Source organism: Triturus cristatus, chromosome 7 (genome assembly GCF_964204655.1).
Source record: "Triturus cristatus chromosome 7, aTriCri1.1, whole genome shotgun sequence".
NCBI lineage: Eukaryota > Metazoa > Chordata > Amphibia > Caudata > Salamandridae > Triturus > Triturus cristatus.
In genome coordinates this window covers 3,944,374-4,088,552 of record NC_140590.1, presented here as the reverse complement: position 1 = coordinate 4,088,552, position 144,179 = coordinate 3,944,374, and the positions used below count along the sequence as shown (strand labels likewise).

The following is a 144,179-nucleotide window of genomic DNA, read 5'->3' as shown; positions in this document are numbered from 1 at the left end:
TGGCATTGTGGTAAATGCATTTTCGGTTACTTGCTTGCTTCAAGTGTGTTTGATTGCTTCGACACAGTTGGCGCAGATAGTGCTGATCTCTAGGAACGTGTTTCTGGTTCTTTAACCGTCATCAGTAGAGATTACAGTCTTTGAAATCTGAGGTTTGCTGAGTCGGCTGCCAACATCTTTCTCAGGTCTGGTACCTCTCACAGGCATGCTGGTGCTTCATCCACGAGCTCGTCAGCTCAATGACTTACATGAGAACTATTAAAAAGGAACAGGGGTGGGAGCACACCGCTTCACCTCCCAGCAAGGTTCGCCCCTGGCATTGTGGTAAATGCAGTTTCGTTTCCTTGCTTGCTTCAAGAGTGTTCGAGTGTTTCGCCACAGTGGGCGCAGATAGTGCTGATCTCTAGACATGTGTTTCTGGTTCTTTAACCGTCATCAGAAGAGATTACAGTCTTTGAAATTTGGGATTTGCTGAGTAGGCTGCCAACATCTTTCTCTGGTCTGGTACCTCTCACAGGCATGCGGGTGCTTCATCTACGCACTCGTCAGCTCAATGACTCACGAGAGTACTATTAAACAGGAACAGGTGTGGGAGCACACCGCTTCACCTACCAGCAAGGATTGCCCCTGGCATTGTGGTAAATGCAGTTTCGGTTACTTGCTTGCTTCAAGTGTGTTCGATTGTTTCCCCACAGTTGGCGCAGATAGTGCTGATCACTAGACACGTGTTTCTGGTTCTTTAACCGTCATCAGTAGAGATTACAGTCTTTGAAATCTGGGGTTTGCTGAGTAGGCTGCCAACTTCTTTCTCAGGTCAGGTATCTCTCACAGGCATGCGGGTGCTTCATCCACCAGCTCCTCAGTTCAATAACTCACGGGAGAACTATTAAACAGGAACAGGGGTGGGAGCACACCGGTTCACCTCCCAGCAAGGTTCACCCCTGGCATTGTGGTAAATGCAGTTTCGGTTACTTGCTTGCTTCAAGAGTGTTCAAGTGTTTCGTCACAGTTGGCGCAGATAGTGCTGATCTCTAGACACATGTTTCTGGTTCTTTAACGTCATCAGTAGAGATTACAGTCTTTCAAATGTGGGGTTTGCTGAGTATGCTGTCAACATCTTTCTCAGGTCAGGTACCTTTCACAGGCATGCGGGTGCTTCATCCACGAGCTCATCAGCTCAATGACTCACGAGAGTACTATTAAACAGGAACAAGGGAGGGAGCACACCGCTTCACCTCCCAGCAAGGTTCGCCCCTGGCATTGTGGTAAATGCAGTTTTGGTTACTTGCTTCCTTCAAGTGTGTTTGATTCTCACGCCACAGTTGGCGCAAATAGTGCTGATCTCTAGACATACGTTTCTGGTTCTTTAACCATCATCAGTAGAGATTACAGTCTTTGAAATCTGGGGTTTGCTGAGTAGGCTGCCAACATCTTTCTCAGGTCAGGTACCTTTCACAGGCATGCGGGTGCTTCATCCACGAGCTCATCAGCTCAATGACTCACGAGAGTACTATTAAACAGGAACAAGGGAGGGAGCACACCGCTTCACCTCCCAGCAAGGTTCGCCCCTGGCATTGTGGTAAATGCAGTTTTGGTTACTTGCTTCCTTCAAGTGTGTTTGATTCTCACGCCACAGTTGGCGCAAATAGTGCTGATCTCTAGACATACGTTTCTGGTTCTTTAACCATCATCAGTAGAGATTACAGTCTTTGAAATCTGGGGTTTGCTGAGTAGGCTGCCAACATCTTTCTCAGGTGAAGTACCTCTCACAGGCATGTGGGTGCTTCATCCACCAGCTCGTCAGCTCAATGTCTCTCGGGAGTACTATTAAACAGGAACAAGAATGGGAGCACAACGCTTCACCTCCCAGCAAGGTTCTCTCCTGGCATTGTGGTAAATGCAGTTTCAGTTACTTGCTTGCTTCAAGACTCTTCGAGTGTTTCGCCACAGTTGGCGCAGATAGTGCTGATCTCTAGACACGTGGTTCTGGGTCTTTAACCGTCATCAGTAGAGATTACAGTCTTTCAAATTTGGGGTTTGCTGAGTAGGCTGCCAACATCTTTCTCAGGTCAGGTACCTCTCACAGGCATGCATGTGCTTCATCCACCAGCTCGTCAGCTCAATGACTCACGGGAGAACTATTAAACAGTAACAGGGATGGGAGCACACCGCTTCACCTCCCAGCAAGGTTCGCCCCTGGCATTGCGGTAAATGCAGTTTTGGTTACTTGCTTGCTTCAAGAGTGTTCGAGTGTTTCGCCACAGTTGGCGCAGATAGTGCTGATCTCTAGACACGTGTTTCTGGTTCTTTAACCGTCATCAGTAGAGATTACAGTCTTTCAAATTTTGGGATGGTTGAGTAGACTGCCAACATCTTTCTCAGGTCTGGTACCTCTCACAGGCATGCAGGTGCTTCATCCACGAGTTCGTCAGCTCAATGACTCACAAGAGTGCTATTAAACAGGAACAGGGGTGGGAGCACACCGCTTCACCTCCCAGAAAGGTTCGCCCCTGGCATTGTGGTAAATGCATTTTCGGTTACTTGCTTGCTTCAAGTGTGTTTGATTGCTTCGACACAGTTGGCGCAGATAGTGCTGATCTCTAGGAACGTGTTTCTGGTTCTTTAACCGTCATCAGTAGAGATTACAGTCTTTGAAATCTGAGGTTTGCTGAGTCGGCTGCCAACATCTTTCTCAGGTCTGGTACCTCTCACAGGCTTGCGGGTGCTTCATCCACGAGATTGTCAGCTCAATGACTCACTGGAGAACTATTAAACAGAAACAGGGGTGGGAGGATGCCACCTCACCTCCCAGCAACGTTCGCACCTGGCATTGTGGTAAATTCAGTTTCAGTTACTTGCTTGCTTCAAGAGTGTTCGAGTGTTTCGCCACCGTTGACGCTGATAGTGCTGATCTCTAGACACGTGTTTCTGGTTCTTTAACCGTCATCAGTAGAGATTATAGTACTTCAAATGTGGAGTTTGCTGAGTAGGCTGCGTACATCTTTCTCAAGTCAGGTACCTCTCACAGGCATGCGGGTGCTTCATCCACGAGCTCATCAGCTCAATGACTCACTGGAGATCTATTAAACAGGAACAGGGGTGGGAGGACATCGCTTCACCTCCCAGCAAGGATCACCCCTTGCATGGTGATAAATGCAGTTTCAGTTACTTGCTTGCTTCAAGAGTGTTCAAGTGTTTCGCCACAGTTGGCGCAGATAGTGCTGATCTCGAGACACGTAGTTCTGCTTCTTTAACCGTCATCAGTAGAGGTTACAGTCTTTCAAATGTGGGGTTTGCTGAGTATGCTGCCAACATCTTTCTCAGATCAGGTACCTCTCACAGGCATGCGGGTGCTTCATCCACGAGCTTGTCTGCTCAATGACTCACAGGAGTACTATTAAACAGGAAAAGGGGTGGGAGCACACCGATTCACCTCCCAGCAGGGTTCACCCCTGGCATTGTGGTAAACACAGTTTCAGTTACTTGCTTGCTTCAAGAGTGTTCGAGTGTTTCACCACAGTTGGCCCAGATAGTGCTGATCTCTAGACACGTGTTTCTGGTTCTTTAACCGTCATCAGTAGAGATTATAGTACTTCAAATGTGGAGTTTGCTGAGTAGGCTGCGTACATTTTCTCAAGTCAGGTACCTCTCACAGGCATGCGGGTGCTTCATCCACGAGCTTGTCAGCTCAATGACTCACAGGAGTACTATTAAACAGGAACAGGGCTGGGAACACAACGCTTCACCTCCCAGCAAGGTTCGCACCCTGGCATTGTGGTAAGTGCAGTTTCAGTTACTTGCTTGCTTTAAGAGTGTTCGAGTGTTTTGCCACAGTTGGCGCAGATAGTGCTGATCTCTAGACACGTATTTCTGGTTCTTCAACCGTCATCAGTAGAGATTACAGTTTTTCAAATGTGGGGTTTGCTGAGTAGGCTGCCAACATCTTTCTCAGGTCAGGTACCTCTCACAGGCATGTGGGTGCTTCATCCACGAGCTCGTCACCTCAATGACTCACGAGAGTTCTAAAAACAGGAACAGGGGTGGCAGCACAACGCTTCACCTCCCAGCAAGGTTCACCCCTGGCATTGTGTTAAATGCAGTTTCAGTTACTTGCTTGCTTCAAGAGTATTCGAGTGTTTTGCCACAGTTGGCGCAGATAGTGTTGATCTCTAGACACGTGGTTCTGGTTCTTTAACTGTCATAGGTAGAGATTACAGACTTTCAAATGTGGGGTTTGCTGAGTAAGCTGCCAACATCTTTCTCAGGTCTGTTACCTCTCACAGGCATGTGGGTGCTTCATCCACTAGCTCGTCAGCTCAATGACTCACAAGAGTACTATTAAACAGGAACAGGGGTGGCAGCAAACCGCTTCATCTCCCAGCAAGGTTCACCCCTGGCATTGTGTTAAATGCAGTTTCGGATACTTGCTTGCTTCAAGTGTGTTCGATTGTTTCGCCACAATTGGCGCAGATAGTGCTGATCTCTAGACACGTGTTTCTGGTTCTTTAACCGTCATCAGTAGAGATTACAGTCTTTGAAATCTGGGGTTTGCTGAGTAGGCTGCCAACTTCTTTCTCAGGTCAGGTATCTCTCACAGGCATGCGGGTGCTTCATCCACCAGCTCCTCAGTTCAATAACTCACGGGAGAACTATTAAACAGGAACAGGGGTGGGAGCACACCGGTTCCCCTCCAAGCAAGGTTCACCCCTGGCATTGTGGTAAATGCAGTTTCGGTTACTTGCTTGCTTCAAGAGTGTTCGAGTGTTTCGCCACAGTTGGCGCAGATAGTGCTGATCTCTAGACACCTGTTTCTGGTCCTTTAACCATCATCAGTAGAGATTACAGTCTTTCAAATTTGGGGTTTGCTGAGTAGGCTGCCAACATCTTTTTCAGGTCTCGTACCTCTCATAGGCATGCGGGTGCTTCATCCACGAGCTCATCAGCTCAATGACTCACTGGAGAACTATTAAACAGGAACAGGGGTGGGAGGACATCACTTCACCTCCCAGCAAGGATCACCTCTTGCATGGTGGTAAATGCAGTTTCAGTTACTTGCTTGCTTCAAGAGTGTTCGAGTGTTTCGCCAGAGTTAGCGCAGATAGTGCTGATCTCTAGACACGTAGTTCTGCTTCTTTAACCGTCATCAGTAGAGGTTACAGTCTTTCAAATGTGGGGTTTGCTGAGTATGCTGCCAACATCTTTCTCAGATCAGGTACCTCTCACAGGCATGCGGGTGCTTCATCCACGAGCTTGTCTGCTCAATGACTCACAGGAGTACTATTAAACAGGAAAAGGGGTGGGAGCACACCGATTCACCTCCCAGCAGGGTTCACCCCTGGCATTGTGGTAAATGCAGTTTCAGTTACTTGCTTGCTTCAAGAGTGTTTAAGTGTTTCGTCACAGTTGGCGCAGATAGTGCTGATCTCTAGACACGTGGTTCTGGTTCTTTAACGTCATCAGTAGAGATTACAGTCTTTCAAATGTGGGGTTTGCTGAGTATGCTGTCAACATCTTTCTCAGGTCAGGTACCTCTCACAGGCATGCGGGTGCTTCATCAACGAGCTCGTCAGCTCAATGACTCACGAGAGTACTATGAAACAGGAACAAGGGAAGGAGCACACCGCTTCACCTCCCAGCAAGGTTCGCCCCTGGCATTGTGGTAAATGCAGTTTTGGTTACTTGCTTCCTTCAAGTGTGTTCGATTCTCTCGCCACAGTTGGCGCAGATAGTGCTGATCTCTAGACACGCGTTTCTGGTTCTTTAACCATCATCAGTAGAGATTACAGTCTTTGAAATCTGGGGTTTGCTGAGTAGGCTGCCAACATCTTTCTCAGGTGAGGTACCTCTCACAGGCATGTGGGTGCTTCATCCACCAGCTCGTCAGCTCAATGTCTCACGGGAGTACTATTAAACAGGAACAAGAATGGGAGCACACCGCTTCACCTCCCAGCAAGGTTCGCTCCTGGCATTGTGGTAAATGCAGTTTCAGTTACTTGCTTGCTTCAAGACTCTTCGAGTGTTTCGCCACAGTTGGCGCTGATACTGCTAATCTCTAGACACGTGGTTTTGATTCTTTAACCGTCATCAGTAGAGATTACAGTCTTTCAAATGTGGAGTTTGCTAAGTAGGCTGCCAACATCTTTCTCAGGTCAGGTACCTCTCACAGGCATGCGGGTGCTTTATCCACGAGCTCGTCAGCTCAATGACTCACGGGAGAACTATTAAATAGGAATAGAGGTGGTAGCACACCGCTTCAACTCCCAGCAAGGTTCGCCCCTGGCATTGTGGTAAATGCAGTTTCGGTTACTTGCTTGCTTCAAGATTGTTCTAGTGTTTCGCCACAGTTGGCGCAGATAGTGCTGATCTCTAGACACATGTTTCTGGTTCTTTAACCGTCATCAGTAGAGATTACAGTCTTTGAAATTTGCGGTTTGCTGAGTAGGCTGCCAACATCTTTCTCAGGTCGGGTACCTCTCACAGGCATGCGGGTGCTTCATCCACCAGCTCGTCAGCTCAATGACTCACGAGAGTGCTATTAAACAGGAACAGGGGTGGGAGCACACCGCTTCACCTCCCAGCAAGGTTCGCCCCTGGCATTGTGGTAAATGCAGTTTCGGTTACTTGCTTGCCTCAAGTGTGTTTGATTGCTTCGACACAGTTGGCGCAGATAGTGCTGATCTCTAGACACGTGTTTCTGGTTCTTTAACCGTCATCAGTAGAGATTACAGTCTTTGAAATCTGAGGTTTGCTGAGTCGGCTGTCAACATCTTTCTCAGGTCAGGTACCTCTCACAGGCATGCGTGTGCTTCATCCACCAGCTCGTCAGCTCAATGACTCACGGGAGAACTATTAAACAGTAACAGGGATGGGAGCACACCGCTTCACCTCCCAGCAAGGTTCGCCCCTGGAATTGCGGTAAATGCAGTTTTGGTTCCTTGCTTGCTTCAAGAGTGTTCGAGTGTTTCGCCACAGTTGGCGCAGATAGTGCTGATCTCTAGACACATGTTTCTGGTTCTTTAACCATCATCAGTAGAGATTACAGTCTTTCAAATTTGGGGATGGTTGAGTAGACTGCCAACTTCTTTCTCAGGTCTGGTACCTCTCACAGGCATGCAGGTGCTTCATCCACGAGCTCGTCAGCTCAATGACTCACGAGAGTGCTATTAAACAGGAACAGGGGTGGGAGCACACCGCTTCACCTCCCAGAAAGGTTTGCCCCTGGCATTGTGGTAAATGCAGTTTCGGTTACTTGCTTGCTTCAAGTGTGTTTGATTGCTTCGACACAGTTGGCGCAGATAGTGCTGATCTCTAGGAACGTGTTTCTGGTTCTTTAACCGTCATCAGTAGAGATTACAGTCTTTGAAATCTGAGGTTTGCTGAGTCGGCTGCCAACATCTTTCTCAGGTCTGGTACCTCTCACAGGCTTGCGGGTGCTTTATCCACGAGCTTGTCAGCTCAATGACTCACTGGAGAACTATTAAACAGGAACAGGGGTGGGAGGATGCCGCCTCACCTCCCAGCAACGTTCGCACCTGGCATTGTGGTAAATTCAGTTTCAGTTACTTGCTTGCTTCAAGAGTGTTCGAGTGTTTCGCCACCGTTGACGCTGATAGTGCTGATCTCTAGACACGTGTTTCTGGTTCTTTAAACGTCATGAGTAGAGATTATAGTACTTCAAATGTGGAGTTTGCTGAGTAGGCTGCGTACATCTTTCTCAGGTCAGGTACCTCTCACAGGCATGCGGGTGCTTCATCCACAAGCTTGTCAGCTCAATGACTCACGGGAGTACTATTAAACAGGAACAGGGCTGGGAGCACACCGCTTCACCTCCCAGCAAGGTTCGCACCCTGGCATTGTGGTAAGTGCAGTTTCAGTTACTTGCTTGCTTTAAGAGTGTTCGAGTGTTTTGCCACAGTTGGCGCAGATAGTGCTGATCTCTAGACACGTGTTTCTGGTTCTTCAACCGTCATCAGTAGAGATTACAGTTTTTCAAATGTGGGGTTTGCTGAGTAGGCTGCCAACATCTTTCTCAGGTCAGGTACCTCTCACAGGCATGTGGGTGCTTCATCCACGAGTTCGTCACCTCAATGACTCACGAGAGTTCTAAAAACAGAAACAGGGGTGGCAGCACAACGCTTCACCTCCCAGCAAGGTTCACCCCTGGCATTGTGTTAAATGCAGTTTCAGTTACTTGCTTGCTTCAAGAGTGTTCGAGTGTTTCGCCACAGTTGGCGCAGATAGTGTTGATCTCTAGACACGTAGTTCTGGTTCTTTAACTGTCATAGGTAGAGATTACAGACTTTCAAATGTGGGGTTTGCTGAGTAGGCTGCCAACATCTTTCTCAGGTCTGTTACCTCTCACTGGCATGTGGGTGCTTCATCCACTAGCTCGTCAGCTCAATGACTCACAAGAGTACTATTAAACGGGAACAGGGGTGGCAGCAAACCGCTTCACCTCCCAGCAAGGTTCACCCCTGGCATTGTGTTAAATGCAGTTTCGGATACCTGCTTGCTTCAAGTGTGTTCGATTGTTTCGCCACAATTGGCGCAGATAGTGCTGATCTCTAGACACGTGTTTCTGGTTCTTTAACCGTCATCAGTAGAGATTACAGTCTTTTAAATCTGGGGTTTGCTGAGTAGGCTGCCAACATCTTTCTCTGGTCAGGTACCTCTCACAGGCATGCGGGGGCTTCATCCACGAGCTCGTCAGCTCAATGACTCACGGGAGAACTATTAAACAGGGGTGGGAGCACGCCGCTTCACCTCCCAGCAAGGTTCGCCCCTGGCATTGTGGTAAATGCAGTTTCAGTTACTTGCTTGCTTCAAGAGTGTTCTAATGTTTCTCCACAGTTGGCACAGATAGTGCAGATCTCTAGACATGTGTTTCTGGTTCTTTAACCGTCATCAGTAGAGATTACAGTCTTTGAAATTTGATGTTTACTGAGTAGGCTGCCAACATCTTTCTCAGGTCAGGTACCTCTCACAGGCATGCGGGTGCTTCATCCACGAGCTCGTCAGCTCAATGACTCACGGAAGTACTATTAAACAGGAACAGGGGTGGGAGGCAATGATATCCTAAGGAAGGAAATTCAAGTTACTGGTAAGTACGGTTAGAATTACTTTTCAGGATCAGTACTGGGCTTGAACATGCAGCACTGAGGTCTCTCCTGATAACAGGTGAGTAAATCGGAATTCGTAGTTCGGCTGATTTTAGAGGAATATTTGTACGTTCTAAAAATCGACACTTAGAAACTTTTCTGCTGAAAACCACACAATGGATTTCTATGGAAGGAAATACAAGTTACTGGTAAGTATGCTTAGAATTACTTTTCAGGATCAGTACTGGGCTTAAACATGCAGCACTGAGGTCTCTCCTGATAACAGGTGAGTAAATTGGAATTCGTAGTTCGGCTGATTTTAGAGAAATATTTGTAAGTTCCAAAACTCCACACTTGGAAGAATTTCCAAGTGAAACCAGTCAATGTTAACCTATGAAATGAAATTCAAGTTACTGGTAAGTACGGTTAGAATTACTTTTCAGGATCATTACTGGGCTTAAAGATGCAGCACTGAGGTCTGTCCTGATAACAGGTGAGTAAATCGGAATTCGTAGTTCGGCTGATTTTAGAGGAATTATTGTAAATTCCAAAACTCCACACTTTGAAACTTTTCTGCTGAAAACCACACAATGGATTCCTATGTATGGAAATACAAGTCACTGGTAAGTACGCTTAGAATTACTTTTCATGGTCAGTGCTGGGCTAAAAGATGCAGCACTGGGTTCTCTCCTGATAACAGGTGAGTAAATCGGAATTCTTAGTTCGGCTAATTTTAGAGGAATATTTGTAAGTTCCAAAACTCCACACATTGAAACTTTTCTGCTGAAACCACACAATGGATTCCTATGGAAGGAAATACAAGTTACTGGTAAGTATGCTTAGAATTACTTTTCATGGTCAGTGTTGGGCTAAAAGATGCAGCACTGGATTCTCTCCTGATAACAGGTGAGTAAATCGGAATTTGTAGTTCGGCTGATTTTAGAGGAATATTTGTAAGTTCCAAAACTCCACACTTAGAAGAATTTCCAAGTGAAACCAGAATTTCCAAGTGAAACCAGTCAATGTTAGCCTATGGAATGAAATTCAAGTTACTGGTAAGTACGCCTAGAATTACTTTTAAGGATCAGTACTGGGCTTAAACATGCAGCACTGAGGTCTCTCCTGATAACAGGTGAGTAAATCGGAATTCGTAGTTCGGCTGATTTTTCTTCGGTCCAGTATATATAGAGCCACTTTCCTACACCATCCCCTCCCTTCACCACTGTGCAAACACGCCTTGTGGCGCTTTTTAAGTTGGGGAAATAATTCCCCTTCAAACTTGAGGGTCCGTAGAATCCAACTAGCCCACTAGGTACATCCAGTAAGTGCCACAGAGCTGTGTAGCAGTGAGAGGTAAAAAGGTGCACGGCCTGCACCACCTCTCTGCAACACAGCGCAGTGGCACTTCCTGGAAGCACCTGGTGGGCTACTTGGCCCCCAGGGATCCTCAGGATTGAAGAGGGATTTTTCCCCCAATTTAAAACGCACCACAGGGCTTGTTTGCACATGTCACCTCAAGCCCCGTCTCCCCATGGCGCATTTTAAGTTGGGAGATTGAGTCCCCTTGAATCCTGAGGGTCCCTAGGGTCAAACTAGCCCACTAGGTACCTCCAGTAAGCGCCACAGATCTGCGTTGCAGAGAGGTGTAAAAAGGGGCGTGGCCTCTGAACACCTCTCTGCAACGCAGCTCCCTGGCGCATACTGGATGTACCTGGTGGGCTAGTTGGCCCCCAGGGACCCTCAAGATTGAAGGGGAATTAATTCCTCAACTTAAAGCGCGCCACAGGGCGCGTTTGCACAATGGTGAAGGAAGGGGGCGGGGCCTGAGGTGACATGTCTGCAAACACGCCCTGTGGCGCGTTTTAAGTTGGGGAATTAATTCCTCTTCAATCCTTGACTTGACTCTGCAGCCACGGGGATCAGGAGACGTCGACGACAACCAAAGTCCGGAGGTGAGCTGTCCCATGAAGGATGTCGAGAACTAAGGGGTCAGCGTCCAGATTGAACACCAACAAGCCTTGGCCAAGGCAACCCACGCAGGCAGACGGTCAGTGTCCGGATTGAACACCAACAATCCTTGGCCAAGGCAACCCACGGGGCAGAGGAAACAGGTTACGGTGAGGACCAGCAAGGTCCAGGAGACTCTCCAAGCTATGAGGAGTCAGGGTACATCTGGAGCAACCAGGGACGTCCAAGGAAAATCAAAGTGACCCTCGCCAGGACCCACAGGCCAACGGGCCAGGGATTGCGAAGCGACCTCGAGCTGAATCACAAAATACCAGCCCACAGAGCACTCGTGGAGTGGAGGCCAGAGATCTTCAGTGGATATACTGCTCGGGTCAGGACTACACGTAGTCCAAAGCACAGCCTCAAGGATCGCCAAAAAGCATATGCTGTTGCAAAAGTACCCGGTGCACAGGGGTTCGGGTTGCATGGTCCCCACGAGGGATACTGGTCTCAGGATTGCTGAGAGAGCAGATCGACTTCAGGGATGCTTGGGAACCCACCTCCCGTGTTGCAGAGTCCTCAGGAGCTCTGGAGATGCAAACTAGTCAGATGCGTCTAGGTGCCTGTCTTACAGGGGAGTAACTCCTTTCCTCCAAGGGAGATTCTTCTGTCATCCAGCAAAGTGTAGACCATCGAAGTACTTGGTTTCTGTTGCAGAGTTTAGTCCAGGTAAAATCCAAAGTCCTGTAATCAGGTTTCCCACTTTATACCCAGGGAAGGGGTTGGACTAACTCTCGGGACCCTCCTAGGGGAGTGTCAGTACAGAGTGGTGGCTACAATCATGTCCTTTGTCCAGTTTTGTGCCAGAGCTGGAGGGAATGGCTCCTGCAACTGGTTTGGGCCAGACAATGCATGGGGACATCAAATGTGTCCCCATTGCAGACTTTCTGGCACTCAGAGTGCACCCACCCAGCCCCAATACACTAAAGCCTGTCTGGAGGTGGTCACATTGTCAGGCCTTCCTCTGCTCGAGCTTGGCTCAGCAGCAGGACTGCAGAGTCGCATCTGTGGCTGGTAACATCCATTTTGTTGTGCTCAGGTTCGAGAAAGCTGGTACCGGGTATACCGGTGATCCACATAAGTCCCTCTAGGAGGGTGGAATCATACCTCCCACACCAGTTACTGGCGGGGAGGTATGATTCCAAGGTGTTTGACACAAACACAACATGTTTCTAAGCAGCCGTTTTAAAAGTTAGCTTTTACCGTGAGGTTATAATTCACGTAAACATATATGTCTGGCTGCATCACAGACAACCCTGGAGAATGGTCTCCGAAGGCTGCAGAGGGGCTCTGCTCATGCAGGGGCACCCTCTCACACAAAACCAGGCACCCTGCCTTCAGGATTTTTACAGCCTGCCATAGGGGGGACTGATTGGTATTTAAGTGGGGCGCTTTGCAAAACACTTTGGGGGAATACGAAGCTTCAGAGTCACTGACCTCCTCATTTCTGTCACCCGTTTGCCTGCCTGTTCCCGCCGCCGCAGTTCCAGCAAGCGCGGCCGCGGAGTGGAGGTGGGGACCACAGATCTCAGGCTCCTCTGCGGCAGGCAAGCCGCGAACGTTGTTTCCGCGCCCGGAGGCGCATTTAACGGAAGACAAGTCCCGGCAGAGCGGGCGCTTTGCAAAACACTTTGGGGGAATATGAAGCTTCAGAGTCACTGACCTCCTCATTTCTGCCACCCGTTTGCCTGCCTGTTCCCGCCTCCCGCCGCCGCAGTTCCAGCACGCGCGGCCGCGGAGTGGAGGTGGGGACCACAGATCCCAGGCTCCTCTGCGGCAGGCAAGCCGCGAACGTTGTTTCAACGCCCGGAGGCGCATTTAACGGAAGGCCAGTCCCGGCAGAGCGGGCGCTTTGCAAAACACTTTGGGGGAATACGAAGCTTCAGAGTCACTGACCTCCTCATTTCTGCCACCCGTTTGCCTGCCTGTTCCCGCCTCCCGCCGCCGCAGTTCCAGCAAGCGCGGCCGCGGAGTGGAGGTGGGGACCACAGATCCCAGGCTCCTCTGCGGCAGGCAAGCCGCTAACATTGTTTCCGCGCCCGGAGGCGCATTTAACGGAAGGCCAGTCCCCGCGTCACGGGACCGCGCGCGGGCTAAGCCCGGGCAAAGGGCAGGCCGCCTGTGGCCGTCCGGGGCAGGTAGAGGCAGGGCTGGGCCTCCCCCCTTGGCTGGTCATTGTACGTGTGCCCGATGTGGAGATAAGAGCAGCCTATTTCTGGAAAATAACGCTGAGGTGACTATGGGTTTGGTTAACGATCATCCTAATTATATTAGTTATTGTTACTGAGATATTGTTGGTGTAGATAGTCGAAATGGGGAAAAATGCCCCTGAACTATCCCGTCCTAACACCAGGCAGAACAAATCTACAAATAACCCTCTTCCAAGTCTAACAGCCATAGACAGGATGCTACAAAAGACTATTGGGGTAGTTGCCACAGCGATAGAGAACACGGAAAGACGCCTCTCGCTTCCTATTGGCTCAGCCCCACCTTTATTACCTGCTAATTCATCTACAGTAATGGCCAATTCCTTTGACTCTATGCTAATGACATCATACGCCGGACTTCCAGGTGCAGATAAAAATCCTGAGACATTTAACAATCACCACATCTTGCACTCGGATTTGTCCCCCCTGGTAAGCAGACTTTCTTCCACACCAGTATTGCAGGAGCAGGATTTAAGTAAAGAACTCCATCTTATTAATGATACAACGGACTTAGATGGTAATAATACCGAATTGCTGACTAACACTATATGTACGGACAGGACAAATGCTGAAATCTCGTCTGTTAGAACTAGAGGGCAAAAAGCCAAAAGTAAACAAAAGCACATCAATAAGGAGCAGCCTGTACATAAACATAGGGGTAAAGGCAGCAGAATACATCATAAAACGGCACCGAATCCGTTGGGCCGAAAGGGGGAACTATGTGAAGATCAGTCAAGTGTTATCGATGTTCAGCTTAATGGAAATAAGAATGAGGTCAGCGAAGAGGGTTTTTGGGAAAGAATGGAGACGCTGTTATCAACACTCCTAGGGCCAATTTGGGAGAAAATCAATGTTATTGAAGCTAGGGTAATTTTTATTGAACAACATATAACGCAAATTCCCTACCCAACTAAGTCTACTCAAGTCTTATCAGTCGCCCCCCATCTGAAGCCACTCTAAATAAGGTTGTGTCTGAATCTGTCTCATATACGACTGAGGGTGCCAAGGATAAGTCAAGGGAAACAGTTACACAACGTATAGCTCCAAATAATTTACCGAAAACCATCAGTAATAATCGTAGTCGTCCCATCGATGGTGGAAGACGTGAAGAAAAGGATAAAGCATTGATGGAAAATGGTGTTACTTTAATGGAAGGCAATGGGAAACAAAGGGGCCAAACAACAGACCAGATAAAGGGCATACGTCACCCAGAAGATTTTAAAAGTAACACCGTACCACCTGTGATGAATTTACCACCAGAATGTGGAGCATATGTCACAGTTCTTTGTAATGTTCCCAGATTACGGGAAGGGCAATTTGAAACTAACGAAACCCTCAAAAATAAAACCCTTCATTGGTTAACTAAAAATTGTGGTTTTTCAATATTAGGTGCAGATCAGATTATACTTACACAAAGAGTGGGTTGGATAGGTCCCACAATAAAAACATTTGACGGGGACTGTATCATAGTTCATTTTAGGTCACCGGTCTGGGCCCATAAAACTTTACTTAGGGCCCCTCCACCTTCTTGCCGGGAATTTAACACAACTTTATTGCCACTTGCCTATTTTTATAGACATTTGTTGGTAAATAACCCTGTCATTAATCATATGGCCTACCATTCTAGTAACAACTGGTTGCCCACAATATCGGTAACCCATCCAGTGCGATCCCCTTTACCACTATATAATAGGTTTCAGTGTTTGACCCAAATGGAGGACAATGATTGACACACAAATATAGCGGGGACCACTGACTTGGGGAGGATGGTGAGCTCTAATTTATCAACAAGGCAAAGTGAAATAAGTAATACCCATTCTTTACTTACGGATCCCATTATGATGAGTAAGACATTGGTTATTAATGAGACTGGTATTTTAACAACTAGTACATCTGTAGAGCCTTTAACGAGTGTGGATGTGCCCACAAACCCTAATAATGCTAAAGGAGCAATAACACAAGAAGGGTATACACTGACAACATGGAATATCGCAGGTCTCGGGAAAAAATTAGGTACGCCTTTTTGGCAAGATTTTATCACTTCCGGTAGCGATATAATGTGCTTACAAGAAACATGGAGCACAGACTATGTCACAGTCGAAGGCTATACATCATATTGTTTAAATGCTACACCCTCCCTAATAGGTAGAGCAAAGGGTGGATTACTGATGCTTATTTCCACCAAATTGATTGGATGTAAAATTGTAACCTATTCATTTATTGGTAATCATAGTCAAGTTTTGCGACTATCGTTCCCAAAGGGTAAGGATTTGGTGCTAATTAATCACTATAATAACAACTTTCATAAAGATAGGGGAGCCTCTTTAGATCCACTGGAAAAGGAGATAGACAGGGTACTGAATATTTCAAATAAACTGGCGTTTTTTTTGTGGGCAGGGGACTTTAATATTCAAGCGTGCCCTGCTATATATACTAACTCATGTGGCTATATGAAGACCTATACGATCGCAGTGGGGACTAAGGATGATATGCTACATTTTCCACATTGTGAATATGGTATGACCCTTAATACATTAATGGCAAAATTCGATCTTGAGCTGTTAGATTGTACTATGAGAAAGGGCCATATCAAATGCCCAACATTCACTGGTAGGGAAGCAAATAGTAATATAGACCATATCTTATTCTCGAAGAATAGTCCATATACGAACCTCTGGATATCAGAACAGGTGGTTAGTGACCACAATAGTATCTCTATAGTCCTGTTGGCCTGGGGCAACAGATTGACTAATACTGCTCATACAATCTTAGATATCCTCCCTATTAGGCCGAATGGTAAGAGAATTAAGTGGGATGGCGTGGACCCACATAAGATACAATTGGACGTGGTCAGTACATGCAGAGACAGTATTAATTATTGTCTCAGTGAAGAGGCTACCCCCGAAATGTTATGTATGGAATTTTCTAATATAAATAATGTGAGTAGGAACATTTTAACTAGAAAAACTAAAGGTTTGAAACAAGATGGAAAGAAGTGGTTTGATTCTGAATGTACCGAGATATTATTTAAATTAAAATCAGCATTAAGTTCTAAGCCCCGTAATCAAATATTTGTCCGTAAGTTGCGAACTGATTATAAACAAGCTGTTCTGGCCCACAAAAAGGTGATGAGATCAGATGCCTGGGACAAATTAAGTATGGCAAGTGAAACCAATAATACAAAACTTTTCTGGGAAATTGTAAATAGCCCTTTTTTAAAGGATGATCATATTCCCGAACTGACGTCTTATGTTAATTGCACGGAATGGATTGAACACTTTTCTAACATTTTTAATCCGGATAAGGTTTTTTAAAATTCCTTTTTACCCAATGATTTTACATGGCCTACATTAGCACTAACAATTAGTGTCGAGGAGGTGTGTGAAGGGATGGTAAACAGTAAAGGGGGCAAGGCACCAGGACCGGACGGTGTTCCGATTGACTTATATAAGGACAAAATGGACCATTGGGCACCAATCCTTACAAGAATTTTTAATATTGCTGCTATGGGGAATTTCCCAACATCATGGGCCAAATCATTAATTGTCCCCCTTTATAAAAAGGGTTTGCGCTCTGAAGCATGTGACTATCGCCCAATATCACTACTGGACTCCTCAATAAAAGTGATGAGTAGGGTGCTTTTAAAAAGACTGGAAACATGGGCCAAAGACTAAAAAATATTGACCCCAGTTCAATATGGTTTTAGGAAGGGCCTAGGGACCATCGAACAATGTTTAAATCTGGACCTACTTATTAATAAATACACAGTGGTGAAAGGGGGAAACCTGTTTTTGTGCTTCGCAGACCTGAGTAGTGCGTTTGACTTAGTGGACCACTCGCTCCTTTGGTCAGTATTGCTCGAATTGGGGGCACCAAAGGAGATTGTGTTCTTTTTAGCAAGGGTTTACGAGAAACTTTCCTGCAGCGTACGATATGGGTCTACTGGTGAGCGAACCCCGTTCTTTGATGTGCGAAGAGGTATCAGACAAGGGTGTGTACTGGCACCTTTCTTATTTTCCCTTTTTATTAATCAAATAGCCTTGGTTTTAAATAATATCCCGGCAGATGCCCCCAAAATAGATAATACTGTTGTGTCTGTATTGTTATATGCGGACGATGCTGTTTTAATTTCACGTACCTCTTTGGGTCTTCAACACTTTATTGATGCTTTTACTGATTTTATTAACGGCAGGAAATTGTTGATTAATAAACTAAAGACATATACCATGATATGTGGTAAGAAATTAAAGTCACCGCGGTCTTTCTTTTTAGAAGGCTCAAAGATTCAAGCTGTTGAGACCTTTTGCTATTTAGGCATTAGCTTTGATGGAAATGGTAAATGGATTAATGAGCAAGAAAATATTAGACATAAAGTGATTAGAAATATCAATGGTATTTTTTGTTTTGCTGCAAAAATAGGGGACCGTAGAATAAAAGATATGGTAACTATATATAACGCAAGATGTGTCTCTTCAGCCTTGTATGGAGCTGGATTATGGGGTTATTCCTCTACGGCCCAACTCCAAACAAATGAAAATAATTTCCTTAAACGACTGCTATGTGTCCCGGCCTCAGCATCAATTGACCTAATACATCAAGAAACTGGTCTCAAATATATATCAGATCTGGCTGCCTTACGCCCTTTATTATTATGGCGTTCAATTTGGCACAAAAAGGAAACTGTGTTTACACAGTCCGTAATTAAAGACTGCCTTAAGTTAGACCATTATTCCCGCATTCCGTGGTTGAACTATATTATCTTCTGGTATAACATATTATTTGATTTTACTATTTCTAAAGATTCAGATTATATAATACCGTTCTCCAAAAAAGAAATACAAGATTCATTTTTGCTTTACAGGGCGGAAGAAAGAAATAAATTGCTTAGGACCCAAAAGTCCTCTGTATTTTACAGGCAGTTAAACCTTAAGAGTGGACTCCAGACATATTTGGTGGACGTGACTAGACAATCGCATCGATTTGTACTAGTGCGTTTAAGGTTGGGCATTGCACACCATCTTGTATCCTCCCCCGTAATTGGGGCAGGCTCTAATCTAAAGTGCCCTTGTGACAATGTCTCCAAACAAAGCTGTTGTCTTTTTTTGTTATTTTGTAAATTTTATGTATTTTTAAGGAAATTTTATCTGAATCCTATCCTTTTAAAATATAATATTCGTTTAACAGCAGACGCCACAAAATGATTATGGTCTCTTCAGAGTCCAGATGGTTGCTTCCATGTCGCACTATTTATTTTGGAATGTAGAGCTGCTAGGAAATCTATAATTATATGAATAATGTGAAATTGTGTTTTGTTATGGCCTAATCTGCACTTATGCATAAGTCACTTTATTATAGCAAGGGAGAGCTCTCTACGATGATGAAAATCAATGTCTTTTGAGCACTTTAATATATGTAGTACTGACATATGTCTGATTTTATTTTATTTTACTTTATTCTCAAATTGATGTAATACTACAACATTAACACTTATTCTGCACTTATGCACAGGTCACTTTATTATAGTGAGGTGGAGCCTTCTACTCTGTTGAAAATTAATGTTTATCGAGTATTTTCATATATGTAGTATTGACATATGTTTGATTTTATCCTTAATTGATGTAATACTTGTTTATTTATTGATGTATTTATGATTAGTGTACCACCATTCCCTGCGAGATACTAGGGCCGGTTCAGGAATAACCTAACTTTTTTAAACTGTTTAAGATTATGTGGTATAATATTTCATTGTATTTTATTGTTTAGCTTATATGGTTGTATTCATACAAACCGAATAAAAGCTTTTTGGACTGAACTGAACTTTAAGTGTAGTGATTTAGATAGATATAGTTAACCTATATCTTAATTAGGTGGTGATAGCAGGCTGGTAGTGTCAATTTGAATGTCCTCTCAGGGGTGGCATAATGCATGCTTCAGCCCATGGGAGGCCTCTAAGGTACCTATGCCCTGGGTACATGGTGTACCATATACTAGGGACTGATAAGGGTACCCCAGAATCCAATATGGAGTGTACCTAAAATAAATACATAGCAATTTAAGGGAGAAAGCAGCTAGGATGGGTCCCTGAATAGCAGGATCCCAGTCAGACTAGGCCAAAAACAGTATGACATCAGCAAAAAGAAGGGGTAACCATAGGAAGCAGATCCTACTTTCCTATACAACCCCCCAAGCGCAAGGACAATAAATTAACCTTGACCAGTTGAGTCTTCATGTTCTAAGTGGAAATATCTGGAGAGTCCATCTGCATTATCATGGTTACTCCCAGGTCTATGTTCCACTGTATAGTCTATCCCCTGTAGGGAAATGGACCACCTCAAAAGTTTGGGGTGTTGACCCTTCATCTGTTTTAGCCATAAGAGGGGCTTATGGTCTGTCTGAACAATAAAGTGAGTACCAAACAAGTATGGCCCTCAACTTCTTCCAAACCACAGCAAAGGCCTCCCTCTCTATAGCTGACCAACGTTTCTCTCTAGGGGTCAGCCTTCTGCTAAAGAAAGCTACTGGCTGATCTTGACCTTCATCATTCAACTGTGACAGTACAGCCCCTACCCCCAACTCAGATGCATCTGTATGAACAATGAATTGTCTGGAATAGTCAGGATTTTGCAGAATGGGAGCAGTGCACATGGCTTGCTTCAGGTCGTCAAATGCCTTTTGACAGCTGACTGTCCACTGAACTTTCTTAGGCATTTTCTTGGAAGTTAAGTCATTCAAAGGGGTCACTGTGGAGCCATATCCTTTAACAAACCTCCTGTAGTACCCAGTCAGGCCCAAAAAATATCTGACCTGAGTCTGGGTAGTTGGAGCAACCCAATCCCTGATGCTTTGGATTTTGCTCTGCAATTGTTGAACCTGGCCTCCATCTACAAGGTGGCCTAGGTACACAACCTTACTCTGCCCCATCTAGCACTTTGTGGCCTGCCTTTTGCAGGGCCACCAGAACATTTCTCAGGTGGACCAGGTGATCCTCCCAAGTGGATCGAAAGACAGCAATATCATCTAGATAAGCTGCACTATAGGCATCCAGACCTGTGAGAACTTTATTTACCAGCCTTTGAAATGTGGCAGGTGCATTCTTCAAGCTAAAGGGCAGCACCACAAATTGGTAGTGCCCACTAGGGATGAAAATGCTGTCTTTGGCTTTGTGATCCCAAAGGGGATGATGGACAGAGCTCTTGAGCAAATCAAACACTCACCCCCAGTCAACTGATCTGGGTTTAATCCATCATCATTCTTTAGCTCACTCCACCACCCCAGTTCAGACATGGCCATATGCAAATCAGTCTGACCCTGTGCCTCATGGGAACAGTCCAGCCTGAACTGCATAGCCATGTCTTCCCTGGACCGGAAACAAGCATCCTGGGACCGGTTTCGGGTTCATAACCCTCATCAGCCAGGCTATCTTGAATCCAGTGGCAAAGTGAGCAAGGGAACCATGTCTGGGCATACCCTGCCAACTTAGGGCAAACAAAGCGATACCAAAGGGGATGATGGACGGAGCGCTTGAGCAAAACAAACACTCACCCCCAGTCAACTGATCTGGGTTTAATCCATCATCATTTTTTAGCTTACTCCACCACCCCAGTTCAGACATGGCCATATGCAAATCAGTCTGACCCTGTGCCTCATGGGAACAGTCCAGCCAGAACTGCCAAGCCATGTCTTCCCTGGACCAGTTGCTATCCTGGTTGAAGAGGGGTGAAACCCCGAAACCGGTGCTAGGATGCTTGTTTTCAGTCCAGGGAGGACCTAGCTTGGCAGTTCGGGCTGGATTGTTCCCATGAGGCACAGGGTCAAGACTGATTTGCATATGGCTGGGGTCAAACTGGAATGGCATGGTGAGCAAAAAAAAGATGGATTTAGGCCCAGATCTCTGTACTGGGGTGAATGTATGACATTGTTCTGCATTCTGTCCATCAACTGTTGTTTTTGCATTTGTCACCCCGAGTGGGACGGGTATGCTCAGACGTGAGTCCCGTGCTCTCGATGCCACTGGAATCAAGCTATCCTGGTTGAAGAGGGGTGAAACCCCGAAACCGGTCCTAGGATGCTTGTTTTCAGTCCAGGGAGGACCTGGTTTGGCAGTTTGGGCTGGACTGTTCCCATGAGGCACAGGGTCAAGACTGATTTGCATATGGCTGGGTTCAAACTGGAATGGCATGGTGAGCAACAAAATGATGGTTTTATGCCCAGATCTCTGTACTGGGGTGAATGTATGACATTGTTCTGCATTCTGTCCATCAACTGTTGTTTTTGCATTTGTCTTAGGTTTTGCATCATCAGCTAGTCTGATCTGACAGTAACCAGCTGTTAGGTCAAATGTACTTAAGAACTTGGCTGAGGCCAAAGTATCAATTAGTTCATCTGCCCTAGGAATTGGATGAGCATCAGTCCTAGTGACTGCATTGAGTCCCCTGTAGTCAACACGAAACCTCATCTCTCTCTTGCCATCTTTGGCGTGAGGTTTGGGCACTAAGACTACTGGACTAGCCCAAGGGCTATCTGAGGGCTCAATCACTCCCAGTTCCAACATCTTCTGGACTTCAGTCCTGATACAGTCCCTGACATGGTCAGGTTGCCTGTAGATCTTATGCTTCACAGGCAGCCTGTCCCCAGTATCCACTTCATGTTTACACCAGGTAGTCTGACTTGGAGTCAGTGAAAACATATGTCTGTACTGATTGAGGACTTTCCTACAATAAGTCAGTTTGCTGCTGGGCAGTGAGGCTGCCTGCCGAGGCTACACCATCAACTGAGCCATCATCAGGGTTATGAGAGAGCAGGTCTGGGAGTGGATCACTCTCTTCCTCCTGTCCCTCATCAGTAGCCATGAGCAAGCCCATGTCTGCCCTGTCAACATAAGGTTTCAGTCTGTTGACATGAAGCACCCTATGGGGGCTCCTGGGAGTACCAAGTTCCACCAGGTAGCTAACCTCTCCCTTTTGCTCAAGAATGTTATGGGGCACACTCCACTTGTCTTGGAGAGCTTCTGGGGCCACAGGCTCCAACACCCACACCTTCTGTCCTGGCTGATATACAGTCAAAACTGCCTTTTTGTCATGCCAGGCCTTTTGCAATTCCTGGCTAGCCTCAAGGTTTTTGAAAGCCTTCCTTGTGTACTCAGCCATCCGGGAGCCAAGACTAAGTACATAGTCCACTATGTCCTGTTCAGGTGGTTTGAGAGGTAACTTCCATCTCTCCTTAACCAAACATAAGGGACCCCTAACTGGATGTCCAAACAAAAGTTCAAAAGGGCTGTAACCATCCTCCTTCTGAGGAACCTCTCTGTAGGCAAAGAGGAGGCAGGGCAAAAGGATGTCCCATATGAGCCTAAGCTTTTCAGGGAGACCTTTGATCATGCCCTTGAGGGTTTTGTTGAATCTCTCAACTAACCCATTCATTGTGGTGGATAGGGTGTGGTGAATTTGTAATTCACTCCACACTCCTTCCACATAGCAGTCAGGTAAACAGACATGAAGTTGCACCTCTGTCTGATACTACCTCCTAAGGGAAACCCACTCTGGAAAAGATTCCCAGGAGACCTTTAGCCACATCAGGAGCTGTGGTAGTCCTAAGGGGAATTGTCTATGGATACCTAATGGCATGGCCCACCACCACTAGTATAAATCTGTGCCCAGATGCAGTTGGAGGATCCATGGAACCAACAATGTCAATCCCAATCCTCTCTAAGGGAACCCCCACCACAGGTAGTGGTATCAGGGGGGGCTTTGTAGTACCACCTGCCTTGCCACTGGCTTGACAGGTGATACAGGAGCGACGAAACTCCTTTGTGTCCTCAGACATGTGAGGCCAGTGAAAGTGAGGGACAAGCCTGTCCCAAGTCTTACTTTGGCCTACGTGTCCTGCTAATGGGATGTCATGTGCCAGTGTTAATAGGAAGCCTCTAAACTTCAGAGGTATAACCAACCTCCTGGTAGCACCAGGCTTGGGGTCTCCACTCTCTGAGTATAAGAGTTTATCATCACAGTAGATCCTGTGGGACCCACTGGCACTCCCAGCAGCCTCAGCAGCAGCTTGCTGCCTGAGGGGTTCAAGAGAGGGGCAGCTCAGTTGCTCCTGGCTCCGATTTGCCCTGGAAGGGCACCTTGTCCCTAAGAACTCAACCTGGTCAGGTTCAAGTTCCTCTGAGACAGTTCCTTCACAGGGACTGAGATCATCTCCCTCAAGAGACTGATCCTCACTCTGAGGCAGAGGGGAAGACACTGCCTCACCCCTTCTGCTCCTTCTCTTGGAAGACACCTGGTCCATCTTTTCAGGATCCAGGACCTGTTCAGTGGAAGACATTTGTGCCTGTGACCTTGTCATGGCAAACACATTTGGAGGGATGCCCAGCATTTCTGCATGAGTCCTGAGTTCCACTTCAGCCCATGCTGAAGTCTCCAAATCATTGCACAATAAGCATTCTACAGGGAGATCTGCACTTACCACAATCTTCTTAGGGCCAGTTACCCCTCCCCAGGTGAAATTCACAACTGCCAAGGAATTGTCTGTTCTGACATTGCTTTCATTGGTCACTTGGTACATCTCACCAAGTATGATCTGGTCAGGGCCCACAAGTTCTTTTGTCACCATGGTGACACTTGCACCTGTGTCCCTGTATGCCATGGCCTCCTTACCATTGATTAAAGGCTGTTGTCTGTACTTGCCCTGATTACTGGGACTGACAAATAAGGAGGCCATATCCATGCCTCCATCACAGACCAAAACAGCCTGAGTTGGAATTCTGACTAGGCCAGAGTCCATCTCTGATCCCAGGGTTAACCCTACTATACCCTTGTTCTGAGTACGACGACTTTGAGCTGAACTAGGGGGAACAGTTGCCTTAGGGGCAGTAGTGGCTGGAGTGGATTCCTTGGCCCTAGGACAAGCAGCATCTTTTGTCCAATGTGTCTTCTCTTTACAGATGTGACTAAGGGTGGGAGGCAAATTCGGTTCAGCTCGTGGAACTTGCGAAATGTTGGCATTTCCGCGTTCCCCGCTGAACGTGATAATGTCAAAACTTCCGCGATCCGCGGCGGAACGCAATTCGGAGGCATGAGGCCAGTAGAAAGTACTGCAGTTGAGTAGAGGTATGGCACAAAACGGTGGCAACTTCTTGGTAAATAAATCCAATCTGACAGCCCCATACACATTTGCTACAGCTATTAGTAGGCCTGCACTCTACAGCAGTCGACGAATGAAAAATGATCAGAGTATGCCGTTTTACTCCCGTTTAATCACAGTGTGGTGTTATTTTCACTTGAACAGTGTACAGAGGATTCTGGACGGCGTTCATTGTGCTGGCTGTTGCTGCCTGTCTCGCCGGAGGTCTCCTGCTGGTGTGTGCTGTGCCCTTCATCAGCGCACGCTTCTATAAGGTTGCCGCCGGATTCCTTATCACCTCTGGTAAACTGCCAAGCCTGGATAGTCGCCGATACTCTGCTGCATGAAATGCCAAGCCCCGAGCCAACTGTGCGTCAAGGGCAGAACTGTGTGAAATATAGGGCTATTCCAGTAACTGATACGTGGCACGTGACGTCTGTGAATGTACTTTTTGGATTTCGGCGCTGTGTGTATTTTTCATCTAATGCTAAATGATTTTTTGTTAAAGTGCGTTGCCTGGTATGCTTGGGCTTCTTTTCATAAACCTGGGAGGGCTGTAACGCCCATGCAGCTCAGGATCCCTCACAGATAGTGGGGTGCAGGCAGCATTCCCATGTGTCACTCATTGTTATCGGGCTCGTAACAGGATTTTTATTGCTTCGCCAGTTTAAATTCTCAGTGTGGCCGAGTACTAGCAAAACGTTGATTTTCACTGAAAACCCAGCAGGGCAAGGTCGGTGTCCAAATATTTGCAAAATAAAGAGTGCATGTGAACAACGACAATGAAAAGTAACAGAAAAATTGAGCTTAGAAAAATTCCGCAGTTACAGACACATATGGTCACTGGCGACAACTCTACTGGCCCTTTGCACAGCTGTATTGTAGAGAAAGCAATATACATTTACCCAACGAGGTAGCACTTACCGATTAGCCAGTAGAACGTTCTCCAGTTGAGTAGAGGTATGGCACAAAACGGTGGCCTCTTCTTTGATAAATATCAGGGCAGGATTCATTCTGCCACGATGCTCCTGTCACAAAAATTAAACCTCAACGGGCGCAGCAAAATCTCTGTGAGCACGCAAAATTCCGCGTGTTCGCAGAGATTTCTTGCCGTTTTGCGGAATTTTGCGGAAGGCACCTCCGCAAATTCCACCCACCCCTAGATATGACACCAAGGTTTATTTTTGCCTTTTCCTTTGTTAGACTGTGACTCCCCCCCAGATGCAGGTTTTTGGCGCCCTTGTGAAGACTTCTGGTTTTTACACTTCTCCCCACCCTTATCTGAGGTTTTAGCATCTTGCTTCTTTTGGTCACTACCTAAATTCTGAGTTTTCTGCCTCACCCTGGTTCTGACCCATTTGTCTGCCTTCTTTCCCAATTCTTGGGGAGAGGTCGGATCAGAATCCACCAAGTACTGATGCAACTACTGATTTGGGCAATTATTAAGGATCTGCTCCCTCATAATTAAATTGTATAATCCTTTAAAATCACACCTTACTGCCAAGTAACCAGCCTTCCAGAGCCTTAGTAGCACAATTTACAAAGTCCACCCAGTCCTGAGTCTGTGTCTTCTAGGTGTCTCTGAACCTCATCCTGTACTATTCAGTGGTTAAGCCAAACCCACCAATGAGAGAACTCTTCAGGACTGAATAATTATCAGCATCCTCTTCTCTAACAGTGAGGAGCTTGTCTCTACCTTTGTCAGCAAAGGAGAGCCTCAAGATTGCTGCCCACTGCTCCTCAGGGACCCTCTGTACTTTGCAGGACCTCTCTAGTGCAGTTATCCATTTGTGGATGTCATCCCCACTCTGGTAGGGAGGGACTATCTTGTTCAGCTTCCTATGATCATGAGAATACTCTCTAGCTACACTGTTGCTGCCCCCATAGGACTCTAGTCCTCATTTTCTTGTTGTTCTTTGGAGCTTGTGGTAAATAATTTAATTACCGGGACTTAATTTGATACGGAAACATAATAAAAATAGCTCAATAAATAAGAGGCAGAATCCGTGGTATTAGAGGTTCGGAATGGGCTTTATTCCAATGGACGATTCGAATCGTTGACTCCAAGTTCCATCACCACGGAGGTTCAGGAAGTGAAGTACATACTTTATTGATAAGTAATCACTTTTATACAATAGGCATTACATTGAAGCAAATGCAAGAGGCGTAACAATTGATAGTGTAGATAAAACATACATGCGTAGCAAAAGTGGGCGTAACTGGGTGTGACTAAAGAACGTCATCAGGTGTGATGTCATAATAGGGTGGTTCCATGAAGGAATTTCGCAATGGAAGCAGAAATACTTGGCAGAAATGCGCGCGCAGCAGCATGACGTATGATTGACGTGCGACTAGGGGGTGAAGGGGACTTGACATTTAGCTCTACATGTGGCGACAGATGTCTGGAGGGTCAAGTCAACCTTATCCCAAATCATATCTAACATCCTATGTTTAAAGAACTATGTTATCCAAAAGAGAGGTCTCTTAGAGTAGAATCTTATTCTATACTGACTATACTGACTGTTAGTGCGTGTACAAGCGTCTAAGTGTCTACACTAGATGCGAGGGCGAAAGTCTTCCATAATAATAGGGCTATGAATTACTTGCATAAAGACAGAGAAGCCGGGCCTTTGCTCGGTAGCTGGAAGAATGTTTACTTAAACTACTAGACAGGAATGCATTGGGCAGGGAGCGGAGCAGATAATTTCGAAGGTGAAATACAGTTTTTTTGGCAGGCAGCAAGCTGATGTCAGGCATCGTGAGCCGCGCAGAGAATGAGGACAAAGTTCATGGATACAGATGCAGGCTCAGACTCGAGCTCTCAGAGGCAGAAGGCAGGGAAAGCTTGATGGCAGAATCAGGGCCTACTTGCCTGGACTGTAAAATGGCATAAGTGAACCATATAAAGCCGGTGGCCTTTCGTACTTAGGAATGGAATATCCGGCCCATTCATGGCGGATCTGAAAGAGGACATGTTAACGGTGGACGCACATGTATTTGCGTCTTCATAACTGGAACTGGAGGGAACATACATGTACTTGTGATTTATACATGGAACCGTTGGGGTCCAAGATAGGGGACATAACTGATCAGAAAAATCCATATTTCCACATTCCCTCCTTGTCCCCTACTTGCCCGTCAAGAGATATCAATCTTCATCAATCCATTGATCTGTTCATATAGCATCATTTGTTCTTCTTTTTTCTTCTGGGACGAACGAAATCTTGGTGGTGGAATACACGATGTGGCACACAGACCACAGATCGCTGGTCCACATTGTAGGCATAGACAGCAACTGAATAGTATGAGAAAGCCAATACCTAGGAAGGATAGGACCTTCCATCCAAAGGTAGATAATACACTCCAAAACCAACCGGACCAAGTCCAGGTGCCTGTATTCAGGTGTTTCATGACTTACAATCTTATGAAGGCGTGTTATGGCTTTATATACAGATGGCGAATTTTCTGGTATGAAAATGCAACAACTTGATCCGATGACCCTACAAGCTCCGCCCCTATCGGCCAGGATGACGTCAAGGACAAGACCATTTTGAAGCACAACAATCCGCATAGCAGACTGTTCTTCTGTTAAATTGCCTAAGGCGGAAATAGTTTCATTCACTACTGCTTCAAGGGTTCTAGTTAATCTACGTATCAGCTTACTATTAGTAACGGTACCTATATAGGGAAAGAGACCTTTATTGAAATCTGTGTATTTTTCCCATGCTGTTTCAGTGTAATCGACTATTGGGAGATCTCTCCTTTCTCTATTGTGTACTAACTGAGTATTTCTGTGATAATCGGGAGGAGCTAGGAAAACAGGTGGCAAAAGGAATGCTATATAACAGGTACCATCCCAATCTAGAGGTAGGCGTATATATGCGGTCTGACCACATATAAAATAGGAATGGCGGGAAGCTCTAAATGTCGACTTGCCTTGATCACTAAATTCTATTACAGTGGTGCATCTACTATGGCCCATATGTATAGAACCATTCTTTCTTACACATAATTCACCTTTTACTAGGAATACTGACATGGCGGATAAAATTGGCGTAGCTTCGGATTCGACATTTAGGATCATAAGATTAAGCGTAAAATTACCTAATCCATATACTTCATTTTCTAGATCAGTTCCTGTTCTTTTGGGAAGTCCCTCCTTGTTGGGGTAGCAGACTTTAAGTAAAACTAAGTTCAAATTTCCCCATACCCAGTTGTCTTGATAAACTGCAGAATTCGAATCTAGGGAATTAATTAAACTAAACCATGCTCCACAGGAGCCGTTGTGTGTGAACGGGTATGGAAAGAGAGGTAGAATTCCTTTATAATTCTGATAGGGAGGGAGTCGGCCACATATCCAACAATTTGTAGCATTGCTAACCTGATGGGAATGATGTAACATACTAATAAAAGTGTTATTGCGCAGCGCAAATCTATATGACAATTCATGCGGAGGTAATTCACTAAAAGAATGTTCAGCAGTAACATTATAAACATGTCTAGAAATAGGATAACATATGTGCAACAATATACTTGCAGTAATTATTAAAAGACTTAAGAAAAACAAAATTAATAACGTCACTGTGCAATGACTACGCAGTGATTTACAGTATGCATGTCGTTTCAACATTTTTCGGGTTTTTTCTCTATTCAGGTCTAAGGGATACATGTCAGAGACAAATTCAACCGCTTCACCTTGGAGAGGACTTAAACAATCAAATTGCCTGACTGGTTAGACCTGAGTTTTAGTTTATATTGTTCGTGATTGCTCATTTCAACCAAAGGAAGTTTTGAGTCAATGGATGAAGACACACGAGGTGTGGTATTTACATCCGATGGTAGTCCATGAAATTTCTTGATATGACTTGAATGTACCCAGCCTTTTCGACCCTCGATCTTCACGGCTGTCCTCGTCGTTAATAACACGAGCTGAGGCGACCTCCACCTAGGGTCCAGCTGAGACTTCCGATCAAAGTTCCTCACCAAGACCAGGTCCCCCGGAACTACGTCATGGGGTTTCACCTCAGTGTTGTCAGGAAAAGCTGCAGCTACCTGTGAACGACAAGATTGTAGTGCAGACATCAAGGAAGCCAAATAATCTGTCAGCATATTACAGTCAATATCAGTTATTTTACGTGGTATAGGCGTCCCCCACATATTTGGTGGTCTGCCAAAGATCACCTCATACGGGGATAGCCCTGTTCGAGAGTGTGCTACCATTCTCATGTAAAAGAGTGCAACTGGTAACGCTACTACCCAGTCGACACCTTTCTCCCTGCATATTTTGGACAATCTAATTTTCAGAGTTTGATTATGTCTTTCCACGAGGCCTGCTGCCTCGGGGTGTCGGACACAGTGGAACTTCCACTGATAACCTAACAAAAGTGAAACGTGTTTCATTAGTTCGGATGAGAACGGCTGGCCGTTATCTGAGTAGACAACACGTGGTAAACCGTACCGTGGGAAGAATTCTCGAACTAACTGTTTGGCAGTAGTCGGGGCAGTGTAATCTGAAACCGGGTATGCCTCTGTCCAACGGGAAAGAGCACAGACAACTACGAGAACATATTTGAATCCTCGACATCGTTCCATCTGGATATAATCCATCTGGAGGATTTCAAAAGGGTGATCAGGAGGCTGAAATCCACCCTGTTCTACGGGAATGCTTTTTCCTGGGTTAAACTGACAACAGATCATACAGGTACGGACTTTTTGTTTAGCTGCTGCTCGTAAATGTTTGTTGAACCAAATGTGTTGAATGCTGTCTAGCATAGCTTTTTCCCCTAGATGCGCTGGACTATGTACAGTGTTAATAATGACCTGGACCATTGAATCAGGAAGGAACCACACAGATTTTTCCTTTGTCATCCATCCTTGATCCGTTTGGATCCCTCCTAATTCGGTCCATTTCTTTATTTCGTCTGGAGTAGCATGTGTCTGTATGTCAATTACGTCAAGAGCGGGATCCTTAACCATCATGCAATGTGTTGGCGTCGGGACTATTGTCTTTGTCATGTCGGATGTTTGAGTTTGAGCAGTCTGTTTAGCTGTTCTGTCAGCTAGATCATTGCCTTGAGAAATGATATCAGTAACTTTCGTATGAGCTTTACATTTCATAATTGATATTGCAGTGGGTAGATGTATTGCATCTAATAAGGCATGAATGAGGGGTCCGTGCTGAATGTGGGCACCGTGAGAAGTTAAATAACCTCTCTCTCGCCACAGCACGCCGAAGTCATGTACAACTCCGAATGCATAACGTGAATCAGTGTATATGTTGACTTTTTTATTTGTGGCTTGAATACAGGCTTGTGTCAGAGCGACGAGCTCTGCTGCTTGAGCGGACAAGGTATTTATACAATTTGTTTCAATGATTTCAGCGTCTGTTGTGACTGCATAAGCGGCCACTAACTCTCCTGTACTTGTTCTCATACATGAACCATCTACATACAACGTTAAGTCTGGATCTGATAATGGAACGTCTGTTAAATCTTGTCTGGGTTTCGTCGTGATAGTGATAACTTCAATACAATCATGTGCAAGTGGATCTGTTCCATTTACAGGTAACAGTGTGGCAGGATTCAATGTACTACAACGTCTGATTTCTATATGTGGCTGAAACAATGTTAATTCGTAACCGGCGAGTCGTGCTATAGTCAAGTGTTGTGTTTGTGTGCGGTTCAAAAGAACCTCTACTGCATGTGGTACTTGTACTTTCAATGGATGTCCTAATACTATGGCATCGCTTTGTCTGATTGCTAAGGCTGTTGCTGCCACTGATTTCAGGCATGCAGGCAAAGCCTGAGCTACGGGATCTAATGTACTAGAAAAATAGGCACATGGTTTGTGTGATCCTGCTTGTTCCTGTGTGAGTACTGACAAGGCAGTACCTTCGCGTTCTGTAACAAAGAGTGTAAACTGTTTATTGTAACATGGTGTTGCTAGGACAGGTGCTTGACATAAAGCTTTCTTTAAACTTTCAAAAACGTGTGTATGTTCCTGAGTCCAAGGGAGGACAGTCGATGTGGCTGCCTCCTGTGTTGTCAATTGAATGAGTGGTTTTGCTAGAAATGCATACTGAGGGATCCACTGCCTACAATATGAAGTGAGGCCTATGAAAGCCCGCACCTCCTTTTGTGTCTTGGGTATCGGCATGTTAGCTATTAACTGAATGCGGTCGGGTGTAAGCTGCCTTCCCTCCTTGGACAGCGAGTGACCAAGGTAAACAACTCGCTGGACACAGAATTGCAGCTTAGAAGGGGACACCTTGTGCCCCTTTTCGGCCAAAAATTGTAATACCGTCAGTGATGCTTTCTCACATTCAGGTTCGCTTCTAGCGGTGATCAGCAGATCATCGACATATTGAAGCAGGGCAGTGTTTACTGGCATGTGGATACTGTCGAGTTCTCGTTTCAGTGCTTGGCTATAGATGCTGGGGCTTTCGGTAAATCCTTGAGGTGCGCGTGTGAATTTAAAGCTACGTCCATTTAAACTAAATCCGAACAAGTATTGGCTTTCCGGATCTATTGGGACGCTGAAAAAGGCATTCTTGAGATCAATTACAGTAAAGAATGTTGCTTCGGAATCAATAGCTGTCAGTAATGACGAGATATCTGGGACCACAGGGAATTGTGGCACAATGCATTTGTTCAATTCGCGCAGATCAATAACCAATCGATATACTGGCGGAGCCTTTGGATCTGTTCGTTTAAGAATCGGAATTATCGGGGAATTACATACATTGGAGTCTGTTTCCACAACTACTCCTTGGACAATGAGCTCGTCAATAATTTGCAGTAAAGCCACTACAGCATCTGGTGGTAACTTGTATTGTCGCATTCGTGGTAGTACCACTCCTGCCTTTAATGTAACCCGATATGGTGTAATATTCATGCAACCCACATCAGTAGGGCCTTGTGCCCATAAATGTGTAGGTAAAGTCTGTAGTCGGGGATCCATGTCTCGAGACACATAGTGACCTTTGAAATCACGTAAAAACAATCTTACTCCTTCCGGAGAACAACATATTATAGCTCCTAGAGCTTTCAGTGTTTTTATACCTAACAAGTTTTCTGGACATGATTTAGTAAGCAATAAATCTGTAGTTCGGGTTAAGGGTCCTATCGTAAGTGGAAGAGGCTGTGATACTTCATTAACAATAGGTTTTCCTGAAAAACCAAGGGAAATATTCTGTGAGCCTGAGAGGGGTGCCCCTGGAACTTCACTACGTTTTATAGTTGTTCGATAAGGGGTAAGTCAACTTCCCTCTCTAGGCTGGTTCATGCGTATCGTTGATAATCAGGATAATCATACTGTGCGGTCTGGTACAGCTGTCGTGTCGTGGTTTGTGTGGCAGCAACAGGCAACGCTGGTGCGGCTGGCACAAACTGTATAGACTGTTGTGGAGCTGGCATGGACTGTGCATGCTGTGGTGCTCCTTGTTCATTCTGATCCTGTCTAGGTGGCCGTGGTCTTTCTTGTGTTTTACCTGTGGCGATATTACGCTTCAAGACTGGGCAATCGTGTATGTAATGACCTGGTTGTTTACAATAGTTGCATGTCCCTTTTACAGGTCCTGCTGAATCACCGGACTGTGTCGTACCCCTTTTATGACCTTCAGCTGGAACTGTCTGGGAGACTAGCATTTTCATTTTTGTGTCTTTCATGCGTTTCTGTTCATGTTCTTGTTCCTCTCTAATTCTATTGTAATGGTACTGTAACATTTGTAACATTTGTGATGGGGTATTACCTTGCCAGGTACTCTCGAATTTTAATACTCTATTCTTCACCTGGGGCAAGGAATTTTCAACTAATTTTGTCACAAACAGATGTGGGTATGACTCGCTACTTGCTTTTATACCACTATTTATACCAAAACATTTTTCGAATCGGGCATAGAAATCACTAGTGTCTTCATCTTGCTTTTGTTTACAGGCTGAGATTGCACCCCAGTCTTCCTTTTTCGTGGTTAATAAACGTGGCAGCACCTGTACTAGTAAACCTGGTAGTGCTTTAGTTTTATCCCCAAGCCCCGAACCTGGACCTCGGGCCTTTTCTTCATTTTCTAATGCTGTCCAGTCTATCTTTTGGTCTCCTACCTCCCACTCTTTTTCCTTGAGTTTTTCATAAATGCCAGCAGGCATTAATACCTTTAATATTGTCATAATGTCGGGATAGGTATACTCTCCCATGAGTAACATGTCTTTAATTTCTCGGTGGAAACCCGCTGGGTCTTTGTCATGACTGGGTACCACTTTCTTCATTTCTAACAATTCTATTTTCGATATGGGCGTATATACAAATACACGTTTAAACTGATTGTCCTCGCCCTTTATTGGGTGTACTTCTCGTAAGGGATTCTGTCTGTCCATGTAATACGTCGTTCTTTCCTTGATGGGCAGTGAGACATGTTCTGGGCATACAAAAAGAATGTACTGCTTTCTTGATTCTAGTATTTCCTTAATTAACTTAGTACCTGAACCTCTCCATCTATTTGTGAGTAATTCAGTCAATATATCAGGTAGAAGACCAGGATCGGAATGTTGACTTTGATAAAGTATAAGAAGTTGTTGAATCATATAAATCCCAGCTAAACGCTGTTCATCTGGGGTGAGGTTCAAAAATGTGTGTGCTACTGTATCATCACCATATTTTCCGGGACTGTCAACCCAATGAACGGCTGACCTGGCTAATTCTTGTTCATCCATAGAATCGAGTAAATGATAACCCCTTCGTTCTCGCAGTAATTTGTCAGCGGCTTGGGACGAATGCTCGGGGGACCTTATATTTATTATGGGTGTTTGGAAATTCCTGTTATTATCTGGACATATCGGACGTGTCGGGTCAGTAAAACATCTAGTACTATTACAAGATCTTCCTCTACCTACATAGGCTATGGTTTCTGACTGTCCTGTGGACAGTCCTGATCCTTCCTCCTCGCTTTGTTCGAACTGATCTACCGTTAATCTCTCTTCGTGTAGGCGTTCTATTTCTTTACGGATCTTTCGACACATGGCTATTATACATTTTTGCTTATCATGTCTCCCTTCTGATATATTCTGGCTCCATCTGGTAAGAATTTGCATTGCTTCCGGGTCTACCCCCGGTCGGTCTTGATTTCTGATCACACAATTTATGAGGAAACGTAACAGTTCCCCCTGTATCTCCACTTTCTGGTATTCCATAGCTCTGTTAATACATTCAGAATCTCGCCCTGTTTGGACAAAATGATATATATTATCTAGATGCACAGTCATTCCTGGTAACTTCCCTAAATACACCGCAGCTCGTCTGATACGTAATGATGCCATGATCATTTCGTCCTCTTTTCCGGGCACAGGGTCATATCTACAATCTACAAGAAGTTCCTTAAGCGTGCGGGCATTTATGAGTTTGGGGGTACGTGGATGTGCTGACTCTTGAAAAGTTAGTTTATTTATATTGGGTGGCGTAGAAAAAATGTTGGTAGCACCTCCGGTAGCCCCGTCTGGGGTATCGGGCGTGAAAGGATTCGTTGAACGCGATACAGCAACTATAGGTGTGGGCACAGCTGTAGAAGCAGCTGTAGGAACAGACGTGGAAACAGATGTGCTTGCCGGAACTGGTGTCAGGATTTGATGCTGTAGGGATACAGATACAGGGTCTTGGCGTTGAACCTCCCCGGCAGACGGTCTATGTGGGGCGGGGTTAACATACTCGGGAGCTGCTTCATCTAAATATGAGGAAAGAAAAACATCTTCTGCTGTTCTAGGATGCCCCTTAGGATGCATTTTTATTGGGAACAATGGGGGTGGCAAGTCTTTTGGTATCTCCGGAGTAGCCTTAGGTAATCCCTCGGCCAGAAGGGGATACATACCATTCATAAGGGCATTTCTTTGTCTGTCTACTTGTTCTGATGTCACTCGTGTACCTTCTTTAATTAATAGATTTTCTCGGACTTTATTTGAATTTTCCTTACTCTTCTCTTCCTGTCTACGTGCTTTTTCTGTACGTCTATACGATTCTTTACGCCATAATTCAATGGCGTCTTTCTGTGATTGTCTAGCTTTCTTTTTCCATAATTCTTCCTCTACTTTCACGATGCAATCTGCATCCCAGGTCCCAGCTGCGGGCCACCTCTGACTTTCTGGTAATTCCTTAGTGTAGTCTACCCATAGATCAAGAAATAATATGGCGTCTAGGCCATGTTTATGATACATGAAGTACCCTGGAGTGTCCCTAGGAGGAATGGGAACAGCTTCTTCGAGTACCCCTTTTCTAGTTGTGATCTGTCTTAGTTTCGAAAAGAGCGGCATACTGAGAACTGGTCTGATACTTGGTCTTGAACAAACTTAATACAATAAACACAATAATGAACAGTCATTCACACCACAATATGCAGGACGTAAATCAGTGTATATGTTGACTTTTTTATTTGTGGCTTGAATACAGGCTTGTGTCAGAGCGACGAGCTCTGCTGCTTGAGCGGACAAGGTATTTATACAATTTGTTTCAATGATTTCAGCGTCTGTTGTGACTGCATAAGCGGCCACTAACTCTCCTGTACTTGTTCTCATACATGAACCATCTACATACAACGTTAAGTCTGGATCTGATAATGGAACGTCTGTTAAAAGCAGACTGTTCTTCTGTTAAATTGCCTAAGGCGGAAATAGTTTCATTCACTACTGCTTCAAGGGTTCTAGTTAATCTACGTATCAGCTTACTATTAGTAACGGTACCTATATAGGGAAAGAGACCTTTATTGAAATCTGTGTATTTTTCCCATGCTGTTTCAGTGTAATCGACTATTGGGAGATCTCTCCTTTCTCTATTGTGTACTAACTGAGTATTTCTGTGATAATCGGGAGGAGCTAGGAAAACAGGTGGCAAAAGGAATGCTATATAACAGGTACCATCCCAATCTAGAGGTAGGCGTATATATGCGGTCTGACCACATATAAAATAGGAATGGCGGGAAGCTCTAAATGTCGACAGGACGTATTAACACATTTAACATTTAACGTTTAAATGAGCAACAATGATGATGACGATCTAAGAAAACTTTATCACAAGACATAATCCTCGGCATTTTAACTGAATTATTCTGATTTTATATACTTGATATACTAGATATACTGCTAAACAGTACAGATACACTGCTAAAACAGTGCAGACCGGATTTGTGTACCCAAACCCGTCTGGACCGGCACAACTTATGTGCACGCCAGAACGCCTCCCCAGTAATGGTACTCACCGGGTAGCTCGGAACGGAAGGCCTCGGAACGGAACTGAACTGAACTGGACCGGACTGGACTCGACTCGACAACTTCGGACACTTCTGAGCTTCGGAAACCTGGTGGGCCTCTGTATACCTCGGATCTTGCTCTCTCAGCTAGGCTCTGGTCGGGATACTTCGCACTTCTCACCGCCTCGTCTGGGTGTTGATCGCAGCCTCAGTCGCCCCCGCTTGACCGGAGGGAGATACAGGAAATCCTGCTGGTACGCGTTGTTGTCCGTCCAGCTGTGGCAGGAGACCAGGCCTGCAACGCACCGCCGGCGCGTGAGATGAGAAAGTGTCCCTGTTCGGGCGCCATTCATGTGGTAAATAATTTAATTACCGGGACTTAATTTGATACGGAAACATAATAAAAATAGCTCAATAAATAAGAGGCAGAATCCGTGGTATTAGAGGTTCGGAATGGGCTTTATTCCAATGGACGATTCGAATCGTTGACTCCAAGTTCCATCACCACGGAGGTTCAGGAAGTGAAGTACATACTTTATTGATAAGTAATCACTTTTATACAATAGGCATTACATTGAAGCAAATGCAAGAGGCGTAACAATTGATAGTGTAGATAAAACATACATGCGTAGCAAAAGTGGGCGTAACTGGGTGTGACTAAAGAACGTCATCAGGTGTGATGTCATAATAGGGTGGTTCCATGAAGGAATTTCGCAATGGAAGCAGAAATACTTGGCAGAAATGCGCGCGCAGCAGCATGACGTATGATTGACGTGCGACTAGGGGGTGAAGGGGACTTGACATTTAGCTCTACATGTGGCGACAGATGTCTGGAGGGTCAAGTCAACCTTATCCCAAATCATATCTAACATCCTATGTTTAAAGAACTATGTTATCCAAAAGAGAGGTCTCTTAGAGTAGAATCTTATTCTATACTGACTATACTGACTGTTAGTGCGTGTACAAGCGTCTAAGTGTCTACACTAGATGCGAGGGCGAAAGTCTTCCATAATAATAGGGCTATGAATTACTTGCATAAAGACAGAGAAGCCGGGCCTTTGCTCGGTAGCTGGAAGAATGTTTACTTAAACTACTAGACAGGAATGCATTGGGCAGGGAGCGGAGCAGATAATTTCGAAGGTGAAATACAGTTTTTTTGGCAGGCAGCAAGCTGATGTCAGGCATCGTGAGCCGCGCAGAGAATGAGGACAAAGTTCATGGATACAGATGCAGGCTCAGACTCGAGCTCTCAGAGGCAGAAGGCAGGGAAAGCTTGATGGCAGAATCAGGGCCTACTTGCCTGGACTGTAAAATGGCATAAGTGAACCATATAAAGCCGGTGGCCTTTCGTACTTAGGAATGGAATATCCGGCCCATTCATGGCGGATCTGAAAGAGGACATGTTAACGGTGGACGCACATGTATTTGCGTCTTCATAACTGGAACTGGAGGGAACATACATGTACTTGTGATTTATACATGGAACCGTTGGGGTCCAAGATAGGGGACATAACTGATCAGAAAAATCCATATTTCCACAAGCTCCAGGGATTCCCTGTCTATGGCCAATTGCTCTTTCTTGAGCCTGAGCTTGACTCTCTCAAGCTCCAGAAATTGGCACTTCTTATCATAAGAGGATTCCCTCTTCTTAGATATGGAAGTCTCTACAGAAGTTCCTGAGTGATTAGACTCCTCAGGGGGAGTTCTGGATCTCCTAGGTAAACTGTGTACTCTTCCTGGTGGAGTAAAGAGAGGGCCACTGGGGCCTTCTCCCCCACCTGAAGGAAGATCTTGATTGTCCAGGTTAGAATCATCTTGATTCTCCTGGTCAGGGTTTGAGACCAGGTCAAAAAAGGTTTCACTTCCTGCCCTTCCCTCATTCCCTGACCCACCCACTCTATCTACCTCATCAGACCCTGGGGTCTTCCTAAGGTCATCTGAGAGCAAAATCTCATTGAGACGTTAGGTGTTTGCTGTTCTCCCTGTCCTCAACTTCCTAGATGCACACATGGCTCTCAATACTGGAAATGAGATGCCATTGTATCTAGTTGGCCGAGAGCCTTGCTTCCCCTCTAGAAGACATACTAGTGTTATGTGGTGTAGGTACCTACCTAACCTAGTAAAGACTAAACTCTCTTGAGTTGGAGAATGGTTGTGCTAGGCCCTTGGCTTACCCAACTCCAAGTTCAGTAGAACTTACTTTATTCTAATCTTGATGTATGTACCTAAAACGTTAGTGGTTTTCAGTTAATCATTCAATTAGATTTATCTGGTAAAACAATAGCAAGCTTGAATCCCAACCACTGCACACCAATTTGAGAAGGTGGCCTGGTATATGCTGTCCACTAATTAAAGTGGGCACCCTGTACCAGTCCACACCACCCTTATGACGTATGAGGTCAAAGAAAACCTTTAGAAAGCTATCCTCGTGGTAGCTGTGGAGAGCAGCCTTCAGGGTTAATCTTGAAGGAATGTAAAGCAGATTCTTTACCAGAATATCACCTCCTAAATGACTAAATGAAAGGAGAACCACACAGTAGTTATATAGAAATATGTTTTTATTAATATAACACTCTCTACTATTCTCTATGCGAGACTAGGGTACAAAGCACACAATACTGAATCAATAGAACATTCGTAAATAGCACAATATACAGCGGGCTATGGGGGGGATCAAACCATATACTAAAAAAATGATATAACATTAACAACTTGACTAGACACAGTGCCTAGAGCACGTAGAATTGCTGGGACCCCAAGGAACCACTCAGAGGAGTGACACAGGGAGCCCACGGGGGACGGGTGCAGTGAGGAAACACAGACACGTGCTCCCTACAACTCTATGGGAAAGTCGCGGTTGAAAAGTTACAAGTTAAGGACACTTCTAAGAGGACTTCGAGAAAACCCTTTGGAACGTAGGAGGTTCTAAGGCCAACCCACCAGTGAGTACCAAAGTTCCCGTGTTACCTATCCAGAGGAGCCGGGTGCATAGGGGTCAAGTGGTGTCTGAAACCTTTGTTGTTTTCAATGGTAAGTTGCAAAGAAATACTGCTGCCAGGAGGGCGGAGAGTGTCCAGTAGAATATAATTCGAGGTGAGAAGAACCTGAAAACAGAGGGGACAGAGTCTGGGTGACTTCAGGTGACCAGGGGCTCGGTAGTCGTATGCCCACCGATGTCGGATGCTTCCAGAGTGAAGAAGGATTGCTTGACTCTGCAGCCACGGGGACCAGGAGACTTTGAGGATGACCAGGATCTGGAGGTGAGCTGTCCTACAAAGGATGTCGAGTGCTGAGGGGTCGATGTCCGTCTGGAGCACCAACATCCTTGGCAACTGCAACCCACGTGGTCAGAGGAAACAGGGTACGGTGTGGACCAGCAAGGTCCAGGGGACACTCCAAGCACTGGAGAGTCAGGGCATGTCTGGAGAAACCAGGTAAGCCCAAGAACAAACAAGCTGACCCTCGCCAGGACCCTCAGGGATTGCAAGGAGACCTCAAGCAAGTTTGCAAAGTATCAGCCCACAGGACACTCAAGGAGTGGAGGCTGGAAATCTTCAGTGCAGATACTGCTCGGGGTCAGGACTACAAGGAGTCCAATGCACAAACTTGGGAATCATCGCTAAGCATATGCAACTGCAAATGTACACGATGCACAGGGGTTCGGGTTATGCGGTCCCCACAAGGGATACTGGTCTCAGAATTGCTGGGAGAGCAGATCAACCTCAGAGACCTCAGGAACCCACCTCCTGTGTTGCAGAAATCTTCGGAGTCCACAAGAGCTCGGGAGATGCAAACCGGTCAGATGCGTTTAGGTGCCTGCTTTTGAAGGGGAGTAACTCCTTTACTCAAAGGGAGATTCTTCAGTTGTCCAGCGTCGTGCAGGCAGTCAAAGTACTTGGTTTCTTCTTAGCAGAATCTTGTCCAGGTAAAATCTAAAGTCCTGTAGCCAGGTTACCCACTTTATAGCCATGTGAATGAGTTGGAAAGATTTTGGGGACTCTCCTAGGGGAGGGGCAGGACAGAGGTGTGGCTACACCCATGTCCTTTGTCCAGTTTTGCGCCAGAGCAGGAGCCAATGGCTCCCAGAACTGGTTTGAGCTGGACTATGCACAGGAACACCAAATGTGCCCCCAGTGCAGACTTTCTGGCACTGTCAGAGTGCACCCACCCAGCCCCACTACACTAAACCCTGTCTGGGAGGGGGTCACTCTTCCCTGTGACAGCATGCCTATTGTCATGCCTTTCTCTGCTCGAGCTCGGCTCAGCAGCAGGAGAGCAGAATCGTGTCTGTGGCTTGCAGCGTCCATTTTGTGCTGCCTAGGTCGAGAAAGCTAATAGCAGGTAGACTGCTGACCCACATATGTCCCTTTGGAAGGGTGCAATTATACCTCCCACACCAGTTACTGGTGTGGAGGTATGATTCTAAAGGTGTTTGCCACCAAACACGACATGTCTCTAAGCAGCCAATTTAAAGATAGCATTTACCTTGAGGTTATAATGCGCTTAAACATGTATGCCTGGCTGCATCACAGACAACCCCGGAGAATGGTCTCCGAAGGCTGCAGAGGGGCTCTGCTCATGCAGGGGCACCCTTTCACGTAAAACCCAGCACCCTGCTTTCAGGATTGTTAAGGCCTGCCACAGGGGTGAGTTATAGGTATTTAAGTGTAGTGATTTAGATAGATGTAGTTAACATATATCTTAAGTAAGTGGTGTAAGCACCAGCTTACACAGTCTGCTGTAGCAGGCTGGTTGTGTCAATTTGAATGGCCTCTCAGGGGTGGCTTAATACATGCTGCAGCCCATGGGAGGCCTCTGGGGTACCTATGCCCTGAGTACATGGTGTACTATATACTAGGGACTGATGAGGGTACCCCAGTATCCAATCTGAACTGTACCTAAAGGACATGCATTGCAATATAAGGGAGAAAGCAGATAGACTGGGGTCCTGGATAGCAGGATCCCAGTCAGACTAGGTGAAAAACAGTGTGACATCAGCAAAAAGTGGGAGGAAACATAAGAAGCAGATACTATTTTCCTACTACGAGCTCTCACATACAGGGGTCAGAAACGTGTCTGTGGTTTCAGGCTGGACGATACCTGTCAGCCAACACATTAGGGGCCAGATGTACAACCCTTAAATTTAGCGCTTTGCAATTTGCGACACATTGCGAGTTGAAAATTGCGAGGTGCTAAATGAAATGTACAACAGTGTGTTTACACTGTTCTGCGATTCCCAATGGGGTCGTAAAATGCAAGGCTCATGAATATTAACAAGCCACTTGCAATTTGTGACCCTTTGGGAATGGCAGGCCCTCCCAGGGATGGTGGCTTGCTGGGCTCAGCAGACCACCATGTCTGGGACTGCTTTTTAATAAAGCAGCTTTTTTTTTATTGCAGCCCGTTTTCCTTAAAGGAAAACGGGGTGCATTTAAAAAAGAAAACTAAAACTTTTCAGTTTCATATTTTTAAGGGCAGGCAGTGGTCTCTGGGGCCACTGCCTGCTCCTAAAACATATTTTCCCTCATGCTGGGGACCCCATTGAAGTAGGTGGTAAACTGCGAGTGATTTGCGGCCGCAAAACATTAGTATATGGCATGTTGACTCGCTAATAGGAAGGGACGCCCCTTCCTAATAGCGTGAGCCGCAAATGCTATTTTGCGAGTCAGTGACTCGCAAAATAGCATTTGTACATGCTATTACCCTTTTTTTGCGGCCACAAACGGGAGGATCTCCCGTTTGCGGCTGCAAAAAAGGGTAGTACATCTGCCCCTAAGTGACTAGTAGGGATACAGCGGGACTACCTAAGGTGCCCTTTGAGCGCATGTCTTCATAAATCCAAAACTGGCATCAGTACGGATTTATCAAGACAAGATGTTTGACATCAGTATTTTCAGTGGAGCTAATAAGTGGCTGGGTAACACGTAATGACCGGTACCCCGTACATATCTTTCATGTGGCTTCCTGATCATTTGCATTGTCCAGCAATAGAACTAGACTTCACTGGCATATCCGCTCTTACAGATGTGCCCTCACTGTTGATGACTCGCATATAGTACATGCAGTGTACTTGGGCCTTGCACACAGGGAGTAGGCAATGCCATGTTTTCGGAATTGCGCGTACGATTTCACTCTGACTGCAATGACGGTCTGCTTGCAGTTTGAACGTGGGTTCCTTTGGGTGGTATAATGCATGCTCCAGCCCTTAGGGACCCTCTTATATACCCATGACATGTGCACCAGGGGTACCATATACCAAGGGCTTACAAGGATGCTAAAGTCCTTGCGAATTGGGTTACAATTAAACATTCTCTTGTTTTTATGGCGGAGTACTGGCACTGCGGCCTGATTAGCAGGGAACCAGTGCACTACCAAACAACATCAGTGCCAGTGAGCAAAAAGTGGGGGTGACTGTGAGAAGGTGGCCTGATATATGCTGTCCACTAGTTCTAGTGGGCACCTTGTATCAGTACAAACAACCCCTTCTGGTGATAGGTTAAAGACAACCTTTATTGAAAGCTATCCTAGCGGTAGCTATGGGGAGCAGCCTTTAGGTTAAGTCTTGAAGGAATGTAAAGCAGCTTGGTTTACCAGTCTATAATCTCTTGAATGACCAAATGAAAAGACAACCACACCAGCTATATATTCAAAATATATGTATTTAAGATAAAACTCACTCCTCTAGTCTATTTATGAGACTGGAGTTCGAAGTACTTAGTTTACAATTGAGCAAGCATCAGTAAAAGCACAAAGACAAGTTTGGGCCCTAGGGGCGTCCCAAACCATATACCAAAAAAGTGGTATAAGAACCATGACAGGAATAGGCACTAGGCCTATTGCCTCTAGAATCGCTGGGACCCCAAGGAACCACCCAAGGTAGTGACACAGGGGACCCACAGGGACTGTATGCAGTGTGTAAACACAACCGCGGGTTCCTATTATCTTCTATGGGGAATGTCGCAGTTGGAATTTTAAAGATTAGGGACACTTCTAATCGAGTCAGGACCAAACCCTTTTGGACTTAGGTAGTTCTAGGGCTAGCACCCACGTGAGCACCGGAGTACTCAAGTTACCTCACCCAGGGAAGCCGGGTGCATAGGTGTATTTTGGTGTCGGGTCGCTTCGTCGATTTCAATGGAAGCCTGCAAAGAACTGCTGCTGCTGTGAAGAGGAGAAGTGTCCAGAGAGACCCAAGCCTGGATCTGTGATGTAAGGAACCTGAAAGCAGAGGGGACAGAGTCTGGGTCACTTGCCAGTGACCTAGGGCAGGATGGACCAATGCCCACAGATGTCGGGTGCTTCAGGTGAGTTGATTGGTGTCTTGATTCTTCAGCCATGAGGTCTAGGAGGCATCGATGAAGTCCACGAGCCAGATTAGAGCTGTCCCACGAAGTTTATCGAGTGCTGCCGTGTGGGCGACCAGAATGGACCCAACAAGCCTTGGTAACGGCAAGTCACTGGAATTCAGAGAAAGGACTGCGGTGCAGACCAGCAAGGTCTGATGGACTCACCGAGCAAGGGTAAGTAAGGGCACTTCTGGAGCAACAAGGAAAGCCCAAGCAGAAAAGGAGTTGCCTTCGTGGGGACTTGCTAGCCAACGGGCTAGTGATCGCGAAGGAGCCTTAAGCGGTCGCACTTGAAGCTGGCCCACAGGTCACTCGTGGAGTGGAGGCCAACAATCTTTGGTGCAGGAGGTTCTCAATGCTGGGGCTATTAGGAGCACAACTTCGAGGAGGACCAGGAAGATAGTGTTGCTGCAAAAGTTCACGGTGTCCAGGGGTCACTGATCCACATCACCCACGATAGCCACAAGCCTCAGCTTTGCTGGGGACTCAGGGTAGCCTCGGGGAAGTCTGGAAATCCACATCTGGGATGCAGAGTCTTCAGCGTCTGGCGGGAGCTTCAGAATTGCAGACCGGTCAGTTGCTTCTTTGGTGCCTGCCAAGCAGAGGAGTCACTCCTTGAACCTAAGGGAAATCTCTTCAGTCTTGTAGTCAGGATAGAGCATCGAAGGTCCACGATGTACTTTGCAGAGTTTTATCCAGGGTAATCTAAAGTCCTAGGGACTGGATTCCTATACTTATAGTGAGTTTAGGGGATGGACTAACTCTAAGGCCCCACCTATGGGTAGGGTAGGAAAGAGGGGTGGTTACACCCATTTCCTTTGTCCAGTTTCGTGCCAGAGCAGGGGCAGGTAGCCCCTGCAACCGGTTTGAACTGGAGTATGCACCGGGACACCAAGTGTGCCTCCAGTGCAGGACTTCAAAGCACCAGAGAGTGCTCCCGCCCAGCCCCAATACACATCAGCCTTTCTGGGGAGGTGGTCACACCTCCCTTCGACAGGAAACCTATTGTTCAGGCCTACTCTGCTGGAGTTTCGGTCAGCAGCAGGAGGCCAGACCTGTGTCTGTGGCAGAGGCATCCATTTTGTGATGTCAGGGCTCAGAAAAGTCCTACCGGGTTTAGCCAGTGTGAACATGTCTCTCCCTCTAGAAGGGTGGAATGCTACCCCCGCCGCCAGAATTGACGGGGCGGGGGGGTAGTATTCAAAAGTGTTTGACACCAAACACGACATGTTTTGATGCAGCCATCCCAAAGTTAGTATTTACCGCGAGGTTATAATGCACTTTAGAGTATATGGTATGGCTGTATCACAGAACAGCCATAAGGAAGTATTTCTGAATGCTGCAGAGGGGCTCAGCTCATGCTTGGGCACCCTCTCACATAAAACCAAGCACTCTGCCTTCAGGATTGTCAAGGCCTGCCATAGGAGTGGTTTATAGGTTTATATGTGTCTGTATAGGGTAGTGATATATGTAGCCTATACCACAGGAAGGGGTGCAAGCACACCCTTACCCAGGCTGCAGTAGCAGACCTGTGGTGTAATTTTGTAGTGCTTCCCAGGGGTGGCATAATACATGCTGCAGCCCCTGGTAGGCCTCTGGGGTACCTATGCCCTAGGTACATAGTATACCATATACTTGGGGCTTATAAGGCACTCCAGAATCCAATTAGATATGTACCTATTGTACATGGAAACCATTTTACAGAGAAAGCAGATAGACTGGGGCCCTGAATAGCAGGATCCCAGTCCAACTAAGTCATAAACCAGCAAAACACCAGGAAAAAAGTGGGGGTAACCATATAGTCAGATTCCACATTCCTACAGTGACCATGTCAAAAAGTGGCACTTTCCTACACACGTTTGCTTTCTCCCTGCAGGTGAGCTCGCAATCCTTGTTTCCATGCTATGCCATCTGCAGCGCGTGCGCTGTCTCTCTGCGGGTGAGCTTGCCCTCTTTGTTTCCTTCCTATGCCATTTGCAGGACGTGCACTGTCACTGTGAGTGAGCTTGTGGTCCTTGTTTCCATGCTACGCCATTTGCAGTGCCTGCGCTCTCTCTCTATGGACGAGCTTGCGGGCCTTGTTTCCTTGCTACGTCATGTGCAGTGCATGCACTGTCTCTCTGCGGGAGAGCTTGCTGCCCTTGTTTCCTTGCTGCCCTTGTTTCCTTGCTACGTCATGTGTAGTGCATGCACTGTCTCTCTGCGGGAGAGCTTGCTGCCCTTGTTTCCTTGCTGCCCTTGTTTCCTTGCTACGTCATGTACAGTGCATGCACTGTCTCTCTGCGGGAGAGCGTGCTGCCCTTGTTTCCTTGCTACATCATGTGCAGTGCATGCACTGTCTCTCTGCGGGAGAGCTTGCTGCCCTTGTTTCCTTGCTACGTCATGTGCAGTGCATGCACTGTCTCTCTGCGGGAGAGCTTGCTGCCCTTGTTTCCTTGCTACGTCATGTGCAGTGCATGCACTGTCTCTCTGCGGGAGAGCTTGCTGCCCTTGTTTCCTTGCTACGTCATGTGCAGTGCATGCACTGTCTCTCTGCGGGAGAGCTTGCTGCCCTTGTTTCCTTGCTACGTCATGTGCAGTGCATGCACTGTCTCTCTGCGGGAGAGCTTGCTGCCCTTGTTTCCTTGCTACGTCATGTGCAGTGCATGCACTGTCTCTCTGCGGGAGAGCTTGCTGCCCTTGTTTCCTTGCTACGTCATGTGCAGTGCATGCACTGTCTCTCTGCGGGAGAGCTTGCTGCCCTTGTTTCCTTGCTACGTCATGTGCAGTGCATGCACTGTCTCTCTGCGGGAGAGCTTTATGCCCTTGTTTCCATGCTATGGCATCTACAGCATGTGTTCTTTCTCTCTGTGGGTGAGCTTGTGGGCCTTGTTGCCATGCTACACCATCTGCAGCACATTTGCTGTCGCTCTGCAGGTGAGCTTGCAGTACTCTTTTCCATGCAACCCCATCTGTAGCGTGTGTGTTGTCTCTCTGCGGGTGAGCTTTCTGTCCTTGTTTTCATGCTGCACCATCTGCAATGCTGCCTTTTGTGGTTCTTATTTTCATGCTACGTCATTTGCAGCACGTGTTTTACGTCTCATCGGGTGAGCTTGTGGTTCTTGTTTCCATGCTACGCCATTTGCAGCACGTGTGCTGTCTCTATGTGGGTAAGCGTGCCCTCTTCCTTTCCATGCTCTGCCATCTGCAGTGTATGCGCTATCTCTCTGCGGGGGAGCTTGTAGTCCTTGTATCTATTCTACGCCATCTGCAGTGCGTGCGGTCTCTCTGTTGGTGGGCTTGCAGTCCTTATTTCCATGATACGGCAGCTGCAGTGTGTGCGCTGTCGCTCTGCGGGTGAGCTTGCGGTCCTTGTTTTCATGCTACACAAACTGCAGCACGCACGCTGACTCTGCTGGTAAGCTTGCAGTCCTTGTTTCCATGATAGGCCATCTGCAGAGCATGCTCTGACTCTCTGAGGAGGAGCGTGCCCTCCTTGTTCCACGCTTTGCCATCTGCAGCACGTGCGATGTCTCTCTGCAGGTGAGCTTGTGGTCCTAGTTTCCTTGCTATGTCATGTGCAACACTTGCAGTGCCTTTCTGCGGGTGACCTTGCAGTTCTTATTTCCTTGCTACGCCATGTGCAGCGCATGCGCTGTGTCCCTGCGGGTGAGCTTACCATCCATGTTTCCATGCTACGCCATATGCAGCGCGTGCGCTGTCCCTCTGCGGGTGAGCTTGAGGTCCTTGTTTCCATGCTACGCCATCTGCAGTGCGTGCGCTGTCCCTCTGCTGGTGAACTTGCGGTCCTAGTTTCCATGATGCGCCATCTGCAGTGTGTGCGCTGTCTCTCTGCTGGTGAACTTGCGGTCCTAGTTTCCATGATACGCCATCTGCAGTGTGTGCGCTGTCTCTCAGAGGGTAAGCTTGCGGTCCTTGTTGCCTTGCTTCGCCATGTGCAGCGTGTGCGCTGTGTCCCTGCGGGTGAGATTGCAGTCCTTCTTTCCATGCTACGCCATCTGCAGTGTGAGCGCTGTCTCTCTGCAGGTGAGCTAGCGGTTCTTGTTTCCTTGATACTCCATCTGCAGCGCGTGCGCTGTCTCTCTGCGGCTGAGCTTGTGGTCCTTGTTTCCATGCAACGCCATCTGTAGCACATGTGTAGTCTCTCTGCGGGTGAGCTTGCTGTCCTTGTTTTCATGCTGCACCATTTGCAATGCGTGTGCTGCCTTTTATGGTTCTTATTTTCATGCTACGTCATTTGCAGCATGTGTTTATGTCTCGTTGGGTGAGTTTGTGGTTCTTGTTTCCATGCTATGCCGTTTGAGGAATATGTGCTGTCTCTCTGTGGGTGAGCTTGCCCTCCTTCTTTCCATGCAATGCCATCTGCAGTGCCTGCGCTGTTCCTCTGCGGGTCAGCTTGCGGTCCTTGTTTCCTTGCAATTCCATCTGCAACGTATGGATCATTAGTGACACCCTTGAATGACTTAACTTCTAAGAAAATGCCCAAAAAGGTTCAGTGGACAGCTCGCTGTCAAAAGGCATTTGATGACCTGAAGCAGGCCATGTGTACTGCTCCCATTCTGCAGAGTCCTGACTATTCCAAGAAGTTCATTGTTCAAACTGATGCAAATGAGTTGGGGGTTGGGGCTGTACTGTCACAATTGAATGATGAAGGTCAGGATCAGCCAGTAGCTTCCATAAGCAGAAGGCTGAACCCTAGAGAGAAACGTTGGTCAGCCATTGAGAGGGAGGCCTTTGCTGTGGTTTGGGCTCTGAAGAAGTTGAGGCCATACTTGTTTGGTACTCACTTCCTTGTTCAGACAGACCATAAGCCCCTCTTATGGCTAAAACAAATGAAGGGTGAAAACCCCAAACTGCTTAGGTGGTCCATTTCCCTACAGGGGATGGACTTTACAGTGTAACATAGACCTGGGAGTAACCATGCCAATGCAGATGGACTCTCTAAGTATTTCCACTTAGAACATGAAGACTCAACTGGTCAAGGTTAGTTTAATGTCCCTGCGTTTGGGTGGGGGGGTTGTGTAGGAGAGTAGGATCTGCTTCACATGGGTACCCCCACTTTTTGCTGGTGATTCACTGTTTTTCGACCTTAGTCTGGCTGTGGCCCTGCTAATCAGGACCACAGCCTAGCTGCTTCCTCTCTAAAATGGTTTACATGTACATTAGGTACATATCTAATTGGAATCTGGAATACCTTATAAGCCCCTAGTATATGGTATACTATGTACCTAGGGCATAGGTACCTCAGAGGCCTACCAGGGGCTGAAGATTGTATTACGCCACCCCTGGGAAGCACTCCAAAATGGCACCACAGGTCTGCTACTGCAGCCTGGGTAAGGGTGTGCTTGCACCCCTTACAGTGGTATAGGCTACCTATATCCACACATATATACAGACACATATAAACCTATAAGCCACTCCTATGGCAGGCCTTAACAATCGTGAAGGCAGAGTGCTTGGTTTTGTGTGAGAGGGTGCCCAAGCATGAGCTGAGCCCCTCTGCAGCTCTCGGAAATACTTCCTTATGGCTGTTCTGTGAGACATCCATACCATATACTCTAAAGTGCATTATAACCTCACGGTAAATGCTAACTTTGGAATTGATGCATCAAAACATGTTGTGTTTGGTGTCAAATGCTTTGGAATACTACCCCCCACCAATTCTGGCAGCGGGGGTAGCATTCCACCCTTCTACAGGGAGAGACATGTTCACACTGGTCAAACCCGGTAGGACTTTCCTGAGCCATTGGCATCACAAAATGGATGCCTCTGCCACAGACACGGGTCTGGCCTCCTGCTGCTGACCGAAACTCGGGCAGGGGGGCCTGGACAATAGGTTTCCTGTCGCAGGAAGGTGTAACCACCTCCCCAGTCAGGCAGATGTGTATTGGGGCTGGGCGGGAGCATTCCATGTTGCTTTTAAGTCCTGCACTGGGGGCACTTGGTGTCCCTGTGCATAGTTCAGTTCAAACCGGTTGCAGGGGCTACCTGCCCCTGCTCTAGCGCGAAGCTGGACAAAGGAAATGGGTGTAACCACCCCTCTTTCCAAGCTCACCCATAGGTGGGGCCTTAGAGTTAGTCTCTAAACTTAGTATAAGTATAGGAATCCAGTCCTTAGGACTTTAGATTACCTTGGCGAAACTCTGCAACATATATCCTGGACCTTCACCTTTCTATCACGACTGGAAGACAGAATAAATCTCCCTTGGGGTCAAGGAGTGACTCCCCTGCTTGGCAGGTACCAAAGAAGCAACTGACCGGTCTGCATCGCTGAAGCTCCCGCCGGACGCCGAAGTCTCTGCATCAGCAGAGGTGGATTTCCAGACTTCCCCGAGGCTACCCTGAGTCCACAGCAAAGCTAAGGCCTGTGGCTATCGTGGGTGACGAGGAACCATGACCCCTGAACACCGTGATCTTTTGCAGCAACAGCATCTTCCTGGGCTTCCTTGAAGTTGTGCTTTGGGCTCCGAGTAGCCCCAGCCTTGAGCACCTCCTGCACCGAAGATTGCTGGCCTCCACTCCACGAGTGACCAATGGGCCAGTTTCAAGTGCGACCACTCGAGGCTCCTTCGCGATCACTAGCCCATTGGTTAGCAGGTCCCCACAAAGGCAACTCCTTTTCTACTTGGGCTTTCCTGGTTGCTCCAGATGTGCCCTTACTTACCCTCACTGGGTGAGTCCCTCCGACCTTGCTGGTCTGCACCGCAGTCCATTCTCTGAATTCCTGTGACCTGCCATTGCCAAGGCTTGTTGGGTCCAATCTGGTTGCCGACACCGCAGCACTCGAGAGACTTCGTGGGACAGCTCGAATCCAGCTCATGGACTTCGTCAATGCCTCCTGGACCTCGTGGCTGAAGAGTCAAGACACCCATCAACTCAATTGAAGCACCCGGCATATGTGGGCATTCGTCCACCCCCCCCCTTGGTCACTGGCTAGTGACCCAGACTCTGTCCCCTCTGCTTTCAAGGTTCCTTCTATCCCAGATCCAGGCTTGGATCTCTTCAGACACTTCTCTTCACGGCAGCAGCAGTTCTTTGCAGGCTTCCATTGAAATCAACGACGCGACCTGACACCAAAAGACACCTATGCACCCGGCTTCCCTGGGTGAGGTAACTCGAGTACTCCAGTGCTCCCGTGGTTGCTGGCCCTAGAACTTCTTAAGTCCAAAAGTATTTTGTCTTGACTCGATTAGAAGTGTCCCTAACCTTGAAATTTCCAACCGCGACATTGCCCATAGAAGATAACGGGAACCCGCGGTTGTGTTCTCACACTGCATACAGTCCCCATGGGTACCCTGTGTCACTACCTTGGGTGGTTCCTTGGGGTCCCAATGATTCTACAGGCTCTAGGCCTTGTGTCTACCTCAGTCGTGGTTCTTATACCACTTTTTTGGTATATGGTTTGGTACGCCCCTAGGGCCCAAATGTGTATTTGTGCTATTACTGTATTACTGATAATTGCTATCTTGTAACTTAAGTACTTCGAACTCCAGTCTCATAAAGAGACTAGAGGGGTGTGTGTTAACCTAAATACATATATTTTGAATATACCTGGTGTTGTTGTCTTTTCATTTGATCATTCAAGAGATTATAGACTGGTTAAACAAGCTGCTTTACATTCCTTCAAGACTTAGCCTGAAGGCTGCTTTCCATAGCTACCACTAGTAAAGGTTGTCTTTAACTTATCACCATAAGGAGTTGTTTGGACTGGTACAAGGTGCCCACTAGAACTAGTGGACAGCATATATCAGGCCACCTTCTCACACTCTTTACTTCATTATGCCCAATTGTTGGTGAGAAGGTGCAGGGCCCTGGGCTGCGCCAGGTGATCCCCGAACACTCTTTGCCCCTCAGACAGGGCCCTGGACCTGCATCAGACACAACTGAGCTGGTCTTTGTGACAAGCTGTGCAGAGAATTCCCTATTCCCTCACCCTGCCATGCGCTCTTCATGGAAAAAATTTAATTAGAGTAGCATTTTGTAAAATAATTGAATTCTCCAGCTGTGGTTTGGGGCAGGGCACTGGCCCCCTCCATCCGGGCTCCTGGTTGTCAACAGCACGTGGGGCACTTCGTTTATCTGCACATTTCCAGCAGATGTTGCACTCTCAGCACTAATCAGGCTCCCAGCTGAAGAGAGAGATCCTGGCTGAGAAGAGAGCAGCTGTTCCTAGGCCTCATGGCCATCAATTCGTGATAAGCTATCGCGATCGTGGTATATATGTGTCCCGGCACTGGAAGACAACCTCTCAGCTCTCAACTCTACTCGACAGGATGAAGCTCGTCCTGGTTCTCCTCGCTCTCCTCGGAGCTGTAGGTGGGTTCTCAGACTCCCCGAGCTGTAGATACATTCCCAGATCCCCGAATTGTGTGTAGGTTCTCACACACCCTGTGCTGTAGGCGGATTCTTAGACACCCCGAGCTGTAGTTGGGGTCTCAGATAATGAGGGTTGTAGGAGGGTTCTCAGATACCCAGACATGTAGTGGATTCTCAGATCCCCAGAGATGTAGGTGGGTTCTCAGATCCCCAGAGACTTAGGTGGGCTCGCAGACACCAGGAGCAGTAGGTAGCTTCTCAGACACACAGAGATGTAAGTGGGTTCTCACACACCCTGAGCTGTAGGCGGATTCTTAGACACCCCGAGCTGTAGTTGGGGTCTCAGATAATGAGGGTTGTAGGCGGGTTCTCAGATCCCCAGACATGTAGTGGATTCTCAGATCCCCAGAGATGTAGGTGGGTTCTCAGATCCCCAGAGATGTAGGTGGGTTCTCAGACACCTGGAGCAGTAGGTAGCTTCTCAGACACACAGAGATGTAAGTGGGTTCCCAGACACCATGAGATGAAGGTAGGTTCTCAGATAATGAGAGCTGTAGGTAGGTTCTCGTACCCCAGAGATGTAGTGGGTTCTCAGATCCCTAAAGATGTATGTGGGTACTCAGATACCCAGACATGTAGTGGGTTCTCAGACCCCCAGAGATGTAGGTGGGTTCTCAGATCCACAGAGATAGGTGGGTTCTCAGACACCAGGAGCAGTAGGTAGCTTCTCAGACACACAATGATGTAAGTGGGTTCTCAGACACCATGAGATGAAGGTAGGTTCTCAGATAATGAGAGCTGTAGGTAGGTTCTCGGACCCCAGAGATGTAGTGGGTTCTCAGATCCCCAAAGATATAGGTGGGTTCTCAGATACCTCCAGCTGTAGTTGGGTTCTCAGACCCCTCTAGCTGTATGTAGGTTCTCAGACACCCGGAGCAGTAGGCAGATTTTCAGACACCCAGTTCTGTAGGTAGGCACTCAGAGACCCAAAGCTGTAGGCGGGATCACAGACATCTCAAGTGGCAGGTGGGTTCTCAAATACCCAGATATGTAGGTGGGTTCTCAGACTCCTCGAGCTCTAGGTAGGTTCTCAGACACCCCAAGCCATAGGTAGGTTCTTAGACACCCCAAGCTGTATGTAGGGTCGCAGACACCCAGAGCTGAAGTTGGGTTCTCAGACATCCTGAGCTGTAGGCGGGTCTCAGACACCCAGAGCCGTAGGTAGTGTCCCAGGTACTCTGGGACAGATTCACAAAAGTAAACTTTGACCAAAGGTCTTAGTTTAGACCAGAAGTCTAAGTGTGGACCAGAAGTCTAAGTTTAGACCAGAAGTCTAAGTGTAGACCAGAAGTCTAAGTGTAGACCAGAAGTCTACGTGTGGACCAGAAGTCTAAGTGTGGACCAGAAGTCTAAGTGTAGACCAGAAGTCTAAGTTTAGACCAGAAGTCTAAGTTTAGACCAGAAGTCAAAGTGTAGACCAGAAGTCTAAGTTTAGACCAGAAGTCTAAGTGTAGACCAGAAGTCTAAGTGTAGATCAGAAGTCTAAGTTTAGACCAGAAGTCTAAGTGTAGACCAGAAGTCTAAGTTTATACCAGAAGTCTAAGTTTAGACTAGAAGTCTAAGTTTAGTAGTAGTGAAGTTAGACTTTTTGTCTAAGTTTACCTGTCTGATTTGGCCCTTATGTGTCTCCCCACCTCTGTGATACTCATACCATTATCTCAGACACTAACCAGTGCCTTCTCCTTGCAGCGGCTGCTCCATTGGAAGATGATGATAAGATTGTTGGGGGCTACACCTGCAAACCCCACTCCCAGCCCTGGCAGGTCTACTTCACCACCAGTGGGAAGCGCTGGTGTGGAGGGTCTCTGATCAGCGAGTACTGGATCATATCTGCAGCTCATTGCTACAAACCGTGAGTTAATCCCTCCCTAGTTCAATCCAAAAGGGGTGAAGATATAACGACAAGAGGGACGGACATAAAGACAAGAGAGATTGATGACTTAAAGCCAAGTGGGCCCTGAGGACATAAAGCCAAGAGGGACTGAGGACATAAAGCCAAGAGAGGGCTGAGGACATAAAGCCAAGTGGGGGCTGAGGACAAAAAGCCAAGAGGGACTGAGGACAAAAAGCCAGGAGAGGGGGTAGGACATAAAGCCAACGGGGGGGGCATAAAGCCAAGAGGGGGCTGAGGACATAAAGCCAGCAGGAGGGGCATAAAGCCAAGAGGGGGTGAGGACATAACGCCAGCAGGGGTTGAGGACATAAAGCCAAGAGGGGTCTGAGGACAAAAAGCCAAGAGGGGTATGAGGACAGAAAGCGAAGAGGGGTCTGATGACATACAGCCAATTGGGGGCTGAGGATATAAAGCCTAGAGGGAGCGAGGACATAAAGCAAAGAGGGGGGTAGGACATAAAGCCAACGGGGAGCATAAAGCCAAGAGGGGGATGAGGACATAAAGCCAGCAGGGGGGGCATAAAGCCAGCAGGGGGTGAGGACATAAAGCCAAGAGGGGTCTGAGGACAAAAAGCCAAGAGGGGTCTGAGGACATAAAGCCAAGAGGGGGCTGAGGATATAAACCCAAGAGGGGGCTGAGGACATCAAACCAAGAGGGGGCTGAGCACATAAAGCCAATAGGGGGCTGAGGATATAAAACCAAGAGAGAACGAGGACATAAAGCCAAGAGGGGGGAGGACATAAAGCCAAGAGGGGGGAGGACATAAAGAAAAGAGTGGGGAGGACATAAAGCTAAGAGGGGGGAGGACATAAAGAAAAGAGGGGACTAAAGATATAAAGCCAAGAGGGGGGAGGAAATAAAGCCAAGGGGGGGCTGAGGACATAAAGCCAAGGGGGGCTGAGGACATAAAGCCAAGTGGGGGGAGGACATAAAGCCAAGGAGGGGCTGAGGATACAAAGCCAAGGGGGGGAGAACATAAAGCCAAGGGGGGGGGGGCAGAGGACATAAAGCCAAGAGGGGGGAGGACATGAAGACAAGAGGGGGCTGAGGATATAAAGCCAAGAGGGGGGAGGACATCAAACCAAGAGGGGGCTGAGAACATAAAGCCATTAGTGAGCTCAGTGTTATGTTTCTTAACCTAGGCATAAGTAGCAAAGTGTCGTGACTGTTAGGCCAAGTGTAACAAGAACAGACCACTAACCTGCAACAAGGGCGGCCAGCAGGGACGATGTTTTGTAGATAATCCCGATTATTCCCCCGGAAACAACCCCCACCTAGATCTAGAGAAACTCCAGGCGTGAAGATGCAACCGGGGGGACAACCGGGAGGAGATAACGGGAACTGGGGAAGTGTAGAGGGATGGGGAACGGCTGCCGTGATGCAGTGAGGAACGGTCCCGTATGTGGTAGGCTACAGAGGGAGACAAATAACAGAAGAGAAAGGGTCAGAGGGTGTTTAGGGGCATGACTGTGAAAGAAACCATCCGCCCCCTCTTCCCTTACGTCTCTCCTTACTGTAGATTTAAGAAGTCTCCCGGGATCCCTCGGTACACACGACAGGAAGTTTAACAGGATGTAAATGTTGCACAAGCCCTCCGTCGAGGGTACCCTGGTAGGCGTGTTAGAAGTCACAACGCCCCCATGGGCTGAGGAGGCTTGTGCCACCAAGGAAAACAAGGAAATGCAAATTTGTTCTGGCGACGTAGGATAGTTTCATAGAGGCCAAGAACCCAAGATACAGCGAGCCCCAACAAACGATGGAGAAATGGGGGAACACAACCAAAGGAACGCAGGCCGAGTGGGAGAAGCTTCCACTCCCTGCGCGGACCTAAATACCTGAAACAATCTCCACGGATTGTAAAAGTCTCGGTCTTCAGGGGCCAAAGATGCCTCGAAACCAAAGCGGGGCTTGAATGGGTAGCGCGCAAAAGAATCCGCGGGGAACACCATCCGCAACGCGCTACTCTCCGAAAACAGGAACTCCAGAATAACGGATTGTTTGTCAAGCCCCGCTTCCTGGAAGAGGCGGGGCTTTTGTAATGCGCGGTAACGTAGCGCGCGGCTCTTCCCGCCCGCCTGTGCCCCATGGCCTTCTGGGCCTTGTAGTCTGTCTTGCGCCGGACTCGGCCTGCTGCTCGAGGATCGCGACAGAACCCCCTCTCAAGAATCGCCGTCTCGGCGGTTGACCTGGCTTGCCGGGGTGTGTGCGATGGAACCTGTTCACCAGCCGAGGGCAATGTAGATTGGTGGCAGGTTCCCATGTTCTTTCCTCCACACCGTAGCCTTTCCAATCAATTAAGTACTGCAAGCGTCCTCTCACACGTCGGGAATCTAGCACCTCTTTCACCTCGTATTCCTCTTGTCCATCCATACTTAGTGGGACTGGGATTGGAGCCACTCTTGTGCTGTCGGGACAGGCTTTTAGTAAGGACACATGGAATACGGGGTGGATTTTCCAAGCTGGGGGCAGGGACAGCTTCATGGCCACAGGGTTAATGACTTGCTGAATACAGTAGGGTCCCACAAACTTGGGAATTAGCTTACCCCCTTTTTTAACCTGCAAGTGTTTCGTGGATAACCACACCTTGTCCCCTACTAGGTATGAGGGTTCTGGGGTTCTCTTCTTGTCTGCCTGTTGTTTCTGTGCTCTTTGTGCTTTTTCTAACTGACCCTTCACCTCTGTAAGCACTGCTCATAAATGGGTGTGGTGCTCGTGTATGGTGGGATGATGGGATTCTATAGGTCCTTCAAAGGGTAGGAAATACGGATGGAAACCATACAGACAGAAAAAAGGGGAACACCCTAATGTGGTATCTTGTGCGTTATTGTAAGCAAATTCGGCAGTCCAAAGTAATGAATGCCAATCTGGAGTATTTTGGAGGGTAAAACATCGTAGATATTGTTCAAGGGTTTGGTTTAACCTCTCCGTCTTGCCGTCTGTTTGTGGGTGGTAACTGGTAGACAAACGTACATCCACTCCCATGGTGGCGCATAAGGACCTCCAGAATCGTGAGATAAATTGGGATCCCCTGTCGGTAATGAGAACTCGAGGTAGTCCGTGGGCGCGTACTACATGCTGAAGGACGATGGCCGCAAGTTCAACGGATGTAGGTAGTTTCTTGAGGGGGATAAAATGGCCCATTTTGGACAAGTGATCAACCACTACTAGGATGGTGGTGTAATCATCACATGGCGGCATTTCCACAATAAAGTCCATTGATATGGTGTGCCAGGGGAACGGAGGCACCGGGATCGGGTGTAGTAATCCAGCAGGTTTGGAATGACTTGCCTTGCTTTGGGCACAGATAGCGCAATTCTTGATGTATTCTTTGGTGTCCGACCGTAGGGAAGGCCACCAAAACGTTCTCTCGAGGAGAGAGATGGTCTTTGTATTTCCAAGGTGCCCTCCTAATGGGGAATCGTGAGCCCAGGCTACCATCTGTTGTTGTTGAACGGATCGGGGGAGGTATAGGGTTTCTTGATGAAACAGTAAACGATGTTTTGTGGTTCGGTTATCAGGGTCCTCTTTTATCCAGGAATCGCTTTCGAGTGGATCCCAGGACGCCTTCAGGTCATCCAGAAAATCCGGGGTTGTGAGAGCTGCGATGCTGTCAGGTGGAAAGGAGTTTTCAGCTAGAACGCTAGGAGGTTCGGGGTGTTCTTCCGTTTCCGGGTGTGAGGGGTCCTCTAGCCGTGATAAGGCATCAGCTTTTCCGTTCTGTGTTCCTGGTCGATATCGGATGATAAAATCAAAATCAGAAAAGAAAAGTGACCATCTTAGTTGACGGGGTGTGAGGGCCTTAGCCGTTTTTAGGAAAAGAAGATTTCGATGATCGGTGTAGATCTCGATGGTGTGGACAGCCCCTAAGAGGTAGTGCCTCCATTCTTCACAGGCCCTTTTGATGGCCAGTAGTTCTTTATCCGTGATGGAATAGTTTATTTCACTAGGGGAAATCTTTTTGGAATAATATGCCACTGGATGTATCTGCCCTGTCTCTGGATGTCTTTGTGACAGCACCCCACCAATGGCATATTGTGACGCGTCTGTTTCCAACAGGTATGGTAGAGTCGGGTTTGGATGACGCAAGATGGGTGCTTGGACAAAACGGTTCTTTAAGTCTTGAAATGCTGCATCGGCCTCTTGATCCCAGGAAAAGGTGGTGTTTTTTCTCAACAGCCGAGAGATCGGGTGTATGATTTTTGAGAAATCTTTGATAAAGCGCCTGTAATAATTGGCAAAGCCAAGAAAACTCTGGACGGCTTTGACGTGCTGAGGCGCCTTCCACTGGGTAACCGCTTCGACCTTGCTCCTGTCCATTTGGAAACCTTGGGCATTGATCACATATCCCAAAAAGGCTATCTCGTTGACATGGAACTGGCATTTTTCCAGTTTAGCGTACAATGAATGCATTCGTAGTCTTTCCAGCACCTTCTTCACGTGAAGGATATGTTCCTGAAGGGTAGCTGAGTAGATCAGGATATCATCAATATAGACGATACAGAAAAGGTCTAGCAAGCCCCTCAGCACTTCATCCATGAAATACTGGAATGCCGCCGGGGCATTGCATAACCCGAACGGCATGACCTGATACTCATATAACCCGAACTTGGTCCTGAATGCAGTCTTCCATTCATCTACGGTCTTTACGCGAACCAAGTGGTAGGCCCCTCGAAGGTCCAGTTTGGTAAATATCCGGGCTCCCTTGAGTTGGTCCAACAGGACCGGTATTAAGGGCAGGGGATACCGGTTTTTGATGGTTAGTCTGTTGATAGCCCTATAATCTATGCAGGTCCTTAATTCATCGCAGTCTTTTTTCCCGATGAAGAAGAGTGGAGATGATGCGGGTGAGGAAGAAGGTCGAATGAAGCCTGAGGCTAGATTTTCTTCCAAGTATGTTTTCAGGTAACGAGTCTCAGGTTCCGTTAGTGCATAAACTCGACTACATGGAATGACTGCTCCAGGGACTAGGTCGATCCGACAGTCGTACGGACGGTGTGGGGGCAGCCGAGTAGCTTCCTGTTTGTTGAAAACGGACAGGTAATCCTGGTAAACCTCGGGAAGCTTCACAACGCTACAACAACTGCGTTCTTCACTTCCGTCTTGAAGGAAACCTGCTTGTGTTTTAGCATCCCTGTCTACGAGGGCGTGACGAAGAAGGCATTGCTCCCTGCAGTAAAGGGAGGTTAAGGAAACTGTGCGGTCCGCCCATCGAATCACGGGATCATGCAGGGTTAACCACGGCATACCCAGAATGATGCGGAAATGTGGAGCGTCGATGAGGTCAAACTGAATCCGTTCCTGATGTAATTCTCCTATTAGCATCCGTAGAGGGTACGTATGGTGTCTCACTGGTCCTGATGTTAAGGCCTTCCCATCCACGGCTTTGACCACTTCCGGTTTTTTCTTGGTTTCATATGGGATTCCAAGTTCTCGGGCGTATTGCTGATCCATAAAATTCCCAGTGGCTCCGCAATCCAAAAGAGCTGACACTGTTATGGTATGTACTTGCGATACCCATAACGTCACGCTGACGTTAATGTGAGCTACTGACGGTTGCATAGTGTTAGGTATTCGTAGCGAGACCGTTTTCTTTTCTAGTCCCAAGTCAGAGGTCCCTGACTGGCTTGGGTGTTGCAGTTTTCCGACGGTTGCGGGGAAGTGGCGGCCTGAGACTTGGAAGCAGGGGTTCGTTCTGGGAGTCTGGTTCTGGCTCGGCATTCTTTAATGAAGTGCCCGCTTTTCCCACAATAGAGGCATAACTTCTGTTGTCTTCTCTTCTCTCTTTCTTCCGCGGAAAGCGGACCTCGGAGTCCTCCGATTTGCATGGGTTCTGGTCCATCCGCTGTTCGTGGGGTGTCTTCGAGGGCCGGTTTGAGTCGAGCTGGCAGAAGACGGGTTTCGTTTTTTCCTCGGTCTCCCTTTCTCTCTAGCAACCGATGATCTAGTTGGACGGTGAGGTCTATTAGTTCTTCACAGGTGCCAGGTAGCTGTACCACTTGAGCTAAGACGTCCTTGAGTTCACCTCGTAGGCCTTGATAAAATAGGGTAGTTCTCTTCTCTGGCGGCCAGTCCGTCTCTACCACTAGCCGATTGAAGGTAGTTATATAGGACAATAAATCCTGAGACCCCTGTCGTAAGGTAAGCAATTCACGATCCAGGGACATCATGTGGGCCTTGCGATCGAACAGTTTTCTCATTTCGAGACAAAATCCCTGAAAATTCTGTAGAACCGGATCGTTCCTTTCCAGTAAAGGGATGGTCCAGTTTGCGGCGTTTCCTCCCATGTAGGACATCATAAATGAGGTTTTGGCCACCTCCTCCTGAAACACCTGTGGTTTACACAAGAAGTGAAGTCTGCATTGATGAAGAAAGGTTTCGAACTTCCTGGCATCCCCATAGAAGCGTTCGGGTGGCGCCAAAGGAATCCCTTGACTCTGAACAATATGCACAGTGGGTAGTGATCTATCAGGAGGAGCAGTGTCCGAGGTAGTGGCGGGAAACCCTGTGCCAAACGTACCCCCTCCTTGACCACGGGACGTGATGGGAGGAGGAAGCGTCCAGTCTCTGATGTAGGATTCTTTTCCCGTGCCCTTGCGAGAAATTCCTGCTACCTCTCTACGCAAGGTGTTCATGTCTTTCTTAATTTCTTGATTCTCTACTCGAGAGGTGTGTACTTCCTGCTGGAGGGCCGCAATGCTCTCCACCAGGGAAGCCAACACCGTATTGGTGTCCATCGTCCGGGCCGGATAGTTACCGTGGGCTTGACAATCTGTCGTGACTGTTAGGCCAAGTGTAACAAGAACAGACCACTAACCTGCAACAAGGGCGGCCAGCAGGGACGATGTTTTGTAGATAATCCCGATTATTCCCCCGGAAACAACCCCCACCTAGATCTAGAGAAACTCCAGGCGTGAAGATGCAACCGGGGGGACAACCGGGAGGAGATAACGGGAACTGGGGAAGTGTAGAGGGATGGGGAACGGCTGCCGTGATGCAGTGAGGAACGGTCCCGTATGTGGTAGGCTACAGAGGGAGACAAATAACAGAAGAGAAAGGGTCAGAGGGTGTTTAGGGGCATGACTGTGAAAGAAACCATCCGCCCCCTCTTCCCTTACGTCTCTCCTTACTGTAGATTTAAGAAGTCTCCCGGGATCCCTCGGTACACACGACAGGAAGTTTAACAGGATGTAAATGTTGCACAAGCCCTCCGTCGAGGGTACCCTGGTAGGCGTGTTAGAAGTCACAACGCCCCCATGGGCTGAGGAGGCTTGTGCCACCAAGGAAAACAAGGAAATGCAAATTTGTTCTGGCGACGTAGGATAGTTTCATAGAGGCCAAGAACCCAAGATACAGCGAGCCCCAACAAACGATGGAGAAATGGGGGAACACAACCAAAGGAACGCAGGCCGAGTGGGAGAAGCTTCCACTCCCTGCGCGGACCTAAATACCTGAAACAATCTCCACGGATTGTAAAAGTCTCGGTCTTCAGGGGCCAAAGATGCCTCGAAACCAAAGCGGGGCTTGAATGGGTAGCGCGCAAAAGAATCCGCGGGGAACACCATCCGCAACGCGCTACTCTCCGAAAACAGGAACTCCAGAATAACGGATTGTTTGTCAAGCCCCGCTTCCTGGAAGAGGCGGGGCTTTTGTAATGCGCGGTAACGTAGCGCGCGGCTCTTCCCGCCCGCCTGTGCCCCATGGCCTTCTGGGCCTTGTAGTCTGTCTTGCGCCGGACTCGGCCTGCTGCTCGAGGATCGCGACACAAAGTGGCCTTACATCTACATGTGTCCTACCTTGCTCTGCATTACGGTCCTAGCACTGACCTTTTACCCAGTTATGTGCTGAATAAATGTTGTTCAGTTTCTTGGAATCTAGCCTCATTTATTATGCAAGAGGATTCTTCGTAGAATCCCCTGCACATGATGTAAATAACAGGATTAACATACTCTGTAAAAAGTCATTGCCATTTTCATCCTCAGAGGACAGGGCTACTTTGCATCGTTACAATTATTGATTTAGGCTCATCTATATGGTTGTGCCAACGACATATCGATTGTGGCAGAACCCCCAAAGCTACCTTTTTGGTATGAAAGAACTGCACCTTCACTAGGTAACCAGAGGAGACGCTTCTATGCTGACCCTGACTCAGAGGTCTCCTCACGCTGAGACTTCAACATGCAGTGGTCTGACATCCCTTGCAGGGGGTCCTACTCGTGACCAAGACGTGGTCCTTCTTTCTCTCCCATCAGGTAATGGGGTCGGCTCTTTGCTAGGGGATTCTTGGCTTTGCACCACATGCATGCTCAGTACATTTAGGTACACTTGGGTAGGGTCAGCATTGTAGGAGTACGCAAAGATTACTGTTTTCATATATGGCTACATATATTCATTGCTTTAGCGCCATGGTAGAAATGTATCTTCTGTTCCCTCTTTTGGTGCTTGAAATCTTTCAAGTTTGCTGCTGTCTACTGATTGTCGCAGCAAACATGTTTTATACCAGAACGAGGCTGGTTCAATAAATACTTATGGAAAACGCCCCCCAGCGTTTATGCTGCATATTTCTCTAAGACTGAGGCAGCACGATTGACTGAGTGAAAAGTACGGTACTGTTTCCATGATCGCTGAAGGGTCAAGGGGTGTTACGCTCACTGGTTGCCAGACACTATTTCACTCCTTGGTAAGGCTAGGGGGCTGTTGGTGGCACTGTGCTCTAGCTGGTCTAGAGGCTAACATATCCTGTGGGGCTGGCCGGAATCAGTCTAGACACCAATCCCTTGGTTTATGTTGTCCAACAAATGCACAGATCCTATGTAGTTTTAGGAACTACACTACATCAAGACTTAAAGACATGAGGGGCTGAGGACATAAAACCAAGAAGGGGCTCTGGGAATTAAGCCAAGACGAGGGGAGGACCTAATGCCAAGAGAGGGATGGAAGGCTGATAACATACAGGCACTGAGCAGAGACCCGCTGTGACACACAGGCACTGATCAGACGCCCCGCTGTGACACACAGGCACTGAGCAGAAGCCCCGCAGTGACACACAGGCACTGAGCAGAGACCCGCTGTGACACACAGGCACTGAGCAGAAGCCCCGCTGTGACACACAGGCACTGAGCAGAGACCCGCTGTGACACACAGGCACTGAGCAGAAGCCCCGCTGTGACACACAGGCACTGAGCAGAAGCCCCGCAGTGACACACAGGCACTGAGCAGAGACCCGCTGTGACACACAGGCACTGAGCAGAAGACCCTCTGTGACACACAGGCACTTAGTGGAAGCCCCGCTGTGACACACAGGCACTGAGCAGAGACCCGCTGTGACACACAGGCACTGAGCAGAAGCCCCGCTGTGACACACAGGCACAGATCAGAAGACCCGCTGTGACACACAGGCACTGAGCAGAAGACCCGCTGTGACACACAGGCAGTGAGCAGAAGACCCGCTGTGACACACAGGCACTGAGCAGAAGACCCGCTGTGACACACAGGCACTGAGCAGAGACCCGCTGTGACACACAGGCACTGAGCAGAAGCCCCGCTGTGACACACAGGCACTGAGCAGAAGCCCCGCAGTGACACACAGGCACTGAGCAGAAGACCCGCTGTGACACACAGGAACAGATCAGGCACCCCGCTGTGACACACAGGCACAGATCAGGCACCAAACTGTGACACACAGGCACTGATCAGAAGGCCCGGTGTGACACACAGGCACTAAGCAGACGCCCCGCTGTGACACACAGGCACTGATCAGACGCCCCGCTGTGACACACAGGCACTGACCAGAAGACCCGCTGCAACACACAGGCACAGATCACACGCCCTGTTGTGACACACAGTGACAGGTCAGACGCCTCGTTGTGACACACAGATCAGAAGCCCCCCTGTGACTCACAGGCACTGATCAGACGCCCTGCTGTGACACACAGGCACTGAGCACATGCCTCGCTGTGACACACAGGCACAGGTCAGACACCCTGATGTGACACACAGGCACTGATCAGACACCTCGCTTTGACACACAGGCACTGATCAGACACCTCGCTTTGACACACAGGCACTGATCAGACACCTCGCTTTGACACACAGGCACTGATCAGATGCCCCGCTGTGACACACAGGCACTGACTAGAAGACCCGCTGCAACACACAGGCACAGATCACACCCGCTGCTGTGACACACAGGGACAGGTCAGACGCCTCGTTGTGACACACAGGCACTGAGCAGAAGCCCCCCTGTGACTCACAGGCACTGATCAGACACCTCGCTGTGACTCACAGGCACTGATCAGACGCCCTGCTGCGACACACAGGCACTGAGCAGACACAACATATCCAGATAGATGCCTGTTGTGCCAATTCCAAATAGTCCCACTTTAACCCACACCTTGGGAGTTCTTAATCTCCTGGTGTCATATGTCTCTTTCTGTCTTTCTCTCTCTCTTTTCTTTCTTTCTTTCTTTCTTTCTTTCTTTCTTTCTTTCTTTCTTTCTTTCTTTCTTTCTTTCTTTCTTTCTTTCTTTCTTTCTTGCTTTCTTTCTCTCTTCTCTCTTTCTTTCTCTCTCTCTTCTCTCTTTCTTTCTTTCTTTCTTTCTTTGGTTCTTTCTCTCATCTCTCTTTCTTTCTTTCTTTCTTTCTTTCTTTCTTTCTTTCTTTCTTTCTTTCTTTCTTTCTTTCTTTCTTTCTTTCTTTCTTTCTTTCTTTCTCCCTCTCTCTTCTCTCTTTCTTTCTTTCTTTGATTCTTTCTCTCATCTCTCTTTCTTTCTTTCCTTCTTTCTTTCTTTCTTTCTTTTTTTCTTTGGTTCTTTCTCTCTACACTCTTTCTTTCTTTCTTTCTTTCTTTGGTTCTTTCTCTCTTCTCTCTTTCTTTCTTTCTTTCTTTCTTTCTTTCTTTCTTTCTTTCTTTCTTTCTTTCTTTCTTTTTTCATTCTTTCTTTCTTTCTTTTTTTCTTTGGTTCTTTCTCTCTACACTCTTTCTTTCTTTCTTTCTTTCTTTCTTTGGTTCTTTGGTTCTTTCTCTCTTCTCTCTTTCTTTCTATCTTTCTTTTTCTCTCTCTCGCTTTTCTCTCTCTTTCCATCTGTCTCTCTTTCTCTTTCTTTGTCTCTCTCTATGGCTCTCTATCCCCGATGTTCCCCATGTTCCTGCTGTTCCGAGTACACCTTTGCACCAAGGTTCCCTCTGTGTCCTGCTGTCTCCCAGAGGCGTCATATAATTTCCTGCATCTTTCTTCTTTAGAGCATCGACACTGGTGGCCCACCTGGGTGAACACGACACCACACGCGCCGAAGGAGTCGAGCAGCGCCTCCAGGTGGCCAAGGCCATCAAGCACCCTAAATACAGCAGATACACCGCCGACAACGACTTCATGCTGGTTAAACTGGCAACCCCTGCAAAGTTCAACACTCAAGTGCAGCCCATCAAGATGGGTGTGAACTGCCCTGCCGAGGGCAACCAGTGCCTCGTATCGGGCTGGGAGAACCTTCGGACGTCTGGAGGTAAGAAACAACCCAAGCAGCAGGGCGGAAACATAACAAAGCACTCCTCCTCCATGGGTCATTATAGCACCGGCCTTATGGTGCTGACATTCCCCCTGGAGCCTTATGTGTTGACATCACCACATCCTTATAGGCTGGCCAAGGGCATCACATCTCCATCCCTATAGGCTGGCAAAGGATAGTGACATCACCATACCTATAGGCTGGCCAAGGGTAAGGACATCACCAACCCTATAGGCTGGCCAAGGGTAACAACATCACCATCCCTATAGGCTGCCAAGGGCAATGACTTCACCATCCCTATAGGCTGCCAAGGGTAATGACATCACCATCCCTATAGGCTGCCAAGGGTAATGACATCACCATCCCTATAGTCTGGCCAAGGATAGTGACATCACCATCCCTATAGGCTGGCCAAGGGTAAGGACATCACCAACCCTATAGGCTGGCCAAGGATAGTGACATCACCATCCCTATAGGCTGGCCAAGGGTAACAACATCACCATGCCCATAGGCTGGCCAAGGGCAATGACTTCACCATCCCTATAGGCTGCCAAGGGTAATGACATCACCATCCCTATAGGCTGCCAAGGGTAATGACATCACCAACCCTATAGGCTGGCCAAGGGTAACAACATCACCAACCCTATAGGCTGCCCAAGGGCATCACAATACCATCCCTATAGGCTGGCCAAGGATAGTGACATCACTATCCCTATAGGCTGGCCAAGAGTAAGGACATCACCATCCTCATAGGCTGTCCAAGGGCATCACATCTCCATCCCTATAGGCTACCCAAGGGTAATGACATCACCATACCTATAGGCTGGCCAAGGGCATCACATATCCATCCCTATAGGCTGGCCAAGGCAAATGACATCACCATGCTCATAGGCTGGCCAAGGGTAATGACATCACAGTCCCTATAGACCGGCCAATGATAATAAAATCACCATTCGTATAGGCTGGCCAAGGGTAATGACATCACCATCCTTGTAGGCTGGACAAGGATAATGACTTCAGCATACCTATAGGCTGGCTCAGGGTAATGACATCACCATCCCTATAGGCTGCCAAGAGAAACCAGAACTCCATTCCAGTTAATCTTGTGCTTTGCTATGGTTAGGTTTGTGGTGGCTTTGGCTAATGATGCCAGTGCGCTGGGTTCCATCAGATGCTGAGATGAGGTTATCATGATGGTGGTTGCAGTTAGGCTACTTCTGGGTTGGGGGTATGCAGCTCTTGACTTGGAGCTCAGATGCTGGTTGGTTGACTGTAATTTTTAGTAGCTTAGTGTTAAGCTGCCAGTGGTTGATTTTAGGCTTTTTGTCGGTTCACGTTAGATTGCTGGGTTGATGATGCTTGCAGACTGGAGTTAGGCCGGTGCTGTGTTGGGGTTCGGCTGTTGGTCGGAGTGCAGGATGTTAGTTGTTTGTGGTTAGGCCTCTGGGCTGTAGTTGTCTTCTAGTGAGCTGGGGTTAGACATGCGGTGGGCCCTGCTTCTTACTGGATTAGCCTTAGGCTGGTTGTGGTTGGGTTAGGCTGCTAGAGATTTGGGGTCAGACAGCTGTTGCTAGGTTTGTGTTAGGATGCTGCTGGCTTGAACTTACAAATATGTTAAGATGGAGTCATTAATGCTGGTGGATGTGGGCTTGGCTTTTAATCTGATGGATGTATTATACTGGTAGGCGACAGCCAGCTGCTAGTGAGGAGTTTAGACAAGTGGTGAGATGGTGTTAGGCAGCTGGTTGGGTTGTTTGTGGTCAGGTTGCTGAGAGATTGGTGACAGGCTGTTGGTTGGTTTGTTTGTGGTTAGGTTGGTTATAGGTGGGTGTCAGGCTGTTGGTTGGTTGAGGTTAGGCTGCTGGTTGGATTGTTTGTGGTTAGGTTGCTGAAAGGCGGGCAGCTGACTGTTCGCTGGCTGATATTTGGCTTCTGGTTGGGTTGTTCATGGTTAGGTTGCTGATAGGTGAGTGGAAGGCTGTTGGTTGGTTGATGTTAGGCTGCTGGTTGGCTGGTTTTTGCTTAGGTTGCTGATAAGTGGGCAGCAGGCTGTTGATTTGTTGATGTTAGGCTACTGGTTGGGTTGTTTGTTGTTAGTTGCTTAATGGTGGGTGGCAGTCTGTTGGTTGGTTGATGTTAGGCTGCTGGTTGGGTTGTTTGTAATTAGGTTGCTGTTGGTTGGTTTGGTTGTGGCTAGGTTGCCGATAGGTGTGTGGCAGGCTGTTGCTTGGTTGATGTTAGGCTGTTGGTTGGATTGTTTGTGATTAGGTTGACGATAGGTGGGCAGCCGGCAGTTGGTTGGCTGATATTTGGTTGCTCGTTGGGTTATTTGCGGTTAGGTTGCTGATAGGTGGGCGGGAGGCTGTTGGTTGGTTTGGTTGTGGTTATTTTGCTGATAGGTGGGTGGCAGGCTGTTGGTTTATTGATGTTAGGCTACTGGGTGATTTGTTTGTGGTTAGATTGCTGATAGGCGTGTGGCAGGCTGTTGGTTTGTTGGTGTAAGGCTGCTGGTTGGTTTGCTTATGGTTAGGTTACTGGTAGGTGGGCAGCCAGCTGTTGGTTGGCTGATGTTATGCTGCTGGTTCGGTTGTTTGTGGTTAGGTTGCTGATAGGTGGGTGAGAGGCTGTTGGTTAGTTTGTTTAGGGTTAGGTTGCTGATAGGTGGTCAGCCAGCTGTGGTGGGCTTATGTTAGGCTGCTAGTTAAGTTGTTTGTGATTAGGTTGCTGATAGGTGGGCGAGAGGCTGTTGGTTAGTTTGTTTGGGGTTAGGTTGCTGATAGGTGGGTGGCAGGCTGTTAGTTGGCTTATGTTAAGCTGCTAGTTGGGTTGTTTGTGGTCAGGTTGCTGATAGGTGGGCGGCAGGCTGTTGGTTCATTGATGTTAAGCTGCTGGTCATCTGCAGTTCGCCTTCAGTGGTGTTGATTTGGCATTGATAGCTTAGGGATACCCTGATATTCTATACTAGGGGGGGGGCTATCGTTGGATTCATGTAACGCTGCCAGCCTGTGGGGGTTGCTGCTCGGTTAGTTTAAGACTGGGAGTAGAATTAGTTGCTGAATTAGAGAGTCTGCGTATCACTGTCCATGCGTGTGTAATTTATGCGTAGGCATGTACCGACCAGCCTTATGACGCCACCCTGAGGGTCATTTCTCTAAGCTAGCTGGCGTCATGAGGGCTTCGATGGTCAAGCTGCCATCCTGCGGTCCAGAGGCCGTTTCATGAAGGCAATTTCTGGCCCTCACCAGTGAAGAACGCGCCTGTGTGCCTCCTTCTCACATCCTCAGTGTATACATTAATTTGGAGGTGCAGAATCACTGCGTTTTGCAATAACACAGCACAAATATTATGTGCTGCGTTGCATCAAATGGTGAGAACAAAAAAGCGCCACATCTATTATGATACAGTGCTGTTTGTCTTCTCACAGTAATGGCGGCCCTTAGGCTGCCATGCGGCCACTTGCGTAATGAAACAGGAGGGGGCCTCCCTGCAATGCAGGTGGAGGGGCCCCCTCTGGGCTCGAACAGGAGCTCTGCAGCCAGAGTGCTGTCCTGAGGGGGCCCCTTGGAGCTTGGGGGCTCCCACGCACTGCAGGGGCTGCGGGGGCCTGTGTTACACCCCTGCTTGCGGCATTGTTATATTATGTGTATTTGTAAAGCGCACTATCACCTGCAAGGATATCCTGGCTCTGGGGATCCAGGCACCGCACACACCCGTGAACCATAGTGCAAGGGTGGGTGCGTTCGTCAAGCACAGGCTTTCTTCATGAAGGATGCCCTTTCAGTATCAAACCATGCTGTACTCCTGTCCCCACTGTCCCTGTGTGCTGCACAGTGCAGCCCTCAAGCCAGCTAGAGAAGTGTGGAGGAGTGTAAACGTACTCCACTGTCACACCCGCCGCCGGAAACTGTCAGACTCATTTGTTGGCGCAACCCTCTGCCGACAAACATTAGCTGATAGTGTCTGCGTCAAGACCCACTGGTGGGGGCATGGAAACGCCCATGGAACAGCGCCTTGATTCAGAATAGTGCAAAGTACCGCACAGCGCTACTTTGTGTTAATTTATGCAACTTCCCAGGACAAATCATGATGAGAGCAATCCCACCTCGACACTCCGACTTTGGTTTATGTCACTTTTGTGGTGCAAACCTGGCGTGAAGTGTTGGTGAACCTGGGACAAAACAGCTCCATGTTAATGCATGAAGAGTTGAGGATGCAAAGAGGCAAGCACCGCTCTGTGTTTATTAGCTTCCTGCTTGGTAAAACAGGCTTCAACTCTGGCATGTTTCGAGTTCATGTATGCGCTCCAGATGCAAGCGCACAGAGCCATTTGCGCTGGTGCAGCGCACTGCACTGGTGCAGGGCACAGAGCCGTCTGCGCAGGTGCAGTGCACACAGCCGAGTGCACGGAGCCGTCTGCACTGGAGCAGCGCACAGAGCCGAGCTCACAGAGCCGTCTGCGCTGGTGCAGTGCACAGAGCCATCAGCAATGGTGCAGCACAGGAATCGCCGCAACGCAAAGCACCGCTTCTCTATCCGCTCTCTGTACTCTGAGGGGGATATTCACAAGGAGCTATCGCCGAGTTAACGGCACTTTATCACAGCCAAAGTTGCAATACATTTATCGCCCCATTCACAAGCTGGTGTTAACAGCCCACAGCACCTGCGATAGCAGCCGCAAAAAACATCGCCGCAGAAGACCCCCGCAACTATCGCTAATGAGATGCAGAGTAGGCGTTCCCGTGCCCAAAGCGGCGACAAAACCACTCCACAACATTCACAACGACCAGCCAGAACTGCGATAAGAACACAAAACTGGCGATAAGGCGCGTTAGCAGCAGGAAAATAACACCTGCTCTGACCTGGTGCAAAGTCGGACCACAGCCTGCACCACAAAAGGGAGCACAGCCCACAGCCACATCGGTAGGGCAACAGATGCCATGGAGCCACTGGTCATGCGGCGCAGACACCCAAGAGGGTCACAACACCCACCGCCACCACCCCGGGACCCCAACCTCCACTCAGAACACCCCCCCGACCATCACAGAGGCAGCACAGACAATGACAGCGGACCCCCAGGAAATGCACCAGCCACACAGACCCAACACCTGACAATGTCATTGCCCACTGCAGGCTCAAAAGGACAACCATCGTACGCATCCTGACCAACAACGCCCAACATGCCGACGGCACTAACACAGCGGACAACCAACATCCCACCCCACACAAAGCTGTTGACTGTGTTGCACTTGTTGGCCCCTGGTACCCCCAAACCAACACCTGCCAGATTCGGAGGAGTCACACATCCAGCCACATCCAAGTCCCTCACACCTGTCCTGGACATCACCATCAGCTTGGTACCCCAGTCCCTATACGTCCAACACAACGCACAGGATCCGCTGGACACCAAGCAAGGACCATGCACCATAGCTGGATGCACGCATGTGTTGGGGGCAATCCACAGAACACATGTCATACCTGTGCCCCCTGCCAACACAGCACACAATCACCGCAACACAAAGCACACGTCTCACATCAATGTGCAGGTAACAACCGAACACCATGGAACCTCCACCAATCTCGCCTCTAAATACCCAGCCAGTGTGCACGATTCCTCCATCCTCCGACAGTCCATCAGCAACCAGCGCTCCCAGAATGGCACCCAGGGAAATGCACAGCCCCGTGGCAAGTTCTAAATGAACACCTTACTCACCTCAACTCCACAACCATGCAACTCACAACTCTGGCAATGCACACGTCACAAAATCAAAACCAACATGCAAAACAACATGCCCGGCCACCAGACACGACAAACACCTCACTATGGTAACCTGGGCAAGCCGTTAGCATGAACCATCAACGGCATGGCACCTCAGCCACACACTAGCCCAATGTGGGGAGAGGTGGCAACCAGGCATATGTGAAGGAGGCAGGAGAACCATGACTGGGAAAGTACACAATGCCAAGAGTAGGGGATATGTGCTGGACAGACCGCAGTATGCAGAATACACCCATATCCATGGCAACATACACCTTTGGTGTATGGAGTGTAGTGGACAGTGGATGCAACCATGTCACCCCAGCCAGTGGGGCAGTTCACGGAAATGTTGCCTGTTACGTCCCCCCCATAAGTGTGAGCAGAGTGGGATGGCCCGGAATACGCCAGGCCAGCGTAGGGGTGTGAATAAAAAGCACATAGCCCTGGGCGTGGTCCTCTTCCGGAAAGCCCAACATCTCTGCAGGGTGGCGGCTCTCACCACGCCTCGGGCCGATGGCGTCCTCGTGAGCGGAGTTGCCTGCGATCCCGTGTGCCTGCTGTACCCCGGCCCGCTGGTCCCCGAACCTGGCACACCGATCACCTGCCGACACCGGTGTGTGTCAAGGAGGGCCCACCACGTGCCGATGGAAGCTCCAAGCACCAGTTCTGTGACCTCTGCAGCCTCCGCAGACCTTCGCTGGCCCCCCGACACTCACCCACATTCCTCCTTCCTCATTCACATACTACACCAGCGTCCTCTTCGGCCCAGTAGGCCCCATATGTGAAACTGTGTCCTGAGTCCTGAATGGCATTGACCCCAAAGCTGGGGAAGCGGCCACAGCACCAGACCCTCCAGATCATTGAGGCATAGTTCCATATGGGCATCTTGCGACACGTGGTGCCACTAACCCTGCTCAACGCCAGCCGGCAACACTTGGTGCCACTAACCCTGTTCAACGCCAGCCGGCGAAACGTGGTGCCACTAACCCTGTTCAACGCCAGCCGGCAACACGTGGATGATGGACCAGGACTACCCTGCAGACCAGTAGGTCCGACATCCAGCACCTAGTCGCAAATCATGAATGGCAGAATCCACACCAGTGGTCACCCAGAGAGGAGTAAGAGGAAGATGCGGCTTAGTCCAGACAAAAGCCGGGTCACAGTCACGGAGGTGACTGAACACTATCAACAACTGACCTAGTGCCATCAACCCTGTTCATCGCAAGTCCGCATTCCCGTGGTGCCACTGAACCTGAACTACGCAGGCCGGTTGGGCCATCCAACCTATGCCGGCGACACTCAGTGAATTGCCCGTGCTGACCACTGCCTCAGGCCCACACTGCGGTCCAGTAGGTCACACATGTGGAACTGTGTTTTGGGTAAGATGTGGAGAAATCCACACCACTGGACATGCCTCATCACAGGCGGCATCCCCTAACAGCACTGGTGCCACTAACTCTGTGCGCAATGAGTCATGTGCACCATCTGTTTGGACCCTGGTGGCGTCAGAGCCAATGGCCTGGTGGTTTTCTGCATCTTCTTCTGGCTAGACCGGACTTGGTGTCCGACATGTGTCAGTTCCATTCATCTCCACCATAGTGACTGTATCAGTGTGGGCCTGCCCTCTGCATCCTGCCATGGGGGTACACCTTCCACTGTCCATTGAGACACTCCGCGACAAGGCCCCTTGTCATCCCGTGAACCTGCTCTGCACCCGTGACCCTGCCCCAGTGCACCGCAAGTCAGCGGCCTGTGGCGGCAGGCCCGTGCAGGACAATGTGCATCCGGGCCACTAACTCTGTGCAGCACAAATCATGGGCTTTTATGCTTGAATAGTTGTGTCCTTTACGATGTACACTGTTGTCGATTTCTGACCCCACACACATCCAACACGGGTGTCACTCAGTAAGTGTGCCTGATAATAAATGTGGCCATGCCCCCGTGCCCGTAGCCATTCACACCATCTAATCAAGTGTGTCCGTGTGTTCATTGTGTCAGCATGATGGGCACGGGCCCTGCAACATCACAGTGTGCTGTCTTCTGCGGACGTTGCCATGTCACCTCAGCATTGGCAGTGACCCTGGACATGTAGCCCTGCACCTGCTTACCTGCATGCACAGGCTGCGTGTGCTGGTTCTGCAGGGGGTGCAGGGTGTGGTGTGGACCTGGTCCGGTGCAGGAAGTGTGCTAAGTGTGTCTCGGTTTTGGGGTGTCACCACCAGGGCCACAGTGTGGCATGTACCCGGAGGATGGGCCCGCAGGTACGGGGACATGTAGTAGCGCAAGAACGCTCGGGGTCATGGCACATGCATGCCAGATGTGATGTGTATCAGTCTTGCGGATGCATGTGTCTGTTGCCTGGCCTCATTCGCAGCGCGATCCCAGCCAGCCGTGAGCTGAACACCTGTGTCCGCCCTGTCCGGACCATTGGCCTACACCCAAGTGGGCGCACACCTTCGAAGGCCAGCGTCGCGGTGTTATTTGGCATGCGCGGACGGGCATTAGAATGGTGTCCCGTAGGAGTGCACGTGATGCAACCGTGCAGCGCACACAAGTGTGGGTGCCCATGGCAGGGTGGAGCAGCTGTGAGGCAAAGTGACACACAGTGAGTCCGCTCATGTGCATCGTGCTGGGCATATCATCCATGATTCCCAGTGTAGAAAGGTGGAATCTGACTATATGGTTGCCCCCACTTTTTCCTTGTGTTTTGCTGGTTTATGACTTAGTTAGACTGGGACCCTGCTATTCAGGGCCCCAGTCTATCTGCTTTCTCTGTAAAATGGTTTCCATGTACATTAGGTACATTTCTAATTGGATTTTGGAGTGCCTTATAAGCCCCTAGTATATGGTATGCTATGTTCCTAGGGCATAGGTACCTCAGAGGCCTACCAGGGGCTGAAGCATGTATTATGCCACCCCTGGGAAGCACTCCAAAATGACACCGCAGGTCTGCTACTGCAGCCTGGGTAAGGTGGTACTTGCACCCTTTACTGTGGTATAGGCTACCTACATCACTACCATTGCACACACATATAAAACCTATAAGTCACTCCTATGGCAGGCAGTAATAATCCTGAAGGTAGAGTGCTTTTTTTTATGTGAGAGAGTGCACCTGCATGAGCAGAGCCCTTCTGCAGCGTTCGGAGTACCTCCTCTGATGCTGTTTGTGGTGCAGCCTGACCATATACTCTTAAGTGCATTATAACCTCGCAGTAAACACTAACTTTGGATTGGCTGCACGGAAACATTTGGTGTTTGGTGTCAAACGCTTTGGAATACTACCCCCCGCCAGTTCTGGTGGCGGGGGCAGCATTCCACCCTTCTAGAGGGAGAGACATGTTCACACAGGTCTAAACCAATAGACTTTCTACAGCCCTGGCATCACAAAATGGATGCCACCGCCACAGACACGGGTCTGGCCTCCTGCTGCTGACCGAAACTCCGGCAGGGGAGGCCTGGACAATAGGTTTCCTGTCCCAGGGAGGTGTAACCACCTCCCCAGAAAGGCAGATGTGTATTGGGGCTGGGCGGGAGCACTCTCTGGTGCTTTGATGTCCTGCACTGGGGGCACACTTGGTGTCCCTGTGCATAGTCCAGTTCAAACCAGTTGCAGGGGCTACATGCCCCTGCTCTAGCATGAAACTGGACAAAGGAAATGGGTGTAACCACCCCTCTTTCCAAGCCCACCCACAGGTGGGGACTTAGAGTTAGTCCATCCCCTAAACTTACTATAAGTATAGGAATCCAGTCCCTAGGACTTTAGATTACCCTGGACGAAACTCTGCAACATATATCCTGGACCTTCGACGTTCTACTTTAACTAGAAGACTGAAGAAATCTCCCTTGGGGTCAAGGAGTGACTCCCCTGCTTGGCAGGCACCAAAGAAGCAACTGACCGGTCTGCATCGCTGAAGCTCCCGCCGGACGCCAACGTCTTTGCATCACAAGAGGTGGATTTCCAGACTTCCCCGAGGCTACCCTGAGTCCAGAGCAAAGCTGAGGCCCGTGGCTATTGTGGGTGACGTGGAACCATGACCCCTGGACGCAGTGAACTTTTGCTGATCCATCATCTTCCTGGTCTTCCTCGAAGTTGTGCTTTGGGCTCCAAGTAGCCCGAGCCTTGCGCACCTCCTGCACTGAAGATTGCTGGCCTCCACTCCACGAGTGACCCGTGGGCCAGTTTCCAGTGCGACCGCTCGAGGCTCCTTCGCGATCGCTAGCCCGTTGGCTAGTAGGTCCCCACGAAGGCAACTCCTCTTCTGATTGGGCTTTCCTGGTTGCTCCAGATGTGCCCCAACTTAGCCGCACTGGGTGAGTCCACCAGACCTTGCTGGTCTGCACCGACATCCTTTCTCTGTTTCCAAGTGACATGCCGTTGCCAAGACTTGGTGGGTCTAATATGGTTGCTGACACCGCAGCACTCGACAGACTTCATAGGACAGCTCAAATACAGCTCCTGGTCGTTGTCGACGCCTCCTGGACCTCGTGGCTGAAGAGTCAAGACACCCGTCAACTCACCTGAAGCACCCGACATCTGTGGGGATTGGACTATCATGCCCTTGGTCACTGGTAAGTGACCCAGACTCTGTCCCCTCTGCATTCAGGTACCTTCCATCCTCGATCGGGCTTGGATCGCTTTGGACACCTCCTCTTCACAGTAGCAGAACTTCCTGAGCAGCTTCCATTGAAAACAGCGACGCAACCTGACACCTTTTGACACCTATGCACCCGGCTTCCCTGGGTGAGGTAACTCGAGTACTCTGGTGCTCCCATGGGTGTTGGCCCTAGACACCTCTAAGTCCAAAAGAGTTAGCTCGTAGTCATCCTCTTAGTGTCCTTAAAGTCTTAGGGGCTCATTTATGAGCCCCTGCGTCACTTTTGCGCCACCGGTGCGTCACTTTTTGTGACGCACCAGTGGCGTAAAACATGCGCTAGGTTACGCCATATTTACGAAGTGACGCATCTAGGTAGATGCGTCACTTCGTAAACCCCTGCGCTACATTATACCTGCACCAGGTATAATGTTTGCAGGGTGGGCGTACCCCCGCAAGAAAGGGTCGTAGGAGTGGCGCAGCGAAATCTATGAGATTTCGCTGCGCCACTTCTAGGACGCCAATGCTTCAAAACCTTACGCCTGCCTCATGGCAGGCGTAAGGGTGATGCAGGCCCTTTCACATAGGGCTTGCCCCATGTGAAAGGAACATTGCTGGAGTTGCGTCAGGCTTCCGACACAACTCCAGCAATGCGCCACTTTTTACGCCGACAGATACCTCAGTTATACTGACGTATCTGTCCTTCCTTGCGCCATGATGCGTCATATTATAAATATGACGCATCATTGGTGTCGCAAGGAGGGCACACTGAGAAGTGACGCATCGCTGCTTTCACGCAGCGATGCGTGAAAGCAATGAGGCCCTTAATTTCCAACCGCAACTTTCCCCATAGAAGTTAACGGCGATTCGCGGCTGTGTTCTCACACTCCACGCGTCCCCCATGGGTCCCCTGTGTCACTACCTTGGGTGGTTCCTTGGGGTCCCTGCGATTCTACAGGCTCTAGGCCTTGTGTCTAGTTCAGTCGCGGTTCTTATACCACTTTATTGGTATATGGCTTGGTACGCCCCGGGGGCCCAAACGTGTATTTGTGCTTTTACTGTTGAATACTGACTTGTAACTTAAGTACTTCGAACTCCAGCCTCAGAAAGAGATTAGAGGGGTGTGTTTTTATCTTAAATACATATATTTTAAATATATACCTGGTGTGGTTGTCCTTTCATTTGATTATTCAAGAGATTATAGACTGGTAATCAAGCTACTTTATATTCCTTCAAGATTTAGCATGAAGGCTGCTCTCCATAGCTACCACTAGGATAGCTTTCAATAAAGGTTGTCTTTAACCTATCACCATAAGGGGTTGTTTGGACTGATACAGGGTGCCCACTATAACTAGTGGACAACATACATCAGGCCAACTTCTCACACCCAGGGTCGCAGATGTCCCACCACACCCACAACCGGCCTCTGTACATCTCCTGTATGCATGCAGCTGGTGAAGGACGACAATCGCTCATTGGAGATGTTGGCCTATGCAGCTGCACTCGCGTTCAGTTGCGTATGGCCGTCTACCGGCCACAGGCAGGCGCACTTGTGTCCTGTGTTTGGTTGTGTACAAGTTGGTGTTTGTACCACATTGTGTTTCATGTTGGGGTGCTCTGCTTTCTATGTGTGTGTGCTGCATTGTGTGTGACCTGTCCCTTCAGCTCAGATTTGGCTCACCCTTCTCCCTTTCAGGCGCTGTTATCTTCACTTCTGTGCTTGTTCAGTGGTGTGACATTGCCAGGTTGTGTGACTTGTGCTCCTGGTTGGTGCTGTTACTCCTGGGCATGGTTTGTCTGCAGTTGTGCTGTGCTTAGTTGTGCATGTGTGCCATTGTGCCCATCTCCCCCCGTCCCCCAGTCCCTGCTGGTTCCTCTCCCTGTTGCTGTTGTGTCTGTTGTTTGGTGCAGTTTCTGGTCCCTGAGTACTGCCACCATCTCCAGACTGAGGTGGTGGACACCATTTCCTCCATGTCATCCAGCTCCTGGTGTGGCGCTGGACTACCACCTCCGGTGTGCATTGCTGCCTACTTGTGGTTGGCGTGTTTCTGCTTGTTTGTGTCTTTTGCCTCATTGCTGGAGTTCTGGTTTTCTGCCAATGTCCTCCTCCGCTCTCAGGCTGCATTCATCTTGTCCAAGTTGGCCTGCCATGTACAATGTTTTGGTGCGGTTGTCCGCTGGCTCGGGTGGCCTCCATTGTGGTTGGCTGTTGTTTTCTGTTTGTTCCGTCCTACTTTTTCAGGCTTTTGTTGTACTTATTTCTGCCTGCCGTGTGTTTCGCGGTCCTGGCGGTGCTTATCCCTGCTTTCCTCATCGCAAATGGGCTCATCGCATGTTTTCTGGTGTTGTGGTTTGTGTTTTTATCTCCGTCTGGGTGGTTGTATGGCAGACATTGGCCGCGTTTTCGGCGGACTATTGCATGCTACCTGCGTGTTGTGAATTCCACGTTAACACTGGGTTATTTTCCTGCAATGGGCTGCAATGTGTAAAGTGGCGTTAGCATTTTTTGGTGATGTTTAGCACACGTTCTTGTGAATATACCCCTGAGTGTAACATGTGTCTCCTTTGCAGTTCAGTACCCAGAGGCCCTGCAGTGCCTAGATCTGCCAGTCCTGTCTAGCGCCTCCTGCCGTCAAGCCTACCCCGGACAAATCACCGACAACATGTTCTGTGCCGGGTACCTGGAAGGGGGGAAGGACTCCTGTCAGGTGAGATGAACCCCCGCGTGCTAACCTGACCGTCCACATTCTGAACATCCTCCACATCCTCTCCCTGTGAGCATCTCCCACATCACCCTCCCTACAAGCATCGCCCACATCATCTCCCTATCAACATCTCTCACGTCACCCTCCTGCGAGCATCACCCACATCACCCATCCAATGAGCACCACCTACATCACCATCTCATGATCATCTCCCACCTCATCCCTACCAGAGGCATCTCCCACAACACCCACCCAATGATCATCTCCCACATCACCCTCCCTATGAGCATCGCCCACATCATCTCGCTATCAACATCTCCCTGTCACCCTCCCATGAGCATCTCCCACATCACCCTCCCATGAGCATCTCCCACATCACCATCTCATGAGCACCTCCCACATCACCATATCTAAAGCATAACTCACATTACGCACCCAATTAGCACCTGCCACATCACCCTCCCATAATCACACACATGCACACACATGCACACACACACTCACACATGCACACACACTCACACATGTACACACACAGACACACAACCACTGTCCTACCAACCCTTTACAAGAACCTGTACACCTTGTTTCCCATACACCTGCTAGACACAGGTTGAAGTGCCTCCTCTGTGGAGAGCTTTCCTCCTCAGCTCGCTTTGAATGGTGGGATATGTGGACTCCACCTGCCAGTGTCCATGCCAAGGCCATAATCCCTCCCCCGCCCTCCTGTGGGTTTACAGGCTACATGTGTGCTCCCACGTGCTATTTGTATGTGTGCATATATGTGTGAATGCATGTGGTATTTGTATGTATCTATGCACCTATGTGATATATATATGTATATATATAAAAAGTTTGGAAAATTTCGCGAATAATCGTCAACCGGCGCCAGACTTATTGGGAATAGAATGTTGCGGATTTCCTATGGAAAATAGATCCTAACTATAACTACCTACTGGTGACTGCCAGTAGGTAATATATACATATATATATATTTTTTTATTATCTACTGGCGGTCGCCAGTAGATAGTTATAGTTAGGACCGTGTTTCCATAGGAAATGCGCAACATTCTATTTGGAATAACTTTGGCGCCGGTTGACGAATCCTCGTGAAATTTTCAAAATAGGTGGGGCGCTCCGCTCCGCTCCTACCCTGAAAGTCTCAGGGGGATTCGTCAAGCGGGGGCTGAGAAAAAAGGGGCGTCCCAAAACACGTTTTCCCCATGCAATTTTCCATAGGGACCTTTAGTCCAAGGTACAGCCCGAACGGCTGAACAGAATTACTTGAAATTTGGCAGAGAGGTAGTCCTCAGGTCAGGGATGTGCCTGGTGTCAATCTGTTCAGTAGTTCCTGAGAAAATCAAAAGTAAAATCATATACGTATGTGGGCGGAGCCTAACCACACATCTCATCCTGAGATCTGATTGGCTGTCAGCACTTCATCCAAGAAGTGTTGGCAGCCATCTTGGGACCAATATAAATGATAGCACCTCATTAAAAAGCATTGCAGTTAATAGACGTTTTTAAGACTTTAGTTACATTATAAATCATTTGTTGATGGTACCATACTCTTTTTAGGAATTGTGGTATGTTCTAAGGTGATTTCACCATGTGAAAAAGCCTTCTGCTGGGATATCATGATTGAGAGAAAAATATTTTCTCATGCTTTTCCCACAGAGGTTTGGAAGGTGATCTATAAGCTAAACTGAGAGCTTATTTTCTGTAAATTCACATTATCTTTCTCAGTCATGTGAGAATGAAGTCTGACATTCTCAGTAAAACATGTACATCCAACAAGGGCAGAGACTGTCAGTTGATTCCTTTGTGTTCTACTGCAGCTTCCCAGAGTGTTCCAAAGAACAACTAGAGCGCTAACAGTCCTACTTATGATAAACGTATGGCACACCTGAAGCCATCTTGCTTGGATTAAAGTGGTAACTCTTAAAACATTTAATTTAAAAAGGAACAAAATGAGGGGGTTCATCTTTCCATAAAAAGTATGATTAGTGCTGCAGAAAGAAAAATTAGGGCACATTTTGAGTGACTTCTCAAATCCTCTTCTATTTCATTAAAAAATTCTGACATGCAGACTGAAACATGCACTTTTAATACAAGGAGCAGACTTCCATGGTGAACAGTAGTTTTACTACAGTGATCTAATGAGCAACTAGAGTGCTAACATTCAGAATTTATGGCAAATGTGTGACATATCTGAATACCTTCATGATGGAATCAAAGTAAAAAACTGAAAGCATTTCCTACTGAGGAGACTGCAGTACATGAGGAAATTAGGAAACTTCATAACAAATAAATCTCCCAAGATGGCCACCGGAGACAAAAGAGCCCAAATGTAGCCCAAAATCACCCAGATGTAGCCCAAATATAGCCCAATGACAGAAGTGTGCAAAACACTTATTAATTTGTGTTTTTGCAGTGTTATATAGTGCAGACTTGTCAGGTATTGGAGTGCTTTACATGAGCATTGGTTACATCACACAAGAACAAATTCATTTTGGTTGTAGACATGGGGAGACTAAGTGATTTGACCAGAATCACAGAATGTCGAGCTGAAGCAGAAACTCCAACCTGGTTCCCCAGTTGCAAAGTCTGCAGTTCTGGAAGTAACACCACATCCTCTCCCCTAAGTGCAACATTTAATCAAGTGGTCAACTGGATAAAAAAACATAAAGGTAACAAATAATTTAAAAGTGCTTTGTCGCTATTTGAAAACTCGGAAAATATGTCCCTATTTTAGTCTTTTAGAGCACTAACCATAATTTTGATGCCAATAAGACCCTCTCATATATGTAATTTCTAAAGGAAATGCTCTAGGTATTACAGTTTTGATGACATCAAGATGACGTCAGGCGTTCCACACTTTTGTAATAAATATAGAATGTTAGCAATCCAGTTGTTCATTAGGATACTGTTGAGAGGCAGAGGCCAGGGGCACGGACTCTGAAAATTGAAGGCAGGTAGGAGGGTGCAAAGGCAACAATTTAACCACACTGAGCAGGCAGGAAGGGCCGTGGCAGCACAACAGACTATGGAGGGCAGTGGAAAGGGGGGCAGGGGCAACAAACCAACAATACAGGACTTGCAAGAGAGGCTGTGGCAATGTAATAGACCATTGTGGGCAGAAGGAAGAGGCAATGGTAGTACAACCATACATGCCAACAGACCCGATTCAGCCAGGAAACGTCCAATGTTTTTAAGCTCAAATGGGCTTTATTTGATCTGTCTCCTGTCTACAATCTCCTCTTTTTCAATGTAACTCAAAGGGGAAAATCAATACCCCAGTTTTTTTTCAAAATCTCCCTCTTACCAAGTTCAAAATGTTCGCAAGTATGGTACATTGGATCATGGAAGGAAATGGGGTAGGGATATGGACTTGGATAACAGAGGACAGTAGGGACATGGAGAGGTGCACCAAACTGACCCTGCAGGGCAGGCATCAGTGTTTGCAGCAGCACAATACACCACACAGGGCATGCGGGACGGGAGTGCAGTACAACAATCCATAGAAAGCAAGAGGGAAGGGACAGGACCATGCACATGGACAACCGAGAACAGAGGGGCAAGAGGCAATGGTAGCTAGCTGACCATAATGGACAGACAGGAGAGAAAGTTGCAGCATAACAGACCATAAAGGGCAGGAGGGACGGATCAGGGGCATTACAATGGAACAGACAAGCCAGGAGGGAGGGAGTAGGGGTCTGCACATGTAAACAGAGGGCTGGGGGCAAGGGGGCAAGGCAGGAGCAGCAAGATAGCCATGGAGGTCAGGCAGGATGGGCACTAGAAGCAAGACACACCATGAAGAGCAACAGTGAGACTGTGATGGCATACACACAGACCATGGAGGGAAGGTGGGAGGGGTTCAGGGGCAGCTAACTGATCACACAGGGAAGGTGGGAGGGGCCATGGCAGCACAGAAGACCATGCATGGCAAGTGGGAGGGTTAGTGGCAGCACAATGGCTATGATGGGCAAGAAGTAGGGTGCAGGGGCATGCACAAAGGACGATGGAGGATAGAAGGGAGGGTCAGGACCTGTGCACAGACAAGAAAGTTCAGGGGAAGGGGCCTCACAACAGACCGCACGGGGCAGGCAGGAGGAGCAGTTGCAGCACAACAGACCAGGGAGGGCAGAAGGGTGTGGCAGTACAATGGACCATGTAGGACAGGAGGAAGAGGAGAGGGGCATGGCATGTGGACAGGCAGGGTGGAGGTGGCAGGGACAGGTTACAGTCATCTGACAATGCTAGGCAGGTGGGAGGGGAGTGGCATCTCAACAGAACACTCAGAGTAGATAGGAGTGGCAGGTCCATGGAACATGGTGGGCAAAAAGGATGGAGCAGGGGCATACACAAAGACATCGGAGGGCAGGGGGAAGGAGAATAGGGGCAGCAAGCTAAGCACAGAGTTTAAGCAGGAGGTCAATGAGGGGGCATAGAATTAGGCAATGGAGGGCAGGAGGAGTGGACTGGTACATCATACTAAATTGAGGGCAGTGGCAGCACATCAGACCATGCATGGCAGGAGGGAGGAGGCTAGTCCATGGATTCACACAACAGAGGATAGGGAGGAGGGGGATGGGGCAGCAAGCTAACTGTTCAGAGAAGGCGGGTATTAGGAACATTATTGTTTTTAAAACGTGTGTCTGTGCGAACTACTTAAAATATGAACAAGTATGCAGCATAATCTCACTTTTATTCAGGAAGAAGAGGACGTTTGTGACTGTGACTCCGGGCTCACTTGGCAGAAACACCCCCTGACCCTCCACCCCCTATCGCAAAATGTAATGCCCATGAAAAGGGTAGGTGAACACAGTGTTATATAGAACATAGTCCTGAGAGCACGATTGAAAATGAAAACTAGATATAGTGTATGGTATAAACTATGCACCAAAAAGTGTGATATAAGATGAGCCGGCCGTGAAATATAATATGCAATACATTGTGCGAAATGACAGATTCATTGGAGAGCGCGAGATAGCACAGGCACTAGCGCGTGCTATGCGATATGCGCCTTGGAGTGTAATATGCAGAGGGCAGTGTTGTGTAACCTAACTAGTCTCTAAAGTTGTAATATAAAATATGTGCTGGGGAGTGTAACGTTGCATATGCACTGTGACAAAGATATGGATCCCAGATTGTAATATGTATGGCATAGCACTGTGCGTTATAACATAGGCATCGAGGAAGGCACGTTAGATGGGGCAATATAACCCGTGCGAAGACAAGTGTGGCATGGCATATTCACTGGGTGGTGTTACAGTGCACATGGGCTAGAGAGTGTCATAGCATATGCACTAGCTAGTGGAATACAACACAGAGGTGTGTGGCACTCAGCAGGCAATGGTGGGTGTAACACAGCATTGGGCTCTGCCAGGAGCGCGCTGTGACTCTCAAGTGATGTTCGTCCCCTTTCCAGAGAGTAAAATAAAAAGTATTACACATCCGGCAGTGGATGTGTGTTTTATTAACCGTGAGGGGGGTCTCCTGCATAGTTTGTCGAATTTTTGTCGAATCCCCTTTGAATGGCTTGGTGTGCATGTGTATTAAATGTGCCCGTCAATAGCTACCCATGTTTGTATAAATAAACGACAAGGGTGTCTACCGGGATTAGGCACGGTAGGGCATCAGACATGTCAGAGCTTCACTAGTGGTGTAAATACATTCCACGTGGATTCATTGTATGCATAGTCGCCTTTTAATGAATATCACGCAAATCGTCATGGTGATAGGTACGTACGGTTTGTCCAGCATGTCCTAGGTGTGTCTATAAATATATATTTTTTAAAAATAATAAACAGTGGCCGGACCTGGGGATTGGGGTAAAAAAAATATAATTAGGAGACAGGCCCTGGGGATGGGGTCATCAGGGCCAATAAATTAGAATAAGAAGGGGAACCACACAGCCCCCCTTCTTAAAAAATTAAAATAAATAAAAGACTGGCATCGTGCCGGAGGCCACGCCCCCTCCTTGCAGCACTCTGCAAACGCGCCCCCTGGCGAGTTGTAAGTTGGGGAATTAATTCCTCTTCATTACTGAGGGTCCCTGAGGGCCAACTAGCCCAACAGGCATCTCCAGTATGCGCCAGGGAGCTGCGCTGCAGACAGGTGTTCTGAGGCCAAGCCCCTTTTTACACCTCTCTGCAACGCAGCTCTGTGGCGCTTACTGGAGGTACCTAGTGGTCTAGTTTGACCCTAGGGACCCTTAGGATTCAAGGGGACTTAATCTCTCAACTTAGAACAGCCACAGGGCGCGTTTACACAGTGGTGAAGGGAGGGGACGGGGCCTGAGGTGACGTGTGCAAACACGCATTATGGCACGTTTTAAATTGGGGATATAATTTTCCTTCAATACTGAGGGCCCCTGGGGGCTAACTAGCCCACCAAGTGCTTCCAGTAAGCGCCACTGAGCTGCATTGCAGAGAGGTGGTCCAGGCCATGCCACTTTTTACACCTCTCTGCAACGCAGCTCTGTGGCACTTACTGGAGGTACCTAGTGGGCTAGTTGGACCCTAGGGACCCTCAGGATTCAAATGAACTTAATCTCCCAACTAAAAACGGACACAGGGCGTGTTTACACAGTGGTGAAGGGAGGGGACGGGGCCTGAGTTAACGTGTGCAAAAACGCCCTGTGGCCTGTTTTAAGAGGTAGTTTTAATCCCCCTGCCCTATTATATACTAGGGGCTTACAGAGGAGTTCATGCTAATCACAGGGGGACCCCAACGCATAATGTTCCCTAGTGTATGTAGGTGTTTTCACTGTATTCTAAGTGTCTTTTAACATAGCACTGGCTCTAGGACTGGTTAGTCAGACTCAGTTACCACCAGTATCCGTCTGAAAAAGTTGAGGGTACAGGATGATTTTGCAACAAGGCTTCTTTCTGCTCTTCTTTTTGATCTTTCTGCACGTTATCCCTCTTCCTGCACTTTTCTTCGTCTTTGAGGACTTCTGTTGCTTCTTTCTGCACTTCTTTTTTTTCTTTCTGTGCATTTTTTCTTCTTTCTTCACATGTCCTATCTCTGTAGGCATAGTTAGAAATTAGCATTTAAAAAACCTTAGAAATTCACAGAAAAAACCATTAGGTTTCAGGCACGTTATAGTTAGGAATTAGCATTTAAAAAACCTCAGAAATTCACTGAAAAAACCATAGGTTTCAGGGGTGTTATAGTTAGCAGGACTTTTCACTTGTACAAAACCATTGAAATTCCCCCGTTATAGTTAGTTCAGCTAACTATAACTCGCGCGCCCGCAATGCACTGCTGATGACGTCACATATTACATCACTCATGACATGGTCAGTGACATCACTCATGACATCACTGATGACATTTCAAATGACATCACTGATGACATCACTGATGACATCATCCTTGTGATAGAGTGGCAGACCTCCTCTCACCCTAATATAATCTTTGATACACACATTCAAAAATAGAGACTAAACTTTTCAAAACAATGGACATACCAATACCAGTTACAACAACCTCTTCAGTAATTCTAAGATCCACATACACATCCACTCATTCACCAACAGTCCTATACAGTCACTCATACATGTACTCACTCATCATATGTACTCATACACCTATACATCCTGTTACACAATGCCACTCATCCATAGAGTTACTCACACACATAGTCACTCATGCTAATAAAGAATCAAACATACATTTACTTGCATATACAGTTATACACACACCACCACACTTACTTCTACAGAAACTTACACATACTTAGTCTTTTAAAAAATCACTTATAGAAACACATACTTATTCATACAGGAACTCTTTCAATCTCTCACTCTCACATATACTCACTTATATACACCAATAGTCACATATACTAGTTTAAAACATATGTAGTTACTCATAAAGACACTATTGAGACAGTCATTCACTCACTAACACACCCATACACACACTCATCCACCCATATAGTCCTGCACACATGCTGTCTTCAACACATACAAAGAGTGAGTCACTCATTCATGCACCTATGCACTACGTAATACCCCCCACCGAACCATGCAGACACTCAGACTGATACTCAAAAAAACAACTAATAACCTATATAGACACCCATGTAGCTACTCACCAACCCATGCAGCCACTTATACACAAAGTGAGAGACTGATACAGATATTTACATATTTAAACATTACTCACTAAGCCATGTATTCACTATGATACACTTAATCAGTCAGTTACACATTCAATTTTTCAAAAACAAATCATCCATTTAGACACTTATATACCCATTTATTCTTCCATCGACCTTGAGATATACATATATAAAACATATTTAATTTTCAGAATAACACACATTCACTGGATGATGTCATCAGTGATGTCATCAGTGATGTCATTTGAGATGTCATCAGTGATGTCATGAGTGATGTCACTGACCATGTCATGAGTGATGTAATATGTGACGTCATCAGCAGTGCATTGCGGGCGCGCGAGTTATAGTTAGCTGAACTAACTATAACGGGGGAATTTCAATGGTTTTGTACAAGTGAAAAGTCCTGCTAACTAACACCCCTGAAACCTATGGTTTTTTCAGTGAATTTCTGAGGTTTTTTAAATGCTAATTCCTAACTATAACATGCCTGAAACCTATGGTTTTTTCTGTGAGTATATATATGTATACATATATATATATGAATATCTGCTTGAATGTATGTTATATTTTAATTTATTTTTGTCTGTACCTTTGTATTGTATGCATGTGATATTTTTCTGCATGTATGCATGAAGTATTTTTATGTATGTGGTATTTGTATCGGTTTGATATGCATGTTTTAATGTACGTGGCACTTGCATTATCTATGTATGCATGTGCTTTTTGTATGGATGTTCGTATGTGGTATTTGCATGTAATGATGTTTGTATGTTTATGAATGAGTGTGGTGAGTGTATGCATGTAAGTGTATGCATGTTTTATGTATTTGGTATAATTACTGTAGGAAATTATTGGTCGCGGTGACAGGTGAAACCCTAACCGAGCATCAACCAGAACTCCATTCAGGGTGAAGTCACAAGTGAACCCCAAATTAACGTGTACTCAACTCCCTGGTAGCTTGGCACAGAGCAGTCAGGCTTCACTAGGATGCAATGTGTAAAGAATTTATGCAGCAATTCAAACATTAATAAAGTGAAAAGACCGCACAAGAAAAATCTCAGCTCAAGTTAGAAAAATGCAGTCAAATTTAATAAAATATTTGAGATCAAATCGACAAAAATCCCATCAGTCAAACTGGAGATGTGCAATTTGAAAGATTTAAGTACAAATATTGCCTAAAAGCACAAAGCGCCAACTGTGCTTATCTGGTCATGGTGGACCGGAACAAAATCACAAGTTCAGGTGGACTACAATGAATCGCGGGTGTGAAACAGTAACTAAGTTAGCCCGCGGAAGAAAGTACCTTAAATCCTGGTTGTGGAGCATTGCAAGATCCTGCATCGAGGATGTGGCGTGCCTTAGCGGGTTCAGAGGAGCTGTGGCGTTCAATGCGAAGTCCTGCATCGAGGATGCATCACGCAGCAGCAGTTCTGAGGTGCTGTGGGACCTTGCTTTGGGGATGTGTCGCACAGCACTCGTTCTGAAGCAAAGCTGCAAGGAGATGCGTTGTGCAGCGTTGGTTTTGTGCAAGACAACAGCTGGGTTGGCACCTTCAGGCCTACTTCCGAAGGTCCAGGATTGGGGTGGAACCACATGGGGGGCAAGACTCACAACAGACAGAGTCCAGGCCAGGTGCAATGTTCAAGGTAGTTGGGACCTTTTCTGTCTCTGAGGGTCTGATCAGGAGGCCAGCCATCTAGCCCTTGGAGTCTCTGTGATGGTCCGGGGTTCAAGATGCAGGTCCAGTTCTTCTCGTTCAGGCAGCAGGGCAGTCCTTTGCAGGTCTTCAGCGGGTCCAGCAGTGTACTGAAGAGTGACTGAGCAACTGGTGTCCTCAGAACAATATCTGCTTAGGTCACCATGCTGACACTGGCACCAGCGTCTCTCAGGGCTTCCAATCTAACCCCATTGATATTTGGCTCTCGTCTGTATCTTTCAAGATTACTGGGCCCGGTAGCCAGGGTAGCTACATCCACCCCTCCCTCTGAGACTAGAGTTGCCCCTGTGAGCACCTTGACCTGGTCAGGGTTCACCTGTGATCCCATCTAGAGACTCACAGCTGCAGCTGCTGTAGGTGGATTAGAGGCATTCTTTTTATTTTTACAGCTAGGGTCTCTAGTTTGGGGTCTAAGGGCCTTACAGTCATAAAACCAAGCTTCTTTTGGGATCTCAGTTCTTACCCTGGTACCCACCCTTGGGCTGTTAAGAGTTCCTGGGCCCATTCTCCTGTCCAGGTTACTAGGGACCTTTAGAAGACTCCTTTTTACATAAGGATGGGTAGTAAACTGCACTGCCAGCAGTATATGTAATTAGCACCCCCTCAGCAGTATACATAAGGATCGGTAGTAACCTGCCCTGTCCAGCAATATAGGTAATAACCTGTCCTGACAGACAGTATAGGGAATAACCTACTTTGCAAGTGGTAGAGGTAGGCGGTATACTTATTTATTTTTATTTATTTATTTTATTTATTTATTTTATTTTGAAGGTTTTATATAGCGCTGGCTAGACCCAGAGGTATCAGAGCGCTTTACAAGATAAGGATAGTATAAGGCACATAGGGTATAAAAGCATATGAAAGGTGGCGCAACAGAAATTTACAGTACAGACAACATGAGCATTATACAAAACCAGATAAATAAACAGGGGCAGGAGCTATGCATTTAAGTAATTAGGTAAATGGTGAAACAGGAGAACAGGAATATAATTACTGGACAAATATCGTGTGATAGATAAGAAATCAAGGAGTAGGACAGAGGTTAGGAACCCCAATAATAATTGAGGAGGTGGGTTTTGAGGTCCTTTTTTAAACTAGAGTAGGAGGGATTACAGCGCAGGTTTTTTGGGAGGGCATTCCAGATAATAGGGACATTGCCAGAGAAGGAGCGAGATTGTGTAGCTTTCTTTTTATGCAGAGGTGGGATTGGGAGTAGGGTGTTGGTGCTTCTCAGAGGTCGAGTGGAGCCCGCAGTGTGGAGTTTCTTTGAGAGGTAATGCGGAGTGTTTTGGTGGAGGACTTTATGAGTAATGCAGGCGGTTTTGTAGGCAGATCTTCCTTCGATAGGGAGCCATTTAAGAGATTTGAGAGCCGGGATATATGATCGAAGCGTTTGCAGTCCGTGATGAGCCTGGCAGCAAGGTTGAGCACAGCTTTGATTGGAGCAAGGTGTACTTTGGGGATTCCACTAAGGATGGCATTACCATAATCAATACGTGACAGAACAAGCGACTGAACTACGAGTTTGAAATCATCGGTGGGTATGAATGGTTTAATTTTCTTGAGGTGACGGAGAGTGAAGAGGGCTCCTTTGGCAGAGTTTTTGATGTGAACATTAAGGGTTAGGGTGTATTCGATAGTGATGCCAAGAGATTTGACGGAGTTAGACAGGGTGAGTGAGCAATTGAGTGCATTGAGGTCAGGGATCCATGATTGAACGGTAGAGTGTTATTTTTAGGGGAGAAGAGAATGATTTCGGTTTTGTTAGGGTTGAGTTTGAGATGATTGGAATGGAACCAGGTTTGGATCTTGGTAAGGGTGTTGTTCAGGTGTAAGAGGTCAACATGAGTTTTAATCTTGTAATAGATTTGGGTGTCATCGGCGTAGAGGTGGTAATTTATGCCTGCTTGGTTAAGAATGAGGGTGAGGGGTTCCATAAAGAGGTTAAAGAGGGAGGGAGAGAGAATAGATCCTTGGGGGACTCCAAGGGAGACAGGAGTGGGGGTAGAGAGACAGTTTTGAATTTTGATTTGCTGAGTACGGTGTGGTAGATAAGAGATGAACCATTTGTAGGCGGTGCCATTAAGGCCGAAACTGGTCCTAAGCACATTAAGTAGGGCTGAATGGTTGACTGTATCGAATGCTGCGGAGAGATCAAGAAGGATAAGAAGGCAGGTCTTGCCATTGTCAAGTGATTGATGGATGTCATCTATGACATTGATTATTGCCGTTTCGGTGCTGCAGCCTTTTCTGAAGCCAGATTGAAAGGGGTCGAGAAGGTTGAAATTTTCTATGTGTTTGTCTAGTTGTAGTAGGACACATTTTTCAAGTACCTTTGAGAGAAGGGGGAGGTTAGTGATGGGGCGGAGATTATTTATGTCATTGGGGTCAGCATTGGGGTTTTTGATTATGGGCGAGATTTGACCAAGCTGAAGGGAGGAGGGGACACAGACCGGGGAGAGAGAGGTGTTGATGATTTGGGTCCAGAATAGGGTGATGATGTGCTTAAGGGCAGGGACAAGGTTGGAGGGTATTGGGTCTTTTGTGTGGGAGGACGGTTTTAGATTGGCAATTATATTGAGGACTTCAAGCTCAGTGACGGGGAGAAAGTTGAGCAAGAAGGCATTGTTCTTAAGTTGAGATTTAGGGGAGTTGGTTACTGGAGATGTGGAAGGTGAGAGGCCTGTAGAGTGGTGGGGGGTATGGAAATGGGTGGGTGAGGAGGCTCGCTGGGGAGCGGTAGGATAGAGGGCAGAGGAGAGAGTGTGTCGTCTGGAAGGGGGGATGTGGAGTAGGCATTAGAGGTGAGGATAGGATTGGATTGGGAGTTGGAGGATAGTTGTGTGGGAAGGAAGGATTGGTCAATTTTGGCAATTTTTTCCGAGAAGAAGTGGGTATTTTCTTCACATCTGTCTGATGAGGCTGTCATATTTGGAGGTGTGGGGGTAGTTTGGTTTCGGATGATTTTGAAGGGTTCCCTGGGTCTGTTTTTGGCACGGTCAAGTTGAGTGCGGAAGAAGGATGCCTTTTCCTTGAGGATGTGTTTTTTGTAAGTGGATCTGACATGTCTGAGAAGTGCAAGATGGGAGGGTGAGGGATGGTGTCTCCAGGTTCTTTCCGACAGTCTGAGTGCCCGTCTCTCATTATTTATCTTTGTATTAAACAAAGAGTTTGAGGGGGTGTTTCTTTGGTTTTTGAGTTTAGGCGGGGCTAGTTGGTCAAGAATATCAGTAATAGAATTGTTAAATAGTTCAGTGAGCTCATTCGCATTTTGGGAGGGGGGAAATGAGAAGAAGTTGAGCTTGGAGTTTCGATTGTAGAACTCCTGGGGGGATGCCTTTTAGGTTTCTGGTCAATTTCTTAGGTCTGGTAGTTTTAGGGGCAGGGAGGTTTGCTGAGGTAGCAATGGTGAAGAGTATAAGGTGATGGTCGGACCAGTCAGTGGTGATGATATTGGTAACGAAGGTCAGATCATTGTTGGACAGAATGACGTCAAGTATGGATCCTTTAGTGTGAGTTGGAGATTGGCAGAGTTGTTTGAGTTCGTTGATTTCAAGAAGAGTAGTGAGGAGGGAGATGGTGGGGTCATTGGTATTGTTCTAATGGAGGTTGAGATCCCCAAGAAAGAGATTTTATGAGTTGGATAATGCTGATTGCGCCAGTAGATCAGATAAGTCCTCAATGAAGGGATGTGGTGGTCCCGGGGGGCGATAGATGTTGTGCAGCCGAATTGGGAGGGAGTTTTGAGTTAACAATTCTGCTTCCAGGTATTCGCATGAGGAGTAGCCTGGGTTAGTGATAAGGGAAATCTGAAGTTCCTTTTTGAAGATAATGGCTAGCCCTCCCCCAACTCTGTTAGGTCTGTCTATTTTAAGAATAGAGTATCCCGGGGGGGGAAGAGAAGGTCAAGTGTGCTCGTTGAGTGGTCATTTAGCCAGTTTTCAGTGAGGAATGCAATATCAATGGATTTCCGTGGCGTGTAGGACCACGGAGCGACAGTTAACTAGCATGCATTTGAGTGGTGTGGGGTTGGGTATGGAGGGTGGGCCAGTGTGGATCAGCGAAAGTTGAGGTGGTGGTCTGGGGCAAGTGGGGGTTATCTCACTCCTCAAGCAGTATAAATAAGGATGGAAAGTAGCCTGCCCTGCTGGCAGTATGGGTAGCAGCCCGCCATGACAGGCAACACAAGTAGTACCCTACCCTGCAACGTAGTATAGGGAATAACATAACCTGCCAGGCACTATAGGGAACATCCAGCCCTGCCAGCGGTATAAGATACAAGCTTTATACATAAACATAAACAGTAACCTGCCCTGCCAGTGGTATAGGTAGTTAACCACCCCGCTCAAGCAGTATACATAAGGAGTTGTAGTAACCTGCCCTGCCAGCGGTATAGAGAGACACCTCCCCCTCAAGCAGTATACATAAGGATTTGTAGTAACCTGCCCTGCCAGCGGTATAGAGAGACACCTCCCCCTCAAGCAGTATACATAAGGATGGGTAGCAACCTGCCCTGCCAGCGGTATAGAGAGACACCTCCCCCTCAAGCAGTATACATAAGGATGGGTAGCAACCTGCCCTGCCAGCGGTATAGAGAGACACCTCCCGCTCAAGCAGAATACAAAAGGATTTGTAGTAACCTGCCCTGCCAGCGGTATAGGTATTTACCACCCCCTCAAGCAGTTTACATAAGGATGGGTTGTGCGGTATAGGTATTTGCCACCCTCTCAAGCAGTATACATAAGATGGGTAGTAAGATGCCCTGCCAGCGGTATAGAGAGTTACCTCCCCCTCAAGCAGTGTATATAAGGATGGGTAGCAACCTGCCCTGCCAGCGGCATAGAGAGACACCTCCCCCTCAAGCAGTATACATAAGGATGGGTAGTAACCTGCCCTGCCAGCGGTATAGAGAGACACCTCCCGCTCAAGCAGTATACATAAGGATTTGTAGTAACCTGCCCTGCCAGCGGTATAGGTATTTACCACCCCCTCAAGCAGTTTACATAAGGATGGGTTGTGCGGTATAGGTATTTGCCACCCTCTCAAGCAGTATACATAAGATGGGTAGTAAGATGCCCTGCCAGCGGTATAGAGAGTTACCTCCCCCTCAAGCAGTTTACATAAGGATGGGTTGTGCGGTATAGGTATTTGCCACCCTCTCAAGCAGTATACATAAGATGGGTAGTAACCTGCCCTGCCAGCGGTATAGAGAGACACCTCCCCCTCAAGCAGTATACACAAGGATGGGTAGCAACCTGCCCTGCCAGCGGTATAGAGAGACACCTCCCCCTCAAGCAGTATACACAAGAATGGGTAGCAACCTGCCCTGCCAGCGGTATAGAGAGACACCTCCCCCTCAAGCAGTATACACAAGAATGGGTAGCAACCTGCCCTACTAGCGGTATAGAGAGAAACCTCCCCCTCAAACAGTATACCTAAGGATGGGTAGCAACCTGCCCTGCCAACGGTATAGAGAGACACCTCCCCCTCAAGCAGTATACATAAGATGGGTAGTAAGATGCCCTGCCAGCGGTATAGAGAGTTACCTCCCCCTCAAGCAGTGTATATAAGGATGGGTAGTAACCTGCCCTGCCAGCGGTATAGAGAGACACCTCCCCCTCAAGCAGTATACATAAGATGGGTAGTAAGCTGCCCTATAACAGAGAGGAAAACCTAGAGCTTTTGAACGAGGTCCTGCACAATGTGTGCAGTTCCTCGGGTAGGGGGAAGGAACAAGTCTCTTATTGAATGCCCTCACACACCTAGCAAGGTGTCATGCTTCATCATTGGGCTGTGCTCCTCGTCGGGCCGGTGCTGCAATGCCTGACGGGCTCCCGCGAAGGGGCTCTTTGCTGGAGATCTATTAAGAGACAGCCGTTTGGTGCGTGCGGGTGAGTGAACTGTGCAGTGAGTGAATGTGCGAGTGGTCTAAAATAGGTCTAGCACTGCCATAGGGAATTGATTTTATTCACATGGTGTGCTTACCTAATTAAAATGTCTGGGCCCTGTCTGGATAAATAATGATCCACAGGGACTAGTATATGAGTGTGGTCGACATGTTTCTTGCCTACTGCCCCTAGCGGGTCACTCGGCAATTCTCCAGGACCGTTGTCTCAGAGAAAAGTGCTTTAAAAACTCTTACACTACTACAATGCCAGCGGAATAAAAATTATTAGTATATCACCAGCAATGTACGAAGCAGTCCAAGGGCGGTAGAGGACCTGTAAGGAAGAGATCCCCCAGTTGTGGCATCGTGGGTAAACGGGTTTGCCTTATGAGCGGTTCGTTGCTCACCATGCAGGGGGGCGCGCAACTAGCGGTGCTCCTACCCAGGGTCTGGCTCCCCTGAAAGCTGCCCTGCCAGCGGCATAGAGAGACACCTCCCCCTCAAGCAGTGTACACAAGGATGGACAGCACCCTGCCCTGCCAGCGGCATAGAGAGTTACCTCCCCCTCAAGCAGTGTACATAAGGATGGACAGCAACCTGCCCTGCCAGCGGCATAGCGAGTTACCTCCCCCTCAAGCAGTGTACATAAGGATGGACAGCAACCTGCCCTGCCAGCGGCATAGAGAGACACCTCCCCCTCAAGCAGTGTACATAAGGATGGACAGCAACCTGCCCTGCCAGCGGCATAGAGAGTTACCTCCCCCTCAAGCAGTGTACATAAGGATGGACAGCAACCTGCCCTGCCAGCGGCATAGAGAGTTACCTCCCCCTCAAGCAGTGTACATAAGGATGGACAGCAACCTGCCCTGCCAGCGGCATAGAGAGTTACCTCCCCCTCAAGCAGTGTACATAAGGATGGACAGCAACCTGCCCTGCCAGCGGCATAGAGAGACACCTCCCCCTCAAGCAGTGTACACAAGGATGGACAGCACCCTGCCCTGCCAGCGGCATAGAGAGTTACCTCCCCCTCAAGCAGTGTACACAAGGATGGACAGCACCCTGCCCTGCCAGCGGCATAGAGAGTTACCTCCCCCTCAAGCAGTGTACATAAGGATGGACAGCAACCTGCCCTGCCAGCGGCATAGAGAGACACCTCCCCCTCAAGCAGTGTACATAAGGATGGGTAGTAAGCTGCCCTGCCAGCGGCATAGTGAGACACCTCCCCCTCAAGCAGTGTACATAAGGATGGGTAGTAAGCTGCCCTGCCAGCGGCATAGAGAGACACCTCCCCCTCAAGCAGTGTATATAAGGATGGGTAGCAACCTGCCCTGCAAGCAGTATAGAGAGACACCTCCCCCTCAAGCACTATACATAAGGATGGGTAGCAACCTGCCCTGCAAGCAGTATAGAGAGACACCTCCCCCTCAAGCAGTGTACATAAGGATGGGTAGTAAGCTGCCCTGCCAGCGGCATAGAGAGACACCTCCCCCTCAAGCAGTATACATAAGGATGGACAGCACCCTACCCTGCCAGCAATATAGAGAGACACCTCCCCCTCAAGCAGTATACATAAGGATGGACAGCACCCTACCCTGCCAGCAGTATAGAGAGACACCTCCCCCTCAAGCAGTGTACATAAGATGGGTAGTAAGCTGCCCTGCCAGCGGCATAGAGAGACACCTCCCCCTCAAGCAGTATACATAAGATGGGTAGTAAGCTGCCCTGCCAGTGGTATAGAGAGTTAACTCCCCCTCAAGCAGTGTACATAAGGATGGGTAGTAACCTGCCCTGCCAGGCACTATAGGTAGTGAAATTCTGTGTCGGGTAATAGACATAAAGTTTGATTCAATTCTTCAAGTTAGTGTTCATGAGGATGTCTAAATTATTGAAAAAATCTGTACTTCCTATTTAAAATTGTTTTCACAGAGAAAAAGGCCAGCACTTGTTTCAGGAGTGCCATATCGCTTAATCAGGGCCGAATGTCATCAGTTTCTCTTTGTGTTATCAATCCATTATGTGGAATTCTTATGAATGAATGTTCTGATGCATCACTTGAGCACTTACCAAGGTTGTAGCCAGAAAATTAAAATAGCGGCACTTTAAACAAAGGTGCTGATGCCACCATGCAAGTGAAGCAAGCGAGCCAAGCCCTCGCTAGAAAGGCTTACTTGTCTCTTCTATCCATGCAGCTCTCCATTCATCCTCTCACTTTACTATCCACCTGCTGATATTCACTATTTGAACTCTACTTTCTGTAATTCATTAATTCTTTTATCCATAAGTCAGTTTTTCCCCACCCATCCTTCAATCCACCCATCAATCCATCCATCTGTCCATAAAGTGTGCCATCCAATTATCTACTCTGCTATACATTCACTCATGTATTCACCAACTCATCTACCCATCCCTTTACTCTGTCATCCTTTCACCTGTCCATCCAACCATCTATCCATCCATCCATCCATTCATCCATCCATCCATCCATCCATCCATCCATCCATCCATCCATCCATCCATCCATCCATCCATCCATCCATCCATCCATCCATCCATCCATCCATTCATCCATCTATCCATCAATTCATCCATCCATCCATCCATCCATCTATCCATCAATCCTTTCATCCATCCATCCCCCCCTTTACTCTGTCATCCATCCCTTGTCCATCCACCCATCCATCCACCCATCCATCCACCCATCCATCCATCCATCCATCCATCCATCCATCCATTCATCCATCTATCCATCAATTCATCCATCCATCCATCCATCTATCCATCCATCCACCCATCCATCCATCCATCCATCTATCCATCCATCCATCCATCCATCCATCTATCCATCAATCCATCCATCCATCCCTTTACTCTGTAATCCTTTCCCCTGTCCATCCACCCATCCACCCATCCATCCATCCCTTTACTCTGCCACCCTTTCCCCTATCCAGCCACCTATCTTTCAATCATCCTTTCACACACTCATTCACCCAACCGCTCATTCATCCATGCATCCATCTTTTCACCTTTGCTTCCAATATTCCTTCTTTCTTTCCCTTTTTGGCCCAGTGTGTCGCTTGTCCTCACTCCTACTGCTCTTCTATTGGTGCTGTAATCCAGCATTAATGATGATCTTTGCTCTACTGGTTGCAGACAAAAAGCCCTTAAAGAACCCCACCCCTGCTGTAGCTGCTAAAGGGGGGAGTTAATGAGGCCCCTGGACCTTCTCAACACCTTGTTAGCTGCACTGCTATTTGCATCTCCAGTGCCCTTACTAACACCTTGTGAGCTGCACAGCTAGGCACATCACCTGCGTCCTTACTAACACCTTGTGAGCTGCACAGCTAGGCACATCACCTGCGTCCTTACTAATACCTTGTGAGCTGCACAGCTAGGCACATCACCCGCGTCCTTACTAACACCTTCTGAGCTGCACAGCTAGGCACATCACCTGCGTCCTTCCTAACACCTTGTGATCTACACAGCTAGGCACATCACCTGCGTCCTTCCTAACACCTTGTGAGCTGCACTGTTAGGCACATCACCTGCGTCCTTCCTAACACCTTGTGAGCTACACTGCTATGTACATCACCTATGCCTTACGAACACCTTGTGAGCTGCACTGTTAGGCACATCACCTGCGTCCTTCCTAACACCTTGTGAGCTTCACAGCTAGGCACATCACCTGCGTCCTTACTAACACCTTGTGATCTGCACTGCTAGGCACATCACCTGCGTCCTTCCTAACACCTTGTGAGCTGCACTTTTAGGCACATCACCTGCATCCTTCCTAACACCTTGTGAGCTACACTGCTATGTCCATCACCTATGCCTTACGAACACCTTGTGAGCTGCACTGTTAGGCACATCACCTGCGTCCTTCCTAACACCTTGTGATCTGCACTGCTATTTGCATCACCAGTGCCCTTACTAACACCTTGTGAGCTGCACAGCTAGGCACATCATCTGCGTCCTTACTAACACCTTGTGATCTGCACTGCTAGGCACATCACCTGCGTCCATCCTAACACCTTGTGAGCTTCACTGCTAGGCACATCACCTGCGTCCTTACTAACACCTTGTGAGCTGCACAGCTAGGCACATCACCTGCGTCCTTACTAACACCTTGTGAGCTGCACAGCTAGGCACATCACCTGCGTCCTTCCTAACACCTTGTTAGCTGCACTGCTATGTACATCACCTGCATCCTTCCGAACACCTTGTGAGCTGCACAGCTAGGCACATCACCTGCATTCTTCCGAACACCTTGTGAGCTGCACTATTAGGCACAACACCTGCGTCCATCCTAACACCTTGTGAGCTGCACAGCTAGGCACATCACCTGCGTCCTTACTAACACCTTGTGATCTGCACTGCTATGTACATCACCTATGCCTTACGAACACCTTGTGAGCTGCACTGCTAGGTAATCGCCTACTCCCTATCAACACCTTGTTAGCTGCACTGCTATTTGCATCGCCAGTGCCCTTACTAACACCTTGTGAGCTGCACAGCTAGGCACTTCACCTGCATCCTTCGAACACCTTGTGAGCTGCACTGTTAGGCACATCACCTGCGTCCTTCCTAACACCTTGTGAGCTACACTGCTATGTACATCACCTATTCCTTACGAACACCTTGTGAGCTGCACTGCTAGGTAATCACCTACTCTCTATTAACACCTTGTGAGCTACATTGCTATTTGCATCGCCAGTGCCCTTACTAACACCTTGTGAGGTGCACAGCTGGATACATCACCTATGCCTCACTAATACCTTGTGAGCTGCACTGCTAGGCACATATCCTGTGTCTTTACTTACCAACAACCTGAAAGTTGCATGTGCTCTTATTAACATGGCAAGGGTGGCACTGCCAGGTGCATCACCTGTACCCTTACTAACACCTTCAAAGCAGCACTGCTAGATGTATCACCAGTGCCCTTACTAACACCTTGAAAGCTGCCGTTGTAGATACATCACATGCACCATAATAAACAGATGCGTGACGCATCCGATGGCGTAAGGTTGGCGCAGTGCTTCAGTTGTGTCGCAAGCGCGACGCAACTCCAGCACTGTTCCAACCTACCCTATCCCTAACGTGGTGTGCAGGGAGATTCTCTCTAAACAGGATTGGGCTATTGGGTGACACCTTCTTTCTGGCAGGTTTGGGAATTTTGGGCTGTTTTTAGGCGGCCTCATGAAGGTTCCGGTGGGTGTTTACCTGTGGCCTGTTCATTGCTGCTTTTAACAAGGAATACCAGAGGTGGTTGGAAGGTCGTCTGTGGACCCCCATAGGGTTCTGCAAGGAGATGACTGGGATCAGGTTTGTTTGCTGTTTTTTCCGACGAGGATCGGGTGTGCCACTGAGACTCGTCATGCTCTGCACCATGCAGATGGTGTTAAGGGACTTAATGGATTTTCTACTACAGACTGGGGCCGGGTGATTGCGTTTCTTTGGAGTTTTGAGGACATCTTTGCCCTACACATGTGAGGAGCTCAGCTCCCGACACCGGAGCATTTGCCTCGTTTTGGAACTAAAATAGGGACCCTCCATTTAGTGAAGGCCTAAAAAATGTTATAGAACGGGGTCCTTTCTATCCTGAGTGTGCCCTAGTAACTTAAGCGAAGGGACCTGGGTGCATGTTTTCATGCACTGGTTAGGGCCGCCCTGCCCCCTTGTCAGAATACCCGCCCCATGGGGTATGGCCAGCCAACCCAACCCTGGGGGACAAGCAGCAGAGTGGGGGCCTAGACCCTTACAGGCACCCAAAACGTTATGTTATGTTATGTTATGTTATGTTATGTTATATAGCATTTCTATAGCGCACGGCTACTCCGACAGAGTGTCCCGTCGCTTTTCACTTGCAGCTCAGCGAGAATAACATAACAACATGGAAACAAAACAGAAAAAGTCAGAAGAAAAGAAACCTAAAGATTAAAAAGCCAGGTCTTAAGGCTCTTCCTAAACAGAAGCAAATTAGACGTGCTGCGTAGAACCAGAGGCAGCGAGTTCCAAAGCTGGGGGGCTTTCAAACTAAAAGAACGCCCCCCAATACAGGCTTTCCTTACACGTGGCACCAAGGCCAGGTATAAAGCTTCTGATCGTAAAGAGCGGGCTGGGCGATAAAAAGTCAACCTCCGCTGCAGGTACTTTGCCCCTGTGCCAAACAGAGCTTTATGCATAAGGGTCAAGGTTTTAAACATGATCCGTTTCCGGATGGGCAACCAATGCAGCGCCTGCAACAGCCCAGAAGCCCCCACTCGCCTATGGAGCCCAAAAATAGCGCGAGCCGCAGTATTCTGCGCCACCTGCAGGCGCTGGACCAAGTAGTCCGGGAGCCCCAGAAAGAGGGCGTTGGCGTAGTCCAGTCTAGAGCCTATTAAAGCCTGAACAGTGACCCGCCTGTGCTCCTCAGAGAGCAGTGGTAGAAATTTGCGGAGCATCTTCAAAATGCCAAAACAGGTGCCGACCAAACCAAGGATATGTGATCTTAACGTAAGCTTGTTGTCCAGCTTAACTCCCAGGTTTTTGGCGACCAAAGAAGACAGAGCAGGGGGACACATATCCATAGGCCACCAGACCTGCCATTCAGGGTCGGCGGTGCATCCGAAGAACAGGACCTCTGACTTGCTGGAGTTGGCCTTGAGGCTGTTCCGCTGGAACCAGTCAAAGACCATCCCCAGACAGCCCCGAATGCCCACACCATCGAATGCCTGATCTTTCCCGCACGTGAAGAGCAGTTGAGTGTCATCTGCATAGGATACAATCTGGGCCCCGAAAGCCTCCACCAATGCCGCCAGAGGGGCCATAAAGATATTGAAAAGAGTCGGGCTCAACACAGATCCCTGTGGAACTCCGACTCCCAATGGCGGCATTTCTGTGGTGCTTTGGGAAACCTAGACTGTTTGGCAGCGGCCCTCGAGAAAAGATGTAAACCATTTAAACACCGTCCCCCTAAGACCGATGTCATACAGCCTGGCGAGAAGCGCCTCATGGGGGACGGTGTCAAAGGCCGCCGAAGGGTCTACCATGACAAGCATGGCCTTGCCGCCTACATCCAGCGTCTCCCGGATGACCTCCGAGACTTCCAGCAGTGCCGTCTCAGTACTTACACTGGGACGGAACCCAGATTGTGAAGGATGCAGGAGATGGTTGGTTTCTAAGAAACCAGACAGGATGCCATGGACAGGCTTCTCCGTGATCTTAGCTAGGGCCGGGAGAAGGGAGATTGGCCTATAGTTGGCCAACACCTCGGCATCTACTCCAGGCTTCTTCAGGAGGGGGATCACCATCGCCCTCTTCCAGGCGCATGGGACCCTTCCCTCCCTCAAGGAGGCGTTAAGGAGAGGATTAACCAATGGGTTCTCCACCGATGCCACCCTGGCCAAAAATTTGGCCGGGCAGGGGTCCAATGGCGAACCAGATTTAAGGTTGGTTAGCAGCATCAGGGAAGCTTCATTGGAGATAGCAGGGAACTCCTCCAGTACAGCAGCTGGCATGGACGATAAAACAGGTCCCACCCCAATGCTGCACCCTCCCTCACCATACCTCTCCGGAAAGGAGGCCTGGATGGCCTTGATCTTCTCAGTGAAGAAGCTAGCAAGATCACAGACCCATGTGTCAGATGACGCTGGAAGGGGCACGTTGGATCTCAGGGTCGTGAACTCCCTCACCACAGTGAAGATCTCCTTACAGGAGTTCATAGACGCCTCTATCCTCCTAGCCAAGTATTCCTTCTTCGCACACAAGATGTCACGATGGTACACTTTCACTGCCGCCCTATAGGCTAGTTTAGCCTCCCCGTCATATTGGGAGCGCCAGGCCCTCTCCGCAACCTTACACTGGCAGCGGGACAGGCGAAGCGCCTCTGTAAACCACGGCGCAGATAGTCGTTTGGTCGTGGACCGAGGGGCAACTGCAGGGGCAAGGCCGTTCAGCCTTTCTGCCAGCCAGAACTGCAGGGCCTCGGTGTCCCGCTCCAGATCGCCCGTGAGGGAACACGGATGGTCCACCAGCGCCTGCGCCAGCATCTCAGGCGTCACTTTGTGCAGTGCCCTTGAGACTGAACTAGATTGTATAGGGGTGTCGCTGTGTGGGAACACTACCTCCGGTATAGAAAACTTAATCAACCTGTGATCCGTCCATAGCACTGGCACAGTATCGATGTCAACCAGAGGAGTCGAAGAAAACACTTGGTCCAAAGTATGACCCCGCTCATGGGTGGAACCCGTGACAGAGGGTGAATGTCCATCAATCTGAGTGCGTCCTCCACATCGAGATGGAAATTAAAGTCGCCCACCAACAAGCAGTGCTGTGTGGACAGGGCCAGATCGGAAACGGCCATCTGCAGGTCCTCGAAAAAGGAACCCACAGGACCTGGAGGCCTGTATACCAGTAGCCCTTTCAGTGCTTGGTGCGGGAACAATCTAAGCGAGAAAGCAAGAGCCTCAGAACCACAGCGAGGATTCAGGGGGAGAAGAGAGCAGGAGACACTCTTCTTCACCACCACCGCTACTCTCCCTCCCCTACCCTTGACCCTATCCTGCCGGAAGATGTTATTCGCCGGAGGAATGGCGGCGAAGATGTCCGGGTTAGACGCCTCACCCAACCAGGTTTCGGTCAGTAGGAGGCATAAAGGGCTTTCCCTGACCAACAGATCATAGATGTCCAAGGCATGACTGCCTAATGATCTGGTGTTAAGCAAAAGGCAAGAATGGATAGCACAAGCCTTATCTGGTCGGCGGGCGACTACCGGAGCCCAAGTAGGCATCCAGCCACAACCCGGGCAACATCGTTTCCCCTTATAGCGTCCCGGGAATGTTATCTGACAAGAACGAGAGAAAGTCCGCATAGTATGAAGAGTGGATGAAAAATAACAGATCATCCTAGCGGGGCGCCAGGCCTGGCCAGAGTCTCCTGCCGCTCCGTCGCCACCGAGTCGCTGACGAGCGCAGACGGGCGCAGACGGGCAGGACTCTGGCGAGACTCAGGCGTAGTGAAGGCGCTTCACCGCTGCGCGTGACCGCTGTGCTGCGGAAGTGATGTTATATAGGAGTGACAGGCGGAGTACTAGAGCGCTCACCTGTATGTTGAAGGAGCGTCCCAACCCGCTCCAAGATGGCGGCCAAAGTGCGCGCGGGAGCCCCGTGAGCCCGGACCCAACGAAACAGCGGTGCGTGTTATGAAGATTTTACAGTGCAGGTAAGGGCCAGGGAAGGGAAAGGGAAGGGAAACCCCGCAATAAGAACAAGGAAAAACGAAATTAAAATAAACCAAAATAAACAACAAGGAAGCTTAAAAACACTGTAAGCAGCCAACAGATGAGCGTGTGCGCGCTGCAAGCGCTAGATGCCCAGTGACGGTCACCTTTTCCAGGCTGACCTACAAAGACTCGACACCTGAAATAGATTTTCCAGGCGGAGCACTAAAGCGCTCACCTGGATGTTGAAGGAGCGTCCCAACCCGCTCCAAGATGGCGGCCAAAGTGCGCGCGGGAGCCCCGTGAGCCCGGACCCACCGAAACAGCGGTGCGTGTTATGAAGATTTTACAGTGCAGGTAAAGGCCAGGGAAGGGAAAGGGAAGGGAAACCCCGCAATAAGAACAAGGAAAAACGAAATTAAAATAAACCAAAATAGACAACAAGGAAGCTTAAAAACACTGTAAGCAGCCAACAGATGAGCGTGTGCGCGCTGCAAGCGCTAGATGCCCAGTGACGGTCACCTTTTCCAGGCAGATTTAGTGTGGCTTCCCGATCGACTGACTGTTGCGGATGTAGGGAAGGAAATTTACCTGCACAATGGTGTGAGGGGAATACATCCTGTTGCGGTGATCTTGTGCTATTGTGTGTTTGTAATTTATGATTGAGCAAAGGCATTACCTCCCCTAACAGTTACCCCTGCCGGCCGTGGCTGTGGCCCCAGCCCCTGCTGGGTTTAGCTATCTGTCTGTCGTGACTGTTGCCACGCGCCTGACCAGCCATCTGTCCCCACTGTGGCGGGCCACTGGTTGCCTGATTTCCCTGGGCCTGACTGGAAGCTGCAATGGCGTTGCTCTGGACTTGATTTGTGGATGAGTATTCTGTGTGGAATGTCCTGGGATTGTGCCGTTTTGTTCGTGGTATACTTTCAGGCGACCTCGACTTACCATGTCACTTGGTCTGTGACAATAGGGGCATTCCACGAGGCTTGACTGTGGCCAGACCCCTAGTGTCTGCCGCTAAGATTGGGCTGCTATCCTCAATGGTCTGGGGGTGGTGTTCCCTTTAAGACTAGTGCAATCTGTAGAGCTAGTCGCCAACGCGGGCCCCTCTAGTGCGGTCTTCTTTAATTTGTGTTGGACCAACTTGATGGTGTCTCTTTGGGCCTTCTGCTTTTCGGTGTCCTTCTGCTGTTTCTTCCCATAATAATACAATATGTGGGCCTGTATTTCCCACCAGTTTTTGGTGCCTAACCCTGCTATGCCATCTAGTCCAGTTTGGATCTCAGTCGGTAGTCCCTTTGTGAATATGTTGCAAAAGAATGCAACCTGGGGACCCGTGTCGGTCCAGGGCTGTCCTGTCTCTTGTCCCCATCGTTCTCTCATTCTAGCTTAGAAATTGGTCACTGTCTCCCCAGGCTTAATGCCCTCTGCCATCAATACTCCTACGTCTAGTTGGTCGGAGAATATTCCCTCAGGGTTGCCCATATTTTGTGTCTAAATGAGTTAAATGTGGCCCAATCATGCTCAGTGTTGATCAGCATGACTGCTGGGATGTGGGCTCGAGAAAACTCTGTGTCCATCTTCTCCTCAATGAGACTGCTGAGCAGACTTGTGATAACACCTCGAACTCAGAGGCATATTAGCAAGGGCAATATCGCCGCTTTAGCGAACATTTTCCTGCTAAAGCGGCGATAAGTCTATCGCCCTATCAGCAAGCTGTCGCTAACAGCAGTTAGCAACAGCTTTCTGACGAAAGCGACCGGTTTGGGTGCCGCTTTGCATGTCAGAGATATTTATCGCTAATGACATGCAAAGTAGGCGTTCCCAACCAACAGACCTGGTAAACAGCTGCTTACAGGCCTATCGCCTATTGGCAAGGAGGCCCTGGCCCCGGTTAGCGACGTAAAAAGTTGCGCTAACCGGGTTCATCGCTAGTTTTCCTGACTTAACCATACCTGACATGGGGGTGAATTATGCTGATGGGACTGAAACGCCCTGTTAAGCACAGTGGACCAACTGTAGAAAATAGAAGAAACTGGAGGAAAATCACTCCTGATGCAATGAGCAGTGAACTAGTCAATACCACTCCAATTCCCTCCGGAAATCCTACACGAGATGCCTCCCTTTTTAATGCATGGCTGACTTCAGCCCTTGATAAGATAGCCCCGATTAGACCGTGCAAAGTGCCTAGGAGTAGGCCCTCAGCACCTTGGTTTAATACCGAACTCTGGATGGAAAAAAGCCATTGCAAAAAGCTGGAGCGTTCCTGGAGGAAAGACTATGAAACTTCAGCTAAAGAGATTTACAAGGCGGCACTGAGGAAATTTCACACCCTCAAACGCAGGACCATGAGAGACTTTATGGCAAAACAAATTGCGGAGGCAGAAAACTCCCCAAGGGAGATCTTTAAGGTAGTGGAGAGTTTCCTGAAACCTCAGTCTCTAAAAAGTACTGTCCCGACGTCTCTCTCGTTGTGTGAAGAACTGGCTTCATTCTTCCACGATAAGATTATGACCATTTATTCTACCTTCCCCACTACCGATAAGCAGGTTGTGCCAGTAGATGGCATTTTAGGTAAATGGTCAGACTTCTGCCGGTTTCAGAAGGAAGCTTCCTTGATGGACTTAATGAAAGTTAAGTCTGGTTGCCCTTCCGATCCTTGCCCGGCCAGAGTTCTTAAACTCCTAGCCCCTGTAGTTAATAACGCTCTGAACAATGTTTGGAATACCTCCCTGGATACGGGAATCTTCCCAACTGACTGGAAGAAAGCTTTCGTTCGCCTTATCCTTAAAAAAGAGGATGCAGATCCAACAGAGCTGAAAAATTTCAGACCTATCTCTCTGCTCCCAGCCCCAGCAAAAATTTTGGAAAAAGAGGTCCAGAGGCAGCTCTCGGATTTCTTAAATTCTAATAATCACCTACATGACTCACAGTCGGGTTTTAGGGCAGGTTACAGCACCGAGACAGCTCTTCTAGAGGTGGCGGAGTCAATACGTGAAACGATGGATACAGGAAACTGCGCCATGCTCGTGCTGCTTGATCTTTCGGCGGCCTTTGACACGGTCTCCCATAAGATCCTTCTGAATAGGCTCCACCGACTAGGAGTTACAGGGACCGTGTTACGTTGGTTTCAGTCGTTTCTGGAAGACAGATCTCAACAAGTCTTCCTCCATCCCCATGTCTCCAGCTCTAGGGCATTGCTACAAGGGGTCCCACAGGGCTCCACTCTGAGCCCATCATTGTTTAATGTGTATCTGGCCCCTCTGGCATCTATTATGGAAAGCTCTGGTGTCCGTGTAGTTTCGTATGCTGACGACACTCAACTTATTTTTTCCTTCAAAGAGCAGAGCAAGAATGCCTTCACTAATTTCAGGCAGTGTCTTCTGAATAGCTCATCATTGATGACAGACAACTGCCTGAAACTTAATACTGACAAGACCGAGATACTATTTGTTAATCAGCCTCTCCCCCCTCAATCTGAGCTCTGGTGGCCAGTAGAATTAAATCCTCCTCCAATTCCGGTCAACTCAGCCAGGAATTTGGGTTTTAGATTTGACACCCAACTAACAGGTAAGGCCCAAATATCGCACATCTCCTCGCAGTGTTTCTGGAAACTGAAGGCTCTGCGCAGATGTCTTCACTTCCTTCCTATGGAATGCAGGAAGACGGTGGTCTATGTGCTCATCACCTCTCAGCTTGACTATGCCAACAGCCTCTTCATTGGTCTCCCTGACTATCTTATGAGGAGACTTCAACGGATGCAAAATGCTGTAGCCAGACTAATTAGAAATGTGCCCATACGATATCACATCACCCCCCATTTGCAAAGCCTGCATTGGCTGCCGGTGAGGAAGAGAGTGATGTTCAAGGTTCTGGTCCTAGCCCACAAAGCGTTTAGAGAAGTCGGCCCACTCTATCTGAGGCGTAGGCTCCAAAAATACCAGAACGCCAGAACCCTCAGATCCAGTAACCTGAACCTCCTGGCTATTCCACGCTTTAGAAAAGCGAGGACGGGAGGGCGTGCCTTCTCTGTGAGAACGGCTACGCTGTGGAATATGATGCCCAATTCCCTGCGTCAGATAAGGGCGGAACTACCTTTTAGGAAGGCCCTTAAAACTTGGCTGTTTGGCCTCCCTTAGTACTGTCTAACACTGTAGGCCTCTCCCTCGGCCCTCCCCCCTCACTGGATGGATGCTAGCGCCGGGACACCTCCGTTGGAGGTAGCTGTCGCGCTCTACAAATGCTAATAATAATAATAATAATAATACGACCACAGGGTCGTATCAGCAAGGTTTTTCCCTCCCCATGCAACATCTCTGGTTTTGTCGCAATGTTGGCCCTTTCCTCCCGCTATCGCTGGAATATTTATCGCCATAGCGCTAATTGTTGCTAATACAGCGTGGCAATATATTCCAGCGATAGCTGGCGATAAAAAATGTCACGCTAAGCGTGCTCTGCGATATTTATCGCAGTTTGTTGCTAATATGGCCCTCAGTTTATTCCTGTGGTGTTTTTTTGTCAAAACATGAGATCCACTTACCTGCCCCGTCCATCAAATGGGGGCAGTTTGTTGCTGAACCCTTCTTTATCCATCTGTGTCCAAGGCACGTAGATGGTTCATAATACACCTTACTGCAGCAGTGGACAAATGCTGGTCTGAGGAGGCTTTGTCAGTTTGTCCCCGAGAAAAACGTTCCCATCATCTCAGGAATTCCTGCATGTAGGAGTAGTTCCATGTAGGAAAGTGCCCTTTTTAGCATGGGTGCCCCCTACTTTTTTCCTAATGTTGATGCACATTCACTGAGTGTGCCCTGGTTTCCTGCCAACCAGGTAGCCAGGGCCTATGTTCTCTGGCCACATGTAAGTCCCTTGTAAAAGCTACCATGGGTACAAGGGCACCGTGACCAGGGAAGGCCCCTAAGGGCTGCAGGACTTATTGTGCCACTCTTAGAGGCGCTGTACCTTTACACACATACACTGAAATTGCAGGCTGAGTGTTTAGGCGCAGAACAAAGTGAAGAGTCGACATGGCACACATCTCTGTGTTCCATGCTTACAAACCACTGCCCTGGCATAGATCAGTCACCCCTCTAGCTGGGTGCACTATACCAGTGGTGAGGGTACAGGTGCATGAGCCCTGTACCCCTACAGTGTCTAAGTCCATTCTTAGACATTGTAAGTGCAGTGCTGCCATTAAGAGAATATGGTGCTGGGAGTTTGTCATTACGAACTCCAGAGCACCATAATGGCTACACTGAAAACTGAGAAGTTTGGTATCAAACCTCTCAGCACAATAAACCCACACTGATGCCAGTGTGGGATTTAATGGCAAATGTGCTCAGAGGGCATCTTAGAGATGCCCCCTGAAAAACGACCTAACTCGAGTGTCCTGGCTGACTGGCTGCTTTCCGGATCCCTGGGTCGAGGACCTGCTGTTCTCGGGGTCCTGAAACAAAACACATCCTGGGGGGAGGTGCGAAGTCTCCTCCCTCAGGGTGGGCTGGGTCCACGAAGGGGAAGCTTAAAAGACTTGCCATCTTTGTGAGCTACCCCAGCCATTTGCTGCTCCCAGCAACTGCCTCCCACCGTTTCTGCCCCCACTTTGGGTGGGAGAATCGTCAGGAAAACCAAGTTAGGAGGAGAGGTGGTGAGGCGAGGTGAAGCACAACTCTTAGTCCCCACCATCTTGAATATTAGGGGACGCAGCCAAGCAGGGTAAGGCTTATGCCCCTCTCCCACTGTAGGGTGGCATAATAGGGGGTGTACCCACCCCAGGGAAGGGATCCAATGGTACCAATCTTTACATACCTGTAACGTCCCTAAATCTAGTATTTAGGAGCAACCCTGAACCTTGCTTCCTCAGGCAAGAAGAATCAAGAAGAAGAAGGACCGAAGAAGCCGTGCTAAAGGAAGAAGAGGAGGACCCCAACTGACTTGGCCCCTGCCCTACCGGCCTGTCCCGACCTGGACCTGCTCCAGCGAGATCCTGGTGTATCCTGCAGGCAGCAGCCCCAAGAACTCGGAGGACCTGCCCTGCCTTCCCCAACCAGACTTTGTCTCCTGTGAGCACCAGATTTGCTCACCAATAGACTCTGGCTCAGGTCAAATCTGCACGTCTGCACCATCCGGGCACCTGACGCCAACTGCCCGAGTTTAAGTGGCCCAACACCACAAGGTGGTCTTTCTGGTGATCCTGACCTGGGATCTGGTGATCCCTGACCTGCCTCAAGTCTCCAACCGGCACCTGCAGACCCTTTCTGGAGGATCCCCCCGACCTTGACTGGAGCTGGTAAGAAGAATCCGAAACCAAAAGACACCCCTGCACCCGATATCCCACAGCCTTGGGTGGCCCAACCGACCATGTCCCGGCATCCCAAGACACTCCAACTTACCTCTCCAACCGGTGACCCCCTCCAGAAAACTTCATCCCCGAGCCTACATTGTTTGTTGCAACTGGAGAATCCCCATTGAAAACAACGGGCAACCCGATGCCAGAACAGCACCCTGCACCCAGCCGCCCCACTGCAGCTCTGCGTGCACCTTGTGTGCTATATCGGATCCCCCTGTGCACTGTGCCCTGAGCTTAAGTCAAGGAGCTTTGCTCCCACAACCAAGTGGCCTGATAGTGAGCAGCCCCCTATTCCCCATTGGGCCTCAGCACTCATCACCCGGCCGCCCAACAGCTGCTGAGGGCACGTTGGGAGTGCATCCTTGACCCTGGAGGAACTCTTTTTAACCCCAGAATACCATCTTCCAAACCTAAGTACTCACCGTCAAACTGATAACACTGTTTCCTCCCATAGGAATGCATTGACTGCTTTCTTGTGAAAAAAGTGTGGAGTTGGTTTGTATGAAACCCTAAGAAACTGCAAATGTACAAAAACTGAATTAGGTCCCCTTTCTCTGGGAAGTGTCCCAATGTGATATATAGGCATATCACACTGAGTAGAAAACGTAACTTAAAAAGTAATCTGAAAAGTAACGTACAAACTAATCTCAATGGTAATTGAAAAGTAATCCCAACTGTTTTATGACCAAGGGACTTACCTGTGATCAACCCAACTGCATTCAAAGTGCATTTAACTGCATTATTCTTGCAAAGTACTATTACACTTACCTGTACCAGGCCAGGCTTGGTTCTAGAAAATAAAATACAACTAAATAATATTTTTATACAACCAAATTGGTCTGAGATCAGTATTTGTGTGTGTAGGAACCTGGGGTCACCAGGCCCTAAGGGCGGTAACGTGGCGCGAGCCGGTCGGGCAACCAGAGGGCTATGTGTTAAGCAACCATACACCACACACTCCTCATGGACTAGGGACACACACAATAAGGGACGCCACACCGTTTAAATTATGCAAATACTTCAAGTTTATCCAAGTATAGCTGGTCAGTTGCAGTTCAGGAAGTAACAAGGCGATACATGCATCATAATACCATACATTAGTACATACGGCAATCTTGGCGATATTTATGCAGTGCCTAACCTCATTCAGACACCCACGGCAGTTGGCTAAGTGCGGGTGATTATAGCGCTGGGCGCGCTAAGCGAGGCCTTTCCCTGAACAGGCCATCTAACACAGCACGATACTCGTAATGGGTGACATCGGGTACATTAACATGGAGCCTGTAGAACTGAACGCTCCTCGTAATCGATGGCCCCTAATCCTGTGAAGCAAAGCATATAAAACCAAGCGCTACGCGCAATCATTTACCTGTGAATACATTTGAGCAGGGCATATAACACAACGCGTTATTCTTAATCAGTTGCCTGCCACTACTTCTGAGCAGAGCATATATCATAACACGCTACTCGTGATCTTCGGCATGTAAATATTTTCGAGCAGAGCATATAACATAACACGCTACTCGTGATCATCGGCATGTAAATACTTTCGAGCAGAACATATAACATAACACGCTACTCGTGATCTTTCGGCATGTAAATACTTTCGAGCAGAGCATAGAACATAACACGCTACTCGCAGTCCCGGTCTCTCCGGCTGGGGAAGCGGAGTCGGTGGTGTGAAGCGCCACACGAGGGTAATGTCAGTCCGTACTTGGGACGGCTTCCAGCGGGGAGGGTTACCGGACTTGAGGAGCGGGTCCTTATGCTCCGGTGCAGTTCACAGAGCACCGCGCTCAGTATCGTGGAAGGGGGGCACGGACAGGATCCCTCGGCGGGGTTCTCCGTCGCGCAGGCAGGGTAGGGGACTCCCACGGAGGGGACAACCCGGGCCAAGTGCGGTGTGGTTCCCAGACCAGCAGGGGGCGCACCAGGGGGGATCTCGGCCTCCGGGCTTACCTCCGTCTCGGCGTCAGCAGGCGTCCCTCCTCACGACGATGGGGGAACTCGGCCCCGACCTTGCGCACTTCCTCACACGGCTGCGACGGCAGCGACGGGGCCCCGGACTTTGCCTGGGCCTCGCGACACAGCAGGGCACTCCTCCAGGCCTCCAGGCCGCGGCGGTGAGCGCGCTGGCTTCGTCGTCGCAGGGGGGGGGCTCAAATTAAGGATGGGGATATGGTGCTCAGCGGAGCACGCTGCCGGGGGTCCCAGACCAGGGCAGGGAGCGCGGGGGTCACAGCGCTAGTACCTGGTCGATCCCCGGTGGCTTGGAAATCGGCTTAACATTTAGTTTGATAGGTCAGCTTGGACACGCAGTCACAGCTCTGGCATTCAAGGCTTACAGCTCGCTCTTGTCATGCAGTCTCAGTTCTTACAGTTAGGTTTCAGTTCTCAGTTGACAGATGAAGTCTTGTGGCGCAGATGTATCTGGCGCCCTTAAGGGGTTCTGTTACAGGGGGTAGGAATGGAGAGGGCGACTAGATCCTTCCTAGTCAGGTTGGCAGAGAGTCTCTGGGTCCTCCTACTACTGGGCAAGATCAGTGGGATTCACAGGGCACCTCACTCACTTAAGAGGCAGTACCTAAATCCTGTCACTCTCAGAGGCATAAGTCCCTGGCTAGGCCCTACCGCCTACACTCCTGGTGGATTCTTCCAGCTCTGCTTCACCCCAATGGCCAACTCACCACACAAGTTTCCCTCCCACTCTTAAGTAGCCCTAGGTCAGGTGACCTCTAGCCAAGGCGGCAAAAGTAAAACCCCACCTCCCTTCTAGAAGGTTCCAGCATCTTCCAGGAGCTTCCCCACTCTAACTATGGGACAAAAAGGCGGGCTGGTATCGCAACATTGTTGTGGGTCCCAGCCAGCTCCTGGCAGCTAGGGTGCTACTATGAAAAACGACCACCCTGCAGTAGCAGGGGTCTGTGGCAGCCATCTTGGGCGAAGTAAGCACCTGCACCTTAACACTACAAAAACGAAAAAAATGAGGGAAAAAGGGCCAAGTCCAACATAACCCCCTTCCAGCCAAAAGCCAGGGCAGACCGATCAATGCCTTGATGGTCTTCCCTGCTTGGGGCGAGAAAAGGTGGACGCAGGCCCGCAACGGCAGGAGCACCCGCAGGTTCTCCGCCGCTCTGGAACCCAATGGTTCCCTAACAAACCTCCCTGGACCAACGAAACCACCCCACTGGGGCTCCCTAGCTAGTTGTGGCCAGGACCGGCCCCTGGGCCGTCCAGATGTCTCTGGCCCGGGTGATCTCGCGGAGTGGGGGGCAGTAGCCCCAGGCCTGTAGTGCCTGTTGACCACTCCGGTCCTCCTCCTTGCAGTCCTAAACTGCCTCTGGTCCTTCCACCTGGGGTCCACACCCTTAGGCTGACCAGCCTTCAGGGGCGAGGCTCTCCTCCCCCTAACTCTCCTTCTGGGGTTCCTCACCCTGTTAGCAGAGGCCCCACCCGCCAGGTCAGGCAACCCCTGAGCCTGGCACCCCAGCACAGGATCTAAACCCTGAAACTGGGCCAACCCCAGAACCTCATGCGCGCCTTTTACAGTCGCCCTGGGTCCTCCTGACACTAGGGGCTCCCCTGCACTGGATGGCACATCGGGACAGCCTAGGCTCCCAACCTGGGGCTCCCTTGCGGAACTCTCCAGGCCCTGAGACTTCAGTTGGGGCACCTCGGGACACCTCCCCGTCTCACGCCTTCCTATAGATAGGTCGTGAGGCCCTACAACCCTCTCTCCCTGGGACCTAGCTGGGCTATCTGCCACTCCTCCCACCTCGCTGGGTTGGGAGATCCCTGCACCACCCCCTTCAGGTTCACACCCCAATGCCTCCTCAGACACCCTAGTGATGTCATCCTGGGGTAAATAAAATCCTAGCTCCTGTGGAGCTTCCGGTATGCTGCCACCAGTGTCCTCACTGGACACACTCATGTGGAGGGCACGCAGCTCCAACTCCTTCATCCGAAGCTCGTGCGCCATCCTCCTCTCCTCCATTGCCCATTTCCTATTTTCTCTTTCCTGTTCCAGTTTGGCTAGCTCCCACTTTAACTGCCTCTCCTCCCTCCTGTCCTCATACTCCTTGGGAGACGCGCTCCCTGTTCTACTACTGGCCCCAGAACGTCTCCCTGGGGGCACATTTTCAGACATATCCACGTTCAAGAGGTCAACCACCTCCTGGGCGCTCTCCTCTTGAGGTGCATCTGGCGCCTCCTGCCCCTCATCCCCTCTCCCTTCTGGGTGGGCTTCTACCCATGCCCTAATGGCGGTGCGGAGTTCCGGTCCTTTGGCCTTCCGCATCCCAGGCACCCCCATCCCCTGCCCGAACTCCCTTAGTTGCTTCACAGTGTACCCCTCGAGGTCAGCTAACCGGAATTCCATTCTAGCAGGTGGGGACCTAGACACTAAGGAGAAAAATTCCTAGGGTATAGGCAACAGTTAACGGCTCACCAGGCTTCTTGCACTCTCAACCTGGACAGTGGAACTAACAATGCAGCAATCAATGTTTTTAGAGCTTTGGAACACAACAGGCGTTTAATTGTGGCGCCCTTCGCCTCACGGAAGGGTGCTGTATGGTCACAGGTCCCAAGGATCCCACCGCTCGCCAACAATGTAGGAACCTGGGGTCACCAGGCCCTAAGGGCGGTAACGTGGCGCGAGCCGGTCGGGCAACCAGAGGGCTATGTGTTAAGCAACCATACACCACACACTCCTCATGGACTAGGGACACACACAATAAGTGACGCCACACCGTTTAAATTATGCAAATACTTCAAGTTTATCCAAGTATAGCTGGTCAGTTGCAGTTCAGGAAGTAACAAGGCGATACATGTATCATAATACCATACATCAGTACATACGGCAATCTTGGCGATATTTATGCAGTGCCTAACCTCATTCAGACACCCACGGCAGTTGGCTAAGTGCGGGTGATTATAGCGCTGGGCGCGCTAAGCGAGGCCTTTCCCTGAACAGGCCATCTAACACAGCACGATACTCGTAATGGGTGACATCGGGTACATTAACATGGAGCCTGTAGAACTGAACGCTCCTCGTAATCGATGGCCCCTAATCCTGTGAAGCAAAGCATATAAAACCAAGCGCTACGCGCAATCATTTACCTGTGAATACATTTGAGCAGGGCATATAACACAACGCGTTATTCTTAATCAGTTGCCTGCCACTACTTCTGAGCAGAGCATATATCATAACACGCTACTCGTGATCTTCGGCATGTAAATATTTTCGAGCAGAGCATATAACATAACACGCTACTCGTGATCATCGGCATGTAAATACTTTCGAGCAGAGCATATAACATAACACGCTACTCGTGATCTTTCGGCATGTAAATACTTTCGAGCAGAGCATAGAACATAACACGCTACTCGCAGTCCCGGTCTCTCCGGCTGGGGAAGCGGAGTCGGTGGTGTGAAGCGCCACACGAGGGTAATGTCAGTCCGTACTTGGGACGGCTTCCAGCGGGGAGGGTTACCGGACTTGAGGAGCGGGTCCTTATGCTCCGGTGCAGTTCACAGAGCACCGCGCTCAGTATCGTGGAAGGGGGGCACGGACAGGATCCCTCGGCGGGGTCTCTCCGTCGCGCAGGCAGGGTAGGGGACTCCCACGGAGGGGACAACCCGGGCCAAGTGCGGTGTGGTTACCAGACCAGCAGGGGGCGCACCAGGGGGGATCTCGGCCTCCGGGCTTACCTCCGTCTCGGCGTCAGCAGGCGTCCGTCCTCACGACGATGGGGGAACTCGGCCCCGACCTTGCGCACTTCCTCACACGGCTGCGACGGCAGCGACGGGGCCCCGGACTTCGCCTGGGCCTCGCGACACAGCAGGGCACTCCTCCAGGCCTCCAGGCCGCGGCGGTGAGCGCGCTGGCATCGTCGTCGCAGGGGGGGGGCTCAAATTAAGGATGGGGATATGGTGCTCAGCGGAGCACGCTGCCGGGGGTCCCAGACCAGGGCAGGGAGCGCGGGGGTCACAGCGCTAGTACCTGGTCGATCCCCGGTGGCTTGGAAATCGGCTTAGCATTTAGTTTGATAGGTCAGCTTGGACACGCAGTCTCAGCTCTGGCATTCAAGGCTTACAGCTCGCTCTTGTCATGCAGTCTCAGTTCTTACAGTTAGGTTTCAGTTCTCAGTTGACAGATGAAGTCTTGTGGCGCAGATGTATCTGGCGCCCTTAAGGGGTTCTGTTACAGGGGGTAGGAATGGAGAGGGTGACTAGATCCTTCCTAGTCAGGCTGGCAGAGAGTCTCTGGGTCCTCCTACTACTGGGCAAGATCAGTGGGATTCACAGGGCACCTCACTCACTTAAGAGGCAGTACCTAAATCCTGTCACTCTCAGAGGCATAAGTCCCTGGCTAGGCCCTACCGCCTACACTCCTGGTGGATTCTTCCAGCTCTGCTTCACCCCAATGGCCAACTCACCACAAAAGTTTCCCTCCCACTCTTAAGTAGCCCTAGGTCAGGTGACCTCTAGCCAAGGCGGCAAAAGTAAAACCCCACCTCCCTTCTAGAAGGTTCCAGCATCTTCCAGGAGCTTCCCCACTCTAACTATGGGACAAAAAGGCGGGCTGGTATCGCAACATTGTTGTGGGTCCCAGCCAGCTCCTGGCAGCTAGGGTGCTACTATGAAAAACGACCACCCTGCAGTAGCAGGGGTCTGTGGCAGCCATCTTGGGCGAAGTAAGCACCTGCACCTTAACACTACAAAAACGAAAAAAATGAGGGAAAAAGGGCCAAGTCCAACAGTATGAGTGACATCATTTCTTGCCTTTGTGTGTACAACAAATACTTAACACTGCCCTCTGATGCTGCCTTACTGCTCGACCACACTACCACAAATAGAGAGTAAGGTGCTATCTAACTTTACCTCTGCCTACCTTTGGGGTTCCACTGGACTCTGTGCACACTGTACCTCACTTTGGTATAGTATATACAGAGCCAGCTTCCTGCACCCCCTCCATGCCGAATGCAGTCCTACGTAACAACCATGTCCTCGGGTTCGAAGGATCCCTCCTCCGGCCAGGGATAATCATACTGGTCCTTCTTTTCATTCCAGCAGGTCTGTAGATGGCAGAAAGGCCATGTGAAGGCCGCTCCTCTTTTCTGGTGACTTCCTCTCTACGGGGTTGTCTCCCTGACTGGCGTTCAGGGGGAGTGGCAGATGTTGTCGCTCTCCTTGTGCACGCGTAAGGGTCCATGCTGCTACTCTTGTGTCTCAGTTGTGTTGAAGTCAGGCTATCCTGACTACTTATTTTCTGGTTGGTCCTTCTCCTGTGGCAACGCCCAGGTGGTGTGTGTGTTTCTGTTAGGGGCCGTCCTTCCCATCGCCCTGTGGGTCCTGAGTCCCGGGGGGAGTATAGCCCATGGCTACCCTTCAGAGTCAGATTTTGAAGAACTAAGGCCCCTGTCTCCCCCTCCACTGGTGGAATCAGAGGGAAGTGGAAACTTCCCTCTGACCGTAGGTTGTCCTGTGAGGTGGTTGCTCTGCTCAGACCTGATGGATCGTGACCAATGGGTTGGGGGTCAAGCCCGAGGTAGCCTGGTCCTGGACTGAGTCGGGCTGGATTCATCTGAATCCCCATTGACACATTTGGGCACCCGACATCGAAACTGCACACTGCACCCGGCCGCCCCTGAACAGCTGCTGGTGCATGTTTGAAGCTGCTTTGTGGCCGTCCCCTGTAGCCCGAGGAGAGGGATGCTTTGTGTTACAAACAGAGTTAAGGGAACTTGATAGTCTGTCAATGTTGGGTCGGTGGGCAAAAATAGAAACGATTTGTGAAGAGAAAAAAGAGACAGCTGACAACTATCAGCCCTCTGTGGCCAGACACAAGCGATACCTTATTCACCAAGGTCCAAATTTTTCCCTAACGTCTGAATTACACCCAGGGCTTGTGCAACACCCAGTGGTCCAAGCGAGTAGCACCTCTCACTTCTTTCAGATACTACCAGTGTTAAGAAACTGATAGCACTAAGAAAGATCCTTTAGACTAAAAAAGTAGGATTGAGATGCTGGCCGTCCTTGACACCCAGAGCCTATGCGTATGGCCTGTGTCACGCCCAATGGTCCAAGCGGTCCTTGTATCACACCCGGAGACAATTGTACCCTCTGTACTGCGCCCAGCGGTCCAAGTGATAAAACTGTAGCTAACTTCACCTTCTCTAGCAAAAGTGATCTACGCGCCACATACTGGGACTAAGGATCAGATATACTCTCTTACCCTGTGACGGTTGTCTCCAAACAGACCTCTGCCCCATGGATTCAGCAGAACTTCTAATCAATTATGGTGTCTGCTCACTGATCTTACTGCACAGCAGTTGGGCTCGATGAACGAATCTCTCATATCTGGTCGCTAAAATGTTGCTCGAATATGAATTTATCTTAAGTAAATGAAAAGACAGGAGGCATTTGGTAAAACAGAAACAAGTTTGTTTAATTAAATGCAGTGGGTGGGAGAGCATCAACAGAGGCACAATTGATGGACGGAATGCATAACAAATCAAAACATTCACCCCCAGTCAAGAGATCTGGGTTAAATCCATCATTCTTTTGCTCACCATGCCACCCCAGTTTAGACCTGGCCATATGCAAATCAGTCTTGACCTTGTGCCTCATGGGAACAGTCAAGCCCGAACTGCCAAGCCATGTCTTCCCTGGACCAGTTGCTATCCTGGTTGAAGAGGGGTGAAACCCCGAAACCGGTGCTAGGATGCTTGTTTTCAGTCCAGGGAGGACCTGCCTTGGCAGTTCGGGCTGGACTGTTCCCATGAGGCACAGGGTCAAGACTGATTTGCATATGGCTGGGTTCGAAATGGAATGGCATGGTGAGCAAAAAAACGATGGATTTAGGCCCAGATCTCTGTACTGGGGTGAATGTATGACATTGTTCTGCGTTCTATCCATCAACTGTTGTTTTTGCATTCTTTGAAAAGCATCATAGTCATAAATAACAAGTATGATCATCTGAAAAACAGGACAAAGATGGCTCTCGACCTCTGGGAGAGCTAGTGTGGGCCAGTGTGTGTGTGTCCAGATGTTCATTGTCGTGAGCGCGTGATCACCTCGTGGGCTGTGCAAGGGGGCGCGTTTGTTTTTGAGCTTAGTGTAACCCCACTTGTGACCTGTCAATCGGTAGGTTTGGGTCGCAGGGCCTTTCCGACCATGTATCTCTGACTTGGGGTGTATGGGGAGATAATCTCGGATGAATCCGACAGCAATTATATGAGTTTGTGAGTGTGTGCACGTGTACCATGGCAGTCATTGATATCATATTTGCCAATAGTCTCATTATTATACATACAGTTGTTACACCGTACATCAACAGTGCATTCAGTGATATTGACGTCATTATGTGGGCTATAAGTTATGGTATACATCGACATTGGATTTACTGCTATTGAGATCACTGTGCGTGCATAGATTACAGAGTACATCGATATTGCATTAATTGGTACTGCTGCTGCTATGATTACATACATCATGGTGTACGTTGCTATTGTATTTATCACTCTCAACATTGGTGTAACAACATATTTGCAAGAGTTTATCATAAAAAGCATGGCAAAACACTCCTGGAATTACACAAATTATGCATGCATAATCTAAATTTCGCAGAGGCTTAACTAAAAGCCACATTAGGTATACAAACTGAAAAAAATACAATCACAATTATTTGGTAAAATGCGAAAAAGAGTAAAGAATGAAAAACATTGATTTATACAAGTTTTAAAAAACAGTGAAAAAGCCCTCATGTATTGTCTTTCCCTACCGCGGGTGGGTCAAGGTTTCTTGTTCACAACTCCTCAGGTGTGGTCTTTCGCTCCCTAGGGGCTTCAGGTCACATGGCTTACAGTTGCTCATCTGTTGCCTATCTCCTCAGTCGTTCAAAGATGCTTTGCTTACAGCTCTTCATGTGTCTCCCCCCCCAGGGCTCCAGGTCTCATTGTTAACAGTTGTGTATGTGTAGCATTTCTCCACAGTGATTCAAAATTAGTTTATTTACAGCACCATGTGTCACCGTTTCTACAGGGCCTGCGGTTTACTTTGTTTACAGCTCGACAAGTGTTTCTTTCCTCCCCAAGGGCTCAAAGGTGCTTTGTTTAGAACTCCTCAGGTGTTGCACCCTACTGGACAAAGGAGAAACAGTAGCCCTCATCCTCCTCGACCTCTCACCAGCGTTCGACACAGTCTCTCACCGCACCCTAATACGCAGAATCCTCGATGCAGGGATCTAGGACAAGGCCCTCGACTGGATCCGCTATTTCCTCTCTGTGCAGAACGCAGCGGGTCAGACTCCCCCCTTTCCTCTTGGACCCTACACCAACCACCTGTGGAGTCCCTCAGGGGTCATCCCTCAGCCCTATGCTCTTCAACGTCTACATGGCTCCACTCGCCCCCTACGGACGCAACATTGTGTCATACGCAGATGACACCCAACTCATCCTCTCCCAATCCAACGAACCCAACACCGCCAGACACAACTTTTGAGAAGGCATGGAAGCCGTCGCCAAATAAATGAAAAACAGCTGCCTACAACTAAACACCAACAAGACAGAAGTACTCATCATGGGCCCAAACCCCGACGCCTGGAACGACACCTGGTGGCCCCCTGCCCTCGGAAACCCTCCCACCCCCACGGATCACACACGCAACCTGGGAATCATCCTGGACGCTGAGCTCAAAATGGACCGCCAGATCAACTCAGTCTCGTCCTTCTACTTCCACACCCTCCGCCTCCTACTTAAGACATTCAAATGGATCCCCCTGGAACACGGAAAGACCGTCACTCATGCCCTGGTCACCAGCAGACTCGACTACGGCAACGCACTCTATGCCGGAATAAACAAAAACCTCACCCACAAGATACAGAACATCCAGAACGCCGCCGCAAGACTGGTCCTCAACCTGCCAAGACACTGCCACATCTCTCAGCACCTGCGCACACTCCACTGGCTCCCCATCGAGGCCAGAGTCACCTTCAAGATGCTCACCCACGCACACAAGGTCCTCCACGACACCGGACCAGCATACCTGAACAGCCGACTCAATTTCCACGCACCTCAAAGGACCCTACAATCAGCCCAGCTCTCCTATGCTGTGGTTCCCCACACCAGAAAGACCAGATCGGGAGGCCGTTCCTTCTCCTTCCTCGCAGCCAGAGCCTGGAACGCCCTACCGCTCCATCTCCAACAGACAACATCACTTCCCATCTTCGCAAGAAACCTCAAAACCTGGCTCTTTGAAAGACCCACTCCTGGATGGACTGGAACCTGCACCCCCCCTACCTACAGCGCCTTGAGATCCTTACGGGTGAGTAGTCGCTCTTAACAAATGCCTGATTGATTGATTGATTGATTGATTGCTCCTCAGGTGTTGCTTCTCTCCACAGAGGTTCGAAGGTGCATGGTTTACAGCTCCTCAGGTGTTGCTTCTCTCCACAGAGGTTCGAAGGTGCTTGGTTTACAGTTCCTCAGGTGTTACTTTTCCCCCAGGGTTCCAGATTACATTGTTTACAGTCCCTCGGGTCTTACCTTTCTTCTCAGGGGTTCAAGGTGGCTTTGCTTGCAGCTCCTCATGTGTTGTCTTTCCCCTAGGGGCTGCAGATTACTTATTTACACCTCTTCAAATGTTGCATTTCTCCCCAGGGGTACCAGAGTGCCTTATTTACAGCTCTTCAGGTTTTGCCTTTCTCTGTAGCAGTTCCACACCACTTTGTTTACAGCTCCTCAGATGTCCATTTTATGTCAGGTGTTCAAGGTCACATTGATTACAGCTCCTCAGGCGTTGGATTTCACCCTAAGGATTCAAAGGTTTCAAGATCACATTGTTTACAGCTCCTCAGGCCTCGGATTTCACCCTAAGGGTTCAAAGGGTTCAAGGTCATATTGTTTACAATTGCTCATGTTTTCCATTTCTCTCCAGGGCTTCCTGGTTTCAGTTTACAGTTCCTTGAGTGTTGCTTGTCAATCCAAGGGTTCAAGGTTACTGTGTTCACGGACTCCTGGGGTGGTATCTGGGACAACGCTCAGAAGCAGGCAAGCGTGGTTTGAGCGCAACGCAGCACCTACCTGGCTCTTGGGGCACTCATAACCGTCTTCAGCATCGTGTGGACGCCCGGTTCCCCTGCCGCTGCCGCCTCGTGCCACCTGAGGCTGCCGCAGGGTTGAACCACAACCCCCAGCATTCCCCTTTGCCCCGCCCACTTACGCAGGACTACGCGCCCGGAGGCGCTACTTGTTCAGAGGTTCCCTCGGTGGAGCGGGGGGACAACGCTCAGAAGCAGGCAAGCGTGGTTTGAGCGCAACGCAGCACCTACCTGGCTCTTGGGGCACTCATAACCGACTTCAGCATCGTGTGGACGCCCGGTTCCCCTGCCGCTGCCGCCTCGCGCCACCTGAGGCTGCCGCAGGGTTGAACCACAACCCCCAGCATTCCCCTTTGCCCCGCCCACTTACGCAGGACTACGCGCCCGGAGGAGCTACTTGTTCAGAGGCTCCCTCCGTGTCGCGGGACCGTCTGTGGCCGTCCGGGGCCCGACGAGGCCGGGCTGGGCCACCCCTCTAATAGCTACTACCATAGAAGGTAATTAGTGTGATTGTGTATAATTGGTAATTAAAATGGTGAAAGGAAAAAGCACCAGATCAAAAACACCCGCCGGTGCTACACTAGACTCATTTTTGGTTAGAGTTGACCGAAAGGAGATTGTCCTTGGAACCTGGATGTCCCTCACTGAGATGCCAGGGTTCACCCGCTCATTCAAACTCCCAAATTAGCAATCAAGCCTCCCCAGGTATTCCACGAGATCTAGTTGGCATTGAAGATCTTAATCCACATCCGACCCCAAGCGTTGGAGGCTGTAATTCAACAACTGACATTCATCCAAGTCCACCGATCTCTATTGAGTCTTTAATATCACCGCCTAAGCTAAGAGAGACCAGAACCAGGAATACGTTGACTGTCCATAACCCTAGGGTCCTTAAAGCGACTTGTGCTACGAAAAAGAATGTTCTGCAAAAAAAACCTACCAAAAAGCTTCATCAGCCTAAAGCAACCCTTTCAACATCCAATCTACCTGTCCCTTATGTCATTGACCAAACCTCAATTTGGGACGATTTACTTAAGAAATTAGACTCTATTATAGACCCGATAATCGACAAATTGGCAAGCATCGAAGTAAGGATCTCCAAGTTGGAGTCACGATTTGATAATTTTCCAGCAATAGCTCAGAATAATGTTATCCTTGATGGTCCCTTACATGGGCCTCAGCCAACTTCAACAGAAAATACTCCTATGCCAGAGTCTCAAGCCGCCCAACCTTCGATCATAACAGCCCTTTCCGTAGTGCAACCAGAAATCACTAGGAGCTCACAACATCCCAATGCCCCCCAAAATAGAACTGAAGGGCCCTGTGCATTACCCCAGCCGGAAACATCTAAAGCTATACTCACTACGATAAATACAACACAAGTACAACCAACATTCCATTTATCTCCTCTAGCGGCTCCTTTGGCGTTGGTCCTGGCACAGGTACCCCCGTTATCACCTAATCAAAGAGAGACTACTATCCATTTAATGGACAAATGTGCACACTGGATATCGTCAAATCTCAGTGCCCCTGAATGGGTATGCCAATCACTCGTAAGAAAGATCATCATGGCGAGAAGAGTTGACTGGGTGGGCTCTCAGGAGAAGAAGCTAAAAGGTGACTGTGTTATTGTGCACTTTTCGAGCACTAATGTTTTGCCTGTACTTCTTAGAAACTTTTTCCCCCCTCAAAGGAGATCGTTTGAAATAGTGCCTCTAACATATGATTACTTCTATAATAAACGTCAATTTAAAATCCCAAGCTTGACCAGGGTAAAAAACTCTATGGTACAGTCTAGTGCCCCCACCATTGCCAGTTCACCCTGTGTTAATACTGTCCAATAGATTCGAAGCACTTTCCAATCTGGAAGAATGTGATTGACTCGGGAACAATTCTTTGCCTTTTACACAAATCCCAAACAAACACATGAAAGTACATGCTAATGATATTGGACCTTGTTTTAACCTATATACTCCAACCCATTTGTCAACTTATTGTGTATTGCCTAGTTTTAATGAACCAGACGTAAGCAAAGAAGCCAGTAACCCAGCTAATGTGGAGACTCCTTGTACCGAACGCCAACCAACCATAGCCTCCCCCTCAGATCTTAAAATCAGGATTCTATCATGGAATATCGCTGGTATCAATTCAAAGATAGACAACCCAGAGTGGTCTAAGTTTATATCAGAATATGATGTCGTATTATTCCAGGAGACCTGGTCGCTTGTGCCTACACAGTTTTCCGGGTTTTCGGCACATACTGTAGTAGCGACTAAGGGGAAGAGGGGTAGACCTTATGGGGGCCTCTCCATATGGGTCGCAACTCATTTAGACTGCACCATCTCTGAACTAGATCTGTTCTCAGTAGATCTTCAAGGTCTGGCTCTTTTATTTAAACCCAATTATAAACTAATTCTTATTAACGTTTACTCACGTCCATCTAGCCTATCTCAAGATTCTCCGATTTTTGACTTATTATCTACTAGTATACTAGACCTACCTAAACATGACAGACTAATAATTGCGGGTGACTTTAACTGTCAATACGAACCGCTAGTTGATCTCCCATATATATTAGAAAACGAGGAAGATAATTGTAATCTAATACCAGATCCCCAAATCCAGAAGGTAAAGGCTTGGACCCCATTAGTTATGCAAATTAATGCATTTGTCCTTACGCATTCATTGAGGGCTTGTAATGGTCGTTTAAAATCAGACCAGCCAGGGAAACCTACCTTTAAAAGGGACAATTATTCCTCCCTAATAGACTATATTCTGGTGGAGGTATCTTCTTGGAATAGCATTGTAGACTTTACTGTCATTTCTAGATTTGACAGTGACCACGATGCGTTGTTGCTTGAGCTATTAATTCCTGTCTCTCAAGCATCTTCTACTATTGGCCCTATGCCCGACCGGAACCTTTCTCTGGTCAATAATAAAAGAAGAATTAGATGGGATGCAGTTAAACGCACCCCGGACAAAATTTTAGAACTTTATGGGCTGATTCTCCCAGCGCTTCTAGAAACTGAAAGGTTATTTACCCCACTTCCAAGCGACTGGGACTTACAAGCGGTAGAATCAACTTACCTGCATCTTACCTTGGCTCTTAAAATATTCTTTAATCCCCCATCAACTAAGCCCAGGCAAAATCACTTTTTTAATTCCTGGTATGCTAAAGAATGTAGGCAGGCAAAATCTGCTCTTATTAATGCAATGAAAACAAAAAATAAGGCTGTATTGAAGCCTTCCAGGAAGCTTTATTACGAGACTATTAAAAATGCAAAAAAATCATGGGAGTTTGAGAAATGGGAGGCCCTCAAAATTGCCCTATCTAATAAGGACATGAGGGGATTTTGGAAAATTATCGCCAATTCGGGCAATAAGGACGAACGATCCCCAACTCTACCGAATATTGCAGCATCTGCCTGGGAAGCCCATTTTAAGTCATTGTACTCAACTGGAGATGATCTGATTCCTACGGAGGGTCCTCTTCAGCTAGCACAATTTGACTCTTTAAATGAAATTACGGCCCAAGAAGTTGAGGGAGCTATCAAAACCCTCTCTACATCTAAAGCACCTGGCCTAGATAAAATCCCCGGGGACCTATATAAAGAAGAACCCTTGATCTGGGTTCCTTATTTATGGACCTTATTTAACGCCATCATGAAAGGTATGAATATCCCAGATACATGGCTAGGAGCTGAAATATTCCCGATTTTTAAAAAAAGGATCACCGTTGCTTCCTGCAAATTACAGGCCAATTAGCCTAATAGATGTAGCACAAAAGCTGTTTGCTAGAATTTTACTTAATCGTCTGCATTCCTGGATGGAAGAGATGAATATCTTGAGTGATTTACCGGCAGGATTTAGGAAAAGGGTGTCAACTGTTGACCAGCTCTTAAGGCTGCAATTATTATTCTGGAAGACAGTATCAATGGAGGGTGGCAGCCTCTATCTGATATTTGTCGACCTGAAAGCAGCTTTTGATATGGTCCCAAGGGATAAGCTCTGGGCGGTACTGCACAAGCTGGGAGTCCCCTTGGACCTACTAGCTATGATCATAAGACTGCACACTGGCAACTATGCACAGGTCCGATATGGTAAGGCAGGCCAATTAACCGCGCGCTTTCCAGTCAACAGAGGAGTCAGGCAGGGATGCGTGCTAGCCCCTACCCTGTTCTGTCTTTATGTTAACGCTTTGGTTAATCATATTAATAAAACGGACCGTGGTGACTCCCCTAGACTTAATGGTAGAAAGGTTCCAGTCATGCTATTTGCAGACGACACCCTTCTGCTATCTAAATCCCCGATGGGCGTTCAACGTGTTTTAGATAGTTTTTTAGCTTTTTGCATTGACCATGGGCTCGAAATAAATATTTCGAAAACTAAATACATGGTTTTTAACCCAGCTAATACAACTCGGCCTAATCCCACACTCAATGGAACAACTCTAGAAAGGGTCTCACTATTCGATTACCTAGGGATCACACTTTCTGAGTCCTTTTCCTGGGCTCCCCAACTAGACAAAGCAGCTATGCGGCTTGCCCAACTATCTGGCGCGATATTAAGAATGGCTAAATATACCACACACAGGGCCCCTGGCCCCGCAGCAGAAATCTACAAAGTGCAAGTAAGAAATGCAGCTCTATATGGGGCAGAGTTGTGGGGCCATTCTCAGTTGAAAGGTCTTTCTCTATTAGAGAACAAGTTTATTAGACTTTTATTGGGCTTACCGCAAAGCACTCCTCTAGTACCGCTACGCCTTGACCTGGCAATACAACCAATAGATGAAGAAGCTGGCCTACGTCCTTTAACATACTGGCGAAGACTTTGGCTCACAGATGAGCTAGGGTCCTATTGTCGTGATCTTAGTTCAATAATTTCAGTTAGTACTTCTAAGAAGTTTCCCTGGCTTGTCTATATTAAGGAGATGTGCTACAGGATTGGTTTGCCTGAACTCTGGACTAGCCCTGGGGTATTCTGTTTGACGCTCTCTCGTGTCAAACTGGTCCAGGTTTATAGGCAGCATAAGCTAAGTGTATTACAACAAAACACAACTCTTGGCAGTCTTTCGAGACAGTTTTTGTTAAATAAAGACCAGTATATCTTTGAATCATTCCTGAATGAAGTGCACCCATCTCTGGCAAGGAAACTATATATCCAATTTAGGATGGGCACCTTACCCCTTAGGGACTTTACTAAGAACTGGTCCAAACAAAGAGAAAAAATTTGCCCTGCCTGTGGAAGGTCGCCTGAGACAATAATCCATGTATTGTTTCTTTGCGTTGCATATAGAGCCCCTAGGAAGTATTGGCTCATTCCTCTATGTAGGAACCTAGGATTTACAAGATGTACCGAAGCCTATCGCATCTTAGCCACCGACACAAGTACTGTTGTAGTGTTTGCTGTTTCACGTTTTTTACATGCAATGTGGATTAAGCGTCTTAAGTACTAAAAAATTGTATGCTGCTATGTATATTTTCCATGGTCTATTTTAAAATCAATTTTTTAATGCTTTTTATTATGCTCAAGTTTGCTTTTTATATGTATTTTATGCAACTTTTATGATCTTTTGATCGAAATAAAGTTTACAAATGGAAATGGTATCTTTCCCCACATGGGCTCCAGGTCACATTATTTACACTTGCTCAGGTGTTGCCTTTCCCTCCAGAGGCCTCAGGTCACATTGTTTACAGTTTCAGATGCTGCCTTTCAACCCAGGAGTTCAAGGTCGCTCTGTTTACAGCTCCTTGGGATGTGCCTTTCCCCACATGGGTTCCAGGTTTCTCAGGTGTTGTATTTCACCTCATGGGTTCAAGGTCGCTTTGTTTACAGCTCCTTGGGTGGTGCCTTTCCCCAAATGGGCTCCAGGCCACATTGTTTACAGTTGCTCAGGTGTTGCCTGTGAACCTGTTGCCCATGGCTGTCTTGGGATCCAGAGGCCTCACAATATCAATGCTCACTCTCTCGAATGGGATATTCACAATGGGAAAGGGCTGGAGTGGGGCCTTAATCTTCCCCCCACTCTTCCCACTTGCCTGGCAAGTCTCACACGTCCTGCAGTGAGCATCTGAGCTCCTGCGCATCTTGGTTTCCCCAGATGTCCTGCACATCATGAGCCAACCCCAGTAGGAAGATCCTGAAGCGCTGGGTTACCACCAGCACACGGGCTGACCCAGGCTCAGCAACCTTAGGCTCGCTGTAAAGGAGGTCATTCTCCCAATAGATCTAATGTGACCCTGTCGGATCACCTGCTGCCTGGGTGGCGGCCTGTTGCCTCACTCCCTCAAGAGAAGGGCAGGTTTTCTGTTGCTCGCAAAATTCCTCCCTGGAGGGCCCCTCTTCCTGCTGCCAATGGGTCAGCTCTTGTAGGTCCCCCAGTTCAGCCACTTGTTCCCTTGTAGGTTCCAGGGCATCCCCCTCAGGGTCTGCTCCCTCCGGGACCGTGGGAACCACGAGGGCCGGTTTCCCACGCCCCCTATGCCATATCTTTAAGACAGGGGCCTGGGCCATAATTTCAGGCTCCAGGCCCTCCTGAACACCCTTCTGAGCTGTCATGGACCAAGTGGTCACACTTTCCCACTCAGGCAGGCCCAACATTTCCAAATGAGACTTTCCCTCTACCGTAGCCCACGGGGAGTGCTCTAGATCATTGCCCAGCAGACAGACTACAGGCATGGAGGCCTCACAGCCACTTGAAGAGTTCCTGAGACCCCCCCACTCGAAGGGAACCTGAGCCACCTCACACTGGCTCTCTGAGTTGTTTGCAGACACAACGGGTAAAAATTAATGGGGAACAACTTGCTCTTTGGACACCAACCTGGAGCTGACAGCAGTCACACTAGCTCCGGTGTCCCTGAGAGCCTCCACCCTATGGCCATTGATGGTCACCCACTGCCGGTACTTCTTAGTGTTATTAGGCAGTGTGGGGTTAGGGACCTTCTCAAAGTCTCCTAGCGAGACAAGGGTTAACTCTACGTGATCCCACCCACCTTGGACCTCCACCTCCCCCCCAGGGCTACACTGGCAATCTGGCGGGATGGTGCACAGGGTGGTGCATGAGGGGGTGCATTGGGGTCCCCCTGGGGACACTGGGGCTCATAATACCGGTTGCCTACTTGACAGCACTTGATACAAGTGAGTGGCCCCCTCTTAACAGGCCTACCTGTTGGGGACACTGACGTCTTCTCAGGGGGAGGCTGGGACACCACTGCTTGTTTTCCTGGGGAATTACTTTGGGGCCCACTCTGGAACTCCCTTGGCTTACCCTTGTCCTCCCACTTCTCTGCTGCCCACCTCTGGCGAAGTCTCCCACAAAACCTTTGCGGACCCAGGTGCTCACCCAGCGGTCCGCCTCCTCAGCAAGCTTCCTAGGGTTAGTCAGCCTGCTATCAATCAGGTGCTGGCGTAGCTCTGGAAAACAGTTACTAGAAAAATGCTTCCACGCAAACAAATCATACAACTGCTCAAAAGTTTACACTTTGCTACCCTTTACCCAGCAATCCATTGCTCTGCAGAAATAAGACACATATTCAACCCATGTGGTACCCTCTAACTTCTTACAGGTTCTAAACCTCTGCCTGTACATTTCTGGGGTCGAACCATAACGGGTTATCAAAGCTTCCTTCATATGGGCATACACCATCCTGCTTCCCTCAGGCAGGTCCAACAGGGTATCCCGACCATCACTCACAAAGCGTCCCCACAACCCCGCTCCCCAAATCTTCTCAGGGACCCTGTGGGACACCATGGCTATCTCATATGCGGCAAACCATTGCCCAATATCCTCACTCGTGTGAAAATCCTTAATGACATCTTTAGGAATATAAACTCTACTTTCAGGAGTTACTAAAGGTATGCTGCCACTAGAGGGGGAGACCGGGACACTCATCGCCCTGACCTCTATCTCCCTCAACATTCTCTCATGCTCATTTTCATTTTCTCAAGTTCAATTGACAATCGATTCTTCTCAAGGTCCTTCTGACCTTTCAATTTAGCCATCTCCAAACTATGCCTCCTATCTCTCTCCCTGTCCTCCAGCTCTTCTGGGTCAGGCTCCTTTGGGATACACTAGTATCTGGATTGGAGGGTGTTCTATCACCCCCTCCTCTACTGCATCATCCTGCTGCCCTCCAGCGTTCTCTTCCCATCCCCAGCGGACTCTCTTGCTTCCCACCAGGCCTTCAGCGCCTTCTGGTACTCCTCCTAGAGAGGCCTATCACGGGGACTGCGAATTGCTTACAAAATGACTTCAGCTGTCTGGCAGTATAGGTATCTCATCTTTCCTCCTCATAGGTGAGATCCTCCGAAGCATTGGACGTTGGCCTTCCTCTACTAGCAGTACTCATGGCTGCTATCAACAAGTCACCACCAAGACAACCAACCAAACAATACTAAAAATAAAATTGTGGCTGCGCTTTGGTCTGCACTCACTAGTGGCGTCTACCAGTTATTGTATGTGGATCACAAATGCAAGTCCTGATCCTCACCGCTGACCGCCAATGTTAGAAATGGGGGTATCCAGTTGGCAATGGCTGGCGCCAATGTCCAAGTAGGGACCCTTCTTCCTAAGTCAGGGCAAGCGGACTACCCGCTTCGACAACCCCTGCTCAACCCTGTGGTAACGTAGCACGAGCAGCTAGGCTTATCTCAGAGGCAGTGTGTGAAGCATTTATGACCATGTACAATAAGGCAGTAACAACACCACAAAAGGACACTACTCAGGTAGGTATAGAAAAATAATATCTTTATCTAACAGTTTAACTCGAAATTCTCAAAGCATTTCAACAACTACAATTCACATCAACCTGTAGGGAATCTAAAAGTCAATTATGTATTCACCAGAACGTGACACTGACTAAGTTCAAGACCGGGGCCTACGCGACCCGTTGCGAACCCGATACCTGTTGGTGAAAGGGGACCCAGCACGCAGCTTCTCGAAGAAGCGTAGACGGTGACAGGTGGACTCCCAGCGACCACAGGTCTTGGCTGCAGGGGTCCGCAGCGTGCACCTACAATGATTCGGGCACTCGGGGACAGGCGGGCTTTCAGCAGCAGCAGCACTTGGCTGCACGGCCCAGGCTGGTGGTGGCAATGACTCTCGTCGTGCTGCTCCGTGGTGGGCTCACAGTGGCAGCAGCTCTCTCTTAGCTGCGGCGGCCCATGAGACGATAGCAACAATCCTCGACAAGGGGTGAATAAGGTGCGGGCACACAGTGGCAGCAGCTCTCTTTTAGCTGCGGTGGCCCACAGGACAAATCCCAATGATGCAAAGTTGATAAAGGTGCGGGCACTCAGCGGCCACAGCTCTCTCTTAGCTGCAGCGGCCAACAGGACAAATCACGATGGTGCAAAAGTTGACAAGGGGGCGGGAACTCAGTGGCAGCAGCTCTCTCTTAGCCGCGGCGGCCCACAGGACAACTCACGATGGTGCAAAGTGGCAAAGGGTGTGGGTACTCAGCGGCAGCAGCACTCTCTTAGCTGCGGCAGCCAACCGAACGAATCACGATGAAGCAAAGTGGCAAAGTGTGCGGGCACTCAGCGGCAGCAGTTCTCTCTTACCTGCGGCGGGCCACAGAATGAATCACGATGATGCAAACATTGGCAAGGATGCGGGGACTCAGCGGCGGCAGCTCTCCCTCTTAGCTGCAGCGACCCACACGGATCCAGCTAAAGGTTCAAGGGTTCAGATTCAGGTGGGGTCTCAGCGGTGGCAGCTGTCTCTCAGCTGCAGCGGCCCACAGGTATCCAGCGAAAGGTTCAAGGGTTCAGATTCAGGCGGACTCATAGCGGCGGCAGCACTCTCTTAGCTTCAGCGGCCCACACAGATCCAGTAAAAGGTTCAAGGGTTCGGATTCAGGCCGACTCTCAGCAGTGGGAGCTCTCTCTTAGCTGCAGCGGCCCACACGGATCCAGCGAAAGGTTTTAGGGTTCAGCTTCAGGCGGTCTCTCAGCGGCGGCAGCTCTCTCTTAGCTGCAGCACCCCACACGGATCCAACGAAAGGTTCAAGGGTTCAGATTCAGGCGGGCTCTCAGCGGCGGCAGTTCTCTTTTAGCTGCAGCGGCCCACACGGATCCAGTAGTTTCTTCAGCAAGCTTGGTGAAAGTTTCAAAGTCCTTTCCTCTATTCACTCGGACAGAGTTTCGTCTTGACATCCAGAAGGAACACACCTGGACAGAGTTCCAGCGCAGCATTTTATACCTAAAAAGTCTTTGTTCTCTAAGGTCGCAAATCATCGACTCCAGTCAGAACCAGTTCTGTGGGGTCGGGGAGCACTTGGTTTACGAGGTGACTTCCTGCCCTTTCAGAATAAGGGGGTCTGCCATCATTCACCTTGCCATGCACGGCCCTGCTCGGATCAAAGAGTCACCCCTCCCCAGGCCATGAATACCGATCTCTCTCTCTAGCCAGGTCTGACCCAGCTGGCCCTGCTGCTCCAAAACCAGACGGCCAATACACATACTAGCAAAGCCTACAGGAAAGCTTAGGCAAGAAACGACCGCGTTTTCAGAAGAGACATTTCTAAACATGGGATATATAAACGGTCCTTACTAAAAGGGGTCTCTCAAATTCCTGAGCACAAACATATCAAACTCGAAGTTCCTATCAGGTTCCTGGGGCCAGATAGGATGATAGAAAGCAATCCTCAACCGGCCCAGTCTGGCCCATGGGAACGGATCGTGTCCCAGTAGCGACAGTGAAATAGAGGGTAACTCACTATTGACATGCTACACAGATCTAGGCATTATGGTTCTCCTAAGTCATACAGTCATTTATATACAGGAAGCATTCGCGCTGTGGCACTGATTAGCAGTGGCACTGCGCCCAGAGTGTCTAAATCCAGCCAACATAAAAAATAGGAAGAGGAGAGGAGAAGGGAGACCCACACCAATAATGCCAGGTCTAACACTCAGGTGTTGTCTTTCACCTCATGGGTTCAAGGTAACTTTGTTTACAGCTCCTTGGGTGGTGCCTTTCCCCAAATGGGCTCCAAGTCACATTGTTTACAGTTGCTCAGGCCTTGCTTTTCCCTCCAGAGGCCTCAGGTCACATTGTTTACAGTTTTCAGATGCTACCTTTCACTCCAGGAGTTCAAGGTTGCTTTGTTTACAGCTCCTTGGGTGTTGCTTTTCTCCCGAGGCGCTCTTACTGATTCTCTTCTGTGTTCTCTGTAGGGTGACTCCGGGGGACCCATGGTCTGTGATGGTGAGCTGATGGGTGTTGTGTCCTGGGGAGACGGCTGTGCAGAAAAGAACCAACCTGGTGTCTATGCTCCTGTGTGTAACTACACCGCGTGGGTGAAAGACATTATGGCGAAGAACTAAGGTCCAGTCTGAGGTAGATGTTGACTCCTCCCCTTCATCATGTTCATCCTATCACGATAGATGTACTTGGCCTCTATACATGTTAATAGCAATAAAAATGAAATGGAAAAATAAAACAATGACATCCAAAAAAAGACTCAATGTTCATGAATGAAACAAATAAAATACACAATGCATTCTGGGTACTGGGGCAAGGACGGCTCTACAGATGCAACGAGTCAGAGCCCAGAGCACTGTGAGACTTCACCAGCCCAAGGATTGACCTGAGCGCCTCAAACATTCTTCTGTGCGTTGGTGTGATGTCATCTGGCTTGTCTCTGACGTACTCCTGATTTACCTCTGGCTTCCCTCTGTCTTAGGTCCACTTACCACTGACTTATTCCCGACGTACCCCTGGCTTGTCTCTGATTTACTAATAAATTAACTCTTGCTCACCTCTGACTTCTCTCAGAATTTTTCCTGACTCCCTCTGACTTGCCTCAGTCTTACTCATGATCTACCTCTGACTGAATCTTGACTTATTTCTCACTTACCTCTGAGTTATCTATGACTCCTCACTTACTTGACATCATTTCACCTTTCCTCTGATTTACCTGTGATATATTCCTGACTTACCTGTGACATGCCTCTTACACATGAATTTGTATCTGACAAACCTCTGACTTACCACTATCTTAACCCTAAATTGCACCTGGTTTACTACTGACATGTCCCTGACTTACTTCCTTTCTTAACTTGCATCTGGTTTACACCTAACTTACCAATGACTCAAAATCAATTTACTTCTGACTTGCATCTGACTAACCTTTGATTTACCACTGGTTTATCACTGAACACCAATTTACTTACCTCTGAATTACGTCTAGATGGCCATGACTTATATCTGACTTGCCTCTGGTTTACGCCTGAAATGCACTTAATTTATATTTGTCTCAACTCTGACTTACACCTGGTTTGTTTCTGAATTATCTCTGACGTAACTCTAAATTACCTTTGACTTATGACTTACCTCTGACTTACTCCTGATTTAAACACAAGGAGATGATGGACGGAGAGCTGAAACTTTTCAGACACTCACCCCCAGTCACAGATCTGGGTTGAATATATCATTGTTCTTTAGCTCACTTTGCCACATCAGTTCAGACACAGTTATATGGAAATCAGTCTTGACCCTGTGCCTCATGGGAACAGTCCAGCCAGAACTGCCAAGCCATGTCTTCCCTGGACCGGAAACAAGCATCCTAGGACCGGTTTCTGGCTAATCACCCTTCATCAGCCAGGATAGCTTCAATCCAGTGGTAAAGTGAGCAAGAGAACCACGTCTAGGCATGCCCTGCCAACTTAGGGCGAACAAAGCAAACACAAGGATATGATGGACGGAGTGCTGAAACTTTTCTCCTTGTGTTTACTTTACTCCTGATTTAACTCTGAACTAGATCTCACAAGTCTGAATTATCTTTGATTTACTCTTGAGTTATCATTGACCTCTCTGATATATATGTGACTTACCTCAGGATTACCTTTGATTCACCGCTGATTCACTGCTGACATGTGTTATGCAGATCTGTAGTGTGCAGAATCACCCGGGAGGGTATCCTGGGGCTGACATACCTACAGAGAACCCCTCAGACCCCAATAACTTCCGACGAGTAACACACATTCCCATGCTAGCCAAAGTCCTGGAAAAATGTGTTCAACAGCAACTGAGCCAACACATTTCTGAATTCAAACTTCTGAACGACTGCCAATCGGGGTTCAGACCAAATCACAGTACGGAACAGCAATTCTGCACAGAGTGGGTGACGCTCTTCTTGCTCTGGACCGCAATGAAACTTGTCTCCTAATTCTGCTCGACCTCTCGTCTGCATTTGACAGGTAAACCATGTCAAAATACTGGACCGACTGGAGGAAAAGTTGGGTTTATCGGGAACAGTCCTAGAGTGGTTTAGATCCTTCTTAGAGAACAGATCGCAAAGATTCAAGGTGAAACAAATACTCTCAGCATCAACCCCTAATCTTATGGGATCAACACTGTCCCCTGCTCTATTCAGCAGGCAAGCATCTCCTTTCATGTGTATGCAGACGACACACAGCTATATATCAGGATTACATCGATGGAAGAGACCAACATCATGAACCTGGCATTGAAGAGGACTGTCTATTGGCTAACCGATAATCATCTCAAGCTTAACCCGCATAAAGCAGGATTCCCTTCTGATTTCACCCCAGAAAAGCTCAGCAAGGAAAATGGAATGGACCAAGTTGATCACTGCGTTAAACTGTACTCCAAAGCTAGTGGACTCAACCAAGTCTCTTGGAATCGGGCTAGATAAGAACCTGAACATGCGATCCCACATTAGCACGATGGCTAAAACTGCCCGCTCCCATCTGAGCTACCTTAGAAAACTTAAACCTTTCATTTCTACATCAGACCTCAAAACGGCAGTCCAGGCACTGGTCATCTCGAGGGTTGAGTACGGATGTACAACTTTATCAGGACTACCCAAGATCTCCACTAAGAGCCTGTCTCAATGCGGCCACAGACTCCAGAAAGTTTGACCACATCACCACACACCTGAAAGTGCTTAACTGGCTTCCTTATGAAGCAAGAATCCAACTGAAGATGGCATGTATCACACACAAAGCGATACACTACAAAACGCCACTATACCTAGCCCAGAAAATCACATTATCAGGAGGCAGTAGATGCTCTCGGCGCAATGAAGACCTCTTACTGAAACCTACCCTCTTCCGTAAGAAGAGAACTTATGGCAGAGCATTCTCTGGTGTGGCACCAAGAATCTGGCACTCACTCCCCCCGAACATCAGAAAGATCTCGTCCACATTCATTTTCAAAAAAGAAGCTAAGACCTTTCTTATGAGCAAGTTCCTCCCATAAATAACAAAAGACCAGCCACCGTTATGATACCTTCTAGATCAAGGACTATGTTAACACAGACAGATCTCTAGTAACCGTTAGGACATGTAGTAAGCACAAATGGCCCAATCTGATCATTTATGCTTGTTACTGTTGCTTAAAGGTTTGTGTCAAACCTACCATCGAAAGATCTAGGTGAAGCGCTCTGATACCCTAATAGGGTCATGTCCACGCTATATAAAACACTGAATAAATAAATAAAATAAATAAAAACTGCAAGTGTTTTGTGACCGCAAAAGCGGTACCAAAACAATCATAAATTGCAGTTAGACTCAATATTAAGAAGGGACGCCCCTTGGCACCCCCATTCCTAATAGCGATTCGCAGGCCATATTTTGTGAGTCGGTAATAGGTTACCGACTCGCAAAATAGGGTTTGTACATGAGGCAGACCAATTTTGCAGTCGCGAACGGGCCGAATGCCCTTTTAAGAGTTCCTACTGGACCTGATCAGCCCCAATGACTGTGCCTGATGGGAGAGGAGGATTGCATGCTTGCTTCAGTCCTAGAGGTAAACCAGAGTGGCCCTTTTGTAGAAGGCAAGATAAATGCCCACCCAATTTAATTTTTAATCAATAGAGGTGCTACCTGTTTTACGGTTCTCCTCACAGAGGTTCCAAACCTACACCTTTCAGGAAATGATGTCCAAGTTGTTGGAATCAGCAATAAAGTCATTACTAATCAAATTTCAGCAAATGTTCCTGTAAAAATTGGCTCAGTGGAACATGATTATCGATCAATCAATCATGGATTTTAAAAGCGACGCAAATCACCTGTGAGGGTCTCAAGGCGCTGAAGTTGCTAACTGCTTCATGGTGGTGGGTTAAATCGAACAGCCAGGTCTTGAGTCCTTTCCTGAATTGCTGGAGTGATGAGGCGATCCTGAGGTGCAGGGGAAGGTTGTCCCATGCTTTGGCCACCAGGTGTGAGGAAGAGTATCCTCCGCTGTTGGCTCGGCGGATCAGGGGAGTGTCTGCGCGGAAGAGGGAGGTGGATCATTGGTGTCTTGTCGGTTGTTGGAAGGTCATGCATTTGTTGATGCATGCTGGTCCTTCGTTGTACAAGGCTTTGTATGGGTGGGTCAACATCTTGAACTGGCATCTCTACTGGATCGGGAGCCAGTGTAGCTTCTTGAGGTGTGGTGTGATGTGGGTCCATCTGGGGAGGTCGAGGATGAGTCTTGCCGCTGAGTTTTGTATTGTTATGCTGACATTTCACTCATACAAAACCAGAGAAACTCGGCCGTTATAGTTAGTTGAGCTAATTATAACTTGTGCCCCCGCAATGCACTGCTTATGACCTCACAAATTACATCAGTAATGACATGGTCAGTGACATCACTGATCACATCACTGATGACATCTCAAATGACATCACTGATTACACCACTGATGACATAATTCACAGAATCTCTGATGCACCCACTCACACCCCAATATAACCTTTCATTCACCCACTCCATCTTCCACACTACCATTCACAAAACCATTAACACACCCATACCAGTACTTACACACCCACGTACTGATTCATACCTCAACACACACACCCATTCACTAACCCATTGAGACATTCATAACTAACTCAATCGCTAATACAGCCGCTGAGAGATCTACTCATACATCCATACAGCCACTCACACACTGTAAGCTACCCTTAGAGCAACTCACACACCTGTTCACTCACCCAGAGTCAATCACACAGCTATTTACTTACCTACACAATTATACACACACCCACTCACTTATTCATACAGACACTAACACGTACTCATTCACCTATACAGTCAGTGACACAAGCACACATATACTCACTCACTGCCACAGCCATACACACACTCAGTCGCCCATACAGCCCCCCATACATATTCCCTAACCCATACAGCCACTGACTCACCCACTCACTCATCCATGCAGGCAGCCACACACACCCTCACCCACCACCATGCACCCATACAGGTACCCAGACAACCAATCAATCACCCATACAGCAACTCATATACCTACTCACCAACCCATACAGCCACTTAGACACCAACTGACTGATACAAACATTCACACAACCAGTCACTCACCCATACATTCCCTGAGACAACTAATCACTCACTTATACAGTCGGTCATGCACCCACTGAATCTTCCAATCAGGCACTCATACACCCAATGATTCACCAATACACCTTTGTATATAATTTAACACTCAAACTTTGTAAAAACACTCACAGTCACCAGATGATGTAATTAGTGATGTCATTTGAGATGTCATGAGTGATGCCACTGACTATGTCATGTGTGAGTTCATAAGCATTGCATTGCGGGCGTGAGTTGTAGTTAGCTCAGCTAACTATAACTGCTGAATTTCTCTGGCTTTGTACGAGTGAAATGTTAGCCTAACTATAACGTCCCTGAACCCAGTGGTTTTTTTCCGTTGAATATATATATTCACTGAAAAAATCAAAGGTTACAGGGGCTTTATTATTGTTAGGTATGATAAAAAAAGATCTGTTTTTGTTTTTTAAAACAACCTTAGAAATGCACTGGAAAAAACAAATGGTAAAGTGACAATATAGTTAGGTAAATATGTCAGTGGCAACATTAACATTTTGAACTTAAAAAAACAACAGAAATTCACCAATAATATGCAGAAAAACTAACTATAACTCGCGCCTCCGCCATGCACTGCTTATGACCTCACTTATTACATCACTCATGACATGTTCTATGACATCATTTATGTGTTTTTATGTGTGTGGTTCAGTGAGCTTTGAAATTGGTTTGGAAAGGTTGGTGAATTTATTGATAATTTTGGTCGGGAGTGTTAATGACACTATTAAATATTGCTTCTGTATGTATAGCTTGTATCAATCTTTTGCTAAAATATCTTGGAGCAATTTGTTGTAAAAATTAATTTACAGTGTGATTGTTTGAAGAAGGTGCCGGCAAATACAAGAAAAGGGTACCATGTTGAAACAGAGGGGATGGAGGACAGAAAGGCTGGTGTTTAGGATCAGATGCAGGCTTTGGAAGACACAGGAAGCCGAAGATTAGAGAAGCTGTGTTATAAATAAACAATGGCATTTATGATGATTGATTATTCAAACGGAGGGGAGATTTAAAGAAGATATTTCTGTTTATTAAACAATTTGTGCATAACATCATGAACATATTTCATATATGACGAAAACACCGCAGTGTACAAAACTATATTCCTGTGCGTGGCCAACTTGAATTTCAACACAACCATGATGTGTGGGGTGTTGTCTTCTCTCATCACACAAAGCAAAATGAACACTAATGGATTCTCTGGTGAAGATTTTGTTCAATGTGAAGTCCTATTAATTATCTCAATTTCTCAGTCGACAGTTTAGCATCCGAAGTGTAGTGTTATTTATGAACCTATTTTGGCACTCGGCAACCTGGAAGACTGCCGACTCACAGAAAGGGAGAGACGCCGACGAGGACACTCTGATAGCCAGGGGAATCTTGAGAACTGAGTGTGAACCCTGGAAGAGGAGGACCTGACCAGAGGTCTCCGCTGCTGCTGATGCGATTTTGCACATTCTGTTGCCCATTTGCACATACAGGCCACTTTCCTTGATCCTACTACTTTTAAAGATTTTAACTGTGTGATATTTTGATTTTGTGTGATCCTCGCATCTTTATAAGTAGTACACACCTGTCAGAGCGTGTCTCCTGCTACCGCTACAGTGCTATTTCCTGGTTGCTGCTCTTGTCTTTTTCCCCTAGGGAGAGGAAGTCTATTTAAACAGGATACAAACACAACAGCGCAGCAGACAAGTGCAGTGGGCCAATGGCGTCCCAAAGGCAAGCCCATCGGTGTCCGTCAATGCACTGACCGCACACAGTGCCGGCCACGCTGCTGGTCAAATGACATTAATCTATTATTGACGAATGATAACTTAGATATACTGTTCATCATAGAAACTTGGACTACTCCTGACTCCATTTACCTTGGACTGGCTTGGGGAGAGGAGTAGGAATTCCTTTTAGAACTACTGGAAGATGGTGCCTCTTCCTAAACCATGACAAACTTTCTGGTCCCGACACTATGGGTTTCTCTTTCAAGTCTGGGAAAGGCTGTGTATTATCAGGTCCCTTGTGCTACCGCACCCCCGGTCCCAGAGCACCCCACTTACAATCTCTAATTTAGATGATCGCCAATGTGGCTCTGGTTCTCTCTAGACTTCCTCGTTCTAGCGGACTTCGAATGTGCGGGCAGAGGAGCTACACCCCTCACCCGCTTATAAAGATGTTTGCAGCTCCTGCAACATCTTAGGTCTACACCAGGTGGTCTCTGGCCCTACTCAACCGGCGACCATACCCTAGACCTCATCTTTGCCACAGAAACGTTAGTCTCTGTCTTAGACATCTTCCCACTCTATTGGACTGACCAGCTATTCTCACAGCACCCAACAATACTAACAAGATCTTTGACTCCATATCCTCAGGTTCCCACTTGATCCCCTCCCTTATAAGATTTGGAAGGATCTGACGGAGAAATCTTTAGCGCTGCTGCAACAGATTTGCAGTCAGTCTCCAGATATGGGCACAATTCCACAAGCTTGAAAAAAACCTATTGTCTTCCCTATTTTGAAAAAAACTTCTCTAGACCCAGCCCTCCATAGTAATTATAGGCCAATCTCTTTGTTGCCTTTTTCGATAAAGCTACTGGAGCACAATGCCTACAAAGCCTTTCTCACTATCTAGAACTATCTAGAACATCCCTTCCTGCTGGAAAAGGAACAGTTTGGCTTCAGACCTGGACATGGAACTAAATCAGCCCTTCTCACGGCCATGGATTCTCCTTCACCAAACCCACTGAACACCACCAGACCCACAACTATCTACGCAGAAGCTGGTACAAGGTCCCCGAAGACCAGCTCACCACCTACCTCAGCAAAACCCCCCCACCGACATCCACGGACCCCAACACCTCAGCACACAACCTCCCCCTATGGATCTCTGACTGCACCAAAACACTGACTCCCCTCAGGACACCCTCAGGTAACAAGCCCTCCAAGAAAGCCAGCTGGTTCTCTTCTGCCCTTCAAGAGTCCAGGTGCACCTGAAGACAGCTGGAGAAAAGATGGAGGAGCATCAAGATCTTGGCAGACCACGCAGCCTACAGAACTGCCATCACCACACACCACCACCTCGTCAGAACTACAAAGAAAACAGTCATACAGGAAGGCATCAACGGCAACGCACACAACAGTAAAGAACTCCTCACTGTGGTCAATAAATGTGCCAAACCCAGCTCGGAGACAGCACACATACCCCCTCCCAAGACCATTGCGACAACCTTGCCACCTTCTTCCACCACAAGATCCAGGAGATCTACAACAGCTTCACAACCCAAGTAGCAAACCACCCCACCCGCAACCACCGCACCCAATGGCTCCAGACCCCAGCAGACCCTGCCCAACTGCACTACCCTCACCTCTGACAACACCTTCAGGATCATGAAGAGCATCCACTCCAGAGCCCACTAGGACACCTGTCCGCACCACATCTTCAACAGAGCCGGCACCTCCCTCGCCCCGGAACTCTGCCGTACCATCAACTGCTCCGTCGAGTGCACCATCCAGAACATTTCTACCAGACTCATCATGAACATCCCCCGCTGCAGCCACATCACCAGCCACCTGAGAGACCTCCACTGGCTCCTGGTCTACAAGAGAATTACCTGAAGCTCCACATGCAGGCCTACAAAGCCCTTCACAATGTGGGACCTGCATACCTCAACCACCTCCTCTCCTTCTATACACCCACCAGACATCTCTGCTCCACCCAACTGGCTCTGGCAACCATCTCACGGATCCGCATGACTTTGAATGGAGGAAGATCCTTCTCCTACCTCACTGCAAAGACCTGGAACACCCTGTCTCTATACCTCAGGCAATCACCGTCACTGCCTCAATTCAGGAAGGACCTCAAGTCCTGGCTCCTTGACTGAATTGCTTGTTCCCTCTTAACACCCTAACGGGTGAGTATTTGTGCCTTACAAGAATCCTGATTGATTGATTGATTGATTGATTGGATGAGCTCCGGATGTTAGTTGAAGGTGGCAAATCAGTTATTTTGATCTTATTAGACTTATCTGCCACCTTTGACACGGTAAATCACAAGATTCTAGTAGGAAGACTTGCCATGGCTGGGATAAGTGGCACTGCTCTGAGCTGGATGCACTCCTGTGTGTCGGAGTGACGTTAGGCCATTGCCCTGTCTCCTTCCCAGTCTGTTTTTAAGGATGCCAAGTATGGTGTCCCTCAGGGGTCGACCATTAGACCCAGTTTGTTTAATCTTTACATAAGGCCTCTGGTGATCCTTATTAAAACCACACCCTACGTCTAGTCAACTACGCAGATGACACCCAGCTAATTCTGGCACTGGACAGTGACCACCAGATAGAGACCAAGACCTTCCACGACTGCATGAAGGACATCGCAACATGTCTAAATGCCAACTCATTGACATTTAACAGTGACAAGACAGAGCTTCTGTGCTGCTCTGCCAGGAAATCCCTGTAAGTCTCCAGCCAATGTCTGGCCTTTACCCACTCAGGAAGAACCATTCCCCTCAGGTTTGGTTTAGGGGCCACCTTTGATGACACATTATCCTTCGAAGGTCACGTCACTAAAACAGCTAGGCTTTGTTTTTTGCTTTTACGAGGTTTGCGGAAACATCTTCCTTTGCTACCAACGTCTGCAACAAACTCTGGTTATTAGTGGCGTGATCTTGAGTAGGCTGGATGATTGTAATGCTCTCCTCCCAGGAGCCCCACACTTCTTGCTGCAAAGGCCCCACAGAGTTCAGGCTGTGAGAAGTTGGCCTGGTATATGCTGTTCACTAGTTATAGTGGGCACCTTGCACCAGTCCAAACAACCCCTAATTGATGATAGGACAACCTTTATTGAAAGCTATCTTAGTGGTAGCTATGGAGAGCAGCCTTCAGGCTAAGTCTTGAAGGAATGTAAAGCAGCTTGTTTTGGCAGTCTATAATCTCTTGAGTGGCTAAATGAAAGGAGACCACACCAGGTATATATATAAAATACATGTATTTATTACTAAACACACCCTCTAGTCTCTTTATGAGGCAAGAGGCAAAGGCAAACAAGTTACACTTCAAAATATTACAGTAAAGTAGCACAATACACGTTAGGCCCTAGGGGCGGACCAAACCATATACTAAATAAGTGGTATAAGAACCACAACTTAACTAGACACAAGGCCTAGAGCCTGTAGAATCGCTGGGACCCCAAGGAACCACCCAAGGTAGTGACACAGGGGACCCAAGGCTGCCGTGTGCAGTGTGAGAACATAGCCGCGAGCTCCTGTTAGCTTCTATGGAGAAAGTTGCGGTTAGATTTTTTGAGTTAAAGGACACTTAGGAATGCACTAGGACCAAACCCTCTTGGACTTAAACAGGTCTTGGGTCAACACCCACGGGAGCACCAGAGTACTTGAGTTACCTCACCCAGTGAAGCCGGGTGCATAGGTGTCAAATGGTGTCGGGTCGCATCGTCGTTTTCAATGGCCGCTGGCAAAGAAGTGCTGCTGCCGGGAAGATGCAAAGTGTCCGAAGAGATCTAAGCCTGGATCTGAGATGTGAAGAACCTGAAAGCAGAGAGGACAGAGTCTGGGTCATTTGCCAGTGACCAGGGGAAAGATAGACAAATGCCC

The 144,179-nt window shown here is 48.3% G+C and overlaps 1 protein-coding gene across 1 annotated transcript; it reads left to right on the top strand.

Moving 5' to 3' along the window:
- The first annotated feature begins 52,203 nt into the window (after positions 1-52,203).
- On the top strand, positions 52,204-133,674 carry LOC146808667 (serine protease 1-like). The gene is made up of 5 exons (XM_085615462.1): positions 52,204-52,321; positions 54,071-54,233; positions 65,515-65,774; positions 78,696-78,832; positions 133,391-133,674. The coding sequence occupies exons 1-5, from the start codon at positions 52,279-52,281 to the stop codon at positions 133,538-133,540; spliced, it is 753 nt and encodes a 250-aa protein (XP_085471588.1). The 5' UTR covers positions 52,204-52,278; the 3' UTR covers positions 133,541-133,674.
- The last annotated feature ends 10,505 nt before the right edge of the window (positions 133,675-144,179 follow it).

What these genes read in the sequence shown, in the direction of transcription:
- LOC146808667 (XM_085615462.1), top strand. Translation starts at nt 52,279, where the DNA reads ATGAAGCTCGTCCTGGTTCTCCTCGCTCTCCTCGGAGCTGTAG. An exon ending in CGCTCTCCTCGGAGCTGTAG is followed by an intron (nt 52,322 to 54,070) that starts GTGGGTTCTCAG and finishes TTCTCCTTGCAG; the next exon opens with CGGCTGCTCCATTGGAAGAT. An exon ending in GAACCTTCGGACGTCTGGAG is followed by an intron (nt 65,775 to 78,695) that starts GTAAGAAACAAC and finishes TCTCCTTTGCAG; the next exon opens with TTCAGTACCCAGAGGCCCTG.